This window comes from Podarcis vaucheri (assembly GCF_965113315.1).
Source record: "Podarcis vaucheri genome assembly, chromosome: 10".
NCBI lineage: Eukaryota > Metazoa > Chordata > Lepidosauria > Squamata > Lacertidae > Podarcis > Podarcis vaucheri.
Genome location: NC_138748.1, coordinates 28304880 through 28449058, shown reverse-complemented (window position 1 = coordinate 28449058; position 144179 = coordinate 28304880). Strand labels below are relative to the sequence as shown.

The 144179-nt window shown below is 42.2% G+C and overlaps 2 protein-coding genes and 1 long non-coding RNA gene across 6 annotated transcripts; 1 reads left to right on the top strand and 2 right to left on the bottom strand.

Moving 5' to 3' along the window:
- Positions 1 to 48065: 48065 nt before the first annotated feature.
- On the bottom strand, positions 48066 to 108825 carry MSRB3 (methionine sulfoxide reductase B3). 4 transcript variants are annotated; one of them, XM_082239885.1, is made up of 7 exons: positions 108620 to 108785; positions 94658 to 94784; positions 85596 to 85704; positions 81976 to 82053; positions 77128 to 77156; positions 53897 to 53994; positions 48066 to 48310 (listed from the first exon to the last, which is right to left on the bottom strand). In XM_082239885.1, the coding sequence occupies exons 2-7, from the start codon at positions 94731 to 94733 to the stop codon at positions 48146 to 48148; spliced, it is 555 nt and encodes a 184-aa protein (XP_082096011.1). In that variant the 5' UTR covers positions 94734 to 94784; positions 108620 to 108785; the 3' UTR covers positions 48066 to 48145. The 4 variants fall into 4 exon arrangements, with proteins under 4 accessions (XP_082096011.1, XP_082096008.1, XP_082096009.1 ...); XM_082239882.1 differs by lacking the exon at positions 94658 to 94784 and adding an exon at positions 96960 to 97103 and having other exon boundaries at positions 108620 to 108760; XM_082239883.1 differs by lacking the exon at positions 108620 to 108785 and adding an exon at positions 96960 to 97100.
- A 2066-nt stretch (positions 108826 to 110891) lies between these two features.
- LEMD3 (LEM domain containing 3) lies at positions 110892 to 131325 on the bottom strand. Its single transcript, XM_082239571.1, has 13 exons — positions 129689 to 131325; positions 123665 to 123699; positions 122052 to 122115; positions 120599 to 120666; positions 117486 to 117565; positions 116633 to 116781; positions 115848 to 115949; positions 114911 to 115013; positions 114585 to 114763; positions 114066 to 114147; positions 113354 to 113459; positions 113190 to 113268; positions 110892 to 112996 (listed from the first exon to the last, which is right to left on the bottom strand). Exons 1-13 carry the CDS (start codon positions 131247 to 131249, stop codon positions 112833 to 112835), a joined length of 2772 nt encoding a protein of 923 aa, XP_082095697.1. The 5' UTR covers positions 131250 to 131325; the 3' UTR covers positions 110892 to 112832.
- On the top strand, positions 131077 to 133830 carry LOC309541782. The gene is made up of 2 exons (XR_014223928.1): positions 131077 to 131214; positions 133381 to 133830. It is a non-coding gene; the product is annotated as an uncharacterized lncRNA (long non-coding RNA).
- The last annotated feature ends 10349 nt before the right edge of the window (positions 133831 to 144179 follow it).

Genomic DNA, 144179 nt, shown 5'->3' with positions numbered 1-144179 from the left:
CTTCAACCAGGGTCAGTATTGTAGACTTGCTTCACTTACAAAGGACTCTATCGTGCCACCTCCTGTGAAAGAACTATCTGCCATCAGAGGTAATACTAGTAGTTAAAATGCTAATCTACAGCAGCTGGAGAAAGTTGGGTAGGGAGTTGCCAGCTGCAGGAATGCAGACTGGATTAAAATACATGGGGGGCCTTGTGCTAAATTGTACTCTAGGGTTCCCTAACCGTTCCTTTCTTTCCCCTGCACTCTTTCTCTCTATCCCACTACAGTTCATTGGGGAAAGGAGTCATTGTAGACTAAAAGGTGACCATTCCTTTCCAATACAGTACAACCACATATTAAGAGTAAGACAGATTTTTTATATCTTGCGTTGAACAAGTATAGTGTGCACGGTTCATTCCCAGTGGGAAACAGAGATTAAAATGAATCCAAATAAACAGGAGATGACTAAATCTTCTAAACTTCAGACTTGGACGCAGCAACAGGGCAAAAGGTTCCTGTGTTGGAGCAAATACAAGGGATTGAGATGGCTTGGTCCACAGGAACAGGATGATTCAATCCCTAGTTGGACATACTCTAGATTTGTCAGGTCACTTGTCCCTGGAAGCATCTTTGCTGAATTACACTCTACAACTGAAATGGTTTTGGTGTTTAGTCGTTTAGTCGTGTCTGACTCTTCGTGACCCCATGGACCAGAGCACGCCAGGCACTTCTGTCTTCCACTGCCTCCTGCAGTTTGGCCAAACTCATGCTGGTAGCTTCGAGAACACTGTCCAACCATCTCGTCCTCTGTCGTCCCCTTCTCCTTGTGCCCTCCATCTTTCCCAACATCAGGGTCTTTTCCAGGGAGTCTTCTCTTCTCATGAGGTGGCCAAAGTATTGGAGCCTCAGCTTCACAATCTGTCCTTCCAGCGAGAACTCAGGGCTGATTTCCTTCAGAATGGATAGATTTGATCTTCTTACAGTCCATGGAACTCTCAAGAGTCTCCTCCAGCGCCATAATTCAAAAGCATCAATTCTTCGGCGATTAGCCTTCTTTAAACTGAAATGGTACTAGAGAATAAATTTGCCTCCACCGGCACAAAGCATAGTCCTTCACAAAATTATTTATGATGCACTCAGCTGACCTTTGTCTCCCTCTCAATGCAACCATGCAACTTTAGACGGCTAAAGGGGAAACATAAAAGCGTGGGCTTGCTAAGCCACAACTGGCCTTTGAGAGCAATCAGGTCACTAGATGCCAACTATTCAGCCACAGCACTGGTGGAACAGTCAGCAAAGATCAGTAGGCATTTCCACCAGATAGTTTTGTCAGAGGACAAACAGGACAAGCAATCCTAACTGAGATACCTCCTTGGTGGTAACTTAGCATCTGAGCCTTCATGAGCAAATGGTTGCACCACTACAGCAATGGCTTCCTGGCACCAGGCCAATTTCAGAGCATCCGTTTCCAGGTCTATGTAAGCATGCAACCCAACACATGCCTTTCCACATGTATCAGTTCTATGCCTTGACAAAAAAGTGGACAAGAGATGACAAAGTCAATTGCCATTTCTGAATGTGGGACACAATCCTTTCAAGAACAGCATTCTGCCATATCTTAGCTACATTGACGTTATGTTGCTTTTTTTTTTCTTCTACAGTGGGACCCACTTTAGAAATATCCTATGACAGGAAACTGTCAACCAAGTGCAAGCACAATTACGAACAGTGAAACTGCTATGTGAGGATGCATATTCATTACGTCAGCCATCTTGGAAACAGCCATTCCATGTTTTGCTGTTCTCTTTGGTGAATTTATGTGCATGTATCTATAGAAAGAAGGACGTGGGTGGCGCTGTGGGTTAAACCACAGAGCCTAAGACTTGCCGATCAGAAGGTCGGCAGTTCGAATCTCCGTGACGGGGTGAGCTCCCGTTGCTCGGTCCCTGCTCCTGCCAACCTAGTAGTTCAAAAGCACGTCAAAGTGCAAGTAGATAAATAGGTACCGCTCCGGCGGGAAGGTAAATGGCGTTTCGTGCGCTGCTCTGGTTCACCAGAAGCGGCTTAGTCATGCTGGCCACATGACCCAGAAGCTGTACGCCGGCTCCCTCGGCCAATAAAGCGAGATGAGCGCCACAACCCCAGAGTCGGTCACTAGTGGACCTAATGGTCAGGGGTCCCTTTACCTTTACCTATCTATAGAAAGACACACGTTTAGAAATACTTACTATAAATTGAAATGCAATACATCACACAAAATAGGGAAGATTGTGCAGAAGTAACCTATGTGTCTGCTCAGTCTGGTGCTAATTGCTGAAGAGCAACTCTTCTCTGTTCTTCTGATTCTTTTATTTTAAGCTGGGGAGCCCTTCAAATAGTGGACGGATGATAGAGGAGGTGCAGAGCTGTTCAGACGGCCAGGACATCCATATAACTCACCCAGATCAGTAAGTCTGGGTGACCTCAATACCACTCCTAGTTTATCAACATCATAAGCGGAGTTCAGAGAGCCCATTGAACCGAAGAGTAGCCAGGAAAGCAACATGATATCCAGCCTATCCCAGGCATCCTATGTCAAGCTTTTTATGTGTGGGTCTCCACCCCCCTCCCCCAAAATCATTGTGGAGACATTTCATACATTATATTCAGAGTAACTTGTAGCTTTTCATCACCACATCTGCTCCTTGTCCCTGGAATATAGAAACCGCAGTAGGCAGAATTACTTATTTTCTGACATTTAGCTTTCAGAACACCCCCAAACAAGTCGACTTACTTCCATTATTAAAGCTGAAGCTTACTTTAGAGACTAACTTCCAGAAATAATAAAATACTGTCCTGTAACAAACAAACAAAAAGGGGGTGTTTTGATGGGCCACTAAATTACACTTTAACTCCCAACTGTTTTCCTATAGATCTACGTAACTTGAGATCTAGAGACAAGCTTCCTCCTTGCTAGTACATTCTGGGCCCACTTCTTCAGACTGTGCTGCAATTGTTCCTTTTGTCTAAGAGCTGGAATGCTGTTTGTTCCTAAGGCTGAAAATCACAACAAGAAGTTAGTAAAGCTCCACGGTTTCTCTTTATCAAATAACAGCTCTCAGTTATGGCAATATCACTAAGAACTCCTCATTTGTGTTTTGGAAACATTTACTTCTGGATTAAATAAATTTGATTCACTTCACCTATAAAGGCGAACCTAGGTCATTTGCACTTTCTGAAATAATATGTGAAGCATAACTTGGCCATCCCTTGAAATTTGCACTTCTCCGAATTTTGCAACACAACTCTCCAGCCAAGTAACAAGTACAGAAATGCACATAGCAGGCATATATTAGCAAAGTAACATACAAAAATGTGTTATACTAAGGGAAATTGCTCTGCAAAAATGTGCATATTTCGATAAATTTTCACTAAAATGCTGGTGAATTTTCAGGAGGACTTTTTTAAAATAATGCAAACGGATGTGGGAATATGGAGAATTTAATGTAAAGGAAAATGCAAAACCAAAACAGACAGATTCTCCCCTCCCTACTTCCAATATGTGGTCCTCTTTTTCCCTATTCATAAAAATGAGTGTATGTTTATCCAGCTTTTAATAATTTCATCAGGTAGCCAAAAGAAAGTTTTGCAGTGACCTGTAACTTCTGCTTGGGCAGAGAAGGCCTGCCATAATGGTCATAACTACCTTTAAGAAAAATACATTTTAGCTTTCTTCAGGACTAAGGCCCGCTTTATGCCCATATATTTATACCAATATAATCTCCATATCTGCCGGTGGGGAGGAGAGTGTGCACATTTTGTGTGAAATATATCTCAGGTGTTTATTTTCTCATAAGGTGGCATTCACAGTCAGGTCAACACTTACATGGGGGCCACTGTGATGTGGCAAATTGAGTAGACTGGAGATCAAGGTTCATACTACAATGGTACCTCGGGTTACATACGCTTCAGGTTACATACATTTCAGGTTACAGACTCCGTTAACCCAGAAATATTACCTCAGGTTAAGAACTTTGCTTAAGGATAAGAACAAAAATCGTGCTCCAGTGGTGCAGCGGCAGCAGGAGGCCCCATTAGCTAAAGTGGTGCTTCAGGTTAAGAACAGTTTCAGGTTAAGAACAGACCTCCAGAACAAATTAAGTACTTAACCTGAGGTACCACTGTACTGCACAAATCATGTGGGGTGCTAATTTTGTCACTTTTTGATTGATTATTTAATAGTAAGCCTGGGTGAAATTTTATCAAGACTGCAACACACAGAGAAGGGAGATTTTATACACATACGCCACTGCAATTTCTGCAAAAAGCACCTGCCCCACACTGCAACCAACAATTTTAAAAAGCACTTGCGCTGGTACCAATGGCAGGTGGAGACTGCAGGAGGGTCTTTCCCATGCCAAGACCTCACTCCTGCAGTACCAAGACCCAGCCCACAGTTCCTTGGTATGCCATGGCACTAGTTTTCATAAAACAGCTAGCAGAGAAGTACATCGCCTTGCAAATGACTTTCAAGAATTGCAGTGCTTTGCCTGAAAATGACTTTCAATAATGGTTTTCAGCATGCAGTAACCACAGCCGACAACATTCCCAGGCAGCAAGGATGTCTTCCTTTCTGATTCTCTGCTAGGCATGGATAGGCTATAAAAACGGAGTATAGGTTTAGAGAGGCCAGGACTTGGTTTTCATTGTGCTAGCTGGCCATGGATAGGCTACATTAGATTGCAACTGGACCCCATCACCAACATTTTCTGGACTTCTGGTAATAATAAAAAGAAGTGCTGCTTCTTTGCCTTCAATGGCCTGACTGGGAAAGGAAAGATGGACCTGTTTATACCCAGTTCGCTCTTACTTGTCTAGTAAACTTCATCAATTTCCATGGTCCTGAGCAGGATTAGCAGCAGTCCTTGTGTTGCACTGGCTATGAATGAATGGAATCCTGATCAGTGAAGAAATTTTTGAACAGCTAAATAATGTGTAGCTCAATCTAAATGCTGCAACTACTCAATTCAGCGTAAGAATTGGGCCTGAAAAAACATTACTCGCAGAAAGATTGCTTCACAAGCATCCATAGAGGCATGTACACAGTCTCTATCCATTCATCCCCATACAGCAACAAAATAATTTAGCTACATAATTAGCTTTCAGCAGGCCAGAACAGAAGGGGGAGACCAGGTTCGCCAATTGGGATGGGTCTACAATTTTGACGGGGACTACTCAGGGTCCCCCTGGTAGAGGCAAAGGGGACTCCATACTTTCCAACATGCCGCAGAGGGAAATCGGGGCATACATCTTTTGGAGCTGCGCTCTCGCAGGAGCCAGGTGGCTTGCAAAAGAGCATGGACCCCCATGGGGTTGTTGGTTTTTTGAGTCGTGCTCTCACAGGAGCCAAAATGGGATATCCTGGAATCCAATCAGAAGCCAGGATCACTTCTGTAATTCCAGAATGTTCCGCTCAAAGTGGGAGAGCTGAAGGGTATGGGACCCGTTGGCAAATATTATTGAAACAGGGCCTACAATTCCCATCTGGCCTGGGCCTGGCTTTCAGCAACAGAGAAAAGTATAAAAGTGTTGTCTGCCTCTAGTTAAAAGTGCAGCTCTCACAGGCAGCCCACAACATAACCCTAATACTCTGTAGGAAATAGTCTTGTATCTCAGACACTGATAAAAAAACCCCATCATTTTAGAAGCAACCACAGGAACTCCATCTGTTTTAGCTAAAATTACTGTCCAACTGACCCCCGTTTCAACTCTGAAGCTCATTTTAATAAGAAACCTGAAGGAAACTGAGGAAGAGCTTAGATTCATGCCACGACCAGCATTTTCAAACTCTTTATGAAGTCGCACTTAAAAGTGCCTTGTATTCATAATTTTGAATGCTCATCCTTAAGTGATGGGCTCGTTGGTAAAGGAGCAGATCCACTTAATGTTCTCAGCCACAAACATGAGCCTATTGGTGCCTATGAACTAACATGTCACCCTTTGATTGATGTTTTCCTATTACTCTGCCAGAGTACATTAAGTTAAGCCTTCTTTTCATCTCGGCAAATACTTGGGACTACAGATGGCCCTCATTTGTAATCTTGAGGAGCTAGTGCAACAAAGTGATTGCATAGGTGCCTTTACCTATTGGTCAGCTGACAAAGATAAAGAGGCCTTGCGAGGAGAAAGGCTTTAGAAATTCAGTTAAAACCTAATGAAGTAAATTCAGTACATATATAAATAAACAAGATGGAGTGCGGGCTGGTAACAATCCTGAATCAGGAAGCAATCTAAAGCGTGGATTCTGAGCACCATCTCCCATGCATGCTGAGATTAAAACAAAAACTGGAATCACAGATGGTGGGATCCATGTGGAATTGGGTTATATGAAGGGGCTCGATGTGGAATGAGTTCCAGAGCCACAAGAAGAGGAGAAAAAAATCAGCCACAAACATCAGCTAGGGAGGGGAGCAAAATCTGCCAAAAGACCAGAGACCTAAAGTCAAGAAAACAGTATTTAGGCATGCTATTTATTAAAGAATTTGAATTAAAAAAATTAAAATGTACATGCTAAGGGTGAAAGATGTTATCAACTGTTAGGCATTGCCACCAGAAGCTGGAAGCAAGCAATTGGATAGAAAACTATCGCAGGAAAAGGGCTAGAGATAGACTTTTTAAAAAGAAAAGGAAAGGAAAAGGAAAGTTGAACACGTATAATAACAGGACTTGTGACATCAGTGTGAGTGTCAAGCTTTCTGCAGGTGTTCCTGCAGGGCTATGGCCCTAGCCTACATACTGTAGGGTTTGAAAGAAAGGATTCCTGACATTATCTGTTCTTCATGGCTGCAACATTCTGGAATATGAAACGGGTTTTAAAATCAAATATGCCTTTGTAACAAGGCTATGTATAGGTGTGCCAGCATTGTGTTGCAGTTAGCATGGCCTTGAATATGTCTAAATTCACAGGGGACAAAAAGGATTACGAAACACATTATTTAGGAATTGCTGTGTGCAGGGGAAACATTTTTGCTTTCTATTGAGATGGTTTTATATCATTCCTTGAATTCTTTTAAAGTAGAATGGAACTGTTACGCCAACTGCTTCATTGTTAATGTTTACATGCAGGTATCCTAAACGATCCAAGTTAATAAAAGAGAAACATAATGTCTGTTGATCTGCCATTGGATACATCCAAGATCACAGAGGTGGCCATGGTTGACACCCATGAATTACTGGCACATACATTTTGGATAGTGCCTATAAATGGTGTCATTTTAATGACTGACAAAGGTAAAGGTAAAGGACCCATGACAGTTGAGTCCAGTCGCAAACGACTGGCGTTGCGGCACTCATCTCGCTTTACTGGCTGAGGGAGCCAAAGTTGGTCCGCAGACAATTTTTCCAGGTCATGGGGCCAGCATGACTAAGCCGCTTCTGGTGCAATGGAACACTGAATCCAGAGCAGTGCATGGAAACACTGTTTACCTTCCCGCCGGAGGAGTACCTATTTATCTACTTGCACTTTTTGGCGTGCTTTCGAACTGCTAGGTTGGCAGGAGCTGGGACCGAGCAACGAGAGCTCACCCTGTCGCGGGGATTTGAACCACCAACCTTCCGATCGGCAAGCCCAAGAGGCTCAGTGGTTTAGACCACAGCGCCGCCCGCGTCCCCATTTTAATGACTAAACTACTCCGAATGGGGTTGGGATGGACTAATTATGCATGTCTCAGCTCAGGGGTGGAGCTCCTCAGGACTGGGGGCCAGATGTAGCTCTAGAGGACTCATTATGTGGTCCTTGTAACCTTCCCCAGGCCACCCTCCTCACTGTTTTTGCTCCTCAAGTACATTTGTTCTGCTGGAAGGTCTCTCTGAGCCTTGACCTTGCCTCTTGCCTGCCTGGGTAGAGGATAGAGAGTTGTGGGTGTCAAAACCTCACATTCTTGGATGCCTGGAATGTACCTTTCTGTACAAAGTTTACAAAAAGCCCTGCTGATATTATCCCTCTGGCCTCACCCCCTTTTTTTTTGCAAGAATGCAGCATGGGGTGGGTGGGTGGCAGTCAGTGGGCCACGGACACCACCAACCCAGAGCTCCACAGACCTTGCGTTGCTGGTGAGAGGCTGCCATGGTTGCTCCATCCCATCATGCACCACTACTGATCCCCCCCCCACACACACAATAATCCTGTGATGCAAGTTAGAGGGGCAGTGACCTGGACACAGTGTGCATATGGTTGAGTTTACATACATGATGAGAACCAGAGAGGGAAGACAATAAGATAATGTATTTATCAAGAACGGAGTCATAGAATCATAGAGTTGGAATAGACCACAAGGGCCATCGAGTCCAACCCCCTGCCAAGCAGGAAACACCATCAGAGCACTCCTGACATATGGTTGTCAAGCCTCTGCTTAAATACCTCCAAAGAAGGAGACTCCATCACACTCCTTGGCAGCAAATTCCACTGTCGAACTGTCTAAGTTCTTCCTAATGTTTAGGTGGAATCTTCTTTCTTGTTGTTTGGATCCATTGCTCCGTGTCCGCTTCTCTGGAGCAGCAGAAAACAACCTTTCTCCCTCCTCTATATGACATCCTTTTATATATTTGAACATGGCTATCATATCACCCCTTAACCTCCTCTTCTCCAGGCTAAACATGCCCAGCTCCCTTAGCCGTTCCTCATAAGGCATCATTTCTAGGCCTTTGACCATTTTGGTTGCCCTCCTCTGGACACGTTCCAGTTTGTCAGTGTCCTTCTTGAACTGCGGTGCCCAGAACTGGACACAGTACTCCAGGTGAGGTCTGACCAGAGCAGAATACAGTGGCACTATTACTTCCCTTGATCTAGATGCTATACTCCTATTGATGCAGCCCAGAATTGCATTGGTTTTTTTAGCTGCCGCGTCACACTGTTGGCTCATGTCAAGTTTGTGGTCAACCAAGACTCCTAGATCCAATAATAATGTATTATTATTTTAATAATGTATTGTAGTACAGTGGTACCTCGGGTTACATACGCTTCAGGTTACAGACTCCACTACCCCAGAAATATTACCCCGGGTTAAGAACTTTGCTTCAGGATGAGAACAGAAATCGTATGACAGTGGCGCAGCAGCAGCGGGAGGCCCCATTAGCTAAAGTGGTGCTTCAGGTTAAGAACAGTTTCAGGTTAAGAACAGACCTCCAGAACGAATTAAGTACATAACCAGAGGTACCACTGTAATAAGTTACAGGATAATGTAAACCCATTTGTGCTACTTGGAGCCTTGTGTTTTATTATGTTTGATTTTGGAATGTTCTAGTTCTAGATATCCCTTTTATTTTATTTGACATCTGTTACTATACCTTGTTATCGATAAATGTAAATCATTTTTTTAAATGATCTGATATAAAACAATTGTGGGTTGGCCAAGCACAATTTCATTTGGAAATAGACCTGTGAGGTTTACATTTGGAATAGCTAACCTTTCCATAGTCATGTGTGTTCGTGTGAGGATTTCTACAGATATACGGTAATTTGTAAATGGTTTTGTTCTTCAAAAGAAGAAAGAAGTCTGGGATCATTCTGGAAGAAAGAGATTACAGAAGGCTAAAATGAATCCAGTCTGTAGCAAGAAGTACCTGATCTACATCACAGAGGCCTTACAATATGAAAGAGTTTTCCAAAGTATGCGCAGTGCAACGGTACATAAGGTGAACACCTGTATGGGCAGCGACATGAAGGTCTGCAATCCTTTAATACTCTTCTTCCATTTCTTGGGTTTCTACTCAGATCTCAGGACTTTGTAGATTCACGTGATTCAAAAATATCGGTTGTGACAGAATAATGTCTATAATGGGGGGGGGGAATCTTTTTCCAAAGATGATTTTACATCAACAGAAAGAAAGAAAGAAATAGCAAATGTAGGGGTCCATAAAGTGAGAGAGAGAAAAGTTCATCAAAACTGTAGGCCCTGACAAATCCCTGTGTTTCCCATTTGAATGGCTAATACAATAGGAGCACAATGTCCAATCCAGTGTTTTAGGCACTTCTAGTTATGTTAGCCTTGCACAAATGATTCAGGAAAGGAGGGGATATAGAGGAATGTTATGCTGGATCAAGCTCCCCACCACACTCAAAAAGCAGCACCGCTCATCAGTATTGACGGGCCAGGGTAGTTTCCCTTTGATTAGTTGCCTCCTATGGATGTGTTGGTGGCGCTGTGGGTTAAACCACAGAGCCTAGGACTTGCCGATCAGAAGGTCTAAGTCATCTGGGGCCAGAGAGCTTTAGGGAACAACTTCTCCCATATAAATCCTTTGTACAATAAGATCATATGATGGGGCCCTAGTCAGAATTCATCAGAAGTTTGAACCTGGTGTATACATACATGCGGGACGCGGGTGGCGCTGTGGGTTAAACCGCAGAGCCTAGGACTTACCGATCAGAAGGTCGGCAGTTCGAATCCCCGGGACATGGTGAGCTCCCATTTCTCAGTCCATGCTCCTGCCAACCTAGCAGTTCAAAAGCACATCAAAGTGCAAGTAGGTACCGCTCCGTCGGGAAGGTAAAAGGCATTTCTGTGTGCTGCTCTGGTTCGCCAGAAGCGGCTTAGTCATGCTGGCCATATGACCTGGAAGCTGTACACCGGCTCCCTTGACCAATAAAGCGAGATGAGCGCCGCAACCCCAGAGTCGGCTACGACTGGACCTAATGGCCAGGGGTCCCCGTTACCCTTTACCTATGGATGTGTTTCCACGGGTTTTTATTTCTCTTGTTGTTATTCATTTATAAAGGGTGTAAAATACTATAAACTGTGGAAAGATTAAAAACAATCCCTGCCTGTAGGTTCACAATCTTATAGACAGTGGCATAGCATGGGGTGGGGAGCACAGGGGCTGTTGCCCCGGACGCAAAACTATTAGGAGTGCAAAATTTAAACACCCACTGTTGCCCCAGTACAGCTGCGTGCTTCAGTCATTGGGCTTCGCTGAAAATGGCTTCTCCATGCAAATCAGGAAGTGACCTGTCCAAACAACGGAACGACTCTACTTTTCTTATCTCTGCAGCTGAGATCTCTTGGGTGACATGGACACCATTAGGCAGTTGAATGTGCATGGATTTCCCTCCCTCCCACCCCCACCCTCTGCGTGGCCCCGGGCACTGGCAACCTGCACTATGCCACTTCTTATAGATACAACACAAAAGGAAAATGGAATGGTGTTCACATTTGTGTGACTTAGGCTACAATCTTATACATACTTATTGGGGAGTAAGCATAATTGAATTCAGTGGTATCTGTTTCTAGCTAAACCTAACTAGGATTGTGCCGCATTGTGTAGCCTATGGCCGTGAATAGATTGTGCTGCATTGCATCTAAGCCCCAAAGACAATTTTCCTGTTTTCTCTATCTCTTTCTCTCTCTTTATCTGTCCTGTGCTTTAGTCTTAGTCATCCTACATTGGGATGTCAGATCTTCATCTCGCACACTTGCTTGTTCTTCCCTGCTGACTCCACCTGGGTGAACTCTCTTTTTTGTAGAGCTAAGCCAAAGGCTCAGGTGTTGTCCCTCACTCACCTGCAGGCACATATGGACAGCAGATCCTCTCTCCCGTACTAGGATTACTTCCTCACAACTGATGTTGAGTTCACTCCTTGACAATGTCCTAGAGGAACAGAGCTATCAAGGGCTTACAGGCAGATGCTTCATTGCCTTGTATCTCGGAATACCTTTCTCTCTGTTGTGTAACTGTTAACAGGGAAAGTAAAAGCTTTTCTTCAATTGCTGACACTCCCAGAATCTTGCCGTTGACACAGTCCTGAACATTTGTTCCACTGAGAATAAGACATTATTTATTGTCTAGATACACAGTAATACGGCAGGTTTCATCAGCTGAGTGTGAGAGATATGTTCCAGTTATCCTTGGACACATAAGGCGTTTGCATTGCAGCAGTTTTGCATCAGCTAGTAATGCTTGTTGGGCAGGTTCACACTAGAAGTCCATGGAGCAGTTCTCTCACCATGTATCCCCCCTCTCATCATTCTCCTGCAAGAAATCAACATATCCCTGATGTTTTAGCTTTCTGCACTCAGGGAGATGTTGACACAGAGACAATTTCAATCAACCTCTTTCTTTATCTTAATTCCCCAAGTGCAAGAAAAGCACAGTCCTTTCTGTACAGTATCAATAATTTGGCGATTGAATTGGCTCTCAGGCGCTATTAGATCCACAAAAACTGTGGACTGTGTGTTCATTTTTCTTTCCAGTAAGCATTTCTCCAGCAGTCTGCCACAGAGCTGGCAGTAGACTCTGTGAGGCCCTTGGCATAATGCTCCCAGCATCTCCTCAGTCATTGTAGTGGCTACGCAACTCTCTCCACAAGGGTTCAGTAGTGGATAGGTGAGGGTTCAGTTCCCACCTGTGGTGGCCACCCACCATCTCAAGTCACCCAAAATGCAAAGGCCCAGCCCATAGATATATGAAATGTATAGAGTTATATAAATCAATAGATTTCATAATGCCTTGAGGCAGGGGGCATTATGTTTTAGGTAACTTACAATGGACAGTCACTGCAAATGGGAGTTGAACTTGTTTCCATTCAAATGCTACTCACAAATGAAAAACACCTGGAGCATAGTGGGCAGGGTGGGAAATGGTGGTGCGGCTGGGCTGGGCTGGTGGGGGGCCTTCCTATGCCCCATGGGCCCTCGCTGGTGCTCATCCTGGCCAGCTGCACTCACATTCAACCCTTCGCCACATTGACAGTATGGTAAGTGCAGCAAAATCCCTGCACCCGACTCATTACAATTCCACTAAAAATTCCTCTCAACTTTGAGAATTGTCAAATGCAATTTCCTTTTTCGTTAATTGGTGTAGAGCAGTAAAAAGGAGAGGTTTGGTACACTAAGTCCACAACATGTAGCTTGTGCACTTTCAGCTTTACACCCTTGGCAAAAAAATTAAAATTAAAAGGGAGCAGGAGAACAGACGTTGGCAATCCCACCCACCATTGGACCCAATGTGTTTTGACTATACACAATTTGGCTTAAGACATGATCACTGGAACGTAACCCCTGCGTAAGTTGTGACTTACAGTTCAGCACTCATTCTGAACAGAGTTATTAGGTAGCCTATTGCAAATTGCCCCACCTCTAAGAACACACTTTTCTGAACTCAGAGGTCTACTTTTTAGGTCTAATTTCCTGGACCTGTGCTTGTTCTGCCTATCCGAAAACCCTCTGCGGGCTGAACTACCCCCTTCCTCCGCCACCCATCATCTGGCATCCTAAAATTATTTATCCTATTTATGCCTAAGGCCAGCTGTCGTGAAGAGAACATCACCACAACACAAAGAACAGAACACAAATCTGTCACCAGGCTTACAAAATGGCACCAGACCAACAAAACTCAGGCAAACCTGCTGCTACTAACTGCTGGATTTGAGTGCGCTGCTACTCCCCTGTGTGGTCAACCTTTGAACTACAGCGGACAGCACCTTGGTTATGTATCTTCAGGCCCTGGACCACCAAGGCTGGTCAGTGGATCCTTCTGGACAGGAAGGACTATAGGAAGACTTCCTGTTCGAGACTTCCTGTGGGGCAGGAAGGGCTTCCTAGGTGTTCCAATAGTTTTAGTTATTGTTCACACAAGATCCTGCCTCCTGCTTTGTCCTCCAGTTATGGCTTGATGTTTGGTCCTGACACCCAGCTTCTTGACCTTGCATCTTGGTTTGCTCTGTGGTTCTGACTAAGGCTTCATCTGCACTAACCTTTTAAAGCAGTATCATACTGCTTTAAACAGCCATGGCTTCCCCAGAGAATCCTGGGAACTTTGTTAAAAGTGCCAAAAGTTCTTAGGGCACCCCTATTCCCCTCAAGGAGCTACCATTCTCAGAGTAGTTCAACAACCAGCCCTTCTTCCCAAGGAACTCTGGGAAATGTGGCTTATGTGAAGCTACAACAGGGGTCTCCTAACAATACTCAGCCACTTTAACTACAGTTCCCAGAATTCTTTGGGGGAAGCCAGTAAAGTTTTGCCTTTTTACCCAGGTTATATACCAGGCTTGGGAAACCTCAGGCAAGGTGGGCAAGACACTCTACCTTGTCCCCAAGTGTCTTCTCACATCACACCTCTGCTGTATCCCCCCTCTCCCCTGTTCTGCACCCTCCCTGGCTGGAATGTGTCGCTGAACTCTTGTTAATGCTTTTTGCTTGCCTGGATGCAGAAGAGAGAAGCCTGTGTAGGAATTAAAGCTAAAATTTGTATGTATATCTTCTCCTACTTTTGCCTCTGCTCCTGCACATCACTGACATGTGGCCCCTGTAAACTTGCTATATGCAACATCAAGCCCTGGCTGCTGGGACTAGGCCAGAGATGTACCTAGAACTCTCTGTCCAGCCAAGTGCATACATAAGCCTACTTTCACACAGACACACATATAGGGACAAATATGTGAAAGCATATGTTAACTACTAAATGCAGGATATGGTGATTACATGCACACAGAAAGAATGCTGTAGAGTCCAGTGATAAAAATCAAGATTATTTCAAACTGCCTGCTGGTAACGGTTACGTTATGTGATGAAGACCTAATTCCTGCTTCAATTGTTTCCTTTTTTCATTCAGTCATCAGAACATTTTTTCACCACTTCTAAGAGGAAACAAGTGGTCAGAAGATGGGAGACCTTCAGTGGCCTCCCGTATCTCTCCTTTTCAGACATTAGGCAACAAAGCAGGCTGTTTGTTTTCTGCTAATCCATCAAACTTGGCTAACAAAGTGTGACAAGCTTTATCTGAGCACCGCCATTAGGATAAGGGGCAGCTGGTTTTAGTGCTAGATTTCTATCCACCAACATTTCAAAGATGACACCCTACTCGGTCGATTTGAAATCTCCCTGTTCTCACACTAGAAGCCATTGCCTGAGAATTCTGGTTAGACATAGTCAAAGAGGTTTCTATGCTGACTGTATTCACTTGCTTCGGAACCGTCTGCCTTCAAGGCATGGAGGCGCTTGGCACTTTGGCAGTGATGGGCACCCATCCTTCTAATGCCGCCTGAACCAGGACAGGGCCCAGATCTGCTTGTGATGGCCGCAGTGCTGGTGGCCACCTGCTACCACCAGGCCTCTGAACACACTTCAGCGATGGAACTTCTGAATGGGAGCTGTGATTGGCTCCCACCTATGGTGGCTGCCCACCATCTTAAATTACCCAAAATGCATTGCCCTGGCCCACAGATCTATGAAGTCAAGAAATTTGTTCTCAAAACCATTTGTCAAAAAAGTGAGAAAGGCTTACAAAGTCACTGACTGGCACTTCAGGAACTGTTCAGAGCACGAGAGAAAGCCACCCACTTTCATGGCAGTTCCCCCCCCCCATCTCACCACAGCCCAAAAGTCATATGGGAACTCAGGGTTGGTTTGTTCAGCAGGATTCAAATTGGCAAGCTGCATGCTTGGCTGTAGTCTTCTATTTACACATACAGCACACAGATCACAGAAAATCCACAAAAGGCTAAAGGTATGATAATTGCTACAGTCATGTATTTCCTTCCTGTAAGGATATCGGCCTATGATTCTTTTATGGAAAGAATTATAGCCATAAAATAAGTTCAGATGATATCCTTCCATGGACAACTGCCAGTTGCTTAAATAAATTACAAGCTTTTGAATCATACATAATACATTCTTTATGAGGCATAGGTGGCCAGACTAAAATTAAAAGTACTGATTTTGAGTTCTTAAGACTAGCTCTCACGTTTCAGTGCTCAGATAGGAGACTGTTGGGAATTTGCAAGGTGGGGGCCAGAACCACTGAAAGCTGCTCACCGCATGCACGGATTAGCATGGTTGTATGGACAGGCCACTGGTGGTGCCATGCAGATATTTCCCTAATCTTGACTCCCCAAGATTATGGCCCCCACATGGAACTATTGAATTCCCTCCCCACCAACTTAGTTATCTGGATTTAGATAATTTCCCCCATGCACTGTACAATTTTTAGAGAGAGAGATGCTGAGCCTTAAATTATTCATTTGATCTAGAAGCAACCCCCTTAAATCCAGGTGTGGGAAACCTTTGGCCTTCCAGATGTTGCAGAATTGCAGCTCACATCAGCTCCAAGAAGCATGACCAAGGACCAGGGACAATGCAAAACTGTACTTCAACAAAACCTGTATTTCAACAATGTAGGTTCCCTATGTTGCCTTAAGTTCCAATGGCTGAAGGCTCTCTGGGTGCATACGCTCCAACATTTCTCAGATGAAAATAAGGACATTTCTCACTCCCCCTCCTTGACCCCCCCCCCATTTTCCTTTCCTTTTTTAGAAACAATTTTTATTAATTTTTCATTAATAACAATCCAATGCAGGCTACATTAATACAATACCAAATCATACCAAATCATAATACAATCAAAAGAGCTAATTATTCAGTTCCGAATTAAACATTTTTGGATGACTTCCTGTGTTCTGGTTATCAGGAGTTGATGTTATTCCTTGGTCCTGCTCCAATTCTCTTAATTAGTCCCAATACAACAATTCTGATCTTAATCCTTTATTTTAACAGCCACTGGTATGATGACTTAAATTCATATTTAACAAATCCACATCCATTAACTTGCAAAGGGAATTTATATCCTGTAGCTTTCTGTGTGAAATATTTGTTTACATTCATCCTTTCCTTCATGTTGTAATCAATCAGTGCTCTTCAGCATTACCCCTCCTTCAAGGACTCAATTATCATTGCACCACAGCTTCTCCATTTTACTTTTTCTAAACCGAAAGTATTCCAGTGTCCGGTCGTGACTCCTGGTGGACTTACAGTATTTGCCTTCTTTAATCCTTTCTGATCTTCTAACAAGCTGGTGTCTCACCAAAACCATAATAAATCAGAGTTAGAACCCTCTTTAGAAGCTCATGTCACGAATCAGCACAGTATTTCACACAGTCTATTCTTTCAAGTACTCCGTAAAGAAAATTATAAGGTTCTTGTTGAATCCCTCTTGCATTCCATATATAGTTGTAATCCATTAATAATTTCATTCCATTAGTAATTACTTCTTCTTCTTCTTCTTCTTCTTCTTCTTCTTCTTCTTCTTCTTCAGCGAAGGCTTGCTGAATCATAAGACAGCAAATCTTATGATTTTTTAAAAAGAAATCACTTACAGAGCAATCCAGTTATGACGAAAACCCTCTCCAGATCAAAACCTTGGCACTCAGTGGCTGGTTCATTTAGCAGTTTATTGTATTGCCCTTCATCCAGAACACGCCTGTTTCTTAAGTCCAAATTCAGGACCACCTTAAAAAACAGAAGTACCTCCACTCATGGCGACTGTGTTGGAGAGTTTCCGATACGTGAAGTGCTATGCACTAAGTGTCCTTGCCCCCGCATTCCATCGGAGCGAGAGGCAGTTATTGGATGATCTGCAAGTGAAAGCTCCCCCCGCCTGACCTGGGGGGGGGGGGCTTGCAAGGATAATTACTTATCCTTATTTAGCTGCATGGCCAGCACCTGCTATTGTGGGAGCCGCTGTTCGCCATGACGGCAGCACCGGAAGTCTGACCCCCCATTTTTCTGTGCCCCCCCAGAGCATTTCCTATCAGAAGAAGGGCAAGTGTCACCACCACCAAGGGACACAGCACACACTCGCTCCACCATGCTGTGAAAACCCCTTAATCCCGATATTATTCTATTTTAGTATTTGGTAGATTTACAAAAAGAAAAACACACACCAATTTTTACAAAGGGGCAAGATCAGGCACAGATACACAAAGCATTTTTTAAATGAAAAATAAAATAAAGACTTATTGCGCTCCATTCCTCTTTTCTTTCCAGGGCAGCCGTGCCCGCTGCCTGCCCCTCAGAGGCAGCAAGTCACATGGGGCTGGGCCACAGCAGCGGCAGCCTCTCCTCCTCACCTGCTCTCCAGCAACCGCTACAAGCTGCCCAAGAGAGGTGACTGGTAGTGGCAGCCATGGCGAGGCAATGGGATGCTCCTTCACAGCCACCATTGCCTTCGCTCAGGACAAGCGCTGGCAGGGCAAACAGGGACATTCCAGGATCCAGTCAGAAGCTGGGGTGGCTTTCATAATTCCAGGACTGTCCTTGGAAAATCAAGACATTCTGAGGGTATGTGGTCATAATGCTAGCATTTCTGTTCCGTTTTCTAGCATTCCTTTCACACAGAGATATCTGTCATGCTATGGTTTTCTGACCGATATGCCAACATGTTACACTAAATTTCATTCATACCAGTGGCCATGGTGTGGCGCATCGATGAATGGGCAGCTTTCACTTAGAAATGCAGAAGGCACCCTCTCAGGTAACCAGGTCCCAAGTTGTTTAAGGGCCTTATCAGTCAAAAAAATTTAAACCTTACACTTAATTCAGTAGCAAATTGGACGTCATGAGACGTCACATGACATGCATGCAATATAATGCTCCTGTATCCAACCTAGCCTCATGCTGAGAAATTTATATTTCTCTAAATTCTTTGGCAGGGCCTGCTAGCAAACACGGCCTGCTAGCAAACACCAAGAAAGTGGTCCCCTCATTACACTGCTTTAGTCAATTATTAAGAGAGTTCAGTGAGAACAGCCCTACCATTAGGCAAGGGAACAGGCTGTTTAAGGCAGTGCTGGGGCCCCAAGAGAGACAGCTTGGTTTCTGTAAGTCGAATGGGGGAGCCATCTTGTCCTTCACCCTCGGGCAGCAAAATGTCTTGGGCCAGAACTTGAGTGTGGGAAGGGTTTACTTATTTATTTTAAGGGGAGAAAGGGGCTTGGCATCTGACATTTTGTCACCTTATTTATTCAGCATCTGCAACCAGCTCCCCAAGATTACACATTGTTGTTTGCACACAGAGTAGAAACATATAGATATGGCTTCTTGTTCCATTTCCAAACTCTCATCCAGCATATTTGGCCACTGCCAGTTGGCCATGTGGTAAGTATCTCTGGTCCCCCCCCTCCTTTTGTAGAGAAGCCCAGCTGGGTTAGCACACTGTGCCAAGATGCAGATTACCGTATCCTAGAGTGATGACAACAACAGTTTAAAAACACAAGGACCTTTGAAGGCCTTGTCATTGAAATAAAAAGGCAAAAGCCTGGGCTGTGAGCCCATGGAAATTGATGCCAGGCTGTATAGTCAGCCAAAACCTTCCTTGTAACTGGAGGCACTTATAGCCTAATTGGTCTGCGGAGCTGACAGCTGTCACTTGAGCAGAATTTGAAATCTGGCCTGTGCCCTGTTGAAGGAATGGGCTTGGAACACTTTCACTGCGTTCCATTTCAGTTTGGGTGGCCCCATCGATTGCTCTTCTCAAATGAGGCTATAGGAATTAGCCAACACTTCTCAGGTTCTTAAAGACAACTTGATTATACTGCCCTGTGCTATCCAGGTTTTTGCAAACCGGAGCAATGTTTCTGTTGGGTCAGTAGTGATCTCATTACATAGACATGCAATACGGTGTAAGAAAATGCATGGAGAGGGAGGGCCTCTTTCTTTTTTTAAACTGCAGACAGGAATGATGCATTGAGCAAAAATACCACACAGGTAGAAGTGGGAATGAATATTTGCTGTGGCATTTGGCTCAGCCCTGGCTAGTCAGGTGGCCTTGAGCTGTAAATAGTATAGATTAGCCACACCCGGGACTCCAAAGTTCATAAAAATTAAGTGTCCCTGGTCAAAAGCTTGCCAGCACTGTCAAGGTGAGTGGAACCCTGTTTACGTCAATAATTACAAGTGTTAACGGAAAAATCCGAGGGCTCCCTTGGACAAAAACAAAGTCACCAACCAGGATAACTTGGAGCAAAACAGCAGCCTGTAGGCTTGGCCTTTATTGATCTGTTGCAACAGGGTGCTCCCCTCACCCGCAGGAGAGAGGAGGGACCCAGAAAAATGGCATGCAAGGCCTTATAAAGACTTTCTGTAGATCAAGACCACCCCCAGAAACATCATACATACATCACAGAAGGGGTGTAACCTAAGACCACCCCTCAGATACATCACACCTACATCACAGAAAAGGCGGTCTAAAACAGAAATTTGAATATTGTTTTTCTCCTGTTGTTATCTCCTGTCTGGCAGGTTACTTGATTGGATTGCCTGGGGAGCCCGGCCATTCTTTTGTAGTGATAAATACTTAGTTCCTGGGCCAGGTCACAGGCTCACACCCTATTCATATCTTAAATGTGTCCTTAAGACAGGATTTGTGAGGAAACAGACAATGGGGAGGTTTCCCACTTTGACCTTGCAGAGAAAACATTTGGTCAGTTTAGGAATCAAAATGGTTGGTCTTCCTGTGCTGATCTATGTACGTGTGGTTATGAACATTACCATATATCTAAGACCTCAAAATTCCTATCACACAAGCACCACCACTACCTTCCCTTTCCCTAAGGCCCAGGCATTCACTTTGGGGCATGGAAAAGAAACAAATTGTGGTGGCGGCAAGTGCTCCCAGGCCAGTCCATGGCTTGAGAAGATGTTCCCCCAGTAAGTGAGGCAGCGTGCCTCCGTTTCCCAGTTGCCGGGAATCACTAGTGGGGAGAGAGGGCTGTTGCAGTCAGGTCTTCCCTGTGGGGGCTTGGCATAGAGTCTGATTGGCCTCTGTGAGAACGAGATGATGGACTAGATGGGCCATTGGCCCAATCAAGCAGGGCTGTTTTTGTGTTTTCAGTTGCTGGGATGAAGGTGGCACACTAAGAGAGCCATTGAAACCTTTGTGAGCCTTCAATTGGGCATTTGCAAAAAAACACAAGCTTTTCAAAGCATCCAAAATGTACACCCTTAAAAGTGCTATCTTCTTTGAGTCGAATACAGTGGTACCTTGGGTTACATACGCTTCAGGTTACAGACTCCGCTAACCCAGAAATAGTGCTTCAGGTTAAGAACTTTGCTTCAGGATGAGAATAGAAATTGTGCTCCGGTGGCATGGCAGCAGCAGGAGGCCCATTAGCTAAAGTGGTGCTTCAGGTTAAGAACAGTTTCAGGTTAAGAATGGACCTCCGGAACAAATTAAGTACTTAACCCGAGGTACTACTGTATTGGGTGAGTTGCTCATCCTACTAAAAGCCCAAAGGGTCATGTGGCATCTGAAGAAAACAACAACACACTAACCAGTTTATTACAGTATAAACTTTTGTGGGTCAGGGCCCACTTTGTCAGGTAGGAAATTCACAAGGGACCCTCTAGCATTCTATATCCTGTGATCCACTCTATATAATGCTATTTATTATATTGTTTAGTTGGTTCATGCAAAAACCTCCAGGCAAAATAGAATAAAACATAAACAAATAAAAATATACAACTACACACATAAAACAAGATAAGCCGCATGGAGAACTATTTAGACCCTGGCACAACTTATTAAAAACAAAGAACAGAGCACCATACAAGCAAAACTAATCACCATAAAAATTAAACAGGGATTGAAATAACTGATGTAAAAATGAAAGAGACATTAAAATACAGTAATAAAGGATTGGTTTCCAAAAGCTTTTAATTTTGTCAGAGTTCCAGAATGGGAAATCACCAACAAAGATTATTATCGTGATTACTTAGGACTCAGCTATACAGCTGTAAATAAAATGCTTTAAGTGTGTTTCAAGTGCAATATATCATGTCACGCTAGATGGTGGTGGTGAGCCTTATGGAAAATTCAATGTATTTTAAAAAACGCTTTTTTTAAAAAAAGCATTTTCAGAATGTTTTTAGTATGTGTGTAGATTCCACCATAGTTAACTTTAGTTTATAAAGTATCGGGTACTATTGATAATCTATTTTCAAGACACTGGGTTGGATCCAAAGGGTCTCTCCTAAATCCAATGAGAAACAAACCATTCTCTTTACAATTTCAAGCTATAGGATATTTCAGTATCCATTGCTAAATCCAAGACAGTGTGTATTTGTTGGGGGTTTGTTTTTGTTTTTAAGCAACTTGTGGTCTGTCGTCTAACAGGAGAGCAAACTTACAGACAAATCCTAAATAGTATGAAGATTCTGGATTATAGAAAATCATGTTTGTCCTCAGCAAGATTACATGACGGTAGGTCGGATTTCAGTAGATCTACTCTGAAGCAATTGGTTAGTGTGGGTTGTGGCTTTAGAAAGGAGTCATAGCAGAGACAACTTAGCTGGAATGGAATTTCTTGAATAATGGAAAGAGTAGAATTTAGAGTCAAATATATGACAGAACAAAACTGGACCCGTGGATTACTCAGAGTATATGGAGGGCGGGGTCTTTTAATGCTCCCTTTAAATTCAGTTAAGGTCAATGAACTTTAGTGACTTCTATTATTCTCTTTTTAACAATTTGCCCTATAACAACACTATGAGCCTTAACTTGTCTCTATTCTCATGGAACCCTTCTATAATTAACAACAGCACTCTATCAAGAAAGCACTTGTTTAGCATGTCAACACTCCCCCCCCTAAAATGATTCACTCAGCTGGCTTTCCTTATAAAAGGTGCTTTCTGATTCTGTAATCCCCGAGGTATGTGTTTCATCTCCCAGTATGGAACTGGTGTGGACACATGACTAAAAAAATAAAATCCTTGATCTTCTTTTATAATACCCCCTTTCCAACAATAAAAGTTTTGAGTGCCCATCTACTGAGGTTTACGAGTAACTCCTCCACAGATAAGATATGTAATGCTTCTTTCTCAAAGCAAGACAAACACAAGACACGGGAATTAAAAATCACAATAATTCCTGCCAACTCTTCTAAACAAGTGCCAAATGATTATTACTTTTTAGGCGTTCATTGTAATAAAGTGACTCACAGTACATTCTTTGGGTGTTTCAATCTATCTCGTATAATCTCTCAGGCTCCACCACTGATCCAACTTCTTGGCTTTTATCTGCCATATACGGCCATGATGGGAATCAGTGATAGGCATGTGTGGAGACTCATGTATGTCCTGTCATACGCTTTGCAGATCTCACAACTGAAGAGAAAAGCCATGAGAGATAAATAAATGAATGAATGGAACCTTGTTTCTTTGGCTTGTACCCAAACACATTCCTGGGCAAAGATGGAGAACAGTGTACTAGGGTCAGGTGTGAGGAACTTTTGGCCCTCCAGATGTTATTGAATGACAACACCCATCATCCTTGGCCGTAGGCTGTGCTTGCTGGGGCTGATGGGAACTGTGGTTCAACAATATCTGCACGGCCAAAGGTTACCCACACCTGACCAACGCTGTTCTCCATCTTTGCCCAGGATTATGGTTAGACAGTACTATTTTTCCACAAAAAGAGGTGCTGAAACGGAGTTCTGGCTGGGGGGCAGGAAGCCCTGTGTTTGGGTACTTTTAGACCTGGGACTTAATCATCTTGCAGGGTAGGACCCCCTCTAGATCACAATTTGTACTACTTTAGATTGTGTTAAGACAACTGAACTTACAGGATGGTCTGCCTGTTCCATTGGTGAGGTCTTGCCTTGAACTGACTGGAAAGGGTCTAACACTCAGCTCCATCTGATGGTTGAAGGACCAGGCATTAATATGATGTATCAATTTAATGTAAAATATGACATTAGGTAATTATATAAAACTGGTGTCCAATTTAAGAATTAAATCAGTGGAACGTAAAACATAATTTTCTTTCTTTCTTAGCAGACTGAGCAGGCACACAGATCACACTTTTTCCACTTACGATGAGATATATTTTATTTCATGCTAAATTATAGTAGTTATGTCTATACGTATAAATCAGCATAGGTGCATTTTATGCAAATCACTACCCTCTCTTGCGTTCTTTTGCAGTGATACATTTCCTCCCTTTTCGGGGGCTGTATGTAAGTGGCCACACCCTGGTTGTTCGGCTTTAAAGATTAGAAAGTGTCAGTTATTCTGGGTCTTGCAAAAAGCTCCGCCTTGCAGCTGCAGTTTTTCATTTCCCCATTTCCAGTTGCCATCATTTCCCAGATTATCTGTGTGGTCCACATGCTCCAAAACAAACACAGCTCAGTGCCCTGGCTACTACTAACATTTTCTTGAGGGGGGAAAATGTGAAGTTTTTCAAAACCCGGCTCTAGTTACTGCCACCAAGCTGTTAGCTGGGGACAACTGCATATTAGAAGACTGAGTAATGTGGAATTCTCTCAGCTCACTGCTGGTCCAGGGTGCAAAATTGCTGGCTTCTGCCATGCCTTCCATGAGGCAGGCTGCTTTGAACGTGGAATAATCCCTGAATCTATGTAGGTTTGCAGCAAAAGGAAAGTTAAAGTGTCGGGCATTGTTTTAGCTGGTGAGGCATTCACTTTTATTTCCTGCATGTTCATTTTCTATCGATTGGGTTGACAGTTCTCTCATTTGCTTCATATTTTTAACTACTTCTTGCCTTTTTTGTAAGACAGCAATGTTAGTTGAGCCGCTTGAATGAGAAGTCAGCAAGAAAGTGTAATCAACAGCACTGGGTAAACATAGCTGCAAATAGCAAGAGAAAAGGAAGGGGTAGGGTAAAACTGGGATTATATTATCTATTAAATTTCAATACCACCCTTCATCCAAGAACCACAGGGCAATTTGCAACGTAAAAACACAAGGGGCTCCACAGAGATGGTCTAGGACTCATTGCAGTTGGATATCTATGCTGGGGCAAACACTAGGATCCTAGTGGATAAGGATCCACTGGGATCCTTACTGACCCTGGATCTAGTTGTGGTGAAGTGCTGTAGGCTCAGTCCGGAATCAGTTCAGTAATTACAAGCTTTCTCAGTGGGTGTTGAATGGGACCAAGCTCTTTCTCAGTTCCAAATGTTGGTGTGTGCATTCTGATGGTGCCATATACATGCTCTTTAATTTATTGCACCCCGGGAATTGTAGTTCCCAGAACAAATCACAGTTGACAGCACAACCTCTCAAACAAAATACACTCAGGAACAAAAGGTTCTGCAGAGGACTACCTGAATACTTTTCAGATCAGTTGAAATTACCATGATACCAACCCATTACTAGTGACATTTATGTAACAAAGCCCTATTAAAATGTAGGAAAGTTGGATACTCAAATGTTTTGTTTTAATATAGAATTCAGGTGTTGTTTTTCCCCAGATCACTCTAACAGTTAGTCAACAGTTAAATGCACATTAACAAGCCCTTACAGTTACAATTTTTATTCCACGAACATGCACGGATGCAAATACCATGTAAATACATGATTTATAGGGGAAAAATGTCCTATATGCAGTGCTTCTTTTCAGGGGGTACTCAAGGACTCGCAGTTCCATCACCTCTTTTTGTTGTTGTTAAAAAGTGTGGCACTTACTGTAACAACTTCATGGTGAGTACCGGCACTTATTTTTCTAGGGGGGAAAAAGCACTGACTATAAGTATAAAATATGCCCAAGCAAACCAGTAGGGTGATAGAGGACCCTGGCTACGACAGAAGCTTAATATACTGGGAGGTGGGGGAAGAAAGGCTATAATGAAGCTAACCTGAATCTGCACAAATTCCTCAGTAAATAGGTTGGTGGTAACATGGATCTTCTTTTAGTAGCCCCAGCTGGGTGGAAAAATGTGGCATTATCTAGTGAGCTGAAACCCTGGCTCAGCATTCCAGAATTCCCATCTTCCCCATACCTGCAACTGAGAAATGTTGCTTGCAACTAAGAAGGAATCTCCCGGGAGGACCTCTGAACTTAAAACAAATGCTGTTTAATTTGCCACTCATTAGGGGTGTATCTGGATTGATTTATTGAGCACTTGTGACCTGGCTTCTTTTGAGAAGCATTCCTTCATGATTAAATAGGGAGAGGATTTGAGAAAACAGAGCACAGGCAGACTTTGAAAAAAGCTTCCTATCATGTAACACAAAAAAAAAAGAAAGAGCAAATGGTCTGCAAAAAGCTTTCCTTTGGCTCAGACTGCACATTTTCTGACCAGACTTCAGGTGGCTTTGGTAATGGATACGATCACAGCAATTCATGAGCTGTACACATTGTGATTCTATTACCTCTTCCAGGTTTGGTGTATTTGAGAAACGTGCAACCACATGAAATCAAAGAGATCTGCTGCTTCTAAGGAAAACATCCTGGTTTCTGCCGGATAGTAAAAGCCAATATATGTGCCCCTAAGGGATCAGTTCCTACTTGCAACCTGGTCTACAATGATCAGGAAATAAGAAAATTAAAAGAAAGAGCAGCCCACTACCACTGTAAATATTTCACAAACAATATGTTGTTATGGTAACCTTGTTTTCGCCACGGAAGAACATATACTTAAGTGCTCAGGTTTGCGTAGCGCTAGACTGGCCGTGCAGGGAACGCGATCAGGAACTGCTCAACAGTACAAGTTGGGATGACATAGCAATGGCCAGAGAGGACCTGCCATGGAGATGGGGCATGTGGTTGTCCCTGCGGTGCTGTGAAAAGTGTTTTTGTACATCACTGGCAAGAGCGAGAAAGATTGTGGGAAGAAGACTAATACGTCCGCAGCAACACACCGTCTTTGCAACTGCAGGAAAACCTGCACATCTCTGGAGCCGTCTCTGACATAGTATTTCCTGCTCACTACAGTGAATGGATTTAAAGCAATCACATGGGAATGAGTCTTCCACTTAACTTTCCCAAGAGCTGAACCGGTGACGAAGATCCATTGGAAATCTAGACTCTTGTTCATGGATCAAACTGAGAAACAATTACATTCTGACAACTCCTTCCCTAAATCGAGTCTGCAGAAAGTTAAGTATCTCAGAACGAACAGCAACTCCAGAGTAAGCTCTTTGGTTTGTTCTTCTTCATGTCTGTTTGTACAGCTAATGGTTGATATTAACCAACTATTCTTCTACAGTGGCCCCCCCCCCAAGCACAAGAGAAAGAGATGTACCCTTACAAACTTTATAGCAGAACAGGGATGGGGATTTGATTCAGTTCACCTTTAAAGCCAAATCTATCAAATGTTCACTTTACAAAACAATGAAAGAAGCAAGACACAGCCACTCTTAGAAATTCATACTTCTCTGAATTTTGCAATACAGTTCTCCAACTAACCAATGTTTACAGAAATGCATATACTATGGGGGAATGTGCACAAAAATGGATAAATTAGTAGAAATAAAACTTGCAGATTCATTATGGTAGAAGAAATTGCATTACTTCAGGAGAAAAATGTGTACATTAGTCAAAACTGCATACAAAAATGTGTTGAGGAGAAATTTGCATGAAAATGCTGAAGAATTTTCATGAAAACTTTTTTTGTAAAAATCATCATGATTGCCAGTTGCTCCAGAAATGGGCTGAACTGGAATTAAGATTGGGGAAAGGAGAAATGGAGAGAACTGAACTGGCAGCCCCCCCCCAATACAGTAGGGAAAAACAACCCATACCATGTAACCACCACATGTTTCAGTGTAAGGCTACAGTCCTATAACAGCAACACTGTGGGGACTGCAAATGGCAGCTAGACCCAAAAACTTGGCACTGGTTGGAGCACTGCTGCTTACTTGCAGGGCTCACCAATGCAAGGGAACCACTAGAGAGAGGACCCTCAGCCTTGGAGTTGGCCCTGGTCTGCTTCATGCCTTGTGGCCCACCAAGATTATAGCAGCTAACTCCCACCTGCTTCAGAACTGCCTTTGTTGGCAGAGCCAGGCAGGCAGGAAAAACAGGAGCCATTGATTCAGGTTAGGATGACCAGAAGCATAGATTCTGACAGAGCTCTGGCATTTCTCAGCATCTCCCTTCATCAGAAGTTTCACCTGACAAAATTTCCTCTTTCAAGCACACCAGGAGTTGATAGAAGAAGCCCAGCTCTCCTTTTTCCAATGGCTCGCCCCAAATAAAATCCAACTGCAGTCCCAATCATCGGAAGATAAGATCAGCTCCTTACAGTTGTGGGGAAATTGGCTCGGCAGCTCAGGTACACAGCTGATCTCATATTTGTCATATATGCCCAGCAGTGATGTCTGTGCAGTCCAGGAGCCATTCAAGTGAAGGCTGACCAGGTTATGAACAGCACAAAGGCTAGTTCCTGCCAGATCTGCCTTCTGACTGCGCACAAATCAGAAGGCTGTGTGAAATACGTAGTTCATAAAACAGCACTTTGAAGTGGCTGATGTTAAAAGCATAGTGCATTTGGTAGAGAGCCCTGAATATTAGGCTCCTACAAGAACACGTCCGGACTACTGCATGTTTATCTCTAGATTTTTTTATAATGCTTCAACTGTTGTTGGGGTTTGTTTTTAAGGTGACAGTGATTTTTTATGTTTTGTAACTTTTCACAATAATAAAAAGGTGTGGCTGAGCCTAGCTACATGGATTTCTGTGCAAATTCTCTGTAAACTCCTGGGAATCAAGAGAGTCCTTTCTGTCTTCTCACTCCTGGATATTTGATTCATACAAAGGCAGTTTAGGGTGAAGGAGCCACATGCCCAAGGCCTCCCACTGAGCTTTCTGGTGGAACTGGGTCCATAGACAGAAATTCTGTAGTGAGGGAGGCATAACGGTGTCAAGTCAATGCAAAACATTTATCCTGGTATCAAGATAGTTGCATTGAACATTAATAAAATAACAAAAACAAACAAACCACCACATCTTCCACATCTGTAAGTCGCTGTGATGGGATACAGGAAAACACTTTTCTCCACTTTGGTGGTATTTTGCTGCAATAAAATCCGCATTCCAGGATAGAAACCTCATTTCCTGAGTGTTGTGAACTGAGCCTTTTTCAGAGTCTGCAATACAGTACTAGAAGTAGAGGTGTAAGAAGGAAGCGAAACCAGCCATGTCTCCATTCCACTGCAGTTCAGTTTCTGCCAAATTTTATTTTGTTTGTATCCCTGTCCTCCATTTTAATGCAGGGTACGTAACCTACATAACTTCCATTCATTCCAGTGTAAAGGAAACGTTAAAACAATGTATGGCACAACCACCTAACAGTGAATACCCATCATATCTGTTTGTCTGTGGTCAAGAACAGAAACCAAACATACAAAGTGCAGCGATTTCTTCCTCCTTTTCCATTTTTGCCAGAATTTTCTGGCATCCCTAGCCAGACGCTACCTGGCACAATGAATGTGAATGCATTTCAAAGTCCTGTAGCTTAACTCTGTGAGACTACATTTTAAATAAAGCAAATGAAATTGCCTTGTCAAACCCCCCCCCCCCACTTCTCTTTTCTTTTCGCCTTTCAGCCTTATATAATTCCCAGGCAGCACCCTCCCAGCAGGAGCCATGACAAAGAAATTAAGTTGTTTCTGCTGATTGAGTGATTCTCTCAGGTGGGGCAGCCACCTCCTTCCATCGCCCTCGCTCCAGAAGTGGACAGATTACAATCTCAAGCGACACACTTGCTGTGCTAACTGCAGGATATTTTTTCCTCCCTCTTTTTTAACCCCACAGGCATTTGGCTTCCTTCCTCTTTTCCTTTTCTTCATGAAATGATTGTAGAGGGTTGTCTGGAGCGAGAGGTTTCCCCCACTTGTTTCTTTCTACGAGTTCTGTGGGTATTTCAACACCGCCCCCTGTGGTGTGGTGTTTGTTTATCTTGGCTCCAGCTTTCCCTGTCAGGCACTACCTAGCCTCTCTTGTGTGGGTTACCAGTCATCGGGTTAGAGAACAGATCCCATACAAGGAGTTGATAGTTATGCCAATCAGAAAGAAAGCAACCCAAACATAAGGGCTGGAATCCAAAGGGAAGGTGCAAATTAACCAAAAGTACCCACTCTGCTTATTTTGTACATACAACAAGGTATGTACTTATGCCCTCGTGAAGCGGAAAAAAATAGAAACTGTGAGGCATGTCTTATTGCATTGTCCCTTCTACTTTGATATCCACCGCCATTTTATTAATGCAGTTTTACAAAATATACCAGGATGATCTGAAGTGTTTTATACCAGCTATCTTTTGGTTGACCAGTTTCCTGAGATTCCTGCCAAGGTAACTGGTTTTTGTGTGGCAGCAATAATAATAACAATAATTTATTATTTATACCCCGCCCATCTGGCTGGGTTTCCCCAGCCACTCTGGGCGACTCCCAACAGATTGAAAACACGATAAAACATCAAACATTAAAAACGTCCCTAAACAGAGCTGCCTTCAGATGTCTTCTAAAAGTCATATACAGTGGTACCTCGGGTTAAGTACTTAATTCGTTCTGGAGGTCTGTTCTTAACCTGAAACTGTACTTAACCTGAAGCACCACTTTAGCTAATGGGGCCTCCCACTGCTGCCGCTGCTCCGCTGCTGCACGATTTCTGTTCTTATCCTGAAGCAAGGTTCTTAACCTGAGGTACTATTTCTGGGTTAGTGGAGTCTGTAACCTGAAGCGTATGTAACCCGAGGTACCACTGTAGTTATTTATGTCCTAGACATCTGATGGGAGTGTGTTACACAGGGCAGACGCCACTACCAAGAAGGCCTTATTGTCTTAATTTTAAAAACTATTAACAACTTACCTTGGTTCTTTTTACCATTTTAATTTAAGCATTTTATATTTCTAAGTTTTTAAAAAAATATTTTACATTGTTTTAAACTCTATATTTAATTGTATACTTAATGTATTTCATTGTGTTTTTTGTATTCTATTTCCTTCATATCTTGTCTACTGGTTATTCACACACACACACACACACACACACACGTACGTAATATTGCTTTTAGGAGCCAGTTCACATTTTTTTGTTACCCTGATTCCTTGGTGTTCTGCAGCCTGCAGGCCAAATAACATTCCATGGTGCAGGAAAACTGTGTTCCAATCTCCCATGTAAAAGCAGAAACAGTTGTGCTTGGACAGGGGGAGGGTTATCTGATTTCAACAGCAGCGTGCTAACCCATTTCTAGCAATAGTAATCAATGCTTACAAATCCTGATAGCTATGTTATACTTCCACCGTTGGAGGCAGCATGCTTTGGAATACCATTTTATAGAAACTGGAGGAGGGGAGAGTGATGTTGTGCTCAAGACCTTGTTTGCTGGCTTCCCATAGGCATCTGGTTGGCTACAGTGAGAGCAGGAAACTAAACTAGCTGGGCCATTGGCTTGATCCAGCAGAACTCCTCTTCTTACCAACTATTTCCCTATATCCCCAAAGTTGCTCTAAGATCCACAGTAGAAAGAAAAAAAAAACACTACCTGGATTATGCCTGCATTCCCACCCACCCACTGCTGTGGGACTAACAACGGCTTGCAGAAGAGGAGACAATTTATGTTATGTACTGAAGTTCTCACCCTGGGCCAGCAGGGGGATACTGTAGGTAGTTATGCAAACGAAGGATTGAAAGTGACGTTCAGTGATTGGCTCGTTACAGAATATGGTTACTGTTGCATTCTAGTGGAGCTCTATATAAGCAGGCTGACTGAGCTCCTCAGTTCAGTTCTGTTCCAGCTTACAAATAAAGAGCTGCTTTGGAAGAATCGCTGTGTTGTCTGATATGTTCGCCCACAACTTAACAATTTAGATCAAGAGAATTCACTGGAAGAGTTAAACACCGTAACTATATTCTGAGGCCTTGGCAGGTGCTTCCAGACTGTAGCTGTTTTCAAAAGAGATTCAATCACATCCAGGCAATTTTAGCTTGCCCAGTTAAAACTGATTTGGAGCTCTTGAGCAACAAACTCACCCCTCCCCCTCCAATATTGGATCTCCCTTGCAATAAGGAAAAGTGATGGGGAAGCAATTGCTTAATGCAATGCAAACAAATTATTACTCAGTTCTGGGCTGGCACATACATTATATCACAGCATTTTTATGATGTAGAATTCTGAACCAGCTAAAGCTCCTACCACCCTTTCTAAAGCTGCTCGCTCCCTTTTACTAGCTTCCTTTCAACTTTCACATCCAATTTAAGGGCACTTTTTCATTTCTGTCCTGCAACCCTAGTCAAGCCACACATTTGCAGCAAGATGCCAAAAGGGCCAAGTCTGCTGTTTACACTTCAGTCTTCACCACATCAACACTTTAATCTCAGTGGAAGTGACTTTAATTCTATTATAACCCTTGACACAGGTTCACACCTGCTTACTGGGCTGTTAAAAAGTCTGCATCTGGCAAACACGGTGAAGGATTGGGGAAAGCACACTGAGCGACCTCATTTCACAATTCAAGACATTTCAGTGAAACAAGTTAAGGAGGTTATCATGGCTTTATTCTGCACACATTGTTATTTCTCCCTACGGTATATATTTAAAACCTTGATTCAGGATCTACTCCCGGTTTTTAAAATGTCCTAAAGAGTTGGCAGAATTTGGAAGCAACAATTGAGGGAGGGGTCAAGAGAATGATGAGGGAATATTCAGAGTGGGTGGTTAAGGGGTATTAGAAACACAGGTTAATCATCATGGGGGTACGTTCCATACGTAAAACTTCCTCCTTCACTTTCAAGGACATTTTCTTTCATAGATACAGTGGTACCTCGGGTTGCAAACACTTCAGGTTACAGACTCCGCTAACCCAGAAGTAGTACCTCGGGTTAAGAACTTTACCTCAGGATGAGAACAGAAACTGCGTGGCAGCAGTAGGAGGCCCCATTAGCTAAAGTGGTACCTCAGGTTAAGAACAGTTTCAGGTTAAAAACGGACCTCCGGAACGAATTAAGTTTATAACCAGAGGTACCACTGTATATAACCTGGAATTTTACATTTTGGATAAATAGAAGGTGACAGGTGACCCACCAGTACCAAGGATGAAACCCAGCTTGGTTTCCATTCACTAGCAACACTCTGGTCTGACAAAATGGCTGCCTAGGGTCCTGGTAAGGCCAATGAGGGGCCTTTCTGAGCTTCTGGGACCCATGACCAGTGCTTGAACTGGCCAACTGTTGGCATTGGGCCTGCCAGTGACAGAAATCTATCATCAATACCAATTCCTCTCTTGATTTGCCTGTCCTTGTCCCACAGAATGTATATGCAGTTACCTCACAGCAAAGCTAACAGGATTTGCCTAGAAAGATATTGGCTATGATGTGAACCAGGCTCCCCATCTTGCTGTCTGAAGAAACACTGCATCTCCTGAGGCCTTCAAAGGATTTCGAGAGGAGAGTCTTAACTTGCAAATGTTTTTGTCTTCATGCAGAAAGGCAATTGACGCGGTCGTAAATGGAGAAGACAGTCAATGAATGGTGTGAGAGGAATGCAAAGATAGGCTGTGTGTGTGTGCGCGCCCCATAGGTGTAAAGGCATATCTCCCAGTGTTTTGCTTATGACTGTACACTGAACTTTAAATACACTTTGATGGAAGACAGGGCCCTTTCATTCTGCAGGCGACTGTTTGGGAGCTACAGTATACAAAGCAAGAACATAATGCTGTTAGCTTTAAGCTGTGATATACTGGTAGCAAAGACACTTGATAGCTTCCCAGCCCCCCCAACCCCCCCCCTTGTTAAATTAAGCCACCCACTGTGAATGCCTTTGCAGAAAGAACCTGGGCGGGGGGGGGGGAAATCCTCCAGTGCTCTTCTCACTACATTCCTTTTGTTAATTGTAAAACCTGTCTGGTTATGACAGAGCTTTTCTGGAAACTTTCCATCCAGGCCGCTCCTCCCTAGGAACAGGAGAAGCCCAGCTCTTTCCTTGTGGCAGCCTTTGAAGTCCCCACTACCACCACAAACAGGAAGGAAAAACAAACCAGCCAATTCAAGGGTGGACGCAGAATGGCGCCAACATGGCAGATGATGTCGTCCACAGTGATGATCACTTGAACCCCATGGAGCTACTCGTGCTAAAACCAATAAACAAAACCACCTCAGAAAACTTACAGCCTCCTGCTCCCTTCTCATTGGTTCTTTCCTCCACCTGTTGTGCTTTATTAGCCTTAATTTTCCCAAGGACTCATTGATACCTATTTCTCAGATTCAGGGAAGTGCAAAGATGTGGCCGCCGTGTATGTCATCTTTGCTTTCAAATTCTGCACGCAGGAACGCAAGCCAATTTGGGTGAAAATATGTCAGAGCTCAGAATCTAGTTATGTGGAGTAAAACTCTTGTGTGTGACTTGATACTATTATAGAAATCTCTGGCAATTCCAATTAAGCATACTCATGAACTAGGGCTCGGAAATATGTTTGCATGGGCCATTCAGGTTTGACAGTCCTGGACTAGACGGAACATTTATTTGCCTCCATATAAGGCAACCCCTTCTCCCCAGTCGCAGGGCAGTCTGTCAGATGAGAGAGAAACCCCTTTCCTCCTCTTGCAATGTACTGCATGCTTGATTGCTTGAATCAGTTCAAATATCTGCCAGCTGGAATAAAGCTATTCATTGATAAAAACAGTTAAAAACACTGCCCCAAGTGACTTGGTCCTTTGATTCTCCAGCACAAGCCAGCCATTGCTGAGGAAACATCAAGCCCAGATTCCAGAAGTGTAAAGTAAATACAATGCTGGCATGGTCAGGTATGAACATGACATTTGGTGATTTATATCCCTTGCTCAGAACACTCTACACAAGTGTGTACTAGTGTTCATTGTTCCATGCTCCGAGCTATACTTGAGACTGGCCTCTGCAGAAAGAATTTGATTGAAAGCAGCCTAGTCAAAGAAGAAAAAAAAGGGGGGGGACCGCTCTGCCATAAAGCTAGTGTTTAATGTAGACTATGATCATGCAGGAACCGTTCCTGCTTCACTTAGCAGGACCCTAAGCCGCATCATAAAAAAAGAAACCTATTGATCATCTTTGAAAGAGCAAGGGCTAGCTAAGGCTTGTGTTGCCTTCCTTTTAGCTGGTCCCTTGCAAGAGAAGAAAATGAGGTCATAGGAGTCAGCTGCCAAACATGCACATTATTATTATTATTATTATTATTATTATTATTATTATTATTATTATTATTATTTATTATTATTATTATGTGTGTGTGTGTGTACATCTTAAGGCCACCCTTTCCAAACTCTCTGGTAGGGCGGAATCTCAAAGTTGAACCTACGTGAAATCGGAGGACTAAATGTAAAGCTCTTGAATGTGTAATGCCTGCCCTGGCCTCACTTTTTATTAGGTGAAACTTTGGAAGCGCAGCCGGGGTTCTTGGATGGCAGAGCTTGTTTCGAGTAATGCTGCTGCTGCTGCTGCTCCAATGTGAAAATAGCAGAATTGGTGATGAAAACAAAGAGGCTCTGACAACCTGGAATGGCCTTTGCCAACGTGGTGCCCTCCAGATTTTGGGAAGCTGTAACTCTTACCATCCGCATCCGGCACAGGCCATTTCAGCCCTAAACTTCTAAAGATCTCCAGGCAGTGCTGGACTTCCCAATAAGCAGACTAAGTGCATCTTTAGGGCACCAGCAAAGCAGGGGCACCCCCCCCCCTTACTAAAGAGAGACTTTTAAAAAAGAAGAATTTGGCATTTGATGATGTCAAAAAAGAGGAAATCATCACGGGAAACATCAGAACTTCTGTCCTCCAGGTAGACCTGGTGACCTAGAATATTCCAAAACTTCTGATGGACCCTCCAAAATCTGCAGCCTTTCTGCCGACTCACTATTCACTTTCTTTAGTTCAAACTCCTTGAAAGATCGGGAGACATATCACAAGACTCGTATTACCAGACAATTCCAAGCACCTTTAGCAATCTACATAGAGTTGCATTTTGTGACTTTCTGTCTGGCCGTCAGGAGGCCACACTGCCTATTTTAAAGCAGATTCAAACCACACAACCACAAAATCCTAGGAACTGTCTACAATTCTCAGCACTTTTAACAATCTGCAATTCTCATGATTCTTTGGGAAGGAATACAGGCTTCAAATCAGCTTTCAAATGTACTGTGGGTACAGAGCCCTGGTTTGCTCTGGTTTTAAGGTTAGTAGCTTTGAAGTACTTTTGGTGCAAAATGAGAGATATAGATGTTTTGATTAAATAACTACTAATTCATTAGCCTACCCCAAGCCATCACAAAATGATAGGGTTAGAATTCTAAAACAAAGTTTAAAAACTCAGCAGTGCGTTATCCATCCATCCATCCCCAAACCTTTTCCTGTAACTAGCCAGAAAGGGTGGGAAATATCTCAGAAATCTGCCCCTCCAGCAGCTCCCAGCTGCTGCTGTAGGATACATATGGGACTCACACTGTACACAGTTTACTCCATTTAATTGTCTACGAGGAGAGTTGTATGAATGGCAACCTTTGAGTAAAAACAAAAAAAAACCACCATTCCTGACTTATGGCCATCGCTGAAGTCTGCACTTGGCATAGCATGAACATAGCATGAAATGATTTGTACATTGCCCCCACTATGGAATCAAATAACATTAAGGATTAAAATAGTTCTGCACAATAACTGCAATCCCAGTTATGTAAATTCTCCTGTCACTTTTGTCTTCGTACTGCAGTTCCAGCAATTTTATGTCAATAAAACGTAGACCTGTTGTTGCTGGGTTGTGTGGTGTGTGTTTTTTTAAAAAAAAGATTTAAATGGCCAGTTGACAAACTGTTCACCACTCAAACCCTCCTGCTATTAAACAATCCTTGGTTTGAATTGCACTCTTTAAAGACTCAACCAGAATGAAATAATGGCATAAAGTGCTGGTACGGTGTACCAAGAGAAGCAAAGAGAAAGAAAAGAAAAAAAGGTTCTTATATATACCAGTTCTTGCCAAGTGGCATTTAAAAGTTTGAAACAAAGGGTTCTGTATTCACATTGTTCACTTCACCAAATAACAGCAAGCTATATAGTCATATTCCATCAAGCAATATGTTGCAAGTGCAAAATCATGCACTCAGATTCATGCCCATACAACCGCCCTTTAATGTCATGAACTGGCAGAGCACAGAGGAAGGGGAAGAGGGTTTTGGAGAGGGGTGTAGCAACAAGCTGAAAATGGGGAAAGGGAGGTTAGGGACTTAGGAGGTACTCACATGACATCAGAAGACATCAAAGGGGCAGCTGTTAGTTCACAGGAGCTAGGGGAAGGCACCAGACATGGTGGGCTCTGAGGTGTCAGGAAGAGCAGGAAGTGCAGGGCAGGAGACTGAGGCAGCCCAGCTCACTACTGGACCAGGTGGAGATCACTGGACTCATTAGGTCTGGGAGGAGGTTGTGGTCACTCAGCTTGATTAGGCTGAAGGCAAATGAGGATCACCTGCTTCATCAAGTCTCCACAGTGTGGCTGCTCAGCTGAAGCCAACTCAGGTGTAGCAATCAAGATTGAGAAGGAGAAAAAGGAAGCAAAGGCAGAAACTCTGTGTCTGCTCAACTTTCTCTGTTGATGGACCATGGATTGGCTGCTTCAGGAATTCCACTGGCCTGGGACTTTGGGACTGATCCTGGGTGTTTCAACCCTGGATCTTCTGCAGAGGCAGGAACCTGACCTTGCAGATATTGACTTTGCTCATTGGACCTGGACTGGTATTTGGCTGTTTGGTCTGTCCGACTACTCTCCAGTGTTGCCCAGGACTTATCTTTGGGTACTTAACCCAACTCAGGACACTTAACCAAAGGACCATTCTGATCAACTTAAATAGGCCACAGTTGCATTCTTCTGTACACATATTCAGGAGTTCCGTGTTTGCACCAGCAGCTTCACAGAGCATTTTTGCCTTCCCCTATCTATGGCTCCTTCCCTCATTGCTCCCATTAAAGCAAACAGAAACCAAGTTGGAAGGGGAGGGGAGGGATAACAAGAACAACCTTCTTGATTGTCCCCTGGTGCCAGCATAGATCTTCCTTGAAATCTCACTTGTTTTTTGAATTTTTACACTGCCGTGGAATTGAGCCATGAGGGAAAAGCAGCTATAAGAGTCAAACCAGAAACTATGTCATATTTGGACATCACGGTAAACGTTGCATGGGGAAAAAAAATTAAGATGTGTCTGTGTGAAAGGACTGGTTGGAGTTACTTGTTTTAAAAAATAATAAAATGCAAAGCCAAGCACATGGCACACTGCATATATATATGTGTGTATATATATACTCAATTAATTTAGCCTTAGAGAGTTCCTGAACAACTCTGGCAGTGAACTTAAAGACCCACCAACATTTGTGTGGTGGGAAAAGAAGGTTGGAGCATGAAGTTTCCATTTACCTTTCAGCTTCTGAGCTTCTAAGCCAGATCCACCTGAAAATATCATTTTCTAGATCCAGATGTTAACGGGCTGGTATATTATGGTCTTAATTAAAAGTTTGAAGTATTGTGGAAACATGTTGACCTTCAAAAGCCTTAATGGCTTCAGCCCTGTACACCTGAAGGAGCGTCTCCACCCCCACCATTCAGCCCAGACACTGAGGTCCAGCTCCGTGGGCCTTCTGGCTGTTCCCTCATTGCAAGAAGTGAAGTTACAGGGAACCAGGCAGAGGGCTTTCTCAGTAGTCATGCCCACTCTTTACAACAGCCTTTACCAAAGCTGTCATGGGGTTTGAAGATGCTCGAACTCAGGACGAAAGGGAGAAACGTGTTAAGAGGAAGGCACGCTTGGCAAACCCTCACCATGATCAACTCCCGCCCGGAAACCTATGTCCCCACTGTGGAAGGAATTGTGGATCCAGAACTGGCCTCCACAGTCACTTACGGACTCACTGTTAAAACAGTGTTTATGAAAGACCATCTTACTTGGCTACAAGTGATTGCCAAAGGAGAAGAAGAAACCCATGCTATGGAACACCCTTCCATTAGATGTGAAGGAAATAAACAATTTTCTGACTTCTAGAAGATATCTGAAGTCAGCCCTGTATAGGGAAATTTTAAATGTGTGATGTTCTGTTGTGTTGCTGTTGTTCTTTTATGCTGGAAGCTGCCCAGAGTGGCTGGGCAGGGAACAGAAAATTATCATCATCATCACAACAACAGCAACAGCAACAACACCACTGAATAAACATGTGGAGAATTGTGCCACACAATTATTAGGTTTAGATGATCTCTGATATTTTTAAAAATAAGACCTAATTTGTAAGTACTGAGGAAAATGGGTTTAATTTCTTTCAAAGCTCAAATAACTTCAGTAAAGGATAATGTACTGATATTTTAAATATTTTTAGATCATATGCTTGTTCAGATTAATTCTTGTCTAAATAACATCATATAATTTCTACCCTATTTTGCAGATTCTTTACAAATGGATTTGTGTGCCTGCAGTCCATATAAAGCAAGAGGTTTTTTAATGTACTCACACAACCAAGGACTCTGTGGCACATTCAAAAGAGCAGTAAATTAAGATTACAGCCTCTTTTTAAGGACGTTATTTTTCCAGAAATGTTTATTTAAAATTTAAACTGTTATTTCTTCTTGGGGGTTTTTTAAGACCTGTTGGAAGGGTGTTAAGGGAAAAAAAGAGCACTGTGGTTTAAAAATCAGCATTCATGATTAAACAGCAGATATATTTCATGAAAATTGCATAGGTTTTTAATACAAGATTATGAATGAGTCCTAATGTATAAATTATATTAGATTGAATTTCAGAAAGTATTTAAAGTATGTCTATGCAACCTTGGGAGGTCTTTTCAATGCCTACGGGTGGCATGTCTACGGATTTTCCTCCTCTAAAAACTATGTGCGTATGATCGGGTGCGTGTTATAGAGCAAAAAATACGGTAATTTAGGCTGTGTGTACACGCCAGCCCTTTAAAGCTCATTTGAAGCATATTCATTCCCTCAAGGTATTGTGGGCGCTGTAGTTTGTTAAGAGTTGCTGGGAATCGCAACTCTGTGAGGAGAAAACTTCAGTGCCCAGAATTCTTTGAGGGAAGGAATGTGTTCCAAACATGATTTAAAGGCATAGGTCCAGATTCAAGGAGGAAGTCCCACTAACAGAAGCCCATGCAAGGACTTCCACTAGCTCAATGGAGCTTTTTGGCACTGTCCAGGATGACAGATCATCCTTGGCTGCCTTCCCTATAAAGAATGATGTGGAAAAGGGCTGTGTTTCGCCCCTACTCTGTTTGGCGTATTTTTCTCCCTGTTGCTTTCCCAAGCCTTCAGCTTGACTGAAAACAATCACAATGCTTGGAGAGAGATGCCTTCGTCTGCCCTACCTGCAACAAAACATGTCTCTACGGCCACAGCAGGCGCTGTAACTCTCTGCATGTTCCTGCTCCTTTTCACTTGGCATTGGCAATGGCGGGGGTGGGGTGAGAGAACCCCCAGAACAGCATGTAAGGAAAGGGAGGGGGGTCATTTCATCTGGCAAGCTGGAACGCTTTCACATTTCAATAATGAGAATGTTTCTGACTTTACAGTTCCAGGAGATCCTTGTGTTCTATGAGAAGAAGGTTGTATGTGCATGTGTTATGAGATTTTTTTTCTTTTTAAAGTGAAGAATTATACAGGCAAAAGTGACTTCAGAGGCTTAAAAACAATGGGTTATATCCAACAAAGTCATCCTGTTTATGCAACGACTTTCAGTTATGCAATGAGACTACCTCCCCTTCTCTCCTCTCTGTCTCCCCACCCCTCTACCCTCTGGAATAGATTTGTGGTGCATGAGGGGCATGCAGGGAGAAGAAGAGGAAGTCCCGTTGTGTGGGCAAAAGGCCCTTGCACAGACAGGATGACTTTGTTGAATGCAGCCCAATCATCTGGTCATTGTGAATACATGTTTCATGGCAGAAAAAGGACTCCTGCAAAGTGAGCAGGAAATGTCATTGCAGACCTCTTTGAAACATCACCGTTATCAGTCTGAATACACTTTTAGGATAGTGAGAACAGATTAACCATCTGTGTCTGTAAACAAAGATCTGGTAAGTAAAAGTAAAGGACCTTTGTACCCCTGGACTATGGGGTGCGGTGCTCATCTCGCTTTTCAGGCTGAGGAAGCCGGAATTTGTCCACAGACAGCTTTCCAGGTCAGATGGCCAGCATGACTAAACCACTTCTGGCACAACGGGACACCGTGATGAGTGCCAGATTGCATGGAAACGCTGTTTCCTTCCTGCTGCCACAGTACCTATTTATCTACTTGCACTGGCATGCTTTTGAACTGCTAGGTTGGCAGAAGCTGGGACTGAGCTATGGGAGCTCACCCCGTCGTGTGGATTCGAACTGCCGACCTTCCGATTAGCAAGCCCAAGAGGCTCAGTGGTTTAGACCACAGCGCCACCCAACAATGCATCCGTCCACCCATCCAATCGTGCTTTTAGAATTCCACTTTCCAGTTACACTGTGGCCTCTTCAGCAGGGGTTGGAAACCCTTTTACTTAGGAGAGCGGCATGCCCTCAGGGACGATTTGTTGTGTCAGCATTGGTGCAAGGCAACACCTGCTCTCTCTCTCTCTCTCTCTCTCTCTCTCTCTCTCTCTCTCTCTCTCCCTCCCTCCCTCCCTCTCTTTGCCACCCTTCTTGGTAGTGGCACCCTGCCTTCATATGTCAAGGAGATAAAGAATTACACAGCTTTTAGAAGACATCTGAAGGAACCCCTGTATTAGGAGGTTTTTAACACTTGATGTTTTTATTTTTTATTTAGATATGCTCTAAGCCAGCCAGAGTGGCTGGGGAAACCCGGCCAGATGGGCAGGGTATAATAATAATAATAATAATAATAATAATAATAATAATAATAATAATAATAATAATAGTTGTTGTTGTTGTTGTTGTTTTTGCCCTACCCTTAGCGCACTTCCAGGAGCAGAACAGGTCACTCTTGGCAGAGGTCTGAATTTTGTGTAGAAAGCTTGCCCCGCTCCTTCCATTGCTCCATCCGGGCTCTTCCCAGCCATGTGGAATAAGGTCAAGGACCACTGAGATGCAAGTACTCAACCCAGCACAGCAATGCTTTGAGGGACTAGGTTGAAGGAAGGTCTTTATCCCTTAGCAACGAAACCAGTTGCAGAGCAATAGCAACCACAGAAAAAGCTGAAAACCAGGTGCGAGCTGCCTGATTGCTGCAAACAAGCACACCCTGAGAAAACGGGCAACCGTTCCCACATGGAAAGCTGGTCAACTGTACTCATCCAGACTGCGATACATTTCTCCTGGAAACAAACGACCTGACCTAAAGAAGAAAGGAAACATAAAACCCAACCACAAGCTTTTAAAAAAGCAATGCATAGATTCCCTACAGGCAAGAGGTACAGCTGCATCTTACCACAAAAAGGGTGGTGATGCTGGGAGTTTAGCAACCAGTATGTATCCATCACAAAAGATAATAAGGAACAGTGGTGTTCTCTGGAACAAGCATATGTTAAATGACTATAAAAGCTAGTTCCTATAAAGCTCCATCACATGGGGGCGGGTTAGACGACACACCATATGCATTCAAAGGACAATGGGATTATGCCTGAGAGCAATGACACCCCCCTTTCCTGAGACGGGCCATGTTGCTCTGTTGGCTAGCCATGCATCCTGCCCAATGGTCACGCCTTCCACCATTTGCATGTTTAGCATGCTCGAAAAGAGGTACTACTGGGGGGGGGCAATGTTCTCCTCTCCCCACTCACCACGGCAGGAGTACTTTCTGGAGGAAGACCTCCACAGCAAAAAGAATCAGCAACTGAGCTTGTGCTTTGAATTGATCAGCTAGAAAGGCCCTAAATATTTTTTACCTTAAAAAGCAAACAAAATAGGGAAAACAAGTCTAAATTGTTATTATCTTATACGGTGCAATTCTAGACATTTCTACTTAGAAGCAAGCCACACTGAGTTAATAGGACTTATGCCCCGATATGTATGTGTAGGATTGCAGCCACAGTGACTCCTATTTTTATGGCATATAGTGAGTGCAATGATATATTACTTCTTTCTGGTGTTTTATCACTAGGGGAAACTCACCAGCCTTTTATGCTCAACCTAACTTTCAGTAATTGACCATGGTTGTAAAATGTCTCCAACAGGCAAATACACACTGTTGCTCCACATCACTCTCATGGACTGAAAATGCCAATTATTTTTCACATTCTATGTACGTCATTCAGTAGTTGGAATTGCTCCCTATCTTGCCCAGAGTATCAGTTGGGATGGACAAAACTGCCCTTTGGCCAGGTCACTGTTTGGTTTAGGACATCCTGTTTGTTTGGATGCAGTGATCTGACGACGCCCACCATGCCTGCCGTCATTTTAAAATGTAAACAGGGTCTGGCATCTTGTGACCTTATGGCCAGGAGAGCCTCACCTGAGTAATGTAAACAAGGCTACAGTATTTTGAAAGTGGGCTTTTAAGCTTTAACCTCTCTTCCAGGAACAAAGGAATTTCGGTGTTCTTTAGGGAGAGCAATTTATAGTAGACCTTCCTGCTTGTAACAATAAACTAAGGTTACCAGAGTTTTTTTCAATCAATCTGGGGACACTTTAATTAATTAATTAATTAATTAATTGCTACACGTTTGGGATGTTGATGCTGCAGCAATGGCAGTGGCAGAGGAGTGGCCACCACCTTGACCTCAACCGCCACATTTCCCCTTCCTCCGAGGCTTCTATCTCCTTTCTCCATGAGCCTGGGCAGCCCCTGAGTTGTTGGTTCTTTGGTGGTGGTGGGTCAGGCATGGAAGGCGGAGGAGGGCCGAGAGCAGCAGCTGTGGCAAGGCTCGGGCAGTGAGATGCCTCCCTTCCCATCGGAGCAGCCCCAATCCCATTCCTACTTGCGTGCAAGCAGGAGGGAGCGGGGATCCCTCAGCTGAGAACGGAGGCTTCCCATTGCCTGAGAGATCTCTGCCCCCTTCTGTGAAGCCTCCCTTCACAGCTGAGACATCCCTGCCCCGCTCCTGCTTGCACGCAGGCTGCTCCGATAGGCAGCATGAAGCCTCCTTCACAGCTTAGTTGCTGGGGTCAGGGAAGGTGGCCGCAGCCCAGAGGCTGCTTCTTTGAGCCCCTGCACCGGCATCATATGGGGACTTCCGAGCAGCTCCTGAAGCCAGCCAGAGCCAACTGCTCCGGGCTGCTGAGACTGCCACTGCTGCTTTTCCCGGGGACATTCCGGGGATGGAATTTGTCCGGGGACTTATTCACAAATCCGGAGACTGTCCCTGGGAAACAGGGACGTCTGTTAACCCTACAATAAACTCCACTTTATCACTTCTACAATTCCAGTGAAGTGGGGGGGGGGGGCAACGGCATTGTCCGAAGGCCCGTTTTGGGGTTTTTAATCCATGACAAAAAGTATCCTCATTGGAAAAATAGGCAGAAGAGATTTTATTTCATAGGATAAAGCTTGTTGCTTCTGAAAACTAGTCAGGTAACAGCCAAGGTTTCAGGCTATTGAAAGAGGTGCTCAGACGGATCAACCTCAAACGCATCTCCTTTAAAATCCCCGGGCAGAATGATTGGATTGTGCATTCAGAAATTTACATGGATGCTTCCCACAAATATAGCAAGAATCATCCACAATAGTGCTGTCTCTCATTCTGCTGGTACAAGGATTTCTCCTTGTATAATGGAAGTGTCCCTCCCCCCATTCCCTTATCATTTGCTCTAGGGGTTCCACCAACCCCATGGAGCAGATTTGGGTAGGTTGCAGGGCATGTTTGGGGAGAAGAGGGGGATCCCATTTTGCAAGTGGAAATCAGTGTGCTGACACGGGACACAATACAGTGATGCCCCGCAAGACGAATGCCTCGCAAGACGGAAAACCCGCTAGACGAAAGGGTTTTCCGTTTTGGAGGTACTTCGCAAAACGAATCTCCTATGGGCTTGCTTCGCAAGACGACAATGTCTTGCGAGTTCCTGCTGGTTTTTCCCCTCCCCCTTTTTTTCTAAGCTGCTAAGCTGCTTATCAGCTGATCCGATCAGCAGATAAGCCGCTAAAAGCCGCTAAAAGCCCCTAATAGCGCTAATAGCGCTAATCCGCCAATGGGCTTGCTTCGCAAGACGAAAAAACCGCTAGACGAAGAGAATCACAGAACGGATTCTTTTCGTCTTGCGAGGCACCACTGTAGTTGAATGCCCCTCTTTGGGTTGTATCCAATGGTAGTTCCACTAGGAGCAGATCCTTTGAAAATAATGGCCATTACTAACCTAGATCTATGAATTTCAGTGGGTATACTCTGGGTATAACATAGTTGGATGCAACTCTATCTGCTGTGCATGGCTGCAGAGTTTCTCATAATATGAAAATGCAACTATGCCCTTTTTAAATAGCATGTACGCAGCACAAAGGGTTGTATAAAGATTCTTTGTCGATAGAGGCAAGCATGCTCCAGTATCTCCTGTGCAAGAACTGTTACTAAGAAGTTGTACCACAATACAAAAGCGAGACCGCCTCCTGGCATTCCCATCATCGGTTGCACCCACTGCCCCCAATAGTCCTCCTAATATTTGACAATTAACAACTTAATGGATGCACCAGCAGTTCTCAGGGAATGTCAACATGACAGCTGAGTTGAGACCACCACAAAAGCTCCCTTTTCACCCAATTTTTGTGTTGCTGATTTCTCAAACTGAGCTTATCTGCAAACAATAGGGCATTCCAAATCTGTTTCCCTAGACACCAATCCGCAAGAAAACATCTCTAGCCAAATTATTCAGCTGTAGTTTAGAACTTCTTTGGCAAGACTTCCTTTTAGTAAGCAATGTGCTATCTTTATGGAACAGACCCAAAGAACACAATAGCGTACACGAAAAGCTAAGATCTTTTTCTTTCTGTCTTTTTGCTAAGGTGGAGGCTGAGTACTTCTGTCAGTGCTCCCTCCCCTAAGTTATATCTGAATCCTTGAAAATATTTTCCCAGGGTCATAACCAGATGCAGGGAATTTGGGTGTGCTTTATCCCTTTGCTCCACCTATTCATCTTGGGAAGGATGCTGGAGCTCAAATGTTGATGTGTCACTGCTACTGACAGGTGAGGAAAGGGGCTGGGGCACTACACAGCTGCAGGCACAATATCATAACCATTAAAAACAGAGGCATTTATTTATAAATTAACTTTATTATATACCCAGCGTACAAGAAATATATTAAAAGATACCCTTCGTTGAAAAATCCAACACTATTGTCTCAAAAGCAAACCATAATTCTGAGGAAAAGTTCGATTTTTTTTCAAAATGAATAAAATACTTTTATTTTTCACTTTTTTCCCCAAGTATCTTTTGATATTTATATATTAAGCTCTGCAAATGTCTATATAATATAGATTGGATACTATAAAATACAGTTCTCTGTTCTTATATAATTTGTATTCAGTAGTTGCACGCACCCATACAATACAAAGAATGAAGTCCAAGCAATGGGCTCCCTGCTTATTTATTGTGCTCACCTTCTGAGATCCTCTGCCAAGGACATAAACAAGATGACCTGCATTTGAGTTTTGCAATACCAGTCATACTTATATCCCCTACTAGCATTAATAGTGAAAAATGTTGCCCAGTGTTCCGTACAGAGAAAGAACAATGGCTTTCTTCTGCTAACAGAGTTCCACTCTTATAGATCACATACACCTAGCCATATTGATTCAGTTCATTGCATTCCATATCCTGCAAATATAAATCTACCGATGGACAGCTGGCATTATTGCTCATTGAAGTTTTAGTAATATATTTATTTAATGCAAGACAGAAATATGCTGAAACTCGATAACCCTTAACTACAGCAGAGATCTGAAAAGCAAAATGCATGTAGGCTCCACGTTTTTACAAATGTTGCATATTAGAGATTTATGGCAGAAAATGTGATAGGAGAAAACTCACTTCTCTTCCAACAAAGGCAAGGAATAGGAACAGCCCTTTGGGAGAGGGAAATAAGCAAAAGAATGACATGAAGCATAGAAAATTCTCTGCCATTGTAAAGGAAGGACTGCACAAACTTGAAAGTACATAATTGCATACATGAGCAGTGATGCTAACAGGAGTAATTGTTCTCTTATGCATATGGTTGCATTCTGAAGTTCTACATCTGTCTATTCTTCAATTATATTAGCAAACACATTTTTTCTCTCACTTTTGAGCTATAAGGCTATGAAGGTAGTAATTTCAACCTATTGTACAGGTTGTTAGATATGTCAGGTAGTATGTTTGCTATTGATAATGAAATTGAATATTCTACAACAAAATTTTCTTAAACAGTACAGTACTTGTATCGAGTTTAGAAAATGCAGCTTCAACCATATATATATATGCACACACACTACCTATAGACAGTTTTCTTGCAGTGTAAAAAAGGAAGTTTCAGCACAAAGTAGATGGTCATATCCTTAGAAGGCTTAAAAATGTCTAATCTGATCTCACTAAAGGGCTTGGGACAAGTTTCCACTTAAAACTCTTCAGTCTTCGTGGACATGTCTCCTTCTTGCTGCATTTCTTAATGTTTTGGTTGTCGGCTTTGTGCATTTCCTGTACACACATGTGCTCAGAAAATAAGACTGAGCACACATACAAGCTGGAAAATAGTAAGGTTGTTCTTCAAGCAGCACACTGCTGTAAATTTGCACATGAGAAGGCACAGCCACTTGGTGCTTATAATTGCACATTGAAACTGCTTGAAAGAAAGGGAACTGCATCCTTTCTAATGCCTGTCCAAACATTGTAAGGGGGAATTGTAGGGAAGTTTGTACCTCTTCAATGAGGTATTCACTTTCCCAGGACAAAACCTGAAAGCGGAGCAGTAATTAGCAACATTACTGCATGCTCCAAAGCGCGACCCACAAAACAACTAGTTCATGCTACACTGTGAATCCTCTTTGGCTCGTTGATGTTTTGTTTTTGCAGGACCCTCATTAGGGACATAGTAAAACAAGTGACCTACTATTCGCTTTCACCCACTTCTGGCTGATAAACCAGGCCCGTAAAAGTGCTGGTTGCTACGGGTTGAAACAAACAGGTTTCCATCCACATTCGTTTAAATACTCATCGCAACTTGAAGGAACAGACTCAGGGGCAAAGGCCTGCTATCCACTCCAGCTGGCCCTATCACAGCAAAAGGATGGGCTGGATATGATCCACTGCTCTTTAACCAACACACACTTCCATAATGGAGGTTGGGTGATGTGTCAAATGGAAAGATGGTAGAGTACACATGTCATGTAAATCAGAACAAAATCACTGAAGTAATGAGATATTAAGAGACTTCTGTATATACACGACAGTTCTGCAATGAATGAACTACAGCCTGCTCCCTCAGAAACCTATTTATTCAAACCTATTTTAACAAAGCACTAAGTGGAGATTAATAACCCATAGTGCTAAATACCCTTTTGTTATGAGGTTCCCCACTGCATGTAAGTTGACAATTATTTAAGTGTGATTATATAACAAAAATACATTGGCACACACAAGGCCTCATTTTGATACACAAAAAAACTGATAGTGCAGAATATCCCTAAAAGGTTTTGTGTTTTTTTAAAAACATATAAGGTAGAAGGCAATTTAGAATAACATTCTTTAAGAGTCATCTAGGAAAATAAGCTTTGTGAGAAACTATCTTCTACAGCTCTGTCTTGTCTGGTTGGGCAGAAGTTGCGCTGACGCTTCCTTCTCCAGCATGATTCTTGTCTGCAGACTCAAAAGACAATGAAGCTGAATTTATGCAGTATCGTTTGCCGGATGGACGAGGCCCATCGTCAAAAATATGTCCAAGGTGAGCACCACACTGAAATAGAAGAGCATAATTTGTATTCATTAGTAAGTATCAATAAGTATAATGAAAACACTTTTAAAAACAACAACCTGTAATAGTATGCGGGCTTCTCTTTGAGAGTCACAGATACAGGCTTCATTTTGAAGTTTAAATTTCATCAGGAGGTAAAGCATTTGAGGGTCAACCATTGCCTTTTTTTCCAGTTGCTAGTAATGTGAAAATATAAGCTGTCATCCAAGAGAAGTCTGGTTTCTACAAATGGACTTCAGACATGTACAGTTTGATGCCAACATCTGAAAAGAGAATGTGCTTATCATGCAGGTTTAGAGTCACCAAGGCATGTGAAGTACCAATGCTAAGTTGTGGTATCAAAACCTGAACATGCCAAAAGGCAGGTTGAGGCCTGAACATATTCTGACTAAACACTCTTGCGGGGGAAAATCCAAAATATTTATTATAGCAATACCTTTATTAGGCCAACCAAGTTAACATCTACATGAAACTGCTGAGTGGGGTCATTCAGAGTTTTGGAGTACATTGTCCACAATATGCTGATGACACACAGCTCTGCTTCTCCTTCACATCTGCAGGTGAGGCAGTGGATGTGCTGGACCATTGTTTTGCCTTGATTGGATGAGAGCCAACAAACTGAAGCTCAATCCAGATAAAACTGAGGTGGCCTGCCCATTTTGCATTGTTCAAGTAAATGCATCAGTATTGGTCATAATCTTTAAAAAAATCAAAGGTGGAAAGATTTTGACGATTGGTGTTTAAGACTGAACATACTGAATTATGTGTTTAATTTTAAATGAATTCACATAATATTGAAGGGTGTGTGCATGCATGCAAATGTGTTTAATGATTTGAATTATTCATAATAAAATTATTTAAACATTTTTTTAAAAAAAAAGACTGGCAGCTGCAATAAAAGGCGGGTGCAAGAGTGAGCCCACAAGGCCAGAAAGGAGCAAGTTTGCACGGGCTTTATCTTTTCCTTGTAGCAAAAACTTTTTAACAGCTTTTGAAGTCAGCTCAGGTCATGGAAGAAGAATCCAAAGAATTATGCACACACGCTAGGCAAAAAGAATTTGGCTAATCAAACATGTAACTTTCAGGTTACAAATACTTGTTAATGCTTTTGTGACTCATGTTGGGGGGAAACACCTTGTACATCTATAAGCAAATTCTTAGAAGAGAGTTCCCAGGTGTTGTTATCCGAGTCATTTTCCCTCCAGGGCCTTTGAACTCCAGTAACATGACACTGTGAAGCAAACTTAAAATACTGAAGATACCACAGGATGATTGCAGGGCAAACAAGTGATCAATCAGGAATAAAGAAACAAAGCAAGAATCACAACAGAAGGGAATTTCTGGAATGGCAGACAAATACACATGTATGAAGTGTGGTTTCAGTCTACTGCCCCTACATTTCCTTGCAGAAAGTTAATGACTGTAATTTTCTTCTGACACTCCAATGTGAAAGAAGTTAAGCAGCAATTGGATGCCTGACCAATTTAGCTTTCCCTCTTAAAAAAAAAAAAAAAAGTTTTTCCAAATAACTCTTTGCATCAACCCGCTTCAACTTGATCAGCTTGATCAACCCGTTAATGCGATGCCTCATAGTATTGGTCAATCTTATATCAATTGTGTTTGTACCCAGTGGCGTAGCGTGGGGGGTGCAGGGGGGGCCGGCCGCACCGGGCGCAACATCGGGGGGGGGGGCGCTCGCACTCGCAGCTCTCTGCCCCTACCTGGCTCACTCACTCTCTCTCACTGCAGTGCTGGCTGTGCGAATCCGATCCGAGCCGCTGGGTCGCCGCCCACTGTGGAGGGGGTGGGTGCCAGGCGTGCGGTGCGGAGAGAGAGCGAGGGACTATCTGGGGGAGGGACAGTGCAGCGGCCGCCCAGCGCAGCGCTGAGCGCGGGAGAGAACCACACCAGCCCAGCCCAGGCAGCAGCAAGAAGAAGCTGGCAGCGGCGGCAGGTTAGGGGGTGCAAATTACTTGCCTTGCCCCGGGTGCTGACAACCCATGCTACGCCACTGTTTGTACCCACACATCAAAGGAATTCCACTGAAGGCTCAGTTCATACTTGCTAAAATCTCGTATGCAAAGAGAGGTCTTGTAGTCACAGCTGCATGGACCAGCTGAGGGAGGACCAGACCATGCAGCTTCCCAGGGGTGATCATGGAACACAGGATACTACACTACATTACACACACACACACATATGCATACACCAATGCACCACTATGTTCAAGAGAAGCTGTGTGGGTGGGGCAGTGGGTTCATATGTTACAGCTCTCCAAACAGCTGCAACTTTAGGTCTGCACCATGATGGTGGTTAATTTATGTAAAATGGGCTGCAGGGTGCTATTCAACTAAGTTTTACTCAGAGCAGACCCACTGCTATTAATGGAGTTGAGTTAGCCATCTTCTGTCATTTCAATAGGTCTACCTTGAGTAAACCTTAGTTGACTACCAACTGAGAGTTTGCAAAAAATTTCAGTCTTTACCATAAGCAGGAAAATAGAGAGACTGCAAACTGGACTGACTGACAGGAGCGATAATTGTGTCACTGCTCAATTCATACAACCCTAGTGGCATGCTGTAGACATGGGCTGAGTGGATCTGGAACTACAGAGAATTTGGCGCATGTATTTGTGTGAAAGGGACGCGGGTGGCACTGTGGGTTAAACCACAGAGCCTAGGACTTGCTGATCAGAAGGTCGGCGGTTCGAATCCCTGCAACGGGGTGAGCTCCCGTTGTTCGGTCCCTGCTCCTGCCCACCTAGCAGTTTGAAAGCACGTCAAAGTGCAAGTAGATAAATAGGTATCGCTCCAGCAGAAAGGTAAACGGCGTTTCCGTGCGCTGCTCTGGTTCGCCACAAGCAGCCTAGTCATGCTAGCCACATGACCTGGAAGCTGTATGCCAGCTCCCTTGACCAATAAAGCAAGATGAGCGCCGCAACCCCAGAGTTGGTCACGACTGAACCTAATGGTCAGAGGTCCCTTTACCTATTTGTGTGAATACCTCAATGAGTGTGTAGTGTGCAAGTTGTCCCACACTTACACTGCCACTGCTAAGCTGCCAGACATGAGCTGAGCACTGGTTTGGTAAGACAAGCATATGACTACTGTGCCATATTCTGAATTCAGTTCTCAAACCACATTGTCTACTGTACATGCCAGTTTGGATATGGAAATTAGCTGTCTGCCAACTGAGAACATATTTCACCTCTCAGAGTTCCTGACTATACACACAATAATCCCATTACTATGAGATAAAGTAAGATCTGTGCAGACGGTTGCCAGTGATTTAGTCACAGCACATCAATGTGCAACCCATTTTTTTGTGATTAAACAGTGTTATTGGCTTCTACAGGTACAATGTAATAGCTGCAGAGGTCTCCAAGGGAAATAGCCCTTGAATAGGAAAGGAAGGAAGAATGTGCAACCAATTTCACATTACTCCCTAAGTGCACCTGCAATTAACATTTTCTTGTCACAAATATTTGACTTTTCTCATATTTCCACAGTGATGTATTTCTAACAAAACCGTGAAAGCTGTTTCACAGACAATATTTAGGATGTTTTTGTTTTATAGGAAGGCAATTTTCTTCCAAAGCACTTATTTGTATCCTAAATCAATGACATTCCAAAGGAAGATGTTCGCACAGGAGCAAAACAGGTGTTAGAATGTTTATGGGACGTGTACTTAATTTTTTCATCTGCTGGATTCTGCCCCACCCCCACCCCTAAAAGGAGAAAAAATAAAATAAAAGGATTTTGCTCTCCACTTTAACCAAGTAAACTCCCAATGCAATTCAGATTTGTAATAAAACAATAGCATTTTGCAGCTGGATGTATGATTCATATTGTTAGACTCATGGAGATGGGAATAAATGACTGAATAATGGATGAATTATATGGTGTGGTAATGACTATGGGGAGGACACAAGCCACATATACTGGTATACTGGTATGCTGCTTTTATTCACCGGTTGTTGTTTTAATACTGTATTTTATTTATTTACTGATTTGTTGTATTTCAAGCCCCCCTCCTCCATTAAAAAAAAGTTCTCTGGGTGGCTTACAATAAGAGCTGCAAGCCATATATGTAAATAATATAACAGAACCATAAAACGTAACGCAGCATAAAACCAGAAACAGAGAATAAAATAAAAATAGCAAATGCAGAACAGCACCAGAAATTCCAGAGATCTTCAATAAATATATGCTATCACTAAAGGGCTTTTTGTTGTTAAAAGTAAGAAAAGTTTTGGTATAATTTACTACTTGATATTATTGTGAGCTGCCTCGGGACTTGTTTGCAGTGAAAGGCAAAATACAAATCCCAGAAACAGGCAAACATCTAATTATAAAGTGACATTAATACAAATACAGTGGTACCTCGGGTTACATACACTTCAGGTTACAGACTCCGCTAACTCAGAAATAGTACCCCAGGTTAAGAACTTTGCTTCAGGATGAGAACAGAAATCGTGTGGCGGTGGCGCAGTGGTAGCAGGAGGCCCCATTAGCTAAAGTGGTGCTTCAGGTTAAGAACAGTTTCAGGTTAAGAACAGACCTCCAGAACGAATTAAGTACTTAACCTGAGGTACCACTGTATGATTAAAAGTTTACCTGTTTAAATGCAGTATACCACTGAATACAAATTCAACTATGGCTTTGATCTCAGATAACATTTCAATCTAGATATAGCTGGGCACTAACCTATTGAACACTGTTTTGCAGCAGATTGAAAGTTCTTCCCCAAAAAAACCCTCCTGGAAAGAGTAATTGAAAGTGGCCACACAATATGTTGGCCCCTTGCTTATTCAGAGAGCTCATTTACCCCAATTTTTTTCCAGATTCCCAGTTGGTCTAAAGCAAACAAAGCAGGAGATCAGACTTTAAGTTCTGATTAAAATTGGTGCATTCTCGGTGGAAGAAACTAGCTGCAGGTTATCCAAGCGTTTCCTCCACTAACTGCCAGGTCAACAACCCTTCTCCCCTGATAAGTTAGTTAGGACTGAGCCATTAAGGCCACAGAAGGCTGGTGATGACAAAGAATGAAAGGGGTCGGAATGAGAAAGATAATGGGAAACGGACAAGTGTCTGGTATTATTATTCACTTGCTTATTTGGGCAGATGGGACGTAGAGGTGGCCAGAAAGATACCCTGAGCATTGTCACCAGTGATCCTCAGCAAATGCTCTGTGATGGAATCTGCAGATATAGAGTCAATTCAATGTTCGTCTAGACTATCTGCATTTAGGCTTAAGAGAACAGAGTTCAGAGGTGAACTTTGAAGAGATGCCTTCCTGGAAGACCATTTCTGTAGGCTACAGCCCTCTGATGTCATTTATACATGCTCTGTTAAATAATGCTTAACCTAGATAACAATACAGATTCTCATTAGCACTTTGACTTTCGTTTTTATCCACCAGCTGTCATGCCTGTGGCTCATCATGCAACCCTAATGAGTCTTTTTGGCAAGTAAGAATTTTGCAGAACTTCAGATGTAAAGAAACTACACACACTACGGTTTCGGCAACCTTTTAATATGAGAATGACCTCTTTGTGTCTGAACTGACCTGACTGCAGCTTGTCTCAACCCTGTGCATCCCGTAGGAGTAGTCATCAGTGAATGTAATTCTGTCAGAAGCCATCACATCATAGAATGAAGGCCAACCTGGAAAAAAACAAAAGGATGAACAATAGCAGCAACAACCTGTGATAATTTCTGCATCAGATAGGATTTTGAAAGTTTCAATCACAAATAGGATTGTCAGTGATCCAACAAGCTCTAGATGATAACGTCCGTTGGCTGGCAAGGTAAAGCAGCAAGTTTCCAAATTGCAAATATACTCTTCTTTTTTGCCTACAGAATCCTATGCAACCTGAAAATGTGCAAATCTACAACAGTGAACTAATACACTCTGTCCAATAGAACAGTTTTATCCAAATATTAATCTGGAAACTAGTATGGGACAGTGGGAAATATAGCCCAAAACATCTGGAAGTTGGGGAAGGCTGCAGTAGAACAGTCCCCAAATTAAAGAAATTTTGAATTTTTTGAAAAGCGTAAACCTCAAATAGGAAGTTAACAGGTCCCTTTATCATGGAGCTAAATTAATAAGTTGCAAGCAAATTCCAGAAAGGCATAATTGTCGTGTGTGTGTGTGTGTGTGTGTGTGTGTGTTTAAAGACCTCTTCCACTTTTAAAAGCAGTGGGTAATAGTAAGGTGTGCCATTCTGACATTTTCTTTCTGGTATGAAAATGTGTAAAACCAGCATTACCCCCAGAAAGTAGGAACACTTGGATCTTGTATCAGAGAATCTCTACAACCATCTCCACCTACTGCTATTGTGTCACGCTAAGGTTAATGCTTTGAAACAGGACTGGGGACCTTCTGCCTTCCAGATGTTGTTGGATTACAGTTCTTATCATCCCTGGCTATTGGTCATGATGCCTGGTCCTGATGGGAATTGGAGTTCAACAAGACATGAAGGGCTACTGTTTTCCCATCCCTACTATAAAAGCAACTCGTCAATAAGAACACTGAGGAGAACAAATTAAATTTGAGCACATCACAGTTGTACCAAGCAAAGACCTACTGTTTCCAAATAGTCGCAGGATATAAAGTTCATTCGAGGTCCAATGAATCAGATGAAGGATTGGTCTAGTGCAGTTTCCAACTGGTACTTCCGAGCAGAGTGGGAAGTCAGCAATCTTCTTTGTTTTCTAAAGTAGTTGAATGCTGTCAAGGCAGCAAAGACTGAGGGACTTCTGCTTGTCCTCCCACTTTCCCCAGGAAAAAAACCACCACTATTTACCGCTGAATTGGAGCAAATGTCAATTGGGTTTTCCATAGATTGGCGTTTGCTCTGAATCAGCGCTAAAGAGCAGCTTTTCCAGGGGAAAGCAGTGGGGGGGACGGACTGAAAACTGCTCAGAGCTCAAAGCACGGGACAAGAGGAAAACCACTTGGACCTGTGCTTTCTAGGCACGGGGAAAGAGGACGTGTGGATCAGCCTTTAGGGTTGTATCCAGCAAGGTTGTCCTATTCACACAAGGACTTTTGCTTGCTCAATGGATCTTTCTCTCTCTCTCCTCCCCCCATGCTCCCTCAATCGATTCTGGGTTTCCCCTTCTGAAGATTGAGGGGCTAGGGGGCAGACAAGGAGAGGAGAGGGGAAAGAAGTTCCATTGAGGAAGTAGAAGGCCTTGGGCAAATGAGATGACTTTTTTTGGAAAGATAGAATTCAATCTCTCTCATATATATATATATATATATATATGCTTTCGTAGATTTTCACGGGTACAGGAATGCAGGTTTTGGTGTCTTCGGGTGTCTTCCCCGACTCTTACACGGGAAGACACCCGAAGACACCAAAACCTGCATATATATATATATATATATATATATATATATATATATATTCACTCAGCGCCTGCAATCATATTACATTAGAAAAATGTTAATCAAAATCTCTTATCCAGTCTCCACTATTTCCTGAAAGCATGCCGCTAATGACTTCATGAAATTATGCCATACAAAAGACGGGGGGGGGGGCTGCTTTCAGAGACAAGTATTTTGCAAGATGTGCTTAATTTTTAAAAATATTTTAAAGCAAAATGGTGCAAAAGTCATCAAAAGATCTCAACACAGGTTGAATACAATCTGTTTCAGATGTAATTGGAACCAAGTTAAAACAAGATGAAAAACTGAAAGAAGAGTGTATTTTAAAAGGACTCATAAAAAAAAACTTGAATAAAGAAACACACTAAATTAAGTTTCATATCTTCCAGCCACTTCCATACAGAGTGTTCTAAGACCAAAAAATCTCACTGGGGAGTCAATATAGCCCATGTGTAGAAACTAATGGAAAGACTGTGCCTCATTCTATGTAAAACTAATTATTTAGGATCATAGCCTAAGAGGATCATAGCCAATTACATCATAATGAGAAGAGCAAGGTCATTTGGGCTCTCTGAAGAAGATGCAGACCAAAATGACTGGACAACACAAAACATCTTGAAACATAAACTCTAAAGATTCCTCTATTCCTGCCAAGCCAATGGAAAGGAGCCAGAGAACATAATCTTCCACAAACATTCACATCTTCCAGGAGGATAAAGTATCCCTAATAATTGCTTCTGGTTTGGACCAGTACTTTATTGCTATAAACTGACAACAGCACTTTGGAAGAAGAATGCCTTTATCATTTGGGGAGGAAGACTAGTTCAGTGCTGAAGAAATCCTCAAAGAGAACATCCTTCACCACACAACAAGAGGCAAACTTCAAAGGCTGAAATGAAAAGACTGGAGCAATCTCTGTCTTATGGGAAAAGTTATATTGTTCAAAAGAACTAGAAGATGGATGAGTTTCTTTCCAGTTCTGATACTGATAATCAATTGCTCATCCCCCTTACTTGCAGCCTCTTACTTTTGTCCGCTGCAAAGGCATAAATAAATATATATATATTGTTGAGGTTGGAACTTAACGGGTTAAGTTCTTCCCATGATGCCACACCATTCTGACGTCAATTTTGGAAGCTTGGGAGGAGCTTGGGAAGAGTATGCCAGTCCCACTCGGTAATTTGTGGGGAAAGGATGCAGTTTTGTCATGGCTGCAAATAGTCCTGGAAATTCCTAAGAAATAAAAGCTGTAAATAGACAAACCTGGACTCTGTGTGTTTGTCTGAGAGCTGAGACAAGCTACGTGACAGTTCTACACCGCTGTGCGAAGCTCTGCTGAGTCGTGACGGAAAGCCGCAGCAGAAGTGTGCCGGGCGGCCATAAATTGCTAATTGAGGTTCGCAAATCAATTAGCGGGAGTCACGGATATAAACAAATAGCCACAGGTTATGGGTAACCTAAATAACCTATCGTAAAACTGTCACGGAAGAGCTGCCGGGAGCTGAGAAATCTGCGGTGTCTAGCAGAGGAGCACGGAAGCAAGCAAGCAAGCAAGCTGAAAGACGCTGTTGCTGAATGCTGTGGAGCTGTGAGCTGAGAGCTGTGCCTAGCGTTTGAAGGCAAGCTGATGTCGATGCCTGAGACAGCTTTGAGTCCTGCCTGAAGTGGTGAGGCAGTCGATCTCAGCTGGGAGCTGACCTGCTAGACCGGGAGCTGGAGAGCGGCTGTTTGTTTACGTGAGTACGCTGGGCCCCGGGGGAAGATGGCAGATGGCCAGGAGGTGATTCAAGCTCCGTTTGAACAGCTTGAGGAACTCACCGCCCAAGCGTGGAATACCTGGGCAAGATGGGTGAGAGCATGGTTTATAGCCACGGAGGTTTGGGACATTTCCCAGAGGGAACCAGTGCAACTGGTGGACAGAGATGCAGGAAAGCTGAAGTCTGTTTCTCTGGAGGAGAAAATGCAGAGGGAGAAGGCTATGAGAGCTGAGGTCTGCATGTTGAGAGCAGGTGTTCATGCTAATTTGCAACATCACCTGGAAAGCATTGAATCTGCGTGTGAGGCCTGGAGTGTGCTGAAACGTCTGTGTGAAGGCTCAGCAGGAGGCCTAGGGCAGATGGAAGCTGAAAGCCTAGAGATGGCTGGAGCCCCTGTTCCTGATGATTTAGCCTCAAGGAGTGCTAGTGAGCAAGTCGGGGGGGCGGAAAGTTCCAAAGGCAAGTTTGAAAAGTTTTCCACTGAATCTGCTGGAATGGAGCGGCAGTTCAGGGGGGGCGGATCTGGCAAGGAGTGCTTTTCCAGAAGAAGGAGAAGGAGGCCAGCTGGGAGGAGCCCCAGGCAGTGTTTTTCCACTGAAGTTCGTCGTTGCTACATTTGCAAGTCAGCTGACCACGTACGCCGAGACTGCCCTCAGAGAGCAGCTGCACAGGAAGGTTTCAAGGACACTTCTCATGGGAAACAGGCGGGTTTCCATGGCAACCGGTCTGGAAAAACAACCAGGCGTGAGACTGAGGCTGGTGGACGTGCCAGGTGCCAGGAGGAGACTTATCAAATCACGGCTAGTCTGGCGTTGGCTGAAGACAGCCGTGGGACAAGCCAAAAGCTAAGTTTTGTTATTGACTCTGCAGCTAATCGCAATTTGATTCCAGAGACACCTGCTGTCGAGAGGTGGAACTGCACGGCAATTCCTGCCGGGAAAACTGTACTGTTTGCAGATGGACAGAAAAGACAAATGACTAATGCTGTAAATTTGCATTTTTGTGTTTTACAGGAAACGTTGGAGTGTTGTACTGTTCCTGGGATGCAACACTGTCTTTTATCTGTGCCTTATTTACTGAAAAAGGGATTTACGGTTTGTTTTCAGGGTGATGTGTGCACAATCTCCAAAGGAGGGAGGATGCTTGCCAAGGTTAAAAAGGGGCAGAATGATCTCTTCATTCTTAAAACGTCTCTGGAGGGTGGTGGGAATGCTGGAAAAGCACAGGTGCAGTGTGCTAAGGTTCCCAGTCATGTGCAAAAGTTGCACAGGTGCACAAAAGGGTGTGAACTCCGGAAATGTGGGAGGAGGTCCCAAGGGTGCAGGGCATGCAAAGGTGCAAAGGTACTTGGTTTCCCCGGGTTTGGGAGGGTAGCCAAAAAGCCCTTTGAGCTTGTTCACACAGATCTGTCAGGACCCATGAGGTGTGAGAGTCTGGGTGGGACCAGGTATGTGCTGTCGCTGACAGATGACCACAGCCAGGTTGGCTGGTGTTTCTCTCTCAAATCACAGGGGGAGGTGGCGCAACTGATCCAGGATTGGGTTGCGGAGGTGGAACGAAGGTTCTCCACCAGGGTGCAAGGGTTCAAGAGCGACCGAGGGTCACAGTTTACTGGGTCTGCTCTGGAGGAGTTTTTCAAGGAAAAGGGAATACGTCACCAGGTGACGGGTGCAAAGTCTCCTCAAGGGGAGGAGAGGGAGGCAGAGGCTGATCCCGGTGATGGGGACCAGGTCCAGGATCAGGGTTCAGAACCCGGTGATGGGGACCAGGTCCAGGGTCAGGGGTCAGGGCAGGTTTGGGCATCTCCAAGGGTTGTGAAAGGAATGTCCAGGTGTGAGGCTTCATCTCCGGTAAGCGTAATGGAGAAAGCTCACGGACGGGTTGTCAAGTCAGAGGGGGAAAAGTCTGACGGAGAAGACACAACTGCTGGCCCAAGTGGGTCAGAGGGGTTTCAGGTCACGGGTGCGTGGGAAAGTGTCGCACAGTGTGATTCTGGGAGTGTTGAAAGGGTTCAACAGGTGCCTGGGAAAGATGCTGGGAAGGAGCACAAGGCAAAGGGTAAGGTGTTGAGCTCGAAAGGGTCTTGTCAGAAGGTGCAGCAAGGGGGGGTGTTGAGGTTGGAACTTAACGGGTTAAGTTCTTCCCATGATGCCACACCATTCTGACGTCAATTTTGGAAGCTTGGGAGGAGCTTGGGAAGAGTATGCCAGTCCCACTCGGTAATTTGTGGGGAAAGGATGCAGTTTTGTCATGGCTGCAAATAGTCCTGGAAATTCCTAAGAAATAAAAGCTGTAAATAGACAAACCTGGACTCTGTGTGTTTGTCTGAGAGCTGAGACAAGCTACGTGACAGTTCTACACCGCTGTGCGAAGCTCTGCTGAGTCGTGACGGAAAGCCGCAGCAGAAGTGTGCCGGGCGGCCATAAATTGCTAATTGAGGTTCGCAAATCAATTAGCGGGAGTCACGGATATAAACAAATAGCCACATTATGAACATGAAATCAGCTGAAAAATTGTACTGAACTATCAGAAAATACTCCACTGCAAAAAAAAATATTATTTCATTTTCTATTTCTTATTCAGTTTCTTTGTCAGTAAGGCAACTGCTCTTTCAAGGCATGGACTGCATTATAGCTTGGAAATATAGAATAGTGAATCCATATTGACCATATAAATGTAATCTGTCTCATTGTGAATCTATTTTCCAGTACATTTAGTGAGGAAAGCACTAATATGCAAACTCAGTCCAGCAGGTTAATCTTATGAACCATAGCTTTTTTTAAAACTATGGTTTGGCATTAGGTCCAAACCCAACAGCCTTGCTTAACAATACTTTGTTTTACCACCTGGCCACAACTGTTTGTCAGGCTACAAAAACACAAGTCAAGAGTAGCTAGAAAACAAAATAAGCTTTGGGAGAAACAAACCATGGCTTGCTTGCCTGCTCATCTGTGAGATGACTCAAGGTTTGCTGAAGAACCGGCTGGATAAGAGGCACAAGTCCTGAAGTGAATATGACCTAACACAAGTGAGAGCACATAACTGTTGCCTCCTCCATGGGATCCTCAAAAAGTTCATGACTTTTTGTATAGCTTTTAAAAAAACCACAGCAACAAAATGGGATGGAAGTGTCTGGCATCAAACAGAAAAAGGTGATCCATCAGTCCCTGTCCTCTTTGCTGGCTCCTCAAAGGTATTTGGTTGATCACTGCAGGAAATAGGATGGTGGGCTAGAGATGCCTTTGCTCTGATCTAACAAGGTTCTTAATCTCTCCAGCAACAGCACTGTCAATGGCTACCAGTGGAAAATATGCTGCAAAGTAATTGCCTTGAGAGGTTTCAGACTAAGAACATGGAGGTAGTTTATGTCTGGAGATGAATTGACAACACTGGAAGCAGCACAAGGAGGGGAAATTGGGAGTTGTACTTGTGGGGAGCGGGGACAACCTGCATAAATTGTAGCTACATTTCTGAATCTCAAACTTTACGAGGAAATCCCATTTTTCTCTCTCTCCTTTCAATAATAAGGAAATAAAAACTGTAGGGATTATATTTCTTTCTTCACTTCCCTTTCTGATGAATGTGCTAAGAGATCTAACAAAAATAGTTTGTCAGGATTCATTTCTTTGGCTCAGTTCTCAGTAGGATAACACTTGTTTTAAAAGGGACTTAAAAATGCAAGATTTTACATGTGGTTTGCTCAGAAAAGTGAGATTGACAAGAGCAATTTAGACACCCTTGGGGAATGAAAATATACTCTGATTCTTTTCAGAGATTAAACACATCAATACATACAATACTGTCACAATTATAATATATTTAATAACCTCTACCAGCATCTGCCAGTCTTCAAAATGTATCAGAATTGGTGACAGTAAAATTATGTTCACCCCAATATTCTATTTATTATACAAATGCACTAATCCTGTTGTTGGGAGGGAATACAGTTGTACCTCGGGTTACATACGCTTCAGGTTACAGACTCCACTAACCCAGAAATATTACCTCAGGTTAAGAACTTTGCTTCAGGATGAGAACAGAAATTGCGTGGTAGCAGCGGGAGGCCCCATTAGCTAAAGTGGTGGTTCAGGTTAAGAACAGTTTCAGGTTAAGAACAGACCTCCAGAACGAATTAAGTACTTAACCTGAGGTACCACTGTATCTTGCCGGTGAAGTTTCTACCATTAATTACATACTTTACAGCTTAGGGGGAACCCGCTTCACTTCAACGAAAGCATTATATTCGCCTCGTCCACTTCTGTTTGATCTCTTGTGTTACTTTAAATCACGGGGAAGATTTTTGAAAATGGAACTTAAAATGTAAGTCAGTTGTAGATCATAAATATCAAAGGATCCCAATGGCACTGTGTAGAAGGATAACCCTAAGCTGTAATTTTGAAGTGCCATTTAAAAATGTATGAAATAGTTTTTAAAAATTTACTGGTGACCTGGTAACCTCAATCCAAAAACATTCAGTGTTGAACAATATTTTTGTTACTATCCCAAAAAGCAGTTCAACTGAAAAACAAAACAAAACCTGTCACACTGCCCATGTTTTTTTTATATGAATAATTCACTAGCTCCAGGATGCTATAAAACTGCTGCAGCTTCTATAGTTAATATTGTCCATATTAAAACACCATCTATAGGACCCTCTGCAGATATTTGAGTCTTAGTCTACACTACCCTATCAACACAACACATGTGAAACATGAAATCCTATCATTTAAATCAAATCAATGACAAACCTAATTTTGTAAGTAAATTTCTCATTCACATAAATGCAACATTAGATTCTTTTGCATGTTGCCATCACACTGCACAGCCACTAGGTGTATGCAGTAGCCAAAGTCAAGCACTTCTTAGCCATACTGATTCAAAGGTAAAGCATTTAGAATACATGGATTCATCACTTGAAACCCATCTAACTCAAAAAATATAGCTTCTCAAATGCTTTGTTCTTTACTCTCCAACTGTCCTCTAATTTAGCAGAGGCAACCATGATTTCCAGTGCCTTTTGTCCCAGAGAACCCTGTGCAATTTTAAAGAAGCAGCTACTTTCTCTTTGCACTAAGGAATATATAACATGTAGGAGCTATAGAACTCGCTACTTAGAGAAATCACAGGGATATTTGGAAACTGATTGATAAGGGGAAGCCTTGTGGAAATATTTGACTCCTTGTCTGGTGGTAGCTAGGGGGAAGGGGCTGAGTTTGGTGTATACTCTGTGTTTGCTGGGTCCTAGGCCAAGTGGCCCATTACATATTTATTCAGAAGGCAGTCCCAGTGAGTTCCATGGGAATCATTTCAAGCATATGTGCACAGCTTTGCAACCTCAAATTGAATTCTAAGCATCAGAGACAGAAAAATGCAAACTGAGTAAGAATAATTACCCCAATGAATTCTTAAGTGTGGTGATGAGAGATGATAAAGAAACAAAAGTACCGTAGCGTACTTTTGGACAATGTTGCCTGCTAATCATACTACCACCAACACCCTTAATAACAATTAACCAACAATTAAGGGTTACCATACAGTGGTACCTCGGGTTACAGACGCTTCAGGTTACAGACACTTCAGGTTACAGACTCCGCTAACCCAGAAATAGTACCTCGAGTTAAGAACTTTGCTTCAGGATGAGAACAGAAATAGCATGGCGGCAGCGCGAGGCGCCATTAGCTAAACTGGTACCTCAGGTTAAGAACAGTTTCATGTTAAGAATGGACCTCTAGAACGAATTAAGTTCTTAACCCGAGGTACCACTGTATTTCAAAAGGTTAAAGTGGCCAGACGCCTGTATTTTCCCAGACATTTAAGTGATTTCCGCCCAGACACTGTTTCCAATGACCAAATCCGAGCTATGTCCAGGAAATTCTGGTCGTATGGCAACCCTAGAGCTGACTGTTTTTGTTTAACAGTTCAGCAAATGTGCTTCCCAAAAATTAACAAGGGAGAATAGTAGATGATGACATCTGTAGTCAAGATTGATTATGGAAGTCAACCACATTAATTAGAAATTAAGAAAATGAGTCATTGCTACTTGCAATACAGAAGATAGCTATCATGGGGGGACTAAGAAAAAGCCACCTCACATGATAATAGTGTAAAAAATAATGGATAAATTTTCTGCACTAATTATTCAAGAAGATTGTATAACTTTATCTACAGCAGTTGGATTACTTCTAGAGGTCAAAGCAAGGAGGAACATTTCTTTCCCCAGTTTCTTTTCCATTGTCAAACATGAAACATCATCAAGCTTTTTAAAATCTTATCCATTTTTCTGTTCTTACCCTGAAGGAGTGAAGAAAATGAAAATGTACAGAATAGTTTCTACAGAGTTATGTACTAATGGCCCCAGTATCACATCAGAGAAGGGATTCCAAAAGTGAGTTATCACATACAATGCTAGTTACTCATTCCCATGATGGACCTGTTCAAATAAACAACTTGTATTCACATGAAGGGCTTAGCAGAATTTAGGTAAAGGAGCAATTTATGAAGCTTTAGAAAAATCTCAAAATAGCTAGCATGGAGCTGCTTCCATCTGGTGGCAACTGCCTACATTTTTAAACGAAAGCTAGCAAGCGTGCTATAAAAAGACTGATGTTCATTGTCTATGTTCCTGTCTCCACCTGCTGATAGGGAAAGAAAATCAATTTATCCAGGCCAATGTAGGTTTTTAAAGATAGATCACCACTAAACTGCAGCTTCAAGAAAGGGAACATTATCTGTTGCAACTGAAGTTGTTTTAACTGCTTTCGGTTCAGCTGATTTTTTAAAAAATTAACCATGAAAAATAAGAAATTAACACTAGACTTGTATGTAATACCATTCCCATATTCAAACATTTCAGTTTGTATCTGATTCAAGTAATATTAGTCTCTTATAAGAGGCTACTCAAAGAGGAATCTGTAAAAAAGTGTAAACAGGAGAATGAAAATTCCACATGGATTTTTTTAAAAAAACCAACCTTAAAAACCTGCCTTTTGTTCTGAAAGCAGATCCATCAAAGCCGTATAAAATAGCTTAAATTTAAACTGTTTAAATACGCACACATATACACATAAAAGATAGGCAGTATCAATTAAAAACAAATAGAACGTATAGCTGCCACATGCACAAAATACAGTACTCCTGATATAGTAAACCACCCCAAACAACACAGCTTTCACTATTTCTTTCACTGTTTGCTCAGGGATGAAGCAGCTACCACAAGGATACTCTGATCCTTATTACCACTACCTGTGGCTAAGTCTAGATTTGCATCGGAAGAATGGCATGTACCAAGGCGGTAGATACAACCCTTGATGCTGTTCCACATAGGAAACTCCCTACAATTGAAGAATAGCTCATGAGGGAGAAAGATTATAGCCTAATATTTTGATTGCCATGCTAGCTTTCTACTTGAGGGGATTCTTTAATATAGAGGAGCTCTAAAAAGAAATGTGAACTTCTATCTGACTTCAGAAACAACGCAGCCCGATGAATCACCTTGCAGCGTGAACCACTATATTTTGCTGCATGTGTGTATAAAGGTAAAGGGACCCCTGACCATAAGGTCCATTCGTGGCTGACTCTGGGGTTGCGGCGCTCATCTCGCTTTATTGGCTGAGGGAGCCGGCGTACAACTTCTGGGTCATGTGGCCAGCATAACTAAGCCACTTCTGGCGAACCAGAGCAGCGCACGGAAACGGCGTTTACCTTCCCGCCGGAGCGGTACCTATTTATCTACTTGCACTCTGATGTGCTTTCGAACTGCTAGGTTGGCAGGAGCAGGGGCTGAGCAACGGGAGCTCACCCCATCGCGGGGATTCGAACCACCAACCTTCTGATCGGCAAGTCCTAGGCTCTGCGGTTTAACCCACAGCGCCACCCATGTCCCACATGTATGTATACACCAGGCCCAAACTTCTGATGAATTAGGGCCCCGTGAAATGATCTTATTGTACGAAGGATTTATATGGGAGAAGTTGCTCCCTAAAGCTATCTGGCCCCAGATGACTTAGATTTTTCCTGCAAATATTTACTGAGAGTGCAGGTATGTACAACATGGAAGGTTTCAGTCCAGGGGCTGCTGGATCTGGTCCAGCAAGCTGCAGGAAGTGGCCTGCCAGCACCTACAGCTTTATCTCCTAATTTGATCAGGAGATAAAATTCCTTTGCTTGTAAAAAAACAAAAACCAGTAGGAGAGACATTTCAAGATCAGAGATAACACAGTCTGCCTGCTCTTTAAGAGTAAAAAGCAGCCTTTCATCCAAGTATTGGAATGGGAGTAGGGGGAACGGGTACCTTTTACTTTGCACAAAATGATCTGTGTGAAACAGGGGTGTGGAAGTGGGTCTAGCTGGCCAGCAGGAGGGATCCTTATCTCCCAAACAGATCAGGTTTGACAGGTGGGCGGGCCACACAACTATCAGTCATCTGACATAACAATGATATATAGCGCTCTGCAAGCCTGGACAATCAGCTGATTGCCAGCATTTGCACTGGGTTATGTATTAGTAGCCTCCCGGCTTCTGAACAGAATAAAACAACTGATCACCAGTATACCATCAGTCAGGATATCATCTCTGTGACAGAAAATGGCTGCAACGACGTGCTTCGTGCAACCCATTTTGTACCTCCTACTCATGCAGGTGTGAAGTGTGGTAATTGTGTGTTAGTGACTTGAACAGTATGGTTGGTTGCAAGGTCTGTGAGCTTTGTTATTTTTCTTACAAGTAATTTGCAAGTCATGATTATTGCAGTTATACTTATGTAACTGTTATGTTATATGTATGTTAAGGGTATAATATGTTTTTGATAACCCATAGGATCACACCCTGTTCTTGTAGGTGAGATACAGTTGACCCAATGATTTCCCCCCCCCTTTTGTTTTGCTAGAAAATGACATTTTTCAGCAAAGGCATACTATCATTCTTGCATATGGTATCATGCTTAATATCTTCTCTCAGTTATTTTATTTTTATGGCTTTCTTGGGGTATATTTGAGCCCCAAACCAGATTGATACAGTAAATTTTTCTATCGGCACTTTCAACAGAGGGTTAAAAGTACATCTGGAAATATTGTTACCTGTAGCATGATCATCTCAAATTCAAGGATGTTCAAAATATATCACACAACTGATAACTAATAACAGCTAAGTGCAGTCACCTTATACAACCGGAGATATACATCCATGAAAAATTCCTTGCATAAGCCAGCCTTGCTCACATTACAATCACTCCATACATTTCCGGAACTCACATGTCAAGATGTATCATCCTCAAATCACTCAGCCTTGCAAAGAAAAACACACTAAAATTCTGGTATTCCGACCTATCTGAATTTTATCTGCTCCCCCCTCCCTGAAAAATGTCATGAAAGAGAAAAAGAGTGTGCATAATGGGCATAAAAGCATTCTTCACCAATTGCTAAATGGGCCAATATAGTTGTAACTTTAGCTTTCTCTTATATAACAAGTGAGTGATGGAAACCTGATGGGACAAGCCTGGAAGCCACATACTAATAGTAAATGACTTTGGTTCATTCAAAGAATTAAACTAAAATATGCACATCTAGCTTCTGGGAAACACGCTAAGCAGCCAAGTGAAGATGTTATTGAAAGGAAGAGGTTAAAAAGATTAAGAAAATATCTGAATAAAACCACCATGGGAGAGGCACCAAAAGGGATCAATTTTCTTGAGAAACGGGAGTAAATCTGTGACCTGGCTCCCCAGGTATTACAAGAAAACTTCAGAAACTACTTCAACAAACCCAGCTAAAACTACAAAGACATGAAATTCCTTTCTTACACAAGAAATTCTTTAGGGAATAAAGGAGTTGTATGACTCAGAAGATGAAAATCTCCATGAATACTCAACTAATCTAATGAGCTATTGTCGCTAGGAAAGGAGGTTGATGAATTTAGTGCAGGGGAGCAAGAATTGAAATACAGCAGGAAATCAGACCAACCTGAGCCAATTTTCATTGGCCTTTATCTCTTTCACAAGGAAACTTCCACCCTTGGTAGCTTTTCAATTCAGGGAGTTTATTTGCGATGGTGGTAAAACTGGTAGGATAACTAAAATATAGGGAAGATCATAGAATCATAGAGTTGGAAGAGACCACAAGGGCCATCGAGTCCAACCCCCTGCCAAGCAGGAAACACCACCAGATGTCCTGGGTCCAATTAAGTATAAATTATTGTTGTTATTGCTTCCCTTTCTGTCTTACCCTTCATCAGTTCATGATCCCAGGCTGGGCTACAACACAAAATATAATAACTGTAAATTCCAACTGCCAATAAAATGTGACAACTAAGAGTGGAATCCAAACCATGTCTGGTTAGAAGTAAATCCAATTGAATTCAATGGGATTTATTCCCAGGTAAATGGGATTAGGATTACAGCCTAAAACAGTGCCAAGACTGCCTGAGAAACTACTCATTGATCCATGCACGGAAAAAGATCATACAAATGGTGGAATCAGATAACGTGGGAGCCATGCAGTAGCTGCTGCATAGCACCTGTGCTATAAACAGAATGATGCAATTATTTGCAATAATGAAAGAGGAAGTTAGCACTCGCACGCTTGCTCAGAAACCCAGGAGAGCAGAAGCCATGTAACCAAAGGTTAGAAGTGTCATGTCATAGGCTTTTCTTTGGCTACTGTACGGCTTCTGAAGCCAACGCAAAATTAATCCCCAACTGCTGACACACAAAAAGACAAGGACACTTAAGTAGTGTACGAATGTGATAGAAATATGCTTCTATATCATCTAGGAATGTGCTTGCTTTCTAATCCCCTCACAAAACTTTGGATATTTAAATTGTGAGCTTCCATATGGTCTTCTGAATCTTAATTAATTGATGGTGGATCTCAGATTGGAAACTCGGAGCCAACTGTATGAGACACTAGAAACCCATAAGTGGATTTTTTTTTTTTTGGGGGGGGGTCTTTTAAACTTTCTTTAAGAAGTTGTCATGGGATCCCCAAAGTTATAGAATTGTAGAGTTGCAAGGTACACCAAGGATCACAGAGTCCAACTCCCTGGAATGCAGAAATCACAGTGACAGAATCCCTGACAGACGGCCATACAACCACTGCTTAAAAAGGAGAGTGTCACCTTCTGAGGGGGTCTGCTCCACTGTCAAATGGCTCTTGCCATCAGAAAGTTCTTTCCAGTGTTTAGCAGGAATCCCCTTCCTTGTAATGTGAATCTGTTGGTCCATGTCCTCCCCTCCAGATCAGCAGCGCCATGCTGCTAAGGGCAGAGTTAAAAATATTTTCTCCTGTACTGTTTTTCACAATGTAATGGACCAAATTCAGATCAGGAAAATGGGATTGGGGGGGACACACCATGGTGCCATGGTGTTGCTTCAAGGGCTACTTTTAAAATAAATTTAAAGAGCTGTGAAACAAGGATCCTCAAAACCACATCTAGCTTTATTCACCTGGAATAATTTAAAACACCATCATTTATAAAACTGTCTCTAGACTTCTCCTTAGTAAAGTTTAGCTCTCACGGAAGTAGTAAACCTATGTGTCTGCTGGACTACTTCTGACTGCAGTCAGGGTGAGGGTTTACATGATTCTCAGAAAACAAAAATGCTGGATGTTAAGGAGTGTCCTAGCCTGCCAAGACTGGGAAGAGTTGGCAGGAAGCAGTCCAACAGAACTGTCTGGAGCAGAAATGAAAAGCAGGCAAAAAAACAGCCAGGGTCTACATGTCGAGATTAATAATCCTTAAACCGAAAGGAAAGGAAAATCTGCAACGAGTCCTTCAGTACTCTGGACAGATCACACAGAGCACATGACTAGTTCCAACATGTTCTTAGCTTCAAGGGATCCTTATTCCTGGGCCTGACTACCCCTTCCCAGGCTCTGCCCCCTTCCTGAAGACTGAAGAGCTTTAGAAGAGGACTCAAAGCCCCTCTTTCAACTCCTGCCTGGTGCATTTCATATGCTGGCAAGCAAGCACTAGAGAAAATGAGACCCTTGGCATTGCACCAGGAGAATCTGGCTCAAAGTGAACTGTCCTTAGGTCTTTCAGCTCAAAGGTTTCTGGCTGAAAGGGCTCCTGGCCATCGAGGTAAATTTTTATGCAGCCATATGAGCCCCCACCTGCTGCCTCAAGTGGGAGACCCCATGCATAGGTTTACTACCTGAATGAGAACCGGGTTATACTGAGCATAGAACTGAGGTCCATATCACATTAGGCTGAGATTCTGAGCACAATTACCTGGAAATGGATTCCAATGAAATCAGTGCGAATTGCTTGCAAATAAATGTGTTAAGGGTGGAGGTGCTAGATTGTTACTTTGCTTCCGGCACTGTGTTTTAGTTCTGGACTCTCCTTAAAACAGTAATGTTTAGATTAAATAGACATGAGAATGTGTGATGTATAGTTAACTGTCAGAAATGTTGTGAATATCAGCAGCTGGAAGAAGACTGTTTAATTCAAACCACAGTTAAACACATCACAGTTACCAAAAGGTCTTCAGATTTCACCCATCAGCGTCCATTATCTTCACTTCCTTTACTCATTAAATAAGGTTTTCCAATATAAAGAAACAACATACAAGGTGAGACAGCATCAGACCTGCGTGCAGAATCCAGAAGTCCAGCTGCAGAGCTCTAGTGCCTTTGTAATGTTTGTATTATTTACAAATAAGGAAGCGGATCATAGGTAAAGATAAATAGGTATCCTTAAAAGGCAAAAGATGCACCAGAGAACAGTGCTCCCCACCCCCAATTACAACCTCACACATACACACTTTTAGAGGAATCTCCAATTAGAACTGATGTTCGGTTCAGTTTTTGGTGTTCTCAATTTTTGTATTTTGCTCACAACCTCAGTTTACTTACTCTGTACCCGCTTGCAAGGGCTCCAAAGGAAACTGTGATTTGTTAGTGTTCAAGTTTCTCCTTTATAAGCCTTTACCCTAGAGAACTCTGTCCTACAGGGGACTCAGAAGGAACTAAGTGGCCTGGCCCCAGTACCATCTCTTGAGCATCTCCATGCCATCCACATGTAACCATCTTCTAAACTTTTCACATGCTCACAAAGTTGGTGCCCATCTTTCAAGATTCTCTTCTTGGGCTTCAGTTCTTTTGCACACTTGTTTCCACTATGGGAAACGGTTTCATTTCTTAGGCACAAGCTCCTCTACAAACCAAAAAGGAGTGATGCATTTCCATCTCTTGAAAAACTCAAGCATACCAAAAGGTTTGCACATGCCCCTGATGTAATTGTCCATAAATGCCAGGTGCACTCAGTAGGATTCCCTCTATAAAACTACTGAAGAGGTAACACACAGTCCACATCTCCGCAGGGGAGAGGGTGAGGAGCCATCAAGACAATCTGTTTCAGGGGAAATGCCTGATTTCCAAACACCAGCAAGGCAAAGTTCTCACAGAAGGCCTTCAAAACACCTTGCAAGCCTGTCCAGATGCGAGAGTCAAAACAGGCCTTGAAGATTCAAATTTCCACACCTTATGCCATACATCCCTATTGTCTAAAAATACATGAAAGGGCTGAGGACCCCAAGAAACCTATCAATCCATGCCACATTTTTGTTTAAAGGTAGATCCCCATCTGCATCCCAGAACTGACATTATTAGTTCTAACAATAAAGAGATGGTTGGGATATTATATTGTTAATTTTATCCATATATTCCACCCTGAGCTCTCAGATCTCAGAACAAGATCCTGATTTTTCATTAAAAGTTATGGAGATTAATTTTGCAGTCACACAAGAGAGTATAAAAAAGCACCCACATTGTGAAGTAGGAGGATTGTAGCCAGTGTGATCAATGTGTGATCAATGTGTAAGCCTCGCTGGACACAATAGGGCCAAGTAGTCATGTCTGGGATTCAGACAAAAGGTTTCAGGTACAGAAAAATGCAAAGGATAACAAGAGATACGTCATATTTCTATGTAGAGCCCAAACATCTACAAGTTAAGAACAGAGTGATCTATTCACAACAATATTATGGAAACAGTCCCAAGCACTGCTGTTGTGAATGGGTCACTCTGTTCTTATCTTGCATAAAAATGCACTCTGCACAGAAATACCACAAGCCTATTTCTATGCTGTATAGTTCCTGGCCTTTACACCTGTATGTAGGTTAACTCCAAGTGGACTCCAGTTCACAAGCACTTATGCCACAACAAAAATGCAGTCCTATGGACCCTTACTTTGCAGTAAGTTCCACTGAACTCACTTGAGCATACTTCTGCATATATCATGGAAGCACCCTCGGTCAAACCACTGGCACCTCTTAGACTATGTAATTGAGCTGAAGATTGCTATAATGTGCTCCTTACCAGAGCTATGACGAGTGCCAACGACTGCTGGACAGATCACCAATTAATACATACCACGATGGCTATCAAGGTTATACCTCAACGCAGGCTTCAAGGGAGGAAACCAAGGCGCAAAATGAACACTCAAGCCCTTCAAATCCTATTAAGCAGGATTGCCTCCATATGACTTGTAAGGACAACCTGCTTTTGGAGTTCCCTGATAACATTAAGGAACACTGGACTAAGCTATAAACATCCATTATTGCAGCCTGTGAACAAACTAACGGATACCAAACCAAGAAACACTAGAACTGGTTTGATGAGATTGAACGCATTACTGACAAGAAAAGGAAGGCCTTTCAGATCTGGCAAAGAGGTAGAAACTGCACCACTAAGAAAAATGCCAACGCTATGTCTGAGGTTCAAAGAAGAACCAGAGAACTAAAGAACACCTGGTGGATTTTTTTTAAAAAAAAGTTCAAGAGATCCAGTACTTAGCCAACACTCATGATGCACAGAGTTTCTTTAAAGCCACAAAGACCATCTATGGCCCAATAAATCATGGCATATGCCCCCTACACTCAACAGATGGTACTACACTTCTAAAATATAAAGAAGTTATTGAACTGAACTGGAAGGAACATTACCAGCATCTCCTTAACCGTAACTGCCCCGTAGCTGCCGAGGTCCTCTCACAAATTCCACAAAAACAAATTAGAGATGAGCTTGCAGTATCTCCAAATCTGGGAGAGCTGTGTACAGCTATTAACCAAATGAAAAACAACAAAGCCAGTGGACCTGCGGAAGTCTGTAAAGTGGGCAGAATTGAACTTACACAACAACTTCACGTGGCAAGATGGGCAAACTAATACCAGTGTACTGGAAGAAGCAAAGATCACCAGTGCTGAAGCAATGATTCTTCAACATCAACTTCGTTGGACTGGTCATGTTGTTTGGATTCCTGATTATTGTCTTCCAAAGCAACTACTCTATTCTGAACTTAAAAATGGAAAGCTTAATGCTGGTGACCAACAAAAGGAAGTTTAAAGTCTCAAGGCAAATCTAAAAAAATGTAGTATAAACACAGACAACTGGGAAACACTGGCCTGCGAGCACTCCAACTAGAGAACAGCCTTTACCAAAAGTGTCATGGACTTTGAAGACCATGAAGACTTTGAAGACTCGAACTCAGGATGAAAGAGAGAAACAAGCTAAGAGGAAGGCACATTTGCCAAACCCTCACCATGATCAATTCCTGCCCGGAAACCTATGTCCCCACTGTGGAAGGACGTGTGGATCCAGAACTGGCCTCCACAGTTACCTAGGGACATACCGTTAAGACTGTGTTCGTGGAAGACAATCTTACTCAGCTATGAGTGGTCGCCAAAGAAGGAAGAAGACGCATATATCATCATTAACATAGTGAAATTCTGATCAAAGTAGAGATGCATTCATCAAAAACTAAATAAACATTTTCTTTCATAGTCTGGCACAATGTGACATACATCCAAGTAAACAAACACAGAACTCCACTGTAAGAACTGCACCACTTGTTTCTCCACTGTGGTCTCTTGGAAGCAATGCACTCCCTGCTGTCCAATGGCTCTGGAAACTTCAGCACATTACTTGAGATAGATAATGCTACTAAAGAAAGATATCTCTCTCATCACGCACAAGGAAACCCAAACTGCACATATGAAGCCAACCTATATAAGTTGCAGAATACTGGACAGAAGATGTTACTGGAATAAATAATAAAGCATTAATAACATCATAAGTACAATATATATGAGACACAGTCCTTTTGAAAGTGACCCTTAAACTACAATTAATCCAGGGTGCAGCAGCTAGACTGGTGACTGGGAGTGGCCGCCAAGACCACATAACACCAGTCCTGAAACACCTACATTGGCTCCCAGTACGTTTCCGAGCACAATTCAAAGTGTCGCTGCTGACCTTTAAAGCCCTAAACGGCCTCAGCCCAGTGTAGATAATAAAATTATTATTTATTGTTATTGTTATTACTAGAGAATATTAGTGTGATTCCTGCTTGCCAGCAATTACTCTTTGTCCTCTTAAATCTTTTCCCCACAAGGCAAGATGGATTTCCATAGAAGTACCTCTTTCCCTTCAATCAGCTATTTATGAAATGCCGATTAGTTCAATTTCTTACCTCTTTAAAGTTAAAAGTATAGTGCAACATTTTAATCTATGCATCAGTTTATTCTATGATACTAAGTTTCAAAAACAGAAAATAATATAATTGTTTTCTTACACAAGAGTATCTACATTGAGTGACGAATTTCTTTCAGCAAAAGATTACAGTGTTACTAAAGTAAATAAACTTCTGGTCATCAAAGTGAAGAATGTGCATTTCTGTACAGATGTTATAGCCATTTGCATGATGAATATCAAACATTAATTTAAATTTTTGTTTCACTTTGAAGTTAAATGTTCGGTTCAAATTCATGTTGCATAGACAATGTTTTCCTCAGTCTTTCAGCCCTGTACGAGGTTTCCAGATTTTGTAACTGAAATTAATAAATTGGTCCTTTCATAACTGCATGCCAGACTCTGCTTTTATTACAAGGAAATAAATCTGTGTAATTCTTCATGTTATTTTCACCACACAAAAATAAAAAAAATCACAGAAATTATCAAGCTATTTGTGCCTTATAAATGGGTTTTCCAAATACATTTCCTCTCCAACAGAGGGAATTGTCCAAGAAAGGAGAAAATGTGTGCTCTAGACTAGTGTTCAGAAGCAGAGCAACAAAAACAGTATTCAAGAAATGAGCCTCTTTAATTAAATGAGCTAGAAATTGTAATAGCAGACCCAAGAAAAAGTACAACAAGTAGACTTATTCATCAAAATTGTCATATTCTATCCAGGAATTGAGAAAACCTGCTAGGATATTCCCACAATTCTGAGGTCAATGATAATAAGCATCTCTCTCTCTGTCCCTCTCTCTCCAGCTTATTCCATATCTTATGATAAAGCCTAAATGTGGTCTCCAGCCCACTTCTTCCTGTACATTGTGGAGGCACCAGAACAACTGCAATACAGATACCACCCACCCTGCCAGCGCTGTCTTCAGCATATGCACTGCCGGGGTGCAAAGATCCGACCAGTGCCCCTAGATTTAGTTTAGCCCCCAAATTAACTTTTATTATGCTTATGTCAGACACCATGCTTACGCCTTATCTCTTATTTACGAAAGAAGGGAGGAAAAAGAAACAAACTTTTTTATCTGCTCATTTATTTACAATACACTTATACTTAAGTATACAACACCACCACACTTAAACTTATAAGTATTGTTTAGGCACCTACTTAGGAGAAACATCAGTCGTGTCAAAGGTGCCACTGACCCCACTGCCGCATAGCAGCTCAATACAAAACATAACATAATATTTTGATCTAAGTGTTAATTTCACGTGCCCATTGTGAATGACAAGCGCCGCCGTTGTGAACGACAAGCGCAGCCGCTGGCGCAGCCATCTTGGCTAAATGAGCACACAAAGTCGAAAGTCCTTTAGTGAAACATTTCGGTAACACCTAGGTATATATGTATTTTGTTTTTCTAGCTTGATCAAAATGATTCATTATTTCATAACAGGTAGATAGTTAAGAGCTTAGGCGGTTTCAGTGGCGGGCGCCTTGAGCCCCCCAGAATTCGGCACCTGCGTGCCCCACACCCATTGCACCCCCAGGTAAAGACGGCCCTGTGCCCTGCTGAGTATCATGGAAGACCATAGGCCATGTTTGAAGAAGCTACTATGCATCTCTTCCATCTACTGTCTACTGCCCTGGGGTTTCTTCATTACCTTAATGTCAAAGGAAACAGCCATGTTGTAGCAGCTACTACTACAACCACATAATTATAAGAAGGGGGCTGCAAGAACAGGTAAGGATGCATAGCTATGTTTCAGGTGTACTTCCCAGAGTAAGATATGCACATATACACTAAAGGCTATAAAGCCTGGCAATCAGGGGTGGGGAACTGGCAGTCCTCTGGATGCTGCTGAACTACAGGGCCTATCATCCCTAACAATTGGCCATGCTGGCTGGGCCTGATGGGAATTAGAATTCAATAACTTTGAGAGGGCCATGACTTCTTCCACATCCCTGGTCAGGCATAGGCAAACTCGGCCCTCCAGATGTTTTCTGGGACTACAACTCCCATCATCCCTAGCTAACAAGACCAGTGGTCAGGGGTGATGGGAGTTGTAGTCCCAAAACATCTGGAGGGCAGAGTTTGGCTATGCCTGTCCCTTGTCTACAGCCATATTCCAGAATTTCAGAGTTCTTGTGATGGCTGAAGATTCAGATCTCCACAGATCTAGGGATCCTTCCCATAATTAAGGGCTATTATGCAGCGCTAACTCACCCCTTGGGCACAAAATGCAATGAATTTACAGCAGCATTACAAAGATTTATTGTTTTAACTGGGCAAGTCTGTTCTACATATTGTATATAAGATATAGCACAGTGTTCTCAGTTCTGAATTAACACATGTAGACACAAGTAAACTGTTTCAAGGTGCTGCTGCCTGATAATTCTCATAGTAAGGCTAAACACAATCACTGAAAAATCTAAATGGAAAGCCTCTGTCAAAGAATTCAGAGAGCTTTAATTATAGGGAAGCCACTTTCAACTTCTCAGCAGGAAAGAAGATTTTACGATTAAACTGTGCTGAAGGAAATGCAACTCAGATTCTTCTACCACCTTGATTTAAGAAAGTCAGCCAGTTTGCTAGAATGCATACTTTCTCCTGCTCAATTTAAATTAACTTTTGGAATGTTCTGCTTTTTAGAGCCTATGACATCAATATTTCTTATATATCTAAAAGAAACAGACATTTAAATTAACCACCTAGAGAGAAATCTATAGCCTTGTCTGGCATGCAAGTATACATGGACATGTCATGAAAATTTGGTGACAAATAACCTGTTTCCTGATGTATTGGCTGCTCAGACTTCATGCCCGTGAAATAGCTTTGTCCTCCAGGAAGAAAAATATCCTTTTAAAACAGTCAATATTCCCAAAGTCCACTTCTCTCAGCCTGCTATATCATTCAAAACCTAATGCAGAACTGACATGGTTTCCTTGCAATCATTTTAACATAAAAGAGTAAAATTAAAGAGACTTGAAGCTATGAAAGGAATAAAAGCACTGCCATTCACAATAATAGCACTGTTTAAGGCAATCTGAAACCTGAGATTATTCAAAAGATTGGCTTGTTCCAGACTGTTTAAAGTTAAGACTGCACTTGAACTGATAAATTACTCTTTGGGGAACAACATGAAAACAGCATACAGTCAACATAAAAATGTAAACCTAAACATACCTGAATTGGAGTCAAACTTTGTTTCTGATCTAAAATAGAGAGAGAAAGGGGGGGATCCTTTAATGATAAAGAACTGTTTATGTCATGAGAAACCCATGACTGAAGTACAAATAGCAAATTTATATATTAATGCACCTCATCTGTAAACACATTTGTTCCTAAACATATTCTCAGTGTATTTTTACATTAGAAACCTTGATCAATAATCACAGAACACAAAAAACCCACAACCCCTCTCCATAAAGTTAAAAATAGAAGAAATACATTGTGAGAGTTACAAACAGCATGTCATTTATCCTCTATCATCCCACTTGTCAGATTTATTTCTTTGGAAAGCATCATAAGACGGTTTTAATCAATGTGCATGTTAATCTGTCCCCTCAGTAAATAAATGGTTGTTTCCCTTAAGAACAGAGAAGGCTGGAAAACCCAGAGAACAAGAGACTAGTACACACAAAACATACAATTACCATGCCCATTCTATACTACCAGTTTTGCCTGTTTATTACATGATATCTTATGTGTTTAGCATACCACAAAAGAACCCAGGAGGCTGTAGATTTAATAATGAGTGGGAGGAGTGGGGAACAGAGGGGAAATTAGCCTTTGTGGGAACATCATGTTTCAGATATAGCTTAATGATAGTTCTAAACTCAGAAGCCTTTGAAGCTCTCAATTCAGCTGTGGGAAAACGCAAGTTGGGTAATTGCTTTCAAGATGCTGCTGAAGTGCTGTCAAGCAGAATTAACCCTATGACTAGTCCTATCCAAAGAAACAGCTATAAGAAGCATTGTCTAGGTCTAACTCTCAAACCAATTAGTGGGCATACTCTAGCCAGAATTATATCACAAATTAACCATCAGTGGTGTGTGTGTGTGAGTGTTTATACACATATGCGCGTACGCACACACCCTGCCACAGCAAGTTATAAGTGCTGATTGGTAGGAATCTTCCTAAAGCCTGTTATTTCTGTAGCGGTATTTATTAAGGTGGTGATGGAGAATCTATGGCCCTACAGATATTGTTGAACTACAACCCCCAACATCCCTGACCACAAGCCATGCTGCTTGGGGCTGATGGGAGACCCACAACCTGGAGGTGCCACAGATTTCCCACCCCTGCCCTAAGGAATATAGGGAAGTGCACCCAAGCCACGTAGGAAATATCAAGATTCCTTGAACCCACAAGAAGACATTGGTGCGCTTTGGGGAGTTGTACAGGTCTTTCACCAAAGCAACAATTGCAAACTGTTCTGTGTTAAACATAAAAATCCCCCACCCAAAAACAAATTAGTGCAAAGCACTATAAATTTATTTTTTTAAACCCATAACTTCAAGTTAACTGGAATAAGTCATTAGATGGCGATGGAAAGAGTCAGAAAAGCCAAGGGAAAAAAGGGGCAGTATATATGGAAAATGGTTGCTTTGTTCCACTAAGAAACCCTCAATATGTTCAAAGGGTGGGAAAAGAAGCAAAGATTTTTAGCCAAAAATATATTCTAATAGTACTGAACAGTGCACCAGCAACATGAATCAAAGCATTAATCTCCATTACAAGTGAACACCCTTCCAGTAAAGAGAATATTGCCTGCTCAAGGCCACGAACGGGTGAGTGGGTATACAGAACTCAGTGAGCCTGCTATATAGCCATAAATTTCACACATTACTCTGAGGGTATAAATAGTGTATTTTTTATAATAATAATAAAAAAAGAATTCTGACAGCAATCTTACTGCCAACTTTTGTTTCTTTTGGGCACAATCCACAGGACATTTTCCTGTACAAGCCCCGCAGAATTCGTTTTGTAAGCTCTCCCACAAGCAGGGCAATTTTGATTCAAATCAGGCTACATCATTTCCCATTTGTGTATCAGATATTTCCTAAACAAATATGCCTAACTAGTGCTGTCACACTTGCAACATGAGGACTGACAACTTAATAGAGCCATTATTAGTATATAGGCAGATGCCATAGGCAGAGTTTTAGGGGGTGATCCTGCTGTGAAAGCAAATATATACCTCTATACTTTATACAAAAGAAAGCCGATGGCTGCCAATGGGGAAAAGTGGCTGGTGGTTTGCATTGGAGCCAACACCTAGGGGCTGAGGGGTCTTTGCCCCCCCCATAAAATATTTGAGGGGGGGCAGGGACCCCAAAGTTAATGGGAATTGTCATTCAAATGGTGTGCATGCACCACATCATGTGATCAATAATGTGGGGCAGGGCTTACCTCCCCCCCCCCCGATTTTTTTTTCTTCGAGTTGTCACCCCTGGTGGTAAGCAGCTCCTGTGCAGGGGGTAGCATGTGGGCAAGGTGGTAGGGAGCAGACAAAAGGCAGCTGGATTGTGCCCATTCTTATCAAATGCATAGGGAAACTTTGAGGGGATAATAGATGAAGGTAGAGGGGGTTGGCAGATAGGCAGGGTTGGTGAACGGAGGGGGTTAAACTTATTATTTTACTGCACTGCATTGTAGTTCTGCTTAATATTGCATTGCACTGTACCACAGTTTTTCATATACAGTGGTGCCCCGCAAGACGAAATTAATTCGTTCCGCAATTTTTGTCGTCTAGCAAATTTTTCGTCTTGCGAAGCACGAAATCCCATAGGAATGCATTGAAAATCAATTAATGCGCTCGGGCAGGGGTACCTTTACCTTTACCTTTATGGTCAAAAAAAGTCCAAACAAAGCCAAATTTGGTACAACAACAGTTTATTAACTGCTCTTTAAAGTCACACATACTGTAAAGAGCAGTTCAAAAATTTAAGGGAAAATAAATTAACTTTATAAACAAAACATGTCTTTGTTTTTAGTCAAAGAAAAAAAGTCGTGAGACATTTTCGTCTTGCGAAGCAAGCCCATAGGGGAAATTCGTCTTGCGAGGCAAATCGCGAACGGAAAAAACTTTCGTCTAGCGAGTTTTTTGTATTGCGAGGCATTCGTCTTGCGGGGCACCACTGTATATTTGTTATTTTGTAAACCAGTTAAGTATTAAATAGACACTGGCAGCTTTGCTAAATTCCCTTACCGAATCCTGTTACATTTCTTCTGTCCTACTTCTAACTGGCTCTTCCTTCACCACTAGTCCAGAGGCCAAGTTGTGATGAAACAAAAATAAAATTAGCTAAATTAGACATCTATCACAGGCATAGGCAAACTCTGGCCCTCCAGATGTTTGGGACTACAATTCCCACCATCCCTAGCTAACAGGACCAGTGGTCAGGGATGATGGGAATTGTAGTCCCAGACATCTGGAGGGCCGGAGTTTGCCTATGCCTGGTCTACCACATACCTCCACCCCAGCCCATTGCCCTGTGAAAGGTGAAAACCATGCCCCACAATGACATGTCAAATGAGGTGCAGAAGAAACCCCTAACTGCCTGATCCTCAGGGCATGGATGGTTTAAGTATTCAGGCTTCCTACTTTTTGTGTCTGTGTTTGAACAATTTATATACTCTTCAGCTACAATAGTCTCTAAGCAGTTTGCAAAGGTATAAAAGATAAAAATCAGTTAAAACTATAAAATCAAACTTTCCCCTCCCAAATCAGGCAGGGGTGTGGCCCACTCTGAATCTCAGGTCCTGCAATTCCCCCATTCCACAAGCTACAAAGTTCAGGCAAAGGGCTCTTTCTGCAAGAAAGGGGCTCTTCCTTCAAGTTTCTATAAAACAATTCATTAGGAAACAAAGCATTTTTTTTTATTGTAACAGGGACTCATAACACAACCACCTGTAGGAAGATTACAGGGAAAGCCAAGATTACCCCCACTTCAGAGATCTGTGGGTAAATTTCCTAAGCAAAATGACTCTCAGTTGCATTTTTGCAAATGTAAAGCTGGATTTTTCTGGGCAATAATTTTATGACTAAGCCACATTTCGTTATAGAAAAGTGGTGGTGGTGGTGGTCACAATTAAATACTTTGTAGCTTTTCAAGTTGCTGGAACGATCAAATTAAATGAAGAATGAGATTGAGTTTCACTGGTTCCTTGCTGATAAGGGGAGAATTCTATTTTAAACGTGTACCAAGAAACCTCAGGTCTTTCATCTGCAGAGCAAAATTCATGTGTTACTTGACCTTACGTGCCACACAGTAATGAAGCAGCATAAATCAGATCTATTAAAGGTGAAGTTTGTTAATCTTAGTGCTGAAGAACCATTCTCCCTTTCCTGGCAAAAATAACTGGTTCACAGGTCATGATGACATAGTTACAGACTACAATGGTGCAAAGAACAAAAAATTAACAGCAACTCTCAGAAACATGGAGTTCAGGGGATGGGAAGGAAGCCAAATTCTGTTGCCCATATTTTACAATTGTGATGGTTCTTCAAATATAGCAGAGGCTATAATGATGACCCTGACTCTGTGTGGAGAAATGTAATGAATGCTAGACTATGAACTTCCAACATAGGTTTAAATTCTTGTTTATGATGGTAAGGAATCGGCAAAGCCCTGAACTGATGCTTTTTATATCATCCTTTAGTCTATGCTCACATAAAGCCCAGTGTTTTTGGTTCTATTACAATGTGTCTGCGCTGCTGATTTGCTCTGCGTGAATCTTGATCCAGTATGAATTAAAGATGAGTCTTACTTACACGGGCTACAGTTGAGTTTTGATGTAGCCCTTGAGATTCTCCATCAACAAGGAGTTCAGTTGTGCTGCTTCTGTTCAGGGCAGCTTTTCCCAACCTGGTACCCTCCACACATTGTGGACTACAACTCCCATCAGCCATAGTGAGATCAGTATGAAGTACAAGACCAATACCTTAACATCCACTTCTACAGCACATATGTAACACTCAAAAAACCAGAGCCACCATTATTTTGTAACTATGTTTAATTTACTCACTTGAACAAAGGAGTTCCACAAACAACACATTTGTATATTCCATGAGCTTTGTGATGTGTGTATTCTCCTTCAAAGGCACTGGAACCAAACAGCAACACAGTACTTTAGCAAACAGGTTATTTCATATCAAGTTGTCCAACTTTATAACCTCATGTCATCCAATTTTCTTAATATTAAATATTAAAACTAAGTTTAAATCTAAAATTTTAGCTTTTTATCTCATCCCTTTTTTGAGTTATGAGGGTTTGAAGTTTCAAAAAAATGTCAATTTTGGCCTTGTCGGACTACACTAAAACCTTAAAAGCTCAGCCCAGCATTGAGATACGTCAGAACTAAAAACACCAATCTCTTCAGAACTTCAGGGGTTTTAATATGATATGCCACAAGATGGACTTACTTTAAATTTTTAATTTAAGTTACAATTTTTTTTAAAAAAAGTGATTACAAATATGATTAAAGATTTTTTAAAAAATGTATTGACTATTTAATATTTCTAAGATCTACCTACAAAATTTCATCTTGGGGTCTCAATGGGAACACATTGAAAAAAATATTTTGTACATAAATGTTTGCCTTATTGGGTTCTATTTAGGATAAATGGGTCTTCTTGGAGTAAAATATAACAGAAAAAACAAGACTTCAAACTCTAATATCAGTTACTTCAGGCATTTCTTTAGAAAGTTATGCAATTAAAAGGTATCTGAAAAGCTAGTCAGGTTTTTATTTTAAAAATGTGTTCCAAAGTAGAGTGATAGCTTGCAGTTGCATTACAGAATTAACGCTTTGAAAGAATTTTTGTTAGAACTTCATTTCATTAACATTACAACAAAATGCATATCAAACAAAATTATGACACCCAAACAGGGAACTCTCATTGCGTTAACACTGAAATTGTTATGTTCAACTTGTATACCATATTGACCCGAATATAAGCCGCACCCGCAAATAAGCCACACCTTTAAAATTCAAGGGGGGGGGGAGGGCGAGAAAAAAGACAATACCTGAATATACTCCACTCCCTTAAAATTACGCCTGCACTCATTCTATTTTACCAGATGTCTGCTTCAGCAGCAATACTGTAAAAGCCAATTTTTGTAAGGCTGCGAATTTAAGCCGCACTTTAACTTTTCACAGTCGGAATTTGGGGGGAAAGTGTGGCTTATATTCAGGCCAATACGGTATATTCCAATATAAATGGTACTTCATGGTTTGCGAATTATTGTTCTTCCTTCAGAAACAAAAAAGGTGCATATTAAAATCTGAACAGCAACATAAATGTGTCCTGTTTATGAAAAGAAACTATTGTTCAGATGTCAAAATACAGAATTGCTTACAAGTAGCTAGACATTTTCGATCAAGCCCTTTTCTCTTCTCTTTTTTTTTGCACCTGAACATTATGGTAATTTTAAAATAAACCTCAATACTAAACATCTTAACAACATTTCCATATCATAGTCTTGATCTTTTGCATTAAACTATGCAGTAGTGCAAGATCTTTGTGGGAGATTGGGCAGGACTACCAAGAGAATCAAACAGAAAAGGAGGAGAAGAAAACTGGCCCATGATTTCAAGCTGTGTGAGCTCTATATTTTTATTTGAAAAGGAATATTACTGCTTTAAGGGAATATTTTTCTAAGTTAACAATCTTAAAGGCTAGGAGGTCATTCAACTAATACAATTCAGCTGTGCTATTCCAACAAAAAGTCTATGTGCTCTGCAGCTTGTTTTTATTATCTTTTCACCCTTTTTATGGGGGTCCAATATATTTTTTTATAAACAGGATTTTAAAAAATGACCTAAACCCTGGTTGTTTGTGCACACTAAATCATTTTTGCTAATCTTCTACACAACAGTAAACGACTTGCCTGGAAGGCCTACTGAGCTGGAGGAAAGCACCACCACCACCAGTTTGTTGTCGGGGGTACAGACAACCTTGTGCCAGTGATCCCCATTCAGAAAATCTAGTAAAAAGGCGACTCCGACAGGAAGACTGTTGCCAATTAAACAGGACCCCACATGTGGCAAAGGAGGTTTTTGGGAAATGGGAGTAGAATGAAAGATTGCATATTAACACCGGTCCTGAAAGTCCTACATTGGCTTCCGGTACGTTTCCGGGCACAATTCAAAGTGTTGGTGCTGACCTTTAAAGCCCTAAACGGCCTCGGCCCAGTATACCTGAAGGAGCGTCTCCACCCCCATCATTCTGCCCAAACACTGAGGTCCAGTGCCGAGGGCCTTCTGGAGGTTCCCTCACTGCGAGAAGTGAGGTGACAGGGAACCAGGCAGAGGGCCTTCTTGGTAGTGGCGCCCGCCCTGTGGAACAGCCTCCCACCAGATGTCAAGGAAATAAACAACTACAGTGGTACCTCGGGTTACATACGCTTCAGGTTACAGACTCCACTAACCCAGAAATAGTGCTTTAGGCTAAGAACTTTGCTTCAGGATGAGAACAGAAATCATGCTCCGGCAGCATGGCAGCAGCGGGAGGCCCCATTAGCTAAAGTGGTGCTTCAGGTTAAGAACACTTTCAGGTTAAGTACGGACCTCCGGAAAGAATTAAGTACTTAACCTGAGCTATCACTGTATCTGACTTTTAGAAGACAGCTGAAAGCAGCCCTGTTTAGGGAAGTTTTTAATGTTTGATCTTTTATCGTGTTTTTAGTATTCTGTTGGGAGCCACCCAGAGTGGGTGGGGAAACCCAGCAAGACAGACGGGGTATAAATTATTATTATTATTATTATTATTACTACTACTACTACTATTGCTATTGGAACAGAAGCAGGCCTGACGTTAAACTCTATGGTCAGAAGAAACAGAGAATCGTAGAACTGAAGAGTTGAAAGGGACCCCGAGAATCATCTAATCCAACCCTGCAGGAATATGCAACTGTGCCGAATGGGGATCGAACCTGCATGCAGCAAAATAGACATTGACCGAGGTGACCGCCTCCTCCTCCTCATTCTAGAAATCAGCTGAGATAAATTATATTCACGGCGAGAGCCTTAGGAATTAGCTCTCTTGTCTCTCCCCCCCCCCCCAAACCTTCTCCAGGATTTAGAGCTTGCTTTCAAGGTCTAAAGCCGTGTGAGGGCAGTTATTGAAAATATTTGACATTCCTGCCACAAATGAGCCAATAAATACTTTCTCCACATGTGCTTCAATACAGAAAGTGGAAAAGGAATGAAAATATGCTACCTTCTTACTCTCGCCGACCCCCAGCCAAACTGTCTGTACATACAATGATCACCTTCAAAACTTCACCTTTAAATGGCACAGGGCTCTTTCCCTTATGGTTCTGCTTACTCTGGTGTCTCCACCCTCCTCCCCCAAAACAACAACAAAAGACTCTCTTAACTGCCATTACTTCCACACATTTTGTAGTAAACTGAAAACAGACCCCAAGAAGAAGCTAAGGGACAGAATAGCGTTCATTTTATATTTATGAAGTCCGTGACCTTGCCCTCCCCGGCGCAAATTCCTGTCTGGTTTGGTGGTGTTAATTTGTATAAGTTAGTAAACAAGTGCTAAATTTCTTGAAGCTGTCAGCTGAGGAGAAAACAGCAGCAGATTGAAAGAGGAGCGGCCTGTGTTTGTCATTGACCACATGGCCATACCTTACCTCTCAGTCCCTTTCTCCTGAGTAACATGGTATTGCAAAGGTGTCAGCCGCTTCCGCAGTTCTTGCTGGGAGAAGACCACCTTACAGTTCTTTTTATCCCTACGTGACCCTGCAAAGGGAGAGGATACAGGAGAAGGGGTCTTTTTAGTTGAAATCCTGAACAATAGCTTTGGCTTCTAGCCAAAACACAGCTTCTGCGTTTGCTTTCCCAGTGACCAGATCAGCTTCTAATATATTAGAGTGCCTCAGCTGGTGGCTTCTTCAAATCCAACTTTTTTTTTTAATAATAATAATAAAAGTCTGCTGTTCACAAGGGGGAGGGGGGTGACCCCATTGGAACAGTGATCATGTGATACAGCCAAAGCCTTCTGAATGCAGAAAAGTCACAACCATCGGCAAGATTCTACATTCACACAATCATTCACAAAAAGGCGACAACCTGAGCCTAAACATAATGGAACTTTAAATATGCTTAGGAGCATAGCCTTTGTATTTGCAAGAAACGGTAGATATAAAGGTAATGGGCATATGATGTTTAAACACAATTCAGTGAAACTTGAAAGTTTTGTAATTAGCTATCCTTATTTTAGAAACAAATGTTTCTTTGTTTAAAATTTTACTTTTCATCAAAGAGAATAGCTGACAGCACAACAGCTGGAAGCTGTAATTTGCATTTTAGATCTAAATGAATGGTATTTTAAAGGTTTGCCTGCTGCTGATAAGAAACAGATAAGCCTTCCTCCCTCATCAATTTGATTTTTGTAAAATCTGTTGCAAGCTCGAAATACTTTCTCTGGAGGTTGCTCATGATTACTTCCTCTTGTGTCTTAGGAGCAGCCAAAATATTAATGGCATTGGAAAGTATTACCTGCTACTGCTGAGAGAGATAAAGAAGTCTCTCTTAGAATTAATGTTTTAATCTGCAAATTATTGCTACATGGAGTAGCATGCCTGCTACTTTATTGTTTGTTCTGTATATTGTACTAGAAATTAAAATATTTTGCTTGAAAAAGACTTTTAGTCAGTCCATTAGATCCAGTAAAATTAATCTGAACCTTGAAAAGCACATAAAGCTGAAAGAGAGAGTGAAAAAGGACCACTCTTTGAACCACCTCCTCTTTCCACTCTGTGTACTTTTCAAAAGATAAAAAGGTGACCAATTCATCACCAAGAGGGCAGTGAGTGGGTCAGCTCAGGGGCTTTGCAGATTCCGGGGAAGACCTCAAGGGTGCCCCCGAAGCCATGGATGCCAAGTTGGCGACCCTTGACTTATAGAATATGTTGTTATTTATTTAACAGGATTTATGCACCCCTTGATCGTAATAAAACCTCAAAGTGGTTATGTACATTTGATGGCAGTGGTGTGATTTATTAACAGTCTTCCGAGTCATTAAAATGATTAAGCAAAATAAAATGATCCAGTCTATGTTAAATGACAAAAACCAGGTTATTGAAAGCAGCAGGATAAGGAAGGATTTGGGAGAATTTGGAAGAGCCATTGGCTGTGTTTGGACATTACTCAAAACCACAGTTTAGCACAACATGAATGAGCCCTTGCACATTCCTTCGCCTCTCCCTATGCACTTCTTTACTAGGAGGAGGAACTCAAAATCTTTGACTTTTGCTACACCTCATGAGTAGAGAAGACTCCCTGGAAAAGACTCTGATGTTGGGAAAGATGGAGGGCACAAGGAGAAGGGGACAACAGAGGACGAGATGATTGGACAGTGTTCTCAAAGCTACGAACATGAGTTTGACCAAACTGCGGGAGGCAGTGGAAGACAGGAGGACCTGGCGTGCTCTGGTCCATGGGGTCACGAAGAGTCGGACACGACTAAACAACAACACAACACCTCACTTTGTTGTTTTGTCAGAGCCAACAAACTGTGGTTAATATTAAGTATGTTTGTCTGACACAAGCCAACTAGAAGCCATGATTTCAACAAACCCAAAGCAGAAGTGAAAGATTCTGAACTTATTCTGCTGGAAGAAGGCAGGGGAATACATGTGCCCAAGGTTTGCTGTGGCTCATTCATGCTTGCTCACATTGCGCTAGACCAGTGGTTCCCAACTGGGGGTCCATGTAGCCCACCCAGGGGGTCTGTGGCCCCATTCCCGTAACAAAAGCTACCATAGAGATGTCAACATTTTCAAAATATATTTAATTATCTAACTTAATTATTTTTAACAAAATGAATATGGGGTTGTTTGACAAGGCAAAATTACCACAAAATATATATTTTAAAGAATCCAGTTGTTGGATGGGCAGGTGGGGGAGGGAAGGCATTAAATAACCTATAAAAACTTTAGTTATTGGCCATATACTACTGACGTTAGGCTACAAATACATGTATTTAAAATTATATTCAAAAGCCACACAGGTGTTTTAGGAAAATCAAAAATTTTGAAGTGTCTACAGTTAGCCTGGGTCTGAAAAACTAATGTTTTTCAAAATGAGTTTTTCTAATTACTGAAGGAGTTATGCTTGATTAGAAATAAACAGTCTTGACAAAAGTTTGTTAGTAATAGATATATGCTCATAAAGAAAGCAATTGTGTTCTCAAAGTAGAGTGACCAGAGTTATCCATCTGTATGTCATTTAGTACAAGAGAAGAAACGGCAGGTTTAAATTACATGGTATTGGATTGCAATTTCCTAACATTGGATGCTTTTCTGCTTTTTTACCTTCAGTCATTACTAAGAAGTGTTCATAAAAAGTAGCTTAAAGAACAGATGCTTTCAAATAATTTAAGGAAAGATGTTTCTTCCCCCCCTGCCCTTTATTCCATTTCCATCTATATATATATATATATATATATCCCGTGTAAGAGTCGGGGTGTCTGTGCGACGTTTCGACGAGGTCTCACTCGTCATCTTCAGGCTGGTGCTTTCGGCTTCTTGTTACTGGAACAGAGCAGAATCTGGTGTTTGAGTTCCTATAAATACTGTTGAGGGGTGTGGTGTATAGCCTCCAACGTTCTGGGCAGAGAGGAAGTTCCTAGATTAGTGTGCCTTTTCTTCTTTTGTTCCTTAATTACTTGGGGGATATCTTGAGTGATTTCATGAGTGATATTCTGAATATCACTGGGTGGGTCATTAAGTGTAGATTAGTTGCTAAAGCTTTTGTGTCTTGACCTCTTGAGCTTGTGAAGAGTTTTTCTGAGAAGATGGCTGTGCTGCATTTAGTTGTGCTCTGGCTTGGCTTCGTGTATAGGGGCGAGCTGTGGTTTTGTGCCTTGTGCCAGCCAGATCTGTGTAGGGATTGCAGGGGGGTGCAGCATCCGGAACTTCCTCTCTGCCCAGAACGTTGGAGGCTATACACCACACCCCTCAACAGTATTTATAGGAACTCAAACACCAGATTCTGCTCTTTTCCAGTAACAAGAAGCCGAAAGCACCAGCCTGAAGATGACGAGTGAGACCTCGTCGAAACGTCGCACAGACACCCCGACTCTTACACGGGAAGACACCCGAAGACACCAAAACCTGCATATATATATATATATATATATATATATATATATATATATATATAAACATACACACTTCTGGTCACTACTGATTATCCCTTTGCAGGCAGAAAGAAGAACATTTAAAAGTATTTGGAGTAAACAGTAGACATTAGAAGCTTTGTTATTAACTTGCAAGGTACTAAAAAGAAACTTTTATCTCGCAGATTAGAAATTACTTTTGATCTTGCCATTCTTTTAAAAACTCAAGTTTTCTACTTTGAGCTCTCTCTTTAATTGCTGCAGAGCCCTCATTTTAATAGGAGTCTTTGAAAGACCACTGTTGTTAACCCCATTGTTGGTTTAAATCTTATTTTGGAGGAGGATAAAGACTTTCTTCCAGATTTCTTTGTCTTACAAGATTCACTATGTAAGTACTCACCCAAATTTTGCAGGAATGTCCTGTTTCATAATCGACAAATTATTTGGGTTTTGTGCACTTAAAGGTCACCTTACAAATTAGCAAGATTTTCCTACATCCTGGCTTCTCAACCTTAAATATAAATATTGTTTCCGAACTGTGAGTGAGGTTTGTGCTTTACAACGTTATGTTGATTATTTTAAGAAGTCAAGTGGTGGAGGTTTACATTCACAGACTCTGCTGTTTTCTTGTACTAATAAGTCTTTCAGAAGTTTACCTAAAAGCAGAATAAGAACCTACATTACTCATGCATGCAACACTGTTTTGACCTGTTTGGGGATCAACGTTAAAAACCCACAGACAAGGCAATGTTGCCCTATGCAATCTCTTAATTTTATAATTTAAGTTACCATAGCTTCCAATCTAAATCCAGGGCTACAAAAAGACTATTTATTTTATTTTATGTGGCCCACTTCCATCTCTGGAGGTTCATAATAGGTAGCAATGGTAGAACAAAGCTCCAAAGTCCAATAAAAAAAATTACAAACCCTTTTTGTCTTATCTCAATTTGTCCCTGGCTACCAAAAGTTTGACTGAACGAAAAGGTCTTCTTTAATTTGTTTATAAGAATTAAAAGATGAAGGATTGCACTTCATCTTTGCATTCATCCATTATATCATTTCAGAGGGTATTTGTATCATTTTTATAAAACGTAACAAATTACAAACTTACATTTTGTAGATTGATTCTTTATTAATTTCAGTACAACCTTCCCAGTATTTTTCTACTGATTTTCACTGTTCTAATATTCACTAATTTTTTTACCAATATTCCAGTGAGGCTTTTCTTTTTTTTGGGGGGGGGGGGAATCTTTTAAAAACTGTGGAGGAACAACTAGCCTTCAAAGACTGAGTTTATTTGTTTTTAAATCACACTTATTTCAAATATTTATACACTACCTCTCCATCACTCAAAACTAGTTCCGACTTAAAAATAATAATAAAAACAAATGCAAATATAAAATTCCAGCAAATCCTGAGTACTTCTACTTTAGAATGAAACGGTAGGGAAGCCCTGGCATTCTAAAACTTTTAAATGCATTTTTCTGTATTTATATATACAGTATCTGATGCCACTTTATTGCTATATAGTGTTTTGCTCTCTGTTTCCTTATTTGTAAGCAGTGTTGGGGGTCTTTCTGGACTTTCAAGCAGGTGTAGAAACTTGCCAAAGTTCCTGGCCAAGAATGTCCACCCCTGAGAACTCTTCTCTGAATGCACTCACAATCGTGACTTTGTACATACTAGATGGTGGGCTTAACTGAACTGTTCAAATGAAAAAGGTCATGATATAATAAAACAGTGGGGGGTGTTTTGACAAGATCATTTAGGTCCGTTGGAATAATCAGCAGCACCTGAGATTGAGTCTGGGAGGCAGCAGGAAGCCAGTGCAGGCATTGGAGTGCTGTCAATCACAATACATTATGATTATGACTAGCCTATCCACATAAGAAAGGCAAATGCGCTGCACCAGCTACAGCTTCTGAACCACTACCAATGGTAGCGCCACACAAAGTGTCTTAGGGTGGATCATGTCAGGATTATGAAGCTATGCATGATGGCTATGAGGTCCATCTCTGAAAGAGGGCCTCAACCTATATGCCTACCCACTGCAACCAAATATCAGGGCTTAATGAAAAGTAATATAGGAGCACATCAAATACTGCAAGCCGTGGGTGGCGCTGTGGTCTAAACCAGAGCCTAGGGCTTGCCGATCGGAAGGTCGGCGGTTCGATTCCCCACGACGAGGTGAGCTCCTGTTGTTCGGTCCCTCCTCCTGCCCACCTAGCAGTTGAAAAGCACGTTCAAAGTGCAAGTAGATAAATAGGTACCACTCTGGCGGGAAGGTAAACGGCATTTCCATGCGCTGCTCTGATTCGCCGGAAGTGGCTTAGTCATGCTGGCCACATGACCCGGAAGCTGTCTGTGGACAAATGCCGGCTCACTCGGCCTATAGAGCGAGATGAGCACACAACTCCAGAGTCGTCCGCAACTGGACTTAATGGTCAGGGGTACCTTTACCTTTAAGTCACCAAAGGATGTACATTGCTGACACTCTGAACAATGATGTGAGTGCCAACATGCTCTATATTTTAATACCTCCCAATCATTACTACTTCTATAGTGTGTAGAGTTAATTTCAGTTGGTTCACCCATATCCAGCTCCCGAACAGACACCAGAAGACAAACAATCAAGGTCAAAAGCACAGTCTTAATGTTATTTCCTGACCAAATATTGAACTGGTACAGATGTAACCATGTGTTCCTGGAACTAGACCATTGCTTACTTAGTGACCCATCTTCAAGAAGGACAAATTGGAGGGACGTTTTTAGATCAGAAGATATGAGACTATACTTTAACCTCTCTGAAACACCTCATTGATGACCTCAGTAAAGGGCCCTACATCTCCTAGTTTGGATGTTGTTTTTAATAGAAAAATTGTCTAGAACTCTTTAAAATGTGTAAAAGAAACCACTTTAAATAACTAGGACAGGAACAAGTTCACTCTCAAGTTGTCACAGTAAACAGACTCACAGCGAGGAAAAGACTGAAATTAGTTTAAGATTAAATATCCAACAATTTGAATTCTTTGTTTAAAACTGTGACACTCAAGTTGAGGCAAATAGGTTCACTATACATCTTACTAGGATTTTTAAAAACATCTATCTGCTAAAAGACTTTTGTATAAAAACCCCCACTAGATTTGAACAGTTTTCCATCTTCCTTTTTGAGAGGTATTATACTCAAAACATATTTAGTGCTTGACAGATCTGGCTGAATTTTGTATTTCCCATTATCATTAAAGTAGTCTCAACAAGCTACTTAACGACTTTGTAAGAGTTTATTTTCACATTAAAACTCCTAATTATTATTAATGTCAATTAAAAGAAAACAAAATTCAATATTAAAAACATACCAAAAAAATAACATGATATGCCCAATACCTGTATGGTAATTTCCACTGTGAACTTAGAAAATATTTTATAAATGGTATTTAAATATTGTAGCCATTAAGCACTGCACAGTATTTAATAACTTTAGTGTTAAGAATCATCCATGTCTTTCAGACATCTTAATAATTAATGTAACTAAAATTATACATATAATTCTACTTTTCTAGACTTCTAAGAGCAAGAAGAATAGCTTTCAACTACATGCAAAAGGTGATGCAAGCAACATAAAGTGTGAATGAGAAAAAGAGATGAATGAGCTTATAAAATGCAAACTCACAGCAAAGCAAAGTCAGTTTCCCCCTATATAAATATGGTGCTCTGCTACAGAAAATATATTTTAAAGTTTTGTATAAATCCATATGAAGAAAGGTTTGATTTTATCCTTACAAATTTAGATTAAAGTTTATCTGCATATTCAGAAAATGTTGGGGCACAAAAGTGTAATGAATTCTCAAATATTGTTAGATTATTCAATTGTCAAGTAGAACACTATTCATATATTTTCCAGGTTAGAATTGCTTTTCAAACAAGATTAAGTCTGCATGTGAAAGATTTCTTGTTTGAAGGGGGATAATTCTATTTAAAATATTCAAAAGAATACATAATTAGTGCCATCTACTGGCAATCTGGAGCAATTAATTTTTAGGCCGAAATCTCTACAGAACATGTGTTGATTTAAATCTAAGTCGTTTCTAAATAAGCCCAATTTTGTGCATTGGGGGGAAAATAAAAACACCTCAATTATATAAACATATAACTTCCAATATTTCCTACAGAAAAACAAGATGTATTCCAGATGAATAGCAATATTAGGAAGAGGCCAATAAGGTGGCATAAACTATGATAGGCTTGGAACAAGGGAGAGTATTGGGTGAGAGGGGAAGCAGATTGCTCTGAAGATATTCATAAACTATCTTAAAGTGCAATTCTGTTATAAAAAGGTGAACAAAAAATGTCAGACCAGCTCTAATGTCTAATACAGAAGGCAGTGACTACTTATAGATATATATGCCATATTACTAATGCCATTCTCCCTTATTAATGTACACTTAAGTACATCTAGACTAGAAAGTAGGTGCTAGTGTTTTGAAGTGGAAACTATGACACTAATTGAGTCAATTTCAGTTCTCTTCCCCTAGCTGCACCTCTTATTGGCAGGAAACACCTTTGGGCAAGGGCCACTGCTCTCATGTCTTGTTTTTGGGTTCCCCGTCCAAGATCTGCTCTGGAGGGACCTTCATTCCCGCAGGGTGGATCTTGGGTAGAATTAAGGGGTTGCAGTGGGGAGGGACAATCACAGAAAATTGTCTTCCTTATTCTGCAGATGGATGACATTTGTAAATACACTCGTACCTTGGATCCCGAACACCTTGGTACTCGGATGTTTTGGGTCTTGAATGCCGCAAAGTGAGTGTTCAGAAGTGAGTGTTCCGGTTCTTTGGAACCCGAACGTCCAACGGGGCTTCTGATTGGCTGCAGGAGCTTCCTGCAGTCAATCAGAAGCTGTGCTCTGGTTTCCGAACGTTTTGGAAGTCAAGCTGAATTCCGGAACGGATTCCGTTCAGCTTCCAAGGTACGACTGTATTGCTTATATATTGCTTGGGGAGTACCGTATTTTTTGCTCTATAAGTCTCACTTTTTCTCTCCTAAATGTAAGGGGAAATGTGTGTGCGTCTTATGGAGCGAATGCAGGCTGCACAGCTATCCCAGAAGCCAGAACAGCAAGAGGGATTGCTGCTTTCGCTGCGTAGCGATCCCTCTTGTTGTTCTGGCTTCTGAGATTCAGAATATTTTTTCCCTTGTTTTCCGCCTCCAAAAACTAGGTGCGTCTTATGGTCTGGTGCGTCTTATAGAGCGAAAAATACAGTATTTAATGTGACTATTATTTACAGGACAATTATATTGGTTTTTTTATTATTTCTTTGTGAACTGAGAAACGTTGTCAAATCTAAAGAAATTGTGTCATGTATGGGCCTCCAAGACAGTCAACATTTCTCAAATAATTTTCCAACATAGCTGTAAAGCATGGCGTCTCTTTAACAAATACTTTCAGCTTCAGACGTTTTAGATAGCCAGCAGTTTAGCAAAGCATGGCATAGTATTTACTGTAGCAGAGGCACCCACGTCACTAAGAGGGACCTCCATATGCATGACCACAACAAGTAGCAGCCATTCAACCTGAGGGAAGCCCACAGGCTCGCAGGGCCACTGGCTGGCTCTTTGTCACCAAATGCAGAAGGTTGAATGCAGACATCACTGTAATATCCTCACCAACACAACCAGAGGCAAAGAACAGGGGCAAGAGCTGAGTAAGGGAGAAAAAAAAAGATGAAAATAAAATTAAAACATCAAAAATGTTAGATACATTCACAGCAAAACTGGTGGTTATGATTTTTTTTTTTAATGAAAGGAAAATACAAGACTAACATTCCAAATACACATTCGTAAGTAATTTTATCTAATTCCTTGCCGTCAGGCTTTTATGCTTGATTACATTAGCATGATTGATAACATAATAAGCAAACACACTGACTGCACCGGGCGTTGATGCACCTTGCTAAAATACAAGACACACAAAAAAAGGGAATTCAAGGATGATTGGTAAATGATCTCATGAAAAATTCAGAAAGTAAAACACAGAACTTTTCTTTTTCACTTATTATGAGATTACATGAATGTTCCAGGTCCCTTCAAAATAATGGGGCAGATAGTGTTACACAAATAATAGGCACTTTGAAACTGTTGAGTACTTTTAACAATTTCCCTGTCATCATATTTAAATGGTGTAATCCCATGAACACTGCACTGAGGCCTTTGGTCAAAGAGCAAGAGATGCAGAGAGGAAAGTTAATCTGAGGGGACTGGAAATTTGTTACAAGAGTTGGCAAAGTGCAGTTACCCTATGAAATAAACATAGAATCTTTCCTTAAGTTTCTGCAATGCAAACCAAAAAGAAACTTCTAGTTGGCAGGCTGCAATAAAACAGATTGTGCAAGGCTGCATCTATTCTCTTCTGCTCTTCCCGTTCATTTGATTATCCAGAAGTTTGCAATAGATTGCACACTTTGTATAATAAAACGTTTTATTAGCTGCACTAATTTTGCACCGTGACAACAACTTCATCCACCTGTAATATGAAGGTAAACTAAAGTTGCAGGAAGCAGTAGAAAGGGAGGCAAAGTTTTGCATATGTTTGTACAAGAACCCGGGCAATTCCTTATTTGTAAAATATCATCTATGGCCTCCATGTTAATTCCCTGATGTGTAATTTGGCCAAACCGGATCAACATGGAAATTGACACCATTTTCATTTGTCTTGTGGGCATCATGGGTACACTAAATCAGGGCACACCAACAGCCTAGAAACCTGTGTGCAAACATCGAAAGAGTAGGAGGAAGGCCCGGGTGGGTAATAGTTATATCTTCTTTGCTCCCTCTTTAAGTTCTGAAAAACATGAGATTGAATTCAAAGGTTATGCAAGAGAAGGCATCTTGTGAAAGCAGAACTACACTCATGCAACATGTATCTTCCCAATTGTCAGTGATTCCCTTTCCCCACAGCAGTAGCTCCCACCCCACACTACAGTCTATGCTCCTGACATTCATTTTAGGGAGCACATGGTCTGGATGAGACAGGAAAGATCTGCTGCATGGACGGCCTTCTACTCACACAAACCTTGGGATCCAATCCTTTCCATTTGCATTGTGTGCATTAGTTATGCAATGTAAAAGGCATGCAAATGTATGTAGGTTATTCGTGAGAAATTTTCTAGGATGCAAATCTCCTAGCTTAAACGAAATACATCTTGTTACAGTGACCAGGTGACCTGTGGTGCCTGCAGTCTGCTCTCCATGAACTAACTGAGAGGGCCCCTCGTTGTTCCTTCTCCATCCTTAAAATTGGATTTTGATCACTTCTTCAGAGGACTGTCCTCTAAAGTAGGATATGCGGTCACCCTAAACATATACAAGAAGGATGATTGTTTCTACTTCCCCTACGTCAAGCAAAGGGGAAGTTGTATGTTGCTTCTTCCAGTCCCTTTACATAAGAAGCATCAATAGATGTATTACTAAATCAGTTTGATGTACCAACAACTACAATAACAATAAAAACCCTGCTTGAATTAAATGGCTGAACGCTGACTTAGAAAGCAATGGAAATGAAACATTTGTGAGTTCCTAAATGGAGAGGTGGGGAGGAAGAGTGAGAAGGTAAGTACCGCAATGAATAGCCTGAGAGAACCATTAAACATAAATAAACATGTCATTTCCACGAGTGACTGCAGAACTGCTTTTTTTGTTTCCTTTCTTTAAAAAAAAACAACCAAAAAACACCCAACTAACATTCCTCTGGAGCAGACTACTGACTAATAAAAGATCAAAGGTATATGCATTCCAAACACACAAATAAAAATGTAATCTTTTCTCCCAAGCAACCTTCACCATGTGGAATAAAAGTGTGCAGTGAAAACGTAATTACCTAGCAAAGCTGGAGTCTTATTGTGCTCCCGCAGCTGATCATAAAACGTCTTCCTATTCTGTTTCATCAACTGTAGTACCAGGCAGCCTGTGCGCCTACCAATTGCAGCCATCTGGCTTGTGTCAAAGACTGTGAGTCAAGCAGCTACAGTGCAACAGGAAGAAAGGCAGTGATGTCACTCTTCAGGTCAGGCAAAGAACAAAGATGTATTCTACCATTTAAAAAAAACAACTGGGTGCCCCAGGAGTAGAGAGGCCTCTAGCATGCTTTGGCTTAGTGATTTATGATTAATGCTGCTCTTTCCACTAGCTAAGGAGCAGAGCACCACCTAGTGGTTAGCATAGGGAAAAAGTGTGAGCGAAAGGAATGGCTTGTGTTGTTGCTTATGATAGAACTTTTGAAAGTTAAAAAGATTAATATCAATTAGAAATAAAAGTGTAGATTGGCTCACACTCAAGAAGCAATTAAGCGCTCTAGACTAAATAAGTCCATCTGTTCTTTGTAACGGTACACACAGTGAACACATGCAATTTGGGATTTCACTGAAAATTCAGAAAGGATTGCCTCATCTCAGGAGTCTGACACTTATTGTCATCCAGCTAAGAGGTAAAGGGGGAGAGGCCCAAATATGCTTAAAAAAAGAGGGTGCTTAAGCTTCTCACAACATATTTAATTCATTCATTCATTCATTGAATTTCTATACCTCCCGTCATCTGAGGACCACAGGGCAGTTTACAATATAAAAGCACAAAAATATATAACATAGTAACAAACAAAAACAATACTCCGCCCACATACGTAGCTTAAAATGCCATATATTGTTTAATTAGCCAAAGGCCTAGGAGAAGATGAAAGTTTTTGCATGGCACCTAAAGATACATAATGAAGGCGCCAGGCAGGCCTCCCTAGGAAGAACATTCCACAAGTAGGGAGCCACCACAGAAAAGGCCTTTTCTCATGTTGCCACCCTCAGACCTCTCGAGAAGGAGGCACATAAAGAAGGGCTTCAGATGATGATCACAGGGTTGGGGTCAGTTCATATGGGGAGAGTCAGTTTTTTGAGGTACTGTATTGCAGTCCTGCGGGAGGCAGCGGAAGACAGGAGTGCCTGGTGTGCTCTGGTCCATGGGGTCACGAAGAGTCGAACACGACTAAACGACTAAACAACAACATTGCAGTCCTGAGCCATTTAAGGCTTTATGTGTCAAAACAGGCACTTTGAATTGGACCTAGAACTAAATGGAAGCCAGTGTAACTGAGCCAGGATTGGTGTTATAAGTATGCTTAAACCATCTTTAAAATAAAAAGTAGGCTTTGCCAGACATATGGAACAACCTTTCATCAAACAGAGGAGTGGGTAATACCACAAGTTTAAAATACCGTTGACAAAAATCCACAGATACTAAGGCATCAAAGTGTGAATCTTGCATAAAACCCAAGAATCAGGCATTGATCACCTAAAGTTTGGGGTGGTGGGTGAAAGAAGACAGATGGCTCACTATCTTGCCTTGGTGCATTGCAGCTGCATAGCAGAAGTAAAGTCTACAGTGATGAAAGCGCCTATTATTTTCACAATTTCCCTCGAGTAAACAGTCAAATTGACAGGCAGGTGCATGGAATAGAAAATAATTTATCCACATGGGGTTCCGCGTGGAGTCCCTAAGGCAGCTCACAATCACAAGTTAAAAACATAATTTAATCAACACATAATCATATGAAAAAACAGGGACAAGTAGAATGTAGCTCAGAACAAGAAGGGGGAAAGGCATTAACAGAGCTTCAGAAAAGCAATGAGAGGGGGCCAACTGAGCTTCCCAAAAAAAGCCCTGTGGCGCTAACCAGGTTTCCAGTGCCAAAGGAACACTGAGTATGGTCTCAGACAAAAGACATAGTAGGTGGGCAGACTCTTCGGCCACCAATGGGCAGCAGGCAGCAACTCTTCAGAGGAAGAAAACTGGTTCTTACAAGCTCTCTGCCTGAGTTATTGACAGGGACATTTTGCAATAATGGGCAGAAGGGGCATCCTGGGAAGGAAGCAAGGTACAGGTGAGATTGTCAGCCTTATTTGAAGACCAGGAGCAGGAAGGATTGGTATGGTTAACACAGGCAAAGGGGCGAATTAGGAAGACCCAGGTTCAAATCCTCACTCAGCCATGAAATGGGGGAACTAGGTACACCACACATAGCTTATTCAGGGAAGCCCAGAATAAATATAAAACAAAATAATTCATTTAAAAACAGAAACAGCAATGTAATTGCTCCACAATAACTTGTGTTCTTTTGTAATTAGTATAAGCATCAAGCCTGTTGATACTTGTTTTCTTTGTTCTCCTTTAGGTTTGTTTCAACAGGAGGCTTTTCCGTACTTGTACATACTTTGGGATACCCTGAGTCTGCCAATACTCCCCTCTTGTGTGTAGCTTATATGGTTTTGGCTACATTAGCACAAGGAGGTAAAGGTAAAGGGACCCCTGACCATTAGGTCCAGTCGCGGACGACTCTGGGGTTGCGGCACTCATCTCGCTTTACTGGCCAAGGGAGCCGGCGTACAGCTTCCGGGTCATGTGGCCAGCATGACTAAGCCACTTCTGGCGAACCAGAGCAGCACACGGAAACACCGTTCACCTTCCCGCCGAAGCGGTACCTATTTATCTACTTGCACTTTGACGTGCTTTCGAACTGCTAGGTGGGCAGGAGCTGGGACCGAGCAACGGGAGCTCACCCCATCGCGGGGATTCGAACCACCGACCTTCTGATTGGCAAGCCCTAGACTCTGTGGTTTAACCCACAGTGCTACCCGCGTCCCTAGCACAAGGAGAGGAAGACTCAAATCGGTATTAGGGAATATGACAGAATGCTGAGAGACTGTAATGGAATGTCTGCAATGGAGAAACACAGGAAAAACTCAATTTGCAGTAATCCCACTTACCCACCTCTATGTTAATAGGGTTCCACCTCCTAAGTCAGTTTTGGCTGAACCTATAATGTCATACCTTATTTATACATTTTGTTAACAAATTAATGGAAGGGTTAAAACTGAAGAACTTGCTTTAAAGTAGTTGGCTGCATTAAATGTGGAGGGGGGGACGACAAAATGTCACCAAGCAGGGCTTTCCACCTGAACATTTAATAGTTATGAGATGAAATACATAGTTAGCTGGAACAACATGTAAGAACGGCTGTTTCAATAGCATATGCTGTGTCAGCATACATAATTGCTTCTTAGAATAGAAATGGCTTGTGTTCAGTTCTAAGTCGTTAGATGTCTTTCTTAACAAGCCATTAGCACAGCAGAGAACTGACAGTCACTCAAAGCTGCAGTAAATTCTTAATGTCAATGAATTTGCTGATACAACATACTGGGAGTCAATAGCCCATAAAATACCCACACAAAGAAAACATTTTTAAACCATCAGAATTGTAGGTGCAGAACCATAATGCAGCAGCCACATCTATGTTAAATTACTGCATTAAAAATCTAGATGATGCTAACACTTAGCATTTATATAGCTGTTTAGAGTTCATTCAGAGTACTTTATGTACATGTGATCTTAGTAACCCTTACAACAACCCTACCTTACAGGTAGTCAGTAATATTACCCTCTTACTGCAGAGCCTAAGAGATAACGGCTTGCCTCAGGGCACCTAGCAAATTCATGACTAGAGTGAAAATTACATAAAGAACTTGGTCTCTCACAATTTACACACTTAAGCCAGTAACTACAAAAGTCATTTTGGAAGCAATCATGGTCTTCTCATTTTCTTTAATAATGTATGAAATACCATTTTCATCAGACATTAAAAGTAAAAATGTATGCCACAGTGAGATTTAAACTGTTCACTGAACTCAAGTATAAAAAAAATACATTTGTTTGTTTTTTTACCTTCTAATGGTTTTCACTATGTGTCACAAAAGTTCAGCCTGTGACCATGAGAGAGAAAAAAATCTTCCCCTTATATCATGAAAGCTTTTGTGGGCTATTATTAAAGTTGAATTATTGATTTCATATCCTCCATTGTCCTACGTAATGACTAAACTCCAGCCAAATATGAAGTTAGGAGGAGGAAAAAAACAACACAACTGTGCATTTAGAAAGAAGAAGAAGAAAATACTGGGAACATAGATGAAGTCTGAAAATTTAAATACTAAATTGAATTACTGAGTCTTCTTTTAAACCCCTTTCCCTGATTCCCATGAATAGTCAGGCGTTCCATTTATGATGCAGGCACAGAACCGATTCCAAAATTCTCAGTTTTCTGTGGCCTCTGTAGCCCAGCCCAATCACCAAAGAACACAACATGCCACGAAGTGTCATTTTTATTAGTGCAGTCCAGGTGACAAAGAGAATTTCTTACTATATCTCACCTTGCAGACAGGTAATGCAACCTCCTAACATCTCACCCATGTACAGGCATCCATCAAATAATATCATTTATCATTATTATTGATTATCATCTATTTTTTATTATTTGAGTGCTTGTAGTAAATAGATATACAAGCACTTGACACAACTGCCAGATTCAAATGGTAATTATATTTTTTATAATATTAGTACAGGCCTGGAATTGTTGCAGGTGTTTTAGTATTTCCCCACTTTTATTTAAAATTGGTGGGGTTTTAAAAGGGCCTGATTGATGACAAGGACAGAACAGTAAATTCTGCTTTGTTATTGCACTCATTACAAAAGTCCGGCTGATGTCAGTGGAACAACGAAATGACAGTGCGCACTTGCCCAGCTATTGATCTGAGGATTCAGCATAGTTGTGTTTTCCTTGCAAGAAGATATGAGCACAGTAGTTCTCTATAAAGGAAAATAAACACCAATTTAAAACTCTTGCAAAAGGCAAGTCTAAAACCATCCTGGGGAATCCCCTATACTCAATGTGCAAGTAATAAGACAACAGTGGAACACTTACTTCCTTGTGTTTCCCAGAAACTACGCTCCATCTGCTTATAGCTGCTGTGAGTTAGGAAAAAGGAGCATTCCATACTCTTGGCAGAATATATAAAAAGACCAACTCGTCCAGTAGACAGTATGGAAAATGAATATAGGTGCCAGAGTCATAGTATGCAAAGGGTAATACACACTAGAGGATCAAGCAGGGCTATGGTGACTCATACAATGAGGTCAGGCATCCATAGGCATCCTGTTGATGAGGCATTTAGTGTAGGAAATTTTCAGAGATCAAGGATGATGCCCAAGAAAGTGCAGTGAGCACATTCTGGTGTTGTAATAGAGCTCAGGTGGGGAATAACCAGCCTGGGATACAAATGTGGCCCTCTATGGACTTCTGTCTTTCCTGAAGATTTTCCCCAGGCAATACCCATCACTGGTCCTGCTCTGCACCGTCCTCCGGTGCTTTCGCCTGGCTGCAATGTGTTCTTGAACTGTGATAAAAAATACTTCTTGCTTGTTTGAAGAGAGTTGTTGAGGGTGGTGGGTCAGGGTGTAGAAACGCCTGACTTTTGGGTAGCTGTAATACAGTGGTGCCCCGCAAGACGAATGCCTCACAAGACGGAAAACTCGCTAGATGAAAGAGTTTTCCGTTTTGGAGGTGCTTCGCAAAACGAATTTCCTATGGGCTTGCTTCGCAAGACGACAATGTCTTGCGAGTTCCTGCTGGTTCCCCCCCCCCTTTTCTAAGCCGCTAAGCTGCTTATCAGCTGATCCGATCAGATAAGCCGCTAAAAGCTGCTAATAGCGCTAATCCGCTAATCCGTCAATGGGCTTGCTTCGCAAGACGAAAAAAACGCTAGACGAAGAGAATCACAGAACGGATTCTTTTCGTCTTGCGAGGCACCACTGTATAGCCTACTGGACAAAGGTAAGAGTAGAATCCAGCAGAAGATTAGAATTGTTGACCCTGGGCCCTGCCCACCACTGGTATGTGGCTGCCCATGAGGAAATATGGCCCTCAGACCGAAAATGGATCACCACTTCTGTAACAGAGAATGGATCTATAATTAGAAGGCAATCCACAGAAATATGCACAAAAAAGATATACAATCATGGGGGTAATTATATTAGTCTCTTCTTGTCCCTGAAAACTGATTTTATAGTCAAAGTTCCAGGGCCCGTGTTCCAGGGTCTTCCCTCCAGAAAAGGGCTACAGATGGCACAGGTGCTCAGTTAAGCATTTTTGGATGCAGTAGATTAAACTAGTGCCTTGGTAAACTCTGTACGTGCCAGAGGAGGCTGCTACATTGCCAGGCAAGATCTACTTTCTGCTGTACAGTACTGCAGATCTGCTTTTAAACACTCAATGCATGAGCCAATTCTCTGTTTAAAGGAATGATTCTGGCCTAGTTTGAACAAAAATCTTTTTGAAATCTTATTTAATTAAATAGGTGAAAATCCAGTTAGTGGAGACACCTATTCTCCTTTAAAATCGCCTTAGTTGGCTTAGTTTAATCTGATTCCTTGCCACCTTAAACAAGATTAGAATAAAGCCAATTTAAACACTCCCACACAAACATTTCCCCTAATTCAGTTAAACCTGATTTTTAAGTTTGACCAATTTACCGGTATAAAACTTACATAACTGTAAATAACCATGGTATTAAGATGGATAGCAACATTTGAAAGATTGTAGATGAACAGTATTTAACAGAATCAAAGGGTGTTGCTGATATGAACAGTCCCGGATAACCAGGGGCAGTAAATAGACCAGGCATAGGCAAACTCGGCCCTCCAGATGTTTTGGGACTACAACTCCCATCATCCCTGACCACTGGTCCTGTTAGCTAAGGATGATGGGAGTTGTAGTCCCAAAACATATGGAGGGCCAGTCCCTGCACCACTGGTGTCCCCGAATGCACTAGAGCGGGAATTTTTTTCCATAAATGAATGGTTACCATTAACTTCTAACAAAAAATTAAAGCACTGCATTTGGTGGCACTCTTTGGCTGTAAGGATTTATGTTCAGATATTTAGGTGTGACTATGCTACAACAAATACTGAAACAGCAGATACTGAAGCTGTCTGCTCCAATTCACCATCTCTCTAACCTTCAACTCAAGGGAAAAATAAGTAAGAGTATTTGAAGTCTTTTGTCAGTTCAGAATAAAAAGCCCAACACAAACCTTTTCCTCTTATACATGTATAAGCAGACAGATATTGTATCCTGGGGAAACTAATAGTTAAGATGGATAAGAGAGACATACAATATTAACAAGAAGTCATGCAGCACCGTAAACACTAACAAATGAATTGTGGCATAAGCTTTTATGGCAGAGTCTATAGTACTTTGCAGAGCTTTTTCAAATCTTTAATTATGTTTTCATAGGTTGCCATTAGGATGTGGACGTCTGCTACTTTTATATCAAGTGCAGAAATAAATATCATTAAACCAAATATTATAATCTCAAGAGCACTAAACCTTTAAAATAATATAGGAACAAATGTTTAAATTTAATAGTCACATGGAAATTCTGTTGGAAATAAGCCTTGAAGGGCTCTCTTGCTCACATTTCTTGGCAAACTCCAACAACAACAACACAAAGGCATTAGGACAGAACTATAAAAGTAAGCATAAAAAGCGTCCCATAAGAAACAATAGTGAGTCAGCAAGCAAGTAGAATTTCCCAGCACAAGGTTGGAATCAAAGTGATCTGCACTATGCCACAATGTGGGTGGATTCACATCTACTATTATAGATCGTGAGCTAAACCAGGCATGGAGAACCTCTAGCCAATGGGCATAATTAGACCCAGCACTGGTCCCAGTTTGGTCTGAGAGGCCATTTTCCAAAACCCACACTCACTTGCCCCACACCTAAGGTCAAATGTGGCATCAGTTGTGGAGCAGATAGAGATGCTGCTGCCAATGGGCCCTAAAAGTGCATTCCCAGTTTTCTTTGGTAAGGGAGGCTTGCTTGGGTGGTGAAAGTAATCCCACTGGCTGAGCTACCGAGTTCCCGATACTCTATTGGTACACTACAAGTTCGTATTCATCACCTGTTTATATTTCACTGATATACAAAAAGCTTCATTCCTCTCCTAATATATTCTATGCAACTGTCACCTTTGTTGTTGTTGTTGTTTAGTCGTTTAGTCATGTCCGATTCTTCGTGACCCCCATGGACCAGAGCACGCCAGGCACTCCTGTCTTCCACTGCCTCCTGCAGTTTGGTCATTTTAGAAGCTTCGAGAACACTGTCCAACCATCTCGTCCTCTGTCATCCCCTTCTCCTTGTGCCCTCCATCTTTCCCAGCATCAGGGTCTTTTCCAGGGAGTCTTCTCTTTTCATGAGGTGGCCAAAGTACTGGAGCCTCAGCTTCAGGATCTGTCCTTCCAGTGAGCACTCAGGGCTGATTTCCTTAAGAATGGAGAGGTTTGATCTTCTTGCAGTCCATGGGACTCTCAAGAGTCTCCTCTAGCACCATAATTCAAAAGCATCAATTCTTTGGCGATCAGCCTTCTTTATGGTCCAGCTCTCACTTCCATACATCACTACTGGGAAAACCATAGCTTTAACGATACGGACCTTTGTTGGCAAGGTGATGTCTCTGCTTTTTAGGGTGCTGTCTAGGTTTGTCATAGCTTTTCTCCCAAGAAGCAGAGATGTATAATTCCCCAAGCCAGGTAAGCAAGGCATTGGGTTTTGGGAAGGAGGAATGAGGGCTCTAGAGTCCTCCTGCCTCCTTCTGAAAGCCTAGGTAGCACTTTCCCGAGCTTTGGAAAAGAGGTAGAAGGGCTCAAGGATCCTGCCAGAGCCTCATACCTCCTTCCCAAAGCCCTGTGCCTTGCTTAGCTAGCTTTGCAAAGGCAGTGCAAGGGCTGGGGGGGCATCAAACTTTGACCTTGCTCCCCCCATCCCCACATGAAAAGGAAATGTGAAACCTGCGGGTTCTGTGTAAAAGCACTTTTGCTGCCCACTTAGGATGAAAAGTTGGGCCACCCTGAGTTACAATATGGGGGTGGCACATGTCATTCTATCTATGTAATCTTGTGAGCAGTATGCTACTACTAATTCCAATGTGCATTGAAGGAACACAGGAATGTATTTAAGAATAAGAAATGAGAATTCAGCATTCAAAAACTGAATAGGAATTATAACTTTTAAGAAATTAAAAACATTTTTAAAAATGAAAGTCACTTATCCTCAGAGCTAATAATTTCAAGGCTGCCAAGCATATTACTGCAATCAAACGCCTGCATAAACAGGAATGTTTTAAAATTCATTCTGAAAGTTAATAATATGTGAGACAGATGCATCTCACCAGGGAGGCATTCCATAAACAGGGAACTATTTCCAGTGACATCATCCAAAGGAATTGGGATCCTTGACATGGCTTAGCTGATAGGCATGAGGGAATCCCTGAATTGTCAACACTGTTCAGAAAGCAGAGTCCTTTCCCTGAATTCCAGCTGACTAGTCAAAGGTGATAGCAGGACACTAGGAGGCAATATCTGTTGGACCACCTTGCAGCTTTGAATGCCTGCCCAAGATTCTGGGAGATGAACAACAAAAAAGTGTCTCTCAATGTAGAATAAAGCATCTTTCTGATCTTATTCCAAGATAGAATATTTTTTCACAGCACTAATTTACATCCTTGTTTCCATCTTACAATAAACTTTAGAAAAAGACCTAAATGTTAATACATTGTGTATCTTTTTACTGGTTTTCTTTTCCTGTAACAAATATCCAATATCATTACAAAACAACCATTTTCCAATTTCCCCCCTCCCTGTTGACTTCCCTTAGCTTCCATTTCTGGTTTATTACATCAAATGATACTTTTTGCTGTTTGCATTGTTATCATATTGTCATACTTCTTGTATATCATATTGTTATACTTCTTGTTCTCTATAAATAAAATTTTAAATGTTTATTTAAATCCTGCCAATGAGTCCATGTTTTTGTTTTGTTTTTTTGTTTCTGCAAATATATTGTAAAGGGTTTCTTTTTCAAAATCGCTATTGTCCTTTTCACGTAGTTTATCCATTTTCTTTGCTAACTCTAATATATTGTGTATCTTAGGCTTCCTCTTTCTGTTCTAGGTCATGCTATTATTTTTTGTTAGAGGATTCAATATCAGCAACTAGAAAAGGAAGTTTTACAATCTGAAGTCCCACAGCCTTCAAAGTAATTAGCTGATAAAAGACTGATTGTCTGCTATTTTATTTTTTTTGCAAGGATTCATTTATCCGTTTATATATGCATAGTTCTGTGTGTAAGGTATTAAGCCTCATTTATGAATTCAAAAAAGGAGCTCCTCCTGGTCTTCTGTATCTATTCTGTACTTTGTGTACAGAGATTGAAATGATTTCACTTGTGCATCATGGTTCCACAGCATTAAAACAAAAGTAAACTATTTTCCAAGCCCTCAGTAGGATGTGACTTATATCTAGCATTCCAACATTCCATGGCCAGTTAGGACATACTTTCTCAAGAGTCCAGAAAGTTGCCAACAGCTTTATTTCTATTCACGAGTCATAAGCTCACTTTGGACCATTAAATAACTTCTCCTTTAGAACACGATTTGCTTTGGCAATTATTACATCCAAAATGAGAAAACAAATGTAAATTCCTCCAGCATAGGATCCTTACAAAGAGGATCTAGAGGCAACCCCGTATTATGCGGGTGAGGGTTCAGCCCTCCAATTACCCTCCAGCCTACTGCAGGTGCCAAAAGCAAACCAAATAATGTACAGTACCCTTTGGATTTTGTTGCCACATAAGCAGTGCTGCTGTCCAGGCAGGACTTTGGGACAGAAGTGCAGGGTCCCTAAATGCAGCTGGGGCTGATTTAACACAGTTTGTAACACACACCGCTATCTAAAGAGGACACCACAAGATCCTTAAATCCTGATGCTAAAGTTAGCTAACTGCACATACGCAACATGCAAATTTGTACGTCATGCTCCTGTCGGGAGCTTCCAGAGGCCGTGATGTGGCTACCCGCCATTGGAAACATTATACTAGGTGAGAAGGGCCTTCCTGCGATCCTCCAAGCAGGGCAACCTTTACATACATATTTAACCCAGAAATCATTACCAGCCCTTGGTTTTATGGCCACAATTACCTTCTTAACTCCTTGAAACAAAAAGTAAAGGTTTTTCCTTTTAGATAAGCATACTGTCCACCATTCCGAAGACATTTGTGGATTGTTTTTGGTTTTTTTTACTCATAGGAAAATCCTTTTAGTTTCTATGGCACCTGCTCCCAGGTGAAGTGGGCTGCAGTCTGGGAGTCCGGGTGCCAACTTGATCAAAATATTGGGGGGGGGAGTAAGCCCCGCCTATCACAAAATCGATAACAATTCAGGGTGCACATGAAACCATTTGAATGGCAATGCCTATCAACTTTTTTTGGGGGGGACACCCCAAATATTTTATTGGGGGGGAAGGGAGGTGAAGACACCTCAGCCCTTTGGATTTAGGACTCCTAGGCTAGGAGAGCTTCTTGCTGTGCCCACTTACCTGGGAACAAGTGCCACTGAACTCAGTGGGGTCTTACTCCCGAGTAGACATGCCTGAGCTTCGGGAAGGGATGACATGGCTTCCTTTCCCTAGACTTTTAAGGTGGTGTGTGGCGGGGGAGAGAGAAAGCGGGGCCGGGATGGAAAGCTCTAGAAGCCCTAAGGGAGGCAGGCAGGGCAGGACAGGGCAGGCTGCCCGGTCTGCAGCAATGACGGGCGACGACGTCTCCCTTACCTGCCACCGGCGCAGCGGCCGCCACAAGGCAAGAGAAGTTGAGCAGCAGCGAGGGAAACTCCGCGCGCATGGAGGGCGGCGAGGCGGAAAGTAAACGCGGGAAAAACAAGGAGGAGGAGGAGGAGAAACAGCAGCAGCAGCAGCAGCCGGGGCTGAAGGCACCGTCTCCCCCCCTCAGCTACGCCGCCCGCCTACGGCCCGGCGAAATGACAGGCCCAGCCGCCTCTCGGAGAGGCATGACGGGAAATTCCTGGGCACCGGCTGCCCAGGCAGCTCCAAATATGAGCATAGAGAGCGCGAGCCGGGGAGAAGCCGGCCGGGCTGTGGTTTTCCTGAGGCACCTCGGGGTGAGCTTCACTCCGCCCTCCCGGGGAGGCGAACTCCTGACGCCCCTCAGAATCAAGTCCCCGGGTGGTGATGGGTCCCTATGGCTCTGCTTCCAGCTGGAATTTGGCCACGTGCCTTTTCAGAGCTCTGCTGCAAGCAGGGCGTTTTATTTGATTGTCCTCCCCCCCCTCCCCTCCAGCCTGCTTCTCCCAAGTCCAAAACAAGTAAGAGATCTGTGAAGAAAGCAATCCGCATCCCCACGCTCCTAGGATCGCAGCCTAAAAGACAGATGCAAAAGGAGAAGGCACGGGGGCGTGGAAGCAAACTCAGGCGCTAGCTACATTAACCTTTCCATCTGCATTTCTTCAGCATCTAACTATGAGGCATAAGCTGGGTAGGTCAGACTACTTTTTTAAAATGTGAGTGCTCTTCATAAAGCTATTTAGAAAAAGACCAGAACATGATAAAAGTGTGATACAGATAAGCATCCCACCCGTACCCAGGATGGAAAGAAGTCATTAGACCTCTTGCCTTGTTAGGTCCAAGTGAGTAATTGGGGGGGGGGTGTTGTTTTTGTTTTTAAAAAAGCAAGCTTGAAGCCTACAAAATCCATGGCAGAGCTGCGTAGTGGTGCAGCAAAAAGATCAGAATTCAGTACTGTATTTCTCAAACTTGGATCACCAGCCGTTAAAACTACAACTCCCATCATCCATAGCCAGGACGACCCATGGCCAGGCATGATGGGACTTGCAGTCCAACAGCTGGGGACCCAAGTCTAAGGTTGGTCTGTATTTACTATTGGTATTTACTACACTGACTGGCAGTAGTTCTCCAGGGTTTTAGACATGGGTCTCTGCCAGCACTACCTGGAGATGTTGGGGATTGAATGCAAACCTTTTGCACACAAAAGGATGTGCCCTACACCTTAGAGCTACAGGCCCACCCACTTTGAGGGATAATTCCTAAGGAAGTTTCGAGAAGGCACAATAAAAAGGTTTTGTAAGGGCAGAACTGGATTAGTCTGCAGCTTATTAAAATAGGAACTTCCAGCTTCCTTCAGGGACATGAGTTTCTAGAGAGTCTACTCCCTCAGATGCTGAAATGACTTAAAACAAAAGCATAAACAAATGCATTGTTTCCCCTCTCATAAAATCTAGTGGGAGAAATAAAGAAGTACTACTTTAAAAGATTTCACAAAGACACAGAAATCAAAGGGCTCACTGCTGTTCAGCTTTGGCGCATTTGGCAGACTGAATCATAAGGCTAGAAAAAAGCTCACATTAAAAACACTGCTTTTAAAAGAAAAGACCACCGCCAAGAGACACTGGGAGCATGAACTCCCAGCAGCAGTACACCAAGGTCTCTGAATGGCAGTAGGCATGTACTATGTTTTCCAGGTTCACCCAACAGAGTTTTCATAAAGGCAACTGATAAAAGCAGGAAGTTTGGGGTCTTTATAGAGTATTGAAGAATCTTTAAAATAATGAATGCCTTTTGTGGTGTTCCTATACTTTCTCCATTTTGCTTCTTGTAAACAAGGAGTTGAGCATCTTCTAAAGTTGTCTTTTCCACTCACTATTATACAAAGGAGGTTTAAATGAATGGCTGGAACCAAACAGGTTCTCTTGCGATTGCATTTTTGTATATAGTAGTTATCTCACCACCTTCTATAAGCACACATATTTATGGAATTCTGATGGCAAGCCACATAATGTACCAATGGTATCTAACTTGGAGTTGGTGTCAAACTAAGGCTCTCCATTTTTCAGTACTTTTAGCAGAAACTGACAGCATGAAAAACACTGTTTATGTGGAATGTGGTATAGTGTGGCTCTTTGTGCTGCAGTCTATATTGAACCCTCTTCCATGCCTTCTTCCACCCCCAAAAAAGAAGTATACAAGAGCTGTCATAAGTCCCAGAATGTCACAAAAACTGACACATGTGTAAAAAGCCCTAATAAATCTTTAATTAGTTTAGTTTTGCTTTTGTGTTTTTACAGGACAAATTACAAATTACAAACATCTGATTTTTCTCAAATGTCCAAGGTATTATACACATTCCCATCTGTCTTGCAGGGAGGAATATTGGTCAACATTTTAAAGGTAAAATAAGCTGCATAATAGTACAGATTACTATAATAAATGTACAGTGTGTTTACAAATAGTTTAGAAGCAAGAACGATGCGACTGCATCAAAAGGCAACCTTTTAAACTGCCACAACTAAATTTTACATTCACACTTGCAACAGGTCACAAGATGGTTACTCAGCTCAATAAATCACTATGATGCACAAATACAGCAAAATCTGATTATATACATATAATACATATACATATATATTGTACATATTTGTATATGTATATAGTAAATCTCATGAAAAATTTACCAGACTTGACAAAAATCTACTCGCTGGTCAAAAATATGTACTTGTTCTTGGTGAGTAGAATTTTGCATGGCTGATTATATTACATATACTTGTTCATTAGCATCCAGGACATAGACCAAGTTTTTTTCAAAGATAAGAAACCGTCCATCATTATTAAACAAGTTGCCCACAAAAAAGCACAAAGGTAAGGCACAATAGGATTTTCTGTTACAGAAGTGTGCATCATGTTCACTTAACCATAAGAAAACGTGCATTTGTGCAAGTTCATGCTGCAGATCCATATCTACAATAGAAACTGGGCTTTAATAAATGTATTTTAAACTGGCTGGTTTCCCATCTCTTCACTTATGCAATATCCAGGTGGATTGACAAATTATGCTGCTTCAACAGGAATTACTGAATCCAATTATTTGATATTTTCAACTAAAGGTCAACATTTTTGTAGTTTTAGGTGTAAACAATGCACACATTTAATATTGAACATAAATTCTTGCTGTAAGTGTTCTGCACTTCTAAGCTCTTAACAATCAAGATTTTTGTTTCCAAAAATATGTGCATCTGTTTAATTTCACACATGCCTAGGTAGCAAAACCATATAGGAAAGTATATTCCCCAGTGGTCAATTTTGTCAGAGCTTCTCCTTGTAATAAATAACAGCTTTTCACAAAGTGTTTGAGTACCTGCCAATTGCGTCTTTATTGCTCACATAATTTTGAATCCATTATCACAGTTACAATATCAGACCATTCACACAAAAATCATAACCATATATTTTAATATAAAACCTATAAAAGATATTTAACTTGTATCTAATACTTCAAGGTGTTTGGCCTTTATGTAATGGTACAGCCAAAACATAGAAAACATTAGGTTATGAATAAAATAGGAAGCTTATTCACTGCTTTAATGCAGACATCCTCACAAAACAAGATTACTTTTGCTGCCTCCGCCACCAGCATCTACATTTATATACAAAACCAGTAAACCTGTATTCAGTTTGTTTTCTCTCAGCAATTACCAAGACATAATTCCTTTCTCATCCTTAGGCTGACACAGATGAAGCTTTTACAGCAACAGAAGCCAAAAACCAGACAGAAACTAACACTTCTACTTACTTGCCATCAGAAACTGTAGGTGGTTGTGTTACAAAATACCCACAAGATTATTTCACAGGAACTATGGAAATACAGTACATCTCCATGCTTTTAGACTGTTATCAAACACTTGTTGGTGCAAAAATACAGCCACATCTGAGAATGTTTAATAAATTCAACATCTGTCATGCAAAACTTAATGCGTTTGTTTGCTTGAGCTCCAAAACACTTCATAGAGCAATTGTTCAGTATTACTGCCTCATTGCTCAGAAATCCTGAAAAATGAGACCTCTGGAACTTTGATTAATGAAAATGTTACATACAAAAAGTACTAAAAGTGGAAGACGGGACCAGACAGGAATTTTTCCTGCTGCAAGTCAACAGTTCTGGTAGCAGTAAGATGTCTCAGGAGTTTCCCTGAGAGTTAGTTGTGCCTGTTCGGAGACGAAGATGTGACATTGAGTTCATGCGTGTATTTGATGGCTTCAATGGAGCATTGCAAGTAATAGCCTGGGGAAAACGATGATGATATCGATCTAGCCGTAAATATTTTACAGTTACCAGTTTCCCTATGGTAAAGAAAGTTCAGAATGTTAAGATTTTGAATTTTTAAAGCATTATTCTACACACTGATTTGCGCATATAACTGAGATGAATACTTTGACATGCAATACTTTTATCTAGAAGCTTGTCACTCTTGCTGTTGAGACTGATATATAGCCAACTACCAACCTGCTAAATTAATTGTAAATCAGAACTTACCATCAAACCAAGATCCATGTAATGCTTTAAAAGCCTTTCCAGCATATTCTGGAGATAAACATTTGACATATACACAACCCTGAGGAGAGAAATAAAGCTTTGATTTGTATCAAATAGAGAAACTGAGTATACTAACTATCGACTTAAAAATCATTTTTTTTTACCTCACGTGAATTTTTGTCTACTGCTATGTGGACAATTCCCTCATTATCACTGCATTTTTCCAAGATCGCTTCTTGAATTGCCAAATGCCAATGGTCACCTATTTCCCTAAAATACACACACATAAAACAAAACTTGCACATCATTATTAGTATTTTGATTTTTGTGGAAAAAAATAATTATACAAACTTATTAGGAAACACAATAATAAACATTTTCTCTAGATCGAGATGGTTAACCTGTGGACATTTAAAGGTTATTGGAGTCCCATTCCCATGAACGTTAGCAAGCATCACATAAGTGGTTAGGGATTATGGGAATTATTGTCAAACAAGGATCAAAATATTCCCCACCCCTGGTTTAGCAATCCATGCAAATATGGCCTATAGGTCTACAAGTACTGACTTCCTTGGAACAGAACTTCTCTGAAATGAATATGCATTAAAAATATAAGGTTATGAATAGTGGAAGAGTCAGAGTAAAAGGCTGGTTCTCAACAAAGAGAAAGCCCTGGTTGCTTGGGTCATCACATGAAGTTAAAAATGAAAACAGTATTCAGGCAATTTGTTCTTATGTCTCCCCCTCCAGCTGCCCAGTGTCATTATACCAGCTAAGACAGTAATAATGAATTTGTATTCCTTCTGCATCTGTACTGTCAAGACAAAACATAAACTCAATGTTTTCTATTCACAGTGAATTTAAAAAAGTACTTACATGACAGGATCAAACATATTGCGAATTTTTAGGCATGGTGTCAAACTATTTGGTGGTGAATTTCTTCTATCTAAATGGAACGCTGCCAAGGGGAAAAAAGTTCAATCAGCAAATAGGATTTGATTCTAGTCCACTTATTTCAAGTATTAATCAGTTTCCTGTAGATTACACTAGTTATAAAAGCATACATGTGTGTGCATTATGTGTGGGGTCAACTACTAGCTTTCCTGGTAGGAATCTGATAAACTAACTTTTAGAGCACACTGAGACAAGATGATTTCAAAAGCCAAGGAACAGCCCTGAGGGATAAGAGTTCACTTTTTATAACTGTACAAGACGCTTGTATTAGAAAGAACGTACATAGCTATAGATGTTGCAAGAAGCAATGATAAAGAAATTCTGTTTAAAGCACAATTTTCTGACTACAATTAAGTTGTATTAAACTTAGTTTAAAATGGTAACAGACCTCAGCTAGAGTAAATGCAGACTGAAGGGATGTATAAACAAACAGTGACATACCTTGCCCTTGCCATACTTTAGATGGTATAACTAATATTTTATCACATGGTGCAGATGGCTGTATCCATCTCCAAACCAGGAAGTCAGCACCACCTATTCTTCGTGTTTCTGTGCGAACTCTAGATTCATTAGCAGCAAGGAAATCAACAGATCTGTTCCATACTTTTTTCATTTTTTTCCTATATTTAAAAACAAACCCAAAAAAAGTTTTCAAAAGTTACGAAAGCAAAGTTACTTATCAGTGTGCCAAGTACTGTAATTCTCCCACTGAAGGCAAAACAGAACATGCATCAGTATAAACTGACTATAATGTAACTTGTACATGCCTGTTTTGAGGTGGAATCAAGGAATCTCGTACATGTGGAATCGGCATATATGGCTGCAAGTCTTTGTTTTCCTGGCATGCTTCATTGTGGCTTCTTAAAACATCTGAAATAATTGCACCAAGTTAACAATACTGTAAAATCTGAACTGGAATCAATCACATTTACAAATCATAGTATTTAAAGAAAAAATGTTTCAAGACACTGCCCCTCTTACATTTAAGATATAGATCAGAAGACAGCATAATAAGCTATTCAAAGATCTTCCAGCATGAAATATTCTCCATTTTCCATCCTTGAATAGCATTTAATTTCTCAATACAATACACAAAACTGAAAATGACGCAGATTCCCTTGACAGGGTCATCTGGCGAGACGCTGACTTCATTCACATGTAATGCTAGACTATGGATTAGCATTATGAACACAAGCCTACACTTCATCAGCTCCTTGCTTCCCTCTACTCCATCTCAAAGAGAAAATCAGAAGCTTTCACTTCTATTTTTAACTAACAACATTTTACCAGGATTTCTGAACCCAGGCAAATGGTAGTTAGTCTTAACTATGGTATAATGAAAAAGCTAACTTCAACCCTGCTTTTTAATGGAGTTGGCCTGCTTCAGGGAACTGGGTGTTGAAATTCCTGCATTACAGGGGGTTAGACTGGATGACTTTCACGGTCCCTTCCAACTCTACAAATTTGACGATTCTATTAGTCTATTCCCCACACCATAGTTAAGCTAACCACTGCTTAGGGTTCAGAAATAAAATTTAACTGCAGTTTACCGAAAATGAAAGTAAGAGTTTCTCATCTGCTTGCAGCTGAACTGGAGAAAGGAGAATGAGAGGGAGTCTGCGGCTCACATTCATTCACACACCCACACCCAAAGTTTAGTATTGTGTTTGAGTCCAGCCACTGCCAAATTTAGCTGAAACTTACCTATAATTTTTACAACCATATCATACATCTGTCTGGTCTCTTCCTCTTCCTTAGACCATCGGTATTTCATATACTTTAAGACTCCCCAAGCCATTCCTATACCTGTGCCAAATAGAAAGATTTTCTTAGCTAAATAATCCAAATTTTATAAAAAAAAAATCACTGGCTGTCATTATGCAGTAGACATATTTTACACAAAACTAACATTTTTAAGGTATTTAAGGAGGAACATCATTCATCTACTACTTCCATCTACTCCTTAGTATCTTTTATGAAGAATATTTTTACCCGGGGCAGGTAACCTGTCGCCTTCCAGATGTTGTTGGACTAGAACTCCCATCATCCTCAGTACTGTCAATTACCAGGGACAATGGAAGCTGCAATCCAGCAATGTCTGGAGCTTTCCCACCTCTGCTTTATACCAAATGTTGATGAATAATTTTTACTGAACTATAGGAGCAGTAACATTTTTTTATACAAGGTGAAAATGCCTGTAGAGTTTTTAGTGCTTCTTTCTTGAGAAAGAGACAGACTTTGCTAAGATCTCATTGTAAGTGAAGAGAAGATAAAGACTGTTTCTTGCACTACAGAATTTTGATGTTGCCAACATGTCCTGCCTGCACATTTTTTTTAGAAAGTGGTTGCCTATTTTTTCCTCTTTCCCATAGACTAATCTACCATGAAGTAGATTACAAAATCTTAAGCACTTGTCTGGTAACATCATTCTCGCAGTTTCCCTAGAGATATACAAGTATTAAAATAAACTGACAGGGGGGAAAACTCACCCAAAAGCAGAATTAACGATTTACATGTTACAGTAATAAATGCACGGCGAAAACGACACGTAAAAGACATCTGTGGCCTAGTTGATACCAGGTATTTTATATTAGTTGTATTGGTTATGGAATCCTCATCAGAGCTGTTGTCAACAAACCTATTTAAAAAGAGATATTATGACAGCTATGGCTTAGACATGAATGAGTCACAAACGCACACATGCCTCCTTTCTTCTGTGGTTTCCCCTCCATTTCTTGTTTTATACTAAGTATACATTGTTGTAACAACCAAATCAGCAACCTATGCTTATCATTCATCCGCGCCCTCAGCCAATCAGAAACCTCATATTATTCTGCTTTGGAGGGCAAGTGCACCAATTTTTTGAGGGGAGGCAGGGAGCAATATGGATCCTGCGTTTGTTCATAATAATGGTAAAGGGACCCCTGACCATTAGGTCCAGTCGTGACCGACTCTGGGGTTGCGCACTCATTTCACTCTATAGGCCGAGGGAGCCAGTGTTTGTCCACAGACAGCTTCCGGGTCATGTGGCCAGCATGACTAAGCCGCTTCTGGCGAACCAGAGCAGTGCACAGAAACGCCGTTTACCTTCCTGCCGGAGCAGTACCTATTTATCTACTTGCACTTTGACGTGCTTTCGAACTGCTAGATTAGCAGGAGCAGAGACCGAGCAACGGGAGCTCACCCCGTCGCAGGGATTAGAATCACCAACCTTCTGATTGGCAAGTCCTAGGCTCTGTGGTTTAACCCACAGCGCCACCCACGTCCCTTTAAACCATTATTTAAAAGGTTGCCTGAACTGAGCTTCTGTGTGAAAGCAGACTACAAAATAAAATGACTTACTTTATGCCAACATCTTCTCCACTATTTAGAATCCATTGCAGGGATTCATTAGATACACCTTCGTATTCTGGACCTAAACTCTAAAGAGAAAAAGAAAACAAAGCAAAGGGTTCAATGGCAGTTGTTGCAAGAGAAATTCCAAAATAAATGCTACAAAAATGTGACAATATCATCCAAAGCATTTTAATATATTAAAAAGGAACACCACCACCACATTTTTATATATAAATTCTTCCTCAACCATCAATTCCTTCCTCAACATCTGGAACATGCAAAGCCAACCACATTTTATTCAGCTTGGTTTATCAATATTAAATTCTGTGGTTTATAGTCGGAACTTGTCCATCAAATGCAGGAAAATTAAACGAAGTATTTGCTTGCACCACCCTTTCAAACCCCAGCAATAGCATTCAAAACACTATGACAATTTTACCAGGCCGCTGTCTGATGCAGCTGGATATGCACCCATGCCCTCCCTTGTCTTGGCCTCTTCACTTTTGAACAAATTTTTGACATTTGTTAAGCGACCAGACTTTGACTCTAAATGTGCTTCCTCCCCGCCCCTTCCATTCCCTTGCCATACTGATAGGATCAAAAGCCATTCTGTGTTCAGCATTGAGTAATATTTAAATGCTAATGGCTGTGCAATAAAATGCAACATATTTCCTGGCTTTTTTACCAAATCACCTATATCAATGAATCAACACGGTAGTCACAAATAACAGCAGCCATGCGTATTTCACAAAGAGGAACAGAAAAACTAATAGCAGAATAAAATGCAGTAAACAGATTATTTTACATTGTAGTGCGAGGATACAAAGCTATAAAATGTCTAGACTGGTAACAGGTTAGCCTCTAGATATCTTTTACAAATATATGCATTTTAAACGTAATACTAGTGCTCTGCTAATTTCTGTGAAGTTTGTTTTTTTTGCTATAATTATTTTTTCCGGTGGATGCAAAATACTGTTTAAAAAAACCATTCCTCTGCACCTTTGAACACTTATTTGTGCCTGGTTGCAACCAATGCTCTTCCAATCTACTACTACTTGGGGAGAGAAACAGGAAAATTGCCCCAGTTCTCAACACAATCAGGTCATTTGCACTGGGATGTGCTGCTTGCAAGTCTACATGTACAAACTACTGAAAGTATTACAGTGCATTAGAATGACAATGCATTTACCCATTTTTAATCTTCGAAGTATTAAATTCATTTTCAAGCATGTTAGAACACACAAATGCCATACTCTGTGTTTGAATTGTTCAATGGAAATTAGTTCTAGTACTTTTGTAAAAAAAAAAAAAATGCACCCTGCTCTATACTTTAATTGCTAGTTTAACTGCTTACTTCCCGTTCCGTGAATGCAAATCAATATTGCCCCTTTCCTATGAAAAGTGAGACTATACATATAATGTAAGGCTTTTAAAAGTCATATATTTATTGTTTAATTAACTGCGTTTATGCTGTTTTTCTACCTGAGAACCCAATGCAGTTTACAACTTTAAAACACTAAAACACATGAACGGTATAAAATATAGAGCAACAGAGACCTCCCAGGCCAACTGACGGTATCTTCAGAGTTGGTGGCACAAGCTCCCTGGCCTTAGCTTCCTTATTTCTGAATTTCCTCAAAACACAAAGGTCTTAAAATAGCCCCAGACTGCATATTATACACCAACCAACAGTGATACAGTGCATATTTCAATGGAAAAATGTATTGTATCACCACTGTAGGGCCAAAGAGAATTTAGCTTAGAACTATTCTTGTTGCTAGTAAATGTCTAATAAGGCAACACAGGACTGAGATGTTGCTATGCTATTGAAATAAGCTGATAATCAACAATGCAAATCCCTGTACTCAGAGTAGAAGAATTTAGTTAATAAGTAGCTATGCAGGAATTCGGACAAAAAAATCTGGCAGAACCAGTTTTTATGAAGTTAATTAACTGGAGGGGGGGAGTATCTATGGTTGTCAGTCTCTCTCTACCACATCAACATTCCTGCTGGGCTATTGAATACAATAGCTAAAATATTTATATAACAAATTGCAGAAAATGACATTCACATACTTATGTATGAGCAACAAAATTCAACACTTATGTTTCTACTAGCAATATTGCCATGTTCATGCGGATCAGATTAGGCCCAAAGCCTTCATATTGTCCAGAGCTAGAGAAAGTCAAACTATCATGCTTCTCAACTGCAAAAAATTCTCCTTTGTAGAAGATTGGCAATTCCCAAAGGACTTCCTTCATGACACAGGTACACACAGATGAGCAAAAGGAACAAGCAGTATAAGAAGAAATAAGACAGAAGAATCTTCCCCACAACATACCTACTCCAAATTTAAAATCTGTGAGCTCCATGCTACTCTTTGCTCATGACTACTCTCCGGTAGCCTGTAGAACCTTGTATTCAAGTGTCATACTTTCAGAATTCTCTCCCCAAAACAGCAGGGTATGGTGCTCAAGTTTTTTGCCTAATCAACGGCAACTGAGTAGAGTGCACTTCCTTCCTTGGTGGCTTACAATACGAAGTAAAAATTTAGAGGTGTCAGCTGAACCACAGTACTTCACCCCAAAGCAGAGAAACAACAGTCTGCTGAAAAATGTATGTAAACCCTCGTCAGGTAATGAAGAGAAACCATTGTGCTTGGGCCTTGATCCCTCTATTCTAAAGACCAAAACACTCAAGGTTTGGCTCCATGGCTCTCAACTGAAAACACACATAGCATGTAAACATTTCAATTTGATGCTTATGGTCTCCTACAATCCTCCAAGTGAGGATTTCTCCTATTCTCCTATTCTTAGAGAGCTTTCTGATCAATAGTGGAGCAGGTAAGGACAGGTAAATGTATTTTAAATATATAGGTTATAATGAGTAATTTGACCAACAAGAACAGAATCCTGTTTTTTTAAAAAACCAAAAACCTACATTTTCCCACTCAATATTTTTTTGCTATTAAATCACACATGCTAAGAAACCTACCACTGAAGCTTCTGTTTTGCTGACAAAAATATGTTTTAAGAGGAATAACTGAACACAAAGCTAAGTCAATGTAACATTCATACCAAGTTAATTCCAATATTTAAAATGATGAGCATTTACTTACTTTTAAATATGTATCGGCCTCCTGGAGAGAAAGACCTTTCTTGATAGAGTTGCCACATTCATGATCTCCTAGTACAATGAAAAGTATTTATTTTTATGTATTTCTCACAGTTATGTAACTAAATAAACTTTGGATATATTAATACTAACTTCGGATACATGAGGGGAAATGTTGTAAGTTATTTTTGATATTGCTTTGATAGAAAAGTATCCTATAAGATAAATAGTATATAAATCTCTAGATGACTCTACTAACAGTTGACAGTACAATCTTATACATGTATACACAGAAGTAGAGTTCTTTTTCTTCACTAGAGCTTATTCTCAAGATTAACTTAAGTGTCAAATTCTATTCAGGTATGGAATAAAGTCTAATAATCTTTAAGTTGAATGATATTGTGTACTTCAACAATTACAGTATATACACTTCTAAAATTTCTCAGACTCTGGTTTTCTGTACAGTTCCTATTGACACACATATTGCAAAGGTACTCTCTTAAATATTTTCAATCTTGTATTTTTAAGTTGTTGTAAAGGCTCTTTCCTGGACCTCATGGTGAAAGACAGGTAAGAAACTTAACACTACTACGCTGACTTTTATTTACTAACTTTATTTCTGATTAAAAATCAAAACCAAATGCAAGATGGATTTAACTGAAGTAGTCTCTCATAGCTAATCTTCTATCATTTGAATACCTTGGGGGACTGATGCAAATAATCCAAAGTTTTGCTAATCTAAAGACTCCTTTCTGTTCTTTGCCTCCTAAGTCACTTATGTGTTCCAGTTAGAGCCCGACACAAAACTGGAAAACTGCTCATTTTTATATTTCCAAAAACAAGGGTAACATCCATTCCTGCTTTTTAGCCCCAACAGTAATGAATGCAACCTGCAATCTGTCTTGGACCTTGGGGAACTCCTGTATTCCAGCTCAGGATTGCTATACACTGCAGACTTCAGAAAATACACCACTCCCTGCTTTTTCTTGCCTCCCCCGAACCTCACTTACTCCACCCTGCCCTGACAAATTTTGTTTTAATGTCTGCCTGATGAAGAGTTCTGGACAGCTTGAAAGTTGGCTCACTATTTCATATTGTTTTAGCTGGTCCCAATAAACGTACTTACCTTTTACATTTTCCCCTAATGGGCCAACACAGCTTTTTCTATGCTTTTTTCTGAGGGAATTAGTTACCCTGCTGATTAATGCAATATTTAAGTTCTCGTTTTAAAATCTCTCTTGTTTTATAAGCATATTTCAACAGTCAAGACAAGGTATTTTACCATAATATCTGTGATATTAGCACTGATTCAATACAATTATTGTATCCATACGTATGAAATAATTATTCTTATTCCTGCAATCACAAAGCACCTTCACAATTTGCTTATTGCTATAAATCTTTACACATGCATTCTTTTGAAATCCAACGGTTTAATATTGGCTTTAAATGCTCACCTGCTATTTGTGCCAGCTTATCATGTAGTTTATATAAGCTGTTCATAAGAATTGTTTCATTTACCTAGAAATTTAATAAGCCAGTTAAGAAGTGTTATAATAAAGTCTGAAATAATGGAAATAGCATATATCCTAGATAGCACTACACAGAGATGTACAATTTCCCCAAAAAATTTTGAAGCGGTGGGAGCAAAATTGTTTCCCCCCCATTTTGGGAAAAATGAAAATATATCAAATAGATACATTCTTATCAAACAAAACTTACTTTGCTGCTTTAATATAAAATGTGTTATGTTGCTATGTTACTATTTATATGCCGCCTTTCAGCCAAAAAGGCTTCCAAGGTGACTCAAGAATAAGCAGATAAATACAAATACAATAACACAAATACAAAATTATAGAAATACAAAAAATATAAATGATACATTTTTGTATGTAACATGTTGCTATATGACACATGGCTTCTTTTTCTACAAGCAAAGCGGTGAGTATGCTAAATATGACATACTTACAAAATTCATAGAGCAATCCTATATAGGTTTACAAAATGGTAAGCATGCTAAATACTACAGAGTTGCAAATGGTTGCATCCTGTGCTATCTAAGCACATTATCTTATTTTTTCCTACTTCTGAGATGCACAAACTAAGAAAGCTGTAGGAAACAAAAGCAATGTATGTTCTTCATGAAGATGGCAGCATGTCCTGGGAGCAGAAATGCATCTTTGATCCAAGCATTGTATATTTCTGCATTGTTATAGATAGAAATTATCAGTTTCTAAAGCTTCAGAATGCCTTTAATAGAAATTTTCACACTAGACATTCCAAATGAATAAAATTTCACCCATTCCAAAAGAGAAACTGTTTCATAGGAGTGTGTGTTCTCTTCAAAATTGGGAGAAAAATATGTTTTTGCCCCCTGGGCTTTCAAATCTTTAGTGCCACAGACTTAAAAGTATACCATCCTAAATTCTGAGAAACATCACTCAACAGCAAAGAAACCCAGGGGCTGGGAGAGGCACAATGCTCTAATTAAAAGGAACGAACAATTTACTTTCCCATGAGTCTCTCTCTCTCTCTCTCAGCTGCCACTATTCCAATACTGGCTCAAAGAAGAGTGTAGTTATATGAAATGCTGTGTTACGTTTGGATGGTAGTTTGTCATATAGGGACTGATCTACCTTGCCAAAAATTGTGAGGCTACTGCATACTGAAAGCAAAGCAATACAAGGAACTGAGTGCCCTCACTTCTAGGTGAGTGGTTGGAAATGATAAGGCCATCAGAGTAAATGGTTTCAGAACCTAATGTGCTTAAGCTAGCAAAACAGGATTTCCCCTAATTCAACTATTTTTTTCTGCAGTGTAGGGTTTGTGTACAAGTCATTCAAACACAGCCTTATAATCAAGAGGCCTACAAACTGGACTTCTCAGAGTCGGCAACAATTCTTAGGACACAAATTCTTAGTAAAATGGAGATCTAGCTTGCAGACACAAAACTCTTGCATTAAGATTATCCAAGATTTAAGATTGTCAATAACTTATTTAATCAAAATGATCAGGACATGATACAACTCAAAAAACAAGCCCTCAACATAGATACTAAGAACATACTCACGTTTCTATTAACCATCCCAGTGAGAAGATTTTTATCTATTAAAGGGGGGAAAAAGAAATTTACTTAATACCATTTCAATACCAATATCTTAAATGTTGTAAAAAATAAAACCACTAGGTTAAATGCAGCTTACATTATACATATTACAAAGGAATCCAGTAATTACAATGTGACTAGCACAATATCATGCCATTCATAATATTTTGCGTATTATAGTGTATACACCTGGAAGCAAGTGGGGAAATTGTCCACCTGACTTGTCACCTGTCACTGCTGAAAGCATAAACTTGCTCCTAAACAGCTAAAACGCAGAATTTGAGCAGGCTATCAACAACTTAATAGATTTTAGTTGGATACAGAGTGGCTGTTCCACAAATGGAAACAGTTACTGTATTCTGCTTATGGAAGGTACAGAGATTCAGCAGAGACTTCCTGTTCTAGGAAGAGGGCAAGACGACAATATTCGCAGATGCCCAGTTCCTCAATGCCAACCATCATGCTGCCTTCAAAGGGTTCCCCAACCTGTCAGAGGAGATTTTTAGGGGGCTCAGGGGGCTGCAAGAAGAGGGGGAATTGGCAAGAAAAGGTCTCACCCCCCCTTCTAGCCAGCCCAATTTGTTTGGTACCCTCAAACAGTAATTGAAGACTTAAGTATTGCCAAAAGAAATAGAACAGTTATTGCTGACTGCACTGATAGTGCTTATAAAGTCAAGCATTTACATTTGAGAAGAAAGCAGAAAAACTTATCCAACGTTCTGTTTAGGTGTACACATAAGATATTTTAAGCATGGCATGGAATGGTTTCAGTGTCAGACCAGGACCAATGAGACCTAGGTTAGAATCCTCAATTAGCCATGAAATTCACTGAGATGGTTGTTCTTCTCAGCATAACCTACTGCATAAGGATGTTGTGAGGATAATATAGCAGGTGAAGAAATTGTGTATATGAGATTCAGCTGCTGCAAAATGCTGCAACCAGCATTCGAAATTCGCCACTCGCCATGCACTTTTTGCACCCAGCTATTGGCCACTTGCAAGCAAGTGAAGATATCCAGCGCCAAGATGGCGCCTGATGGCTCTACTATCTGGAGGTGCATTGCTGGAAACCCTTAAATCCTGCCTGTTTTCACACACTAACAACACATCCTTTAAAATTTTATCTGCACAATTAGAATGAATTTCAGGAACCAAAAAGTCATATTGAAAAATACGACTTTTGAGCCATCTGGCCCCAAAATGGCAACGAGACATTCCAGTTTGGTGACTGCAACCCTGGCTTAAGGAGCCATTTGGTGCCTATCTTATATATCTGTGTTTCTAACACTGGCTACAACCAGGTTACGGTCTGAAACCAGTTTGAGAGAGCATTTGACCCCCCCCCCCCCAATTAAGTGCACCAGCTAGCAGTTCATTTCAGGCACAATTCCAACTATTGGTATGGCCAACTGTTCTCTGACCAGGTTGTGGAAAAACCTGCCCAGCTTTTAAGTAGAGCTGGACAGAAATCCCTACCACCACCACCGTTTTTCTTCCCAGCCTGGGACTAGGGGGGCTTTCAGGGATATGCCTTCCTTTTATTAGAGTGGAAGCCTGCAGGTAGGGAATGGCTTGTTTTGATTTCTTGTCAGCCACTCTGGGAGCCTTTTTGACTGAAGAGTGGGGTACAAATGCTATACAGTGGTACCTCGGGTTAAGTACTTAATAATAATAATAATAATAATAATAATAATAATAATTTATTATTTATACCCCGCCCATCTGGCTGGGCTTCCCCAGCCACTCTGGGCGGCTTCCAAAAGAATATTAAAATACTATAATACATCAAACATTAAAAGCTTCCCGAAACAGGGCTTAATTCGTTCCGGAGGTCCGTTCATAACCTGAAACTGTTCTTAACCTGAAGCACCACTTTAGTTAATGGGGCCTCCTGCTGCCGCCACGCCGCCGGAGCACGATTTCTGTTCTCATCCTGAAGCAAAGTTCTTAACCCGAGGTACTATTTCTGGGTTAGCGGAGTCTGTAACCTGAAGCGTATGTAACCCGAGGTACCACTGTAAAGAAATAAATATACACCACTCAACCACTTCAAACAGTGGAACCAGCACTGTTACAGGTGCACATAATACCCATTCCGCATTTGTAAGAACTTGATCTTTTACAGTGTCAGCACCTACACTTTGAAATTCCCTGCCTATGGATATTCGGCAGATGCCATGTGCATTTACTGTACTCTTTTCAGTGCCCGCTGGAAACATTTGCTTGCCCAGATACTTAGAAAGTTGGTGCAAGTTTTAATATGCTTTATTATCTTAACTTTTGAAAGTCTTAAATTGTTGTTAATTCTTCTTATTGATAATCCTACTGGTTTAACTTTTTTGTGAACCACTTTGAGGGTCTGTTTGTTTTTTACAATCAAGCAGTGTATAAATTTTATGAAATAAAGTAATAATTGGGGGGAACAAAGCATATTTGACTTTGAGGTGAGTGAGGGAAGCAGTTAGTCAACTTGCAGTTACAAGGTAGTTGGCTTTAAAAAAGAAAAACTTTGTGCCTGGGGCAGCCATTTCCCCCCCCCCCCCGTACCGAGTCCCTGAAAATAAGATTACATCACATAGCTTCCTGCTCAAGAACATTCCAGCCCTATTTTGAAAGTCTACAGTGGCAGTCAGGTTTCTAACCACTTACAGAAACTTTTACTTTTAACAAACCTTTTAAATCAAGTAACAGAAAGTTGCTTGGAGGATCATATATGTTGTACCTCAGCGTAGCTATTGTTTAGAATCACAGGGCTACTGCCAAGATCACTAGTCCCATGTCACAGAGGAGCATGTTGCTATATGTAGCGCAAGTCCACTTTACGTACCGACAACAATATTTCCACACTCTGTAGGCAAATGCAGCAGAGTAGGTAGGGGTGGCCTACCTGTGACCCTCCAGATGTTGTTGGATTCCAATTCCTATTAGTGCCTGTCAGCAATGTCAGGGACTGTGGGAGCTGTAGGGCAAGTATCTGCCTTGACTGGGTCTCACCACTATTCCATCCAGCTTAGCCCTATCCCTGGTTACTTACATTAGCTCTCCAGGATTTCACATATGGCCTTTCCCAGTCACACCTGGAGATACCAAGGATTGAACTTGGGGAATTCTGTATACAAAAGCATGTGCAGCACCCAGGAGCTACAGCTCCTCCACAACTTTTGGTGGGTCCACCTCAGTTTCAGAAACACAATAAACATTCTTGCCCACCTGAAAAAGTATGCAGTTTTGATACAAATTTCAGTTTTCAAGATCCACTTGTTCAGAAGCTACTGCACAAAACCTCTAACCATTCAATTTCACACACCCCCAAAAAACCCTAAGCTTTGTTATTACACACATTTAGAAATTGGCGACGACACATTTGTCTGTTCTCCTCACCTGAGCCTTGCTAGAATTATACACATTCCAACTCTTAAAGGACATTTTGCTTCATCAGACATGCTTAGAAACATGTCTAAACTTCCTCTCCTTGGTTTGGAGTGCCATGGGACTGGGGCAGCTTTGAATACTTCAGCTCCAAGCTGCTTCATGGGAGGCTCCAGACATGTCCCTCTTTTAGCCCTACAGGTGCTGGAGCTCTGACATTAGTTCAAGCAGGGCACTGAAGCCAGCAGCAAAGACAGAGGCTCATATGAGATGGCCCTGTCCAGATCTCTGCCTTCAGTATCAATGCAATCTATTGTATGACCCATGATACACTCTCAGAGACCGTAAGATTACATCCACTGAGAACTTCAGAAGCAAATATAAATTGCAATTAGCATATATATAGCATATTAATAAGGAAAGGGCCAAGATGACTCAATATTGCCAAAACCACCAGGTGAATGTGTGTGCACGCAATCTGGAGGCTTGAGATTCAAAAGCCAAGCATATCACCAAACCACTAGGAATATAGCTTGAGGCACTAGAACTCTGGGGAAATATTCTGATTTGGCACCAATTTCTCTCTCTTTATAGGGCTATTTCCAAGCATTTCAAGTCTTGGGTGCTGCTTCACATGTTATCTACGTGGTATATGAAGCAACACAAAAACCAGGCCGATAAAAACAGTAGCATGTACTTCTTGACTTTTGAACCTCATCATACAGCAGCGCAGTTTCAGAATTCTGATAACATATTACTTATCTACCTAGTTTTTTATAATCCATCAAGGGTTTTTTTGTCCAAACAGTACTTCAGGCAGGCAATTATGGATTAATAAAAATGAACACATACAACTAAGCTAGAAGGATTCAAATGTATGCAAGAAGCACTTTGCCTGATTAAATAAACCAAGGAAGACTGCAGCTTCCAGGTATGAAATAGTCTTTTATCCATGTTTTCCTAGTAAAAAGGTTTTAATAAATCACAAAACTACCATTGGGGGAACCACCATATTCTGTTTTTCCATCTTTACCAGCAGGACAACACTGGCCTGGTTCATACATCATACATCACACTACACTACACTACACTACACACTACACTACACCAAACCATGGCTCAGTCCAAATGTGAGTGTGCAAGTTTCCAGAGAAGAGCATGGCCTCCCCAGTGGTTCTGGCTGCTGTGTCACACTAAGCCATAGCTTGATTTAGCATGTTGTCTGAACCCAGGCTCACAGCTTAGCTCTTCCAAACAAACAATGAGCCACAAACCATGGGACAAATTTGGGTTACATCTAATGGTTAGTATGGAGACAGTTAAACCACAAACCCAGGACCACATACTAAGTCAAGCGCTGACTTAGCATAGCAGCAGAGTGACTAGGGAGGAGTAAGGTAGGCACAAATCTGTCTCCTGGGACCTGTGTGTTTATGCTAAGCTATGGTTTCGCTTAGGGTGACATGAAAACCAGGTCACCATGAAAATGCCAAGAGTAAACCAAGAAAAAGACAGCATTAAGATGGAAAGATCTTCTAAATCTAGCCTTGTGGCTATGTCCATGAACCACAAGTTACAGGAAATCATTTAAAGGTGCTGATTTGCTTAGCAAAAGGTGTATGTATGCCAGATTTTCAGGAGGCCTTTAAGCTCCCCTTTTTTTTGCACAGCATATTAAATCCAAGGTGTTTACGCCTTAAACAAGACAATCATCTTGTTAAAACTACTTTAAACTAATTATTTTTTCCTGCTCAAGATCTCCCACTACCCTATCCCCCCTCAGCTGAACTCAAACACCTGCTATTTCCTCCCACTGTTCCTTCCAACTGTCAGAACCCACTGTAACTAAGTCAACTTTGAGTCACTGACAATTAGTATTTTTTTTTCAGAATCCTAAGAGTAAATCCTAAATTTAAATTTAGAATTTAAATTAAATTTAAACACAGGTGTCACTCACATGTTATAAATACCTACATAAGATTTCCATGTAGGAATTAACATACAACATGTGCATCAGAATGAATTTACCCTATACAACTCGTTCATTTTTAAACAGAAGCATCTCCTGTGTCTGAATTTTGTCATGTGCGGGGTGCTTTCCTACAGAATAAAAATTAGTTGGATGAGTATCTGAGTTTCAAACATCATTTACAATCTGATTCACCCCACGAGCACTACAGCTACAAATCACAAGCTTAGAATAAGATTCCCATTTTTAAATCTAAGAGGCATAGCAGTAATTATTCTGTTCTGGGAAGAAAAAAAAAGATAGTCAAGTGCACCAACTCCTGGCCAATGACCCCAATCCATCTTTAAGGACATATCCTTAAAAGTTTGAGACGTTCTAACAAAATTAATGGCAAGAAGTTAAGAGGAAACAAAATCTACATAAAGGCTATTGAATTAAGGAACAGAGAGGTCTCTGTGGTTTGCCCAAAAGCTGTTTCTCGTTCCACTCCATAAGCAAAAACATCCACAAGTCTACAGAAGCAGTTGTTAGGGTTGACAGAAAACAAAGCAGCAACTCAAGCTTCTGGGTTCCTTATGTGACATACTTCACACATTTATTTACGTCATTAAGTGGAGCAAAGGGCTTCTGCCCCGTTTCCCAATACTTACTGTCAATTCCCACATCCTCAGTTATTCCCGAACCTCTCATTCTTAGGTACGTGAGCCCCAATATCAGAAAGAACAAGCATGCAGCAGTTAAGAGGAACATAGACAGGTAATGGGCACTGAAGCCTCCTGTGGTGGATATTTCTTCTCTCTTGAACTGCTGCAGAAGATCCTCCTCGGGCTCCGAAACCTTCTGCTTGTAGGTGTTTTTCGGATAAGTATGATTTGAACCTGTGTGGTTGGAGTGATTGATTCTAGTGGACGAGGAAGTGGTAGCACCTGGAGAGAGGCTGGTGGTAGCGGTATATATCCTAGGTTCCACATTGTAGCCACCAGTGAGGATATGATTGTTGGCTGGTTTCCTGTCGCCTCCCAAGGAATCAGTCATTTTGCTACTACTGTCCAAGCCGCTGAGCAGCGGCGGAAGAAACAGCTGCTGGTGGGCTTTCCTCGCAGAGCCGCCACCACGGTACCTGGGCAGGAGCGGCGGACTGGAGTCCAGATACCCGCCCCTTTTTGCCAGGTCGACCTCCTCCTCTTCCTCCTCCTCGTCTTCCTCTCGACTTCTCCCCCTGTCACTGCTCCTGCCAGCAGCAGCCACCCTAACATTCAATGCACGGCCACCACCAGCACCCTGGCCAGTCTCCATCAAGCCCCCTGCTGCACCTGCCTGGCCCGAGAACGGCGAGGCAGGTCTGTTAAGGCTCCTTCGGGCCAGGTAGTGGCGGGCAAGCGCCTCCTCTCTCAGCACCTGCTGCTTGGCCCCCGTCGCAACCGCCGCCTCTTCCTCCTCCGAGTCCGAGTACTTGTCTCTCCTGCTGGAGAGGAATCGGCTCCCGTTCACGGCGCGGTTCTTGCAGCGCTCCTGCTGCTGCTGCGGCTGCTCCTCCTGGGGCTCGTCCTCGGCGGCGGCGGCTGCTGCTTCCTCGTCGTCGTCGTCCTCCCCGTCGTCGTCGTCGTCCTCTCCGCCGCCCGGAATCTGCTCCCGAGCTCCAGCCGCCCGCCTGGCCGTCGCCCCCCACCAGGCATGGGGCTTCCTCCGAAGAGGCGGCGCCGCCGCGCTGCTGGGGAGGCAGCCAGTGCCCACGGCTGCCGCTGCCGCCGCCGCCGCAGGCCTCGCGTCCCGCCGGGAGGCTGAGCCCCGCTCCCGCCGGCTGCCCGCGGCGCCAGCCGGGCCCCGGGGACCGGCCTCCGCATCCGACTCGTCAGAGCTGAAGCCCAGCAGCACTTTGCCGCCGCCGCCGCGGGCCCGGACGCCGCCGCCGGCCGCCCCAGACAGGGAGGAGGAGGAAGAGAGGTCGGCGCTGGCCAGCCGAGACGCCAAACCGCCGCCGCCGCCTGCCCCGGGGTTATTGTTGTTACTGTTCCGGGTCTTGCTGGCGGCGGCGGCGGCGGCGGCTCGGGCCCCGCCAGCTCGCTCTTCCTCGCGGAGCTTCTTGAGCTTCTTCAGGTAGACGGGCCGTGTGCTCTCGGTGACGGGCCCCGGCGAGAAGCCGAGTCGCCTCAGCTCGGAGAAAAGCTCCTCGTCGGTAAGCTGCGCGGCGGCGGCGGCGGCAGCCGCCATTTTCCTCCCTCAACAGCCGCCGCGGCCGCTTCCTACCCACGCGCCGAAGCTCCGGTCCCCGCCCAAGGGGCTGCGGTCTTATAGGTTCCTCTGACGAGAGTTCCGGTTCGCCGATGGAAGCCCTGCCATGTGCGGGGTAAAAAAAGGAGAGTTGAGCGCTGCACACGCGCGCTCTGCCCATAGCTTCGAAAAAAGGGGGAAGCCGACCCAATCTCCAAGGGCGACTTTTTTTATTCCTGACAGGATTCACACCTTGCCTTGGACAGAAATTGAAGAGATTCACCTGCTGAGTTTCTGTGCCGCACCTGGTTTTTTAGAGAACCTTTCGGGTGTGTGCCGTTTTCTGCACACCCACCCCAAAGTAGGAAACGGTCTTTATCTGATGGAATGAGATTCTGCGTTTACTTTCTGTGACACAGCCAGAAGTGTACAGCGCACCTCCGTTTATTATCCACACCTGTTGAATTTTTGCCTGCTGCCAACTTTGAAAGGCACCAGGCTTCCCAGTGGAAGCCCTGCGGACTTCAACCAGTTTCACCCTCGTATAAAACCACTGCTTCAAGTATCAAACATAGATCCTCCTGGCGCTGCGATCCTGTACGTGCCCACCTGAAAGTGCGCTTACTGGGCTCCTTTGGCAGGAAGGGCGAGATGCAGATTTAAATATTGCTCCGTGTTTGGATATGGCCGTCAGTATATTTGCACACACAGTGTGCAACTGTGCTGGGAATCCTTTGAAAGCTTCCTTCACCCAGGTACCAATCCGCACTTGCTTGGCTTGGGGAAGTCTAATCAGAACAAGGAAGCGATAGGTGTGGGAAGCTTCAGGGTTTTTGTTTTATCCCTTTGGTCCCCGCCGGCCGGAACTGACGCGTGCGCACTAGACTGTGGCCTAGACCCGCCCGTCACCCTGGAAGCGCCGCTCTGCCCGCCAGGGAGGGAGGCGGGTTGTGTGGGCTTCCTAAATTCAAGATCTCTCTCTCTGGGACAGAGAGACTGCAAACTCCCATCACGACCCCAAAGTACAAGCATGAGGCGTGCCATGTAAAAGCACACAGTGTTACACACACATACACGTGTCTTCCTTATTAGGGACGTTTTTGTTCCATGTGGCTGGAATAGCAACTTAATAAGCAAATGCTCCCTTCCTGTACAAAGGGCATCAAGTCCAAACGGAGAAAGGCGGTAATTCAGTTTTGGGGCCACCCTACACGTGTGGGGGGAATCCTAACGTCCTGAACTGAAGAGCTCTCTCTGTGTTCTTTAAAGGAACAGCTGTAAAAGACGTTTAGCAGCTTCATATCCTGCATCCTGTAACAGCTTTTGCAGTGGGATGCCCAACTCAAAACGTTATTCGCGTGACCATAATGCAACCAGATCCAAAACCTCCTTCCAAAAACGGGTTTGCTTCAAGGTGCTATTTGTCCTCACCACAGTGGCTGATGCTACCAGCTCCTTTACCATGACCAAATAGCAAGTGGCCCCAGTGTGCATTTAACTACTCAGTCATCCCCTAAAAGTGTGATAAAATACTCCTTAGGGCTTGACATGATGATACAAAATTGAGTTCCTCCAGTTCACCTGAGATAATTTCCAGTCATTTTGTATGGGCTCCATGTCCTGCTTCCAAGTGGTGAACTTTGCCACATTCCTTCTAATAATGAAAATTATTACTAGCAAATGCCAATAGGATGTTGGAACCAAATTCGGAAATGGAGGTATCCACATGCTCAGAGACTGTGACCATTTTTTAAAAAAAGAGAAGGTGGGGAAATAAGGCATATGGGTGAAGCAGGTTAAAAATAAGAGGGACTGCTGTGACTCTGTCCAACCCTATGCTAATTACTTACAAGAAGGCTTTTTAGTTTACTCATGAGTAACAGTGTAGATGGTAAATGAGGGATGGAATGGATCCTGATGGGAGGGACAAAGACTGCATTCCATAGCCCATTTTTAAGGCCTTTCTCCCATGCCAGTTGGAGAAGGAGGATGGGAAGCAAGCTTTGGTTAGCAAGAGAAAAAATAAATTATGCCCTACATTTATTTTACATAACATGCAGCAGCCACCAAAATTAGCTTCCTACCCCACTCAGCCCAGATATTTAATCTAATTTATTTGTTTGTTTCCTAGTTTAGATTATGCACAGCACCCAAGAATCAACACTCTTGTCAAGAAGCAAGTCATCCAGTTCCATGATGCTGTTGTTACATGACAGTTGTGAATAGTCCTCTTTTATGCAGTGATTGGAGATTACTCCATGTCTGCAAAGCTTTCTGTTTTCCTGATCTGAGAAAGAGCAGCCACAAGAAGGAATAAGAATAGGATGCATTGTTTATAAATCTATATTAGCTACTAGGTCTCAGGATATCTCCTGAAGGTATATGAGGCTTCCACCTTGCTGGAGCTAAGCAGGTCTGGGTTTGGACATTTGTGTGCTGCTTTGAAAATGCTAATAACAGATTTTGGGCTGTCACAGTTTGCAGAAATCTTAGCTCAGCATAGGAGCTTTCATTCAGGAATTGATCCATCCATCAGTTAAATCCACAGATTTGCATATGAATAAAATACATTTGAGAGAAACATTTGCTTTTTTTCTAAGAGGGTGTCTGTCACAGTTCTGGAAAGTTCTTGAATTGTATGTATATATACTAACCATGATCTCCAATGAGTTTGGCTAATGTCACCCAAATGGGAGGTGTCAAGAGGGAGGTGCTAGCAGCCTCAAGGAGACTTCAAGATCCGCAGAAAGTAGAGTGGGGAAATCTCAAGTAAAAAATTCTCCAGAACAGCAGACTCAGCACGCATGGAATGATACTGACTCACTCTGTGTGTGTGCCTGTGTAATGGAGTAGCCTAAACAAAAGCACTGCACACAGCAGTGTTTTGCTGTAAGTCCCATTTCTAAAATAATTTACCTTTTTTATATATAAGACAAATTATGTGAAAATGCAGCTGGTGACATTTATTTGTTTGCTTGCTTGCTTTTGTATCCTACCTTTCTCTCCAACGAGCTTGAGGTGGCGTACATGGTTCTCTCTCCCCCCCCCCCCAATTTAATCCCTACAAAAACTCTGTGAGATGCCTGGCCCAAGGTCACAAAGTGAGCTTTGTGGTCAAGTGGGGATTATGAACCCTGGTCTCCCAGGTCCTAGTCAGACACTGTAGCCACTAAACCACACTGGCTCTCAACAGGCATTAAGTTCAGAATAAACTTTGGCTTTGCAGCTAGCCCAGACACATGCATTTCATCCTTTCCTGGTGGGTGGGTGGTCAACATTCCTTGACATACCACATCAATGGCTTAAGCAACAGTGTTTAGCCTTTTCATACCCCGTGACCCACATGCATTTGGAGACCGACTCCTTAATTTGTTTACCATATACTTCTGTGGCTGTCATGCTGCTGTTCTAAGCCACCTTAGGTCAAAGGGCAAGCAACCAGAACATAGAGCAGCCTTCTCCAAGCCTTGGTCCCCAGATGCCTTTGGACTTCAACTTCCATCATCCTGACCATTAGCCATGCTGCCGGAGTTGACAGGAGCTGTAGTTCACCTACACTTGGGCTCAAGGTTGGGTAAGGCTAGCCTAGAGAACCTCTGTCATTAGCAGGGCTACCACATGGGAAAGGACATTCAAGCCACTCGCCCAGCCTCTGGCAGCAGCCGCAACATCCCTGTAAAGGAGTGGCGCTGCAACCATAGCATAGGCAATCTGAGATTCAATGCCTTCAGTGCCCCTCTTCATCACTTACATTCCTTCCAGCAGCTTGCAGACCACTTATAAAGGCCATCTCCAACTCCTCAGAAGATCCATCAATGGTGTCTCCGAAAAATTTTACACATCACTTGGGAAGACAGGAGAACGAACGCCAGTGTAGTGGAAGAAGCAAAGATCATCAGTGTCAAAAGCAATGATTCTTCAACATCAACTTTGTTGGACTGGTCATGTTGTTGGCTGATTATCATCTTCCAATGCAACTACTCTATTCCGAACTTAAAAATGGAAAGCATAATGCCGGCGGTCAACAAAGAGGTTGGAAGACTCTCTCAAGGCAAATCTTAAAAATTATAGTATTAACACCAATAACTGGGAAACACTGGCCTGTGAGCGCTCCAATTGGAGAACAGCCTTTACCAAAGGTGTTGTGGGCTTTGAAGACGCTTGAACTCAGGATGAAAGGGAGAAAGGTGCTAAGAGGAAGGCACGCTTGGCAAACCCTCACCGTGAACAACTCCTGCTCGGAAAGCTATGTCCCCACTGTGGAAGGACGTGTGGATCCAGAACTGGCCTCCACAGTCACTTACGGACATACCGTTAAGACCATGTTCGTGGAGGACAAACTTACTCAGCTACGAGTGATCGCCAAAGAAGAAGAAGACTCTCCTGCACTGGCACATAGCTGATGGAGGTGAGGGGGTTGAGCAAGTGAAGGGGAGGCAGTGAGGATACCACAAGAGAGCCTATTGCAGAGGCTAAGCATATAAGAGAAGTCCTGATGGGTCAGAGCAGACGTCCATCTCAGTTCCACAGCAGCCAGTCACTTGTGGAGATCCTTCTTAATTGTTGGCAACCAGATACTCTGTGGCAGATATACTGCCCTGGGCAGAGCAATATTATAATAATAATAATAATAATAATAATAATAATAATAATAATAATAATAATAATAATAATAATAAATATTTATTTATTTATTTATACCCCACCCATCTGGCTGGGTTTCCCCAGCCACTCTGCGTGGCTTCCAACAAAACACTAAAATACAACACTAAGCTGCAGGAAGCCAGTGTAACCTATGCCAGGGCAATTTATGCCAGTGTAACTTACCCCTGTTTCAAACTCCTATCAGGAGTGTGGCTGCTGCCAGCTAATTCAGCCCCACCCAGCCTTTTGGAGGGAAAACAACCCTTTAAAATGGAGTTTGACTTACATCAGCCTTTTTGTAACTTCTACTGGGTTGCTAGGTCACATGGTGTAGCGGAACAGAGTTTGCAACAGGTGGATGTCTCTCTCTGCCCGACTGAGCTCAGACTCAGCCAGCGATCCAATCTATTCCAAACTCAGTTCATCCTGGCAGATCTGGGGATTGGCTGGCTCCCTACATGTGAAAGCCCCATTCCATTTAGCCATCATTATGGCATTTGATAACCCTGTCCAGAATACGGCTCTAACTTGAAGTTCCCAATAGCGTGTTTTTCAGAAACCCTTCCTCAGCCCAGGGTGTCTTGCATTCTTTGCTTGTAGCCCTACACCGTAAACCCCAACACCCTGAAAAGAAGAGAAATGTTGAGCAGAGAGAGCAGTTGCAAAATACAAGCCAGAAATCCCCCCCCCAACTTGTTGAGAGAGAACAGAAGCCTCCTATGTCCACAGCAGCCGGCTCTCTTCTCTGCTTGGATGCCAGCCAGGTTGTTCCCCAGAGATCTGAAGACAGTTTGGGACTTGGGCTGAATGAAATCCCATCCCAAACCTTGCTTCAGAAACAGAAGGTTTTCCGTTCTGCTGCTGGAAATGGCTGTGCTTGAACAAAATATCTTCAAAGAGAAACTCCAGTGTGAAAAATGTGAAATTGCAACTCAGTCATCAGGTTTAGTTCCAGCAGCTATGATAATCGTTTCTTAATGGTAATTAACTTAGTGTTAAGGTATTGCATTACCACCAATGATTACAACTGTGGATGGTTTTTGTGCATAGATGTAAATTTTAATGTGTCACTTGACTGCATTGTTAGCATGAAAGCTGTCAACTGAGGATAACACTTTCTGTTCCTGATGAGTGGTTTCTTGCAACATGGTAAATTATTCTTTAAGATGCTATGAGATCCTTGGTTGTTTATGCTGCAACAGACTAACAGAGCTGGTGCAACAACCAATTTTCCTATACACTTACCATGCTTAGCTGTTTCCTCACCAGGGGGCACCAATGCACCACATTACGGTATAGTAGAGCAAGGTTTCCCAAATTTGGGTCTTCAGCTGTATTTGGACTACAATTCCCGTCATTCCTGATGCTGGTCCTGCTAGCTAGAGATGGTGGAAGTTGTGGTCCAAAAACAGTTGGAGACCCTGCAGAGGACAAACACAGAAAGGACTCAGCTATACAGCTGCATATACTGTATAATGTTTTAAGTGTGCTTTAAGTGCATTATACAAATGTGACACTAGATGGCGATGGTGAGCTGATGGCAGATTCGCTATATTTTTCAAAACTTTTTTTTTTAAAAAAAGCATTTTCACAAGTCAGCCATTGCAACCGATGCTGTTAGTTTGTCCCTGAATCTTAGGAACCTTATGTTGTTTGCACGGACCCATTAAAAATCAACATGATGAGTGAACTGAATTATCAGGCCCAGTCAAGGAAATGATCACAGCCGTGTCTCTCATTTCTCTATCCACTTCTAACTGGTCATGATGCCTAGCAAGCAAAGCCTCAAAGTTTTGAAGGACAGCAGACATCGGTGAACCAAGAAACTAAATTCAATCTCCCTTCCCACCTTTTTCGTTTTCATTTTTCCCCTCAGAGGCGGCATATTTTCTCAAGGCCTTTTTAGTTGCTCCAGGGAAAGCAGAGGGCCTCTGTTTGGCCTAGCCCAGAAGGCAAACCAGGTTTAGGACAACCCAGGGGGAAGGAAGGAGTCAATCCAGAAACAGCTTGGGGGTTTAGGGAGAGCATTTTATTTGTTAGATTTCCAGGCTGCTCTTCCACAAAAAGAGTTCAGAGTGAAATATGTAGGCGTCTCTCATTTTTATCCTAACAATGACCCTGCCAGATAGGTTAGGCTGAGAGGATAGGGCTGATTCAAGGCCACCCAAAGTGAGCTACACAGCTAAGCAAGGGATTGAAACCCAAGTCACAAGTCCAGTGCACTCGAGGCACTTCACTTGTGGATGCTGACAGGGAAAACACTCACTGACCCCCACATCTGGATTGCAGCTGCGATCCCTATAGGCAGCTGCTTGTAGAAATCATATGTCGGCTACATGGGAAGCTCAAGTGCAGTAGCAACCTTTTTTTTTTTTAAACAGCTGAAACGGAGAAGATCTTTTTTTTTATTTTACTACTTTATAATGTATGTCTCCCTTCTCAGTCTCTGTTTCCAAGTGGCTGACATCATAATCGGAACAACGCACAATTGCACTGTTTTCTCCTGCTCCTGGTGTTTGGTCTTCAGAAACAAACGTAGAGACTAGAACACATTTTACAACATCGTTAAAAAAACAATGGCAGCAGGCAAGAAATACGACCAATCTGAATTAAGCTCCGATCAAAGCTTGGGCAAGTTGCTGTGTCTTAGCAACAAAAAGTATTTGAAGAAAGAATGTGATGAGGGGATAGAGGTTGGGTTGCCAGCGTGGCGCAGTAACACCTTTGAGGGCTTCCTCCGGTGTCTACTAGCCCTCTGAACTCACCCACCCAAATAACTGCCCTGTTTATCATAAAATGGTGAGAGAGGTTGTCTCCCCACCTACCATACTTTCAGATGTACATGATGTTGAAGGAGGAAACCAGATTTGTGGTGATACGTTTTGATTTGGCAACGCTGACAGCAACAATAGCAGGCGGAAAACTCTCCAAGCATGTGACGTTTTGAAACCTAGGTGACTCTCAGCAGTGGCGTAGCGTGGGTTGTCAGCACCCGGGGCAAGGCAAGTAATTTGCGCCCCCTAACCCGTGGATTTGCGCCCCCTAACCCGTGGATTTGCACCCCCTAACCCGTGGATTTGCGCCCCCTAACCCTAACCCCCAGATGTTGCGCCCGGTGCAGCCGGCCCCCCCTGCACCCCCCACGCTACGCCACTGACTCTCAGTCTAACCTTCCTCACAGGGCTGTTGCAAAGATAGAACTTCGTAGGACATAAGATTTCTGAAAACAACAAAGACTGCTTTGCCACTTCAAAGGCTTACAGATTTGTTAGCCTATATCAGGGGTCAGCAAACATTTTCAGCAGGGGGCCAGTCCACTGTCCCTCAGGCCTTGAGGGGGGCCGGACTATATTGGGGGGGGAATGTATGAATTCCTGTGCCCCACAAATAACCCAGAGGTGCATTTTAAATAAACGCACACATTCTACTCATGTAAAAACACGCTGATTCCTGGACCATCCACAGGCCGGATTTAGAAGGCGATTGAGCCAGATCCTGCCCCCGAGCCTTAATTTGCCTACCCATGGCCTATATGAACCTTCTTAGACCATTAGATCTTAATGAAGGCATTCTCCGGATTCCTGCTTTGAAGGATGCTTGGGGAATAATAACAAAGGATCCACTCATAGAATCACAGAGTTAGAAAGGACCACACAGGCATCTAGTCCAACCCTCTGCAATGCAGAAATATTTTGCCCAACATGATGCTTGAGCCCATGCCCCTGAGATTAAGAGTTTCGGGCTCTGATGACTGAACTGTTCCAGGATGTGGCCTTTGCAATTGTGGCTCCCCATTTGTGGAGTGAGAGAGCTTCACCTGGGGCCTTTGGTGATGTCTTTTGAGTGGCAGGTTAAAAAAAAAAAGTCCACCCCCCCCCCCGCTCCAAGCTTTTGATTGATTACAACAATGATGTTTCCTATTGGTTGTGCTGGGAGCAGGGAGTGGGTGGCACTGTGGTCTGAACCACTGAGCCTCTTGGTAGTGACGGAGCTTCAGTGGCAGAGAGCAAGTTGGGGCGAGGCTGGCGTGCTTCCCAGGGGCGTGGCGCGCCACCCGCTGTGGATATTTCACCCCTCCTATTGCAAGAATCTACTGACAATGTTTCCAGAAAGGAGGGGGCAGAATCTGCTCATCGCTTCTTCCGCTCCAGCCTGACTCAAAAAGAGGCTCTTTAAGCAGAGGCTTGACCACCATATGTCAGGAGTGCTCTGATGGTGTTTCCTGCTTGGCAGGGGGTTGGACTCGATGGTCCTTGTGGTCTCTTCCAACTCTATGATTCTATGATTCTATGATTCTATGATTCTATGAGTCTGAGTGTTATCTGTGTAGAGATAAGATGACTGCTTAAACAACTGTAACACTCATGCAGTCCGGTAGCCTCCGATAGTTTTTAGTTAGTTTATTTTAGTTTTGCAGTAGTTGTAAAAGGATAAAGAAGTTATGCTTCAGAGCCGTCGTTCGTGTAGTTCATACTCTGCTGTGCTCCGCTGATTTTGGAACTGAGTTTGGTGCTCACAGCTCAAAGTTGTGAGTCCATTGCACTTAGACCTGCTCCCTGCAGTGGAAGGTCTCTGGAAGTGCTTTCCCAGCTCGCCTGGCCCAGTCAGGGCTGAAGAGGTTGAGCCCAGTTGTTGGCAGCGGCTCAAAGGCAAAGCTGACACCTGCAGGGGCGTGGTGGCAGAGTGCACATCCTGGGGGTGGGGCACGTCACCTGCAGGGGTGTGGCGCCCAGCATGGGCAGGGGGGCAACTGTGATGGCACCCCACTGGGATTGCGCTGCCAGAAGCGGTGCGCTCCCCCCACACTCTTCTTCCTCCGCCAGTGCCTCTTGGGCTTGCTGATCACAAGGTTGGCGGTTCGAACCCCCGCAACGGGGTGAGCTCCCATTGCTCTGGCCCAGCTCCTGCCAACCTAGCAGTTCAAAAGCACACCAGTGCAAGTAGATAAATAGGTACCACTGTGGCGGGAAGGTAAATGGTGTTTCCGTGCGCTCTGGTTTCCGTCACAGTGTCCCATTGTGCCAGAAGTGGTTTATTCATGCTGGCCACATGACCCAGAAAGCTGTCTGTGGACATACACTGGCTCTGTGATGGCCTGGGAATCTGATTCAGAGGCTGAACCAGAGGAATCCCAGCCTGCACAGGAGTCCCGGCCTCCAGGGCCGGCTGAGCCGGGGCAGGGGCTTGAATCTGAAGGGCCTGCACCTGTGCCGGATCCTCAGGAGCAGACACCAGATGAATCCACTCTGGCTCTGGGGGTGATTGAGGACCCATTGCCTACAGGTGCTCCTCTCCCAGTCCTGTCAGGGGAAGGTGAAGCTGCCTCTGGGTCCAGTCTCTCCTGAGCCTCTCTCCAGCCTCTCCTGAGCTGCAGAGGCTCAGGGCAGAGAGGTGGAGGGAACTGGGTTCTCTCAGGGGGAGTGCTCGCCTTAAGGCCAGGAGAGGCGAGTCACCTGTGGGCCGGGACCGCCCTAGGCCCCAGAGGAGATAAAGGCCAGTCAGCCCAGTCCCAGGTTGTGGGAGCAACATCGCTGGAAACCTGTTCCTGCCAGCACCCTGACCTGCTCTTCTGGAGTTCCTGACCACGCCCGGCTCCTTGCCTTGGACCCCGCTTCGCCCCTGACAGACAGCCTCCAGACCCTTGACCCAGGACCGGACTCAGACCACGCCGCACAGTAAACCCCCCCCCCTCGAGACCAGCACAGTTTGCTCCCTCAGCCTGAAAGTGAGATGAGTGCTGCACTCCATAGTCGCCTTTGACTGGACTTAACCATCTAGGAGTCCTTTACTACCCTTTTTTTGCTGGGATTGGGGGCTGCTTCGTGTGTGTGTGTGTGTGTGTGTAATGAATTGCATGTGTTTTGGCGTACATATGTTTTATATCAATATGCTTTTACTATATATTTTTACTCATGCTTATTCTCTTACATATGATGAAGGTAATTCAGAAAACCTTTTGTGCAGCAAGCAGCTAACAAGTTCATTCATAGATAAAGAAATCAAAACCAACAAATAATAGGTTTTAAGATGCCAGAAGACTCTGGCTGGATCTAGACACGTTAAAGAAGCGTTTCAGTTCAAAGCATTGTAAATTTAAACAGGGAAAACAGGTAGAGAAAAATGAGACTCTGCATCTCCATCTGGTGGCACAATGTTGTATCTCACATACAATGCATATAAATCGCTTTCTCTTTACCAGTCTAGCTGGTCTCTCTGTTGTTTTTCTTGCAGAACACCAGCGTGACTACCCAGTAGCACTTCATTGCGGGCGCATGTGCAAAATAAATTTTGGGGCAGCACCCCCCCGTTTAGTTTGACTGTCCACAAGTATCTAATTACATGCCTTTTCACTTATGATTTATATAGATTTTCAGCAGCTGTGTTATATGCCTGGGCATTAGGAGATGTTAAGTATGTTGCAGTGTGGGACAGTCATAAGATATTCTACACATGCAGTTGACAGATACTTTATCGCTACAGCAATAGTCTTATTATTACTTTAAATTTTGTTACATTAAATGTTGCATCGCTTCTCCTAGGAAAAGGTAACAGGTGCTCTCTAAACGAAAAATACTTAAAAGCTGGTGTGGCGTTATTGCAAGAGACACATATTTTAGTGGATGATTAAGACAGAATATGTAGACACTGAGTAAGGGAAATATAGTAGTTCGTCTAAGAATTCTAGGGGTGTGGCTGTACTTGTTCATAAAAATGTTCCCTTTTCAATGCTACAAACTGTAGCTGGCTCAGACGAGACTTTCCTTATAAACAAGAGTGATTTTCAATCTAGACCAGCATCTTATGCTAAAAAGAAAACCCATGGTTAGATGTTTAAAAGTCTGCAGCATTCTTAAGGTGGGTGGGGAGGAAATGCAAGATATCTACTGATGAGTAAGATAGTCATGAAACAGCTTTATTTTACCGTGGCTGAGACTCAATAGGTGCGTAAGATTGTCGTAATTGTCTTCAGAATGTGTTATTAGGAATATAAACCACTAGAGGGCCACGTTACACCAACAGCAGTTAAGCATGCATAAACGCCTGTTAAATAATGGCATGTACCAGAGCATCCATTTGTCAACTAATGTATGCGAAAAATCAAGGTCGGTATCCAGCTAAGGATTTCCCTTAGCGCAAATCCTTAGGGCTGTGCAATGGGATTCGTCTGTCTGCTTCCTGCGCCTCCTTAAAATCTGTTCTGGGGTTCCAGCCTTCCAGGGCAGACTTAGGAGAGTTGATGGAGGGGAAGCCCAAACTGCTTGCGCTCGCAGAGCACCTGAAAATCTGGGCGATGCAGTGACAAACTCTCCCTCCAAGCCTAGGGACAATCCGCAGCCCCAGTGACTGCCGGAATGGCCCTGATGATTGACACCTGTCACGAGCGGCTTTAAACTTCGTCGCGGAAGCTCCAGCTCCCTGTTGCGTCCGCGAGGTGTCCCCCTCCCCTTCCAAACTGCCGTGGGGGTGGAGATGTTATACTCCGGACCCGACCCATTGAAATAAAAGGAATTCACCTAAGGGCATGGATTTTAACGGGTCTGCATCTCCGAGCACGACTTATTTAGAGAAGCCTGCAAGCACGCGTTGCGGGAGGAGGAGGGGTGGAAGTACGATGTCTTTATAATCATCATCATCATCATCATCATCATCATCATCATTTATTATTTATACCCCGCCCATCTGGCTTGGTTTCCCCAGCCACTATGGGCGGCTTCCAACAAAACACTAAAATACAATTTATGTTGTGGCCCGAGGAAACTTTATTATGGTAACATTGTATTTATCCAGGGCAACAATGGCTCAGTACATCTGGCTGTTAACCCCAGAAGGTTGGTGGTTCGAGCCCACCCAGGGATTGCTGTGAGACACTAGATGGCCCCTGAGGTCCCTACAATTCTACAGACCCTCCAAGTGTCCCTATTTCCCAGGGACAGTCCTGGATTTACAGAAGCCCTCCCGGTCCGACTCTTCGTGACCCCATGGACCAGAGCACTCCTGTCTTCCACTGCCTCCCGCTGTTTGGTCAAACTCATGCTGGTAGCTTCGAGAACACTGTCCAACCATCTCGTCCTCTGTCGTCCCCTTCTCCTTGTGCCCTCCATCTTTCTCAACATCAGGGTCTTTTCCAGGGAGTCTTCGCTTCTCATGAGGTGGCCAAAGTATTGGAGCCTCAGCTTCAGGATCTGTCCTTCCAGTGAGCACTCAGGGCTGATTTCCTTCAGAATGGATAGGTTTGATCTTCTTGCAGTCCATGGGACTCTCAAGAGCACCATAATTCAAAAAGCA

Bases quoted from the DNA above. Each gene is read 5' to 3' on its own strand.
- MSRB3 (XM_082239882.1), bottom strand. From the start codon at position 97,071: ATGGCTGCAATTGGTAGGCGCACAGGCTGCCTGGTACTACAGTTGATG. The intron at 85,705-96,959 runs GTAATTACGTTT...CTCCCTTTGCAG, and splicing joins TAAGACTCCAGCTTTGCTAG to GGTCACGTAGGGATAAAAAG. The intron at 77,157-81,975 runs GTGAGTAAATTA...TCTCTATTTTAG, and splicing joins TGTGGAACTCCTTTGTTCAA to ATCAGAAACAAAGTTTGACT.
- LEMD3 (XM_082239571.1), bottom strand. From the start codon at position 131,249: ATGGCGGCTGCCGCCGCCGCCGCCGCGCAGCTTACCGACGAGGAGCTT. The intron at 116,782-117,485 runs GTAAGTCATTTT...CTTTTTAAATAG, and splicing joins GGAGAAGATGTTGGCATAAA to GTTTGTTGACAACAGCTCTG. The intron at 113,269-113,353 runs GTAAAAAAAAAT...TTCTCTCCTCAG, and splicing joins TAGACAAAAATTCACGTGAG to GGTTGTGTATATGTCAAATG.